The sequence below is a fragment of the Falco biarmicus genome, chromosome 13, assembly GCF_023638135.1.
Source record: "Falco biarmicus isolate bFalBia1 chromosome 13, bFalBia1.pri, whole genome shotgun sequence".
Taxonomy (NCBI): Eukaryota; Metazoa; Chordata; class Aves; order Falconiformes; family Falconidae; genus Falco; species Falco biarmicus.
Genome location: NC_079300.1, coordinates 14,870,727 through 14,990,215, shown reverse-complemented (window position 1 = coordinate 14,990,215; position 119,489 = coordinate 14,870,727). Strand labels below are relative to the sequence as shown.

Sequence of the window (119,489 nt, the reverse complement as noted above, 5' to 3'; positions counted from 1 at the left end):
TTCTTGTATCAAACACAGCCACTTGTATAGAATAAACAGGGGCAAAGAATAAGCATGTGGATACTTCTGACTCGTAAGGTCACTTACTGGAGCTTTAAATTTGGCTCCCAAGGATAAGATTTCAGAACTTAGTTTGCACCCTTTATATACAGCTTCCAGTGTTCAGACTGTTGGAATGTCTGCACCAGCCTGTATTTCAAACCAAGCAGCTGATGGCCTGGTCTGCCCCAGTTAGGGCAGTGAAGTCCTACTGAGGGAGCGGCAGCACTCCACAGCCTGTGATGCTGTCAAACAGGATACTTGTACTTTGTGGTAAGTACAAGTGGTCAGAATCCATCAGAAGCAGCTCTTAGATGAGGTAATGTCCTGCCTTCCTTCCCCCAACACTTTCTATGTCCAAGACATCATTTTCATTTTGGTGCTCAGTAGGGGTACGTTGTACCCTACTATGCCTACAAAGCATTTGGTTTAACAAACAAGAAAAACTTTGCTGACTTCCAGTGAAGACCTTTTATGTAATGGCTTCCAAAATCCTCAATGAAATAGGTACGTAGCTTTGAGGGAGGTACAGTATACATAAACGGATGAAGATGGGTTTTTAAATGAGCCTCAGAATATATAGTAGGTCTCTTTTATCAGTCAGATGATTTTGAGTTATCTGGGTGATTCTCCCTGCTTCCATGCCACCAAGCCCCCACTTTTGGTTAGATGCCATTTTGGAACTTGAACTGGTTTTAGTTATGGGTTTTATTAAAGGCTTTGTTTTCTTAATTTTCTTCAGCGCTAGCAAAAATTCTGTTTGTGCTTCATCTTGCTTACCTAGAGTGCAACCTGGTGTACCTGATGCTGCTTTTAACTGAAAGGCTGGTCTACTTGATTTTTTTCCAGGTTTACACCTACATGCATTTTAAAAGCTAAAATAGGCAAGCTTACTTTGCAGTTAACTACAGATACTCCATATAGCTTTTTTTACAAAGGGATGTCTGATTTCCTTCTGGAAATATCAATTATAGTTCTGTGCTGGATGGAGACAAGAAAATAAATGCCTTTTTCTCTTTTTACATTTGACGGGGACTTGGTTTGCATGCATGTTTTAATCCTGAGGTATATATGGTAAAGGCTTATTCACACAGTAAGGAGTGGTGTAAGGAGGAAACAAAAGACATACAGCCTCACTAATCCAGACATTGAGCTCCACAGCATCGCAATTGTGAAGCTTCTTGCACAGGTTTAATTCCTCGAGCTGCGTCTTGTCTAGAAAAGTATTTTTCAATAGGCTTCCACTAGGAAGATCACTTGCAAATAAGAGCCTTAACTCCATCTTTAAAGCTTTTTTTCTGTCCTTAATGTTTCTCTCACACTGAGTTGTACACAGTTCATGGAAACCACAAATATTTTTTTCAACAGCTCGCTCTCTGATGTTAAACGTGTATATCTTATCAGAACTATTTTTCTGTAACATATTTTTTGTGGTGTTTATTATGATACCACCTCACAAATGTAATTATTCTGTTTGAAATCAGTGTTAAGCGTCACAACACAAATAAAACCATTGTTTTCATTACATTATGGCACTAACACTAGATGTATTGGTTTGACTTCTTGGAGCTCTTCAGAAGAAACAAGCAACAACTGTAGAATTTGTAGATGTGTTCATAGATACTTTAACAAATATTGCCATTTTCTCATCACTGCAAACGAGAAAGTACTCTTTAGTGTGACATTGAAATATATCAGTTTGTACACATTTTCAGATTTTGTGGTTTCTTGGCTGCCTAAACGTGAGGGTAGATCTGGGAACCTGAATCATGAATTTAAGACAGCAGCACTAAGAAAAGGTTTTCAAGGCAATTTGCTTTGTGTGTGTAGGATTAAAGCAAGACTGGTCTGTCTTTGAGTAATCACTCAGTAGCATTAAATAATGGAGAAGGACTAACACCAACTACTCCTTAGGAAGTAAAACTTTTTTTTTTTTTAATACAAAGCCAGGCTGTCTTTTCAATTGCACGCTTTAGTTGAAAAGTGGATTTCCTAATATAACTGCAGCCTAAGTGATACAAAAATTTCTTAACTTCCTGCTTTTTCTAATGTGGGTGTGACAGTTGCACTGGACTCCTTAACCAAAGTAGTGATATTTTGATTAGTTTTGGTGAGGGGACAGCTCAAAAAAATATACAATCATTGCATCTGTGTAACTCATCATTTGGATTTGACATTTCATCTAGCTTTTTTTTTTTTTTTAAAAAAAAAAAAAGCAACCCAGCCTAAAACCCTAAACCACAACTGACTGAACCATAAAGCTTCCCTTTGCTTTTGTGATAAGGACGCCTTAACTGAAGGAGGGACAGTAAAGGTACAGTAGGCATTCAACTTCTTAGAAAGGAAAGAAGTCTTATGTTCCCCTCATCCTTCCCTGTTGACTGTTTCTCCTTGCGAGACCATGAGGAAGTCAGGAGAGAGAAGGGGTAGGATAAATAAGAAGGGAAACGGATAAAAAAATAGAGGAAGCTTGGTGTAGGTTATGGGGCACTGGAGGGATGGCGGGTGTGAAGACTGCAGGGGCACGGTGAGCAGGCTTACTGAGAGCAGGTATGGCAGTTCCTCAAACTCCTGGAGGAGTCGGGAGTGAATGTCAACTCATGACAGCTTCCCAGCACGGCATCCCTGTAGCGGCAGGATGGAGCCTGTGATGTGGTGTGACATTGCTTCATCTTTGCCAGGTTTAACTGGAAGAGAATAACAGTAACTTGTACTCTGTCACTGCCTTTGAGAATGAGTGTGGGTGGCTGGTGCTCCTTTGCCATTTTTACGTCTGGGAACACCACGCAGCGTGCAACTTGCTAAAGCTCTTTTTTTTCCTGTTACGGGATCAGAAATCTACAATGCTCTGCAGCCCTTCACTACAAAGTGGGAGAGTCAACACGGTCCTTTTCGCTCTGTTACACTGCCCTTCTGCAGTCTGAAAAGCCTGACAGCGTTCTCCAGCAAACGTACCATGCCAAACCCAAGCGTGCTCAGCTGATTTTCTTCGCACAGCAAACCCCTGCTGTTTGCGTTTCTCCTTCGAAGACAGCTTTGACTCTCCCGCAGGTAACACAAATCTTTCCAAGATCTATGAACTGACGGTGGCTGAAGAGCATCCGGAGCTGTAACCTCTTCGCGGTGGCTCATAACCTGCCGCTGCACCTCGGCGGGCCCGGCCCCGGGCGGGAGCCTGTGACACCGCCCTCAGCGGCGGGCCCGTCTCCTGCGGCCCGGCCCGGCACAGCCGGCCTCCTCCGGGCCTTCCCGCGCGCCTCACTCCCGAGGCAGGCGGTCCCCTGCCTAATTAATGGCTTTAATTGTAAAAAATCAAACGGTTACAAAAGGCCAGCGGGGCAGGGCCCGCCGGGCGCCGCACTAGCCCGCCCACCCCGGGGCGGCCGCCGCGTCCCGCCCTCTGGTAACGTCATCGCCCCGAGCGACGGGAGGACCAGCCTATCGCAGCGCTGGAGCCGCCCCCTCGGTGTTTATGAGCTCTGGGATTGGTCTTCCGGGTAGCCGTGGCAATGGAGCGTGCCAATTGGTGTGAGGCCAAGAGCTGTTTATCCATTGGCTCACCAGGCTGTCACTCTTTAGAGCGCCCGGCGAGAAGTAAACTCTGCGGCACCCGGCGGTTGGCTGCGTCCGCTGAGTGCCCCACTTATTGGGCGGTCTTTTTGTTGTGCCCGCCCCTCTCGCCTTGTGTGTGGCTCCTGCGACTGGATGAGCTAGCTGCTTCTCCGCCGCTCCACGCCTATTTTGGGGAAAACCCCGCCTATGCCGGCGTCTTATTGGCTGTTTCTGCTACTGCTTGTCGTCTATTGGCTGTCCATGCCGTCAGTCGCGGTTGGGCGCGGGAGGCGGGCAGAGGGGTTGCACGGCGCGGCGTTCCCGCAGCAGTCGCCCCGCCGCCGGGTCCCACCGTCCCTCCGCGCCGTCATGAGCGCCGCCCCCGCCTAGCTCCGCCCGGCGGCCGGCCTCCGGCGTCGGCTCGCCTCGCCTTGGGTTCGCCCCGCCGCCACCGCTACCACCACCACCACCAGCAGCAGCGGAGGCAGCGGCAGCGGCGCGCCCCGCGGTAGGGGAGGATGAAGGTGACCGTGGACTTCGAGGAGTGCCTGAAGGACTCGCCGCGCTTCAGGTGCCGCCTGGAAGGGGACGGGCCGCTGCGGGGGGACAGGCCGCGGGGGAGCGGGGCGGGCAGGAAGCAGGGCTGGGCGTCTGTAGGGGGACAGGCCGCGCAGCAGGGCGGGCGGCGGGTCGGGCTGGGAGCTGCGGGGGCCCTGGAGGGTGACAGGTGACGGCGAGCTGTGGGCAGCCGGCTCTGAGGAGAGTGGCGGCCGGGGCCGCTGTGGGGAGGCGGTGGTGTGGGACTGATGAGGGACAAGGTTTGGGGAGTGTAGGGTGGCAGGGCAGGGGCAGCGTGTGTGGAGAGGGTGGCAGTGAGGGGCTGTGAGGGAGGTCGGGAGGCCGCGTGTGGGGAAGGGGCTGTCGTGGGGCTCTGTGGGGGAGCGCTGAGGAGGAGAGGGAGGTGCGAAGCACAAGGAAGGGGTTTAACACACAAGCATATGTAGTAGGTGGGACTGAGTGGGCAATATGCGGTGTCTGGGGTTCATGTGGGGGTGGCGCAGCCTGCAGTGAACGCTGCCGGGGTCACCTGCCTTTAGAGCATATGTCGGTGGGTGAAAGCTGGCAGGCAGCTGGTGCAGGAAATGTTCAGCACCCAAAGCAACGCCTGCTCCGGCTCAACAGCCTGAACTTCCCACTGGGCCATCTCCGGTTCTTTAGAGGTGTACTTGCATTTTGGCTCCCAGTGCCTCCTGCCTGCGTCTGCTGCATGCAGCCATACTCAGTCTGCCCACTGTTGGGGTGCCAGTACTAAACACACTGTATAGTTTTACTTCCCATTGTCAGACGAAGGCATGTACTCTTCTGTTTTTCCCCACTCAAGTGACCATTCGTCTGTCATTACTGTAGGCTTACTTCTGCTTATGTTGGGCAACTTTCCCTATGCTTTTATCCACACTCTCTTTATATTTTTTTGCACTGTTGTATCTACTCACCATAGTTCTTTCTCTTTGTTGGATGCGTGGCTGGTCTCTGCACATAGGCCCACTTTCAGTGCCTGGTATCACCCTGCTAGCTAATGGAGAGGCTAATAGCTCCATGACTTGATGTGATGTGTCACTGCCGAGCCTGTGTTTGGAGTGCCCGTGGCTCTGTGGTTGGCACGAGCTGGGTGAGTTCTGGCTATTGAGGGAAATAGTCCTGTTCTTCCTCTGGTCTTTGGCTGTGTGTGCGCACCTTCTCTTTAGCAATTGCGTGGTTCTGGGATGTGGAGGAAATTGGAGAAGAAGGTTTGAATGGCTTACCCCTGTCAGAAGTTGAAGTTCTTGTTGTCCCCTCCTTTGCTTCTGTCTCTGCTGCCAGCTTGTCCCTGGCTGCTTCTGCCATCGGTTTTTCTGATGACTGACTTGTATTATTGGATCCTTCAATGAGCTAGCTGCCCGGGCAGAAGAGACTGGGTGGTTTTTTGCTAGGTTAGTGAGCTGAGTCAGGATTGCAAAGGGTGTGAAACCTGCTAAAGCTTATGGGGAGGAGGATGAGGAAACTTCACTGCCAGAAGCAAGGCTAGTGAAAGGCAGTGGGGAGTGAGACCTCTCCTGAGGCCGCAGGGAGCTTTTACATTGGCTTGGCTGTTCCACAGAGCTTTGCCCTCAGTTGGACGTACTTGTGGTACAACTGTGTTTAATGTGGGTCCATCCTATTTGGTGACAATGCGGTCAGAGGTTGGCTTAATTTAACCATAGAACTATACCATTAAATATAATTTTGGTTTTTTAATTACTGATACCTGCTGAAGTGGAGAATACACTTGAGAAAGCAAGGAAATTTGATCTAAAATTTGTGAACAGAAGTGTGCAGCTGTCTCTTCAAATTAAGACATAGTAGTTCTTTGAACTCACTTGGTATCATTCTCCTTTTGCCCATCTTGATTCTTTTACTTTGAAGAGAAAAACTGCGGAAACCCCTTTGTCGGGGTCTTCTAGTGCATGGTGGTCTCTTTGACTATCTGAAGAAACTGCAGAGGACCTTATGATGTAATTACTTGATGCCACCAAAACATTCTTCCAACCTTTAACTGATAGGAGTGGTGAAAATCGTGAAACAAAACCCCTCTAGTATTTCTCTAGAAAGTTCCTATCTTTCGTTATTAGTCATTAGTAATTTTTTTTATAACTTTGGCCATTCTTAGGGTTCATATGAATCGCCTAAACCAAATACTAGAAACCTTCTAAATGAAGTTTACTGCAGTGGCTTTATTCAGGGAGGGTAGAGACAGTAATGTAGAGCAAGGTCATTACAAAGTCCTAGCATTCTTGCAGGGAGTAGTGTGGACATAAAAGTGCCTTCTTGTGCTGTGTTCCTTATCTTACAGCAAGCAGAGCTGCAACTTTCTTCTGACCTTGCTGAGTAGGTGGGTGTAGTCTCTGTCCTTCCCATGGGTATACCTGCTGAAGCAGTTAAATAAACCTGTTGGGAGGGATACAGTGTATAGAAATGTCGTAGTTTGCTTTCATAGAGTCGTGGAGAGAACTGGGAGGATGTGATCAGAGTTCTGAGTCACCAAATTTGTTTTCTTAGGGAGCTATTTAAATCTTTTAAAGCATGCTACTACACACAGCTTCAGACGTGGATTTCTTGCTTACCTGTTTCTTATGAAGTTCAAGTTGATCTCTTTTGCCTTTGAGGTGTAATTGGGAATATCGTAGTTATCCGAATCAAGGAAATAAAGATTTGTTTGCTTGCTGAAAATGCATATGAAGGGAGCATGTTGTATCATTGTAAACTTAGGACATACCAGATGAGTTCAGGGTTGGAAATCTGAGGTTTAGAAACTGATTTCAAAAAGGGTAATGGAAAAGGCTATGAATTCAGGCACACTTTTGCAAATTTGCAATTGTTTTTTTTAAACCTACTTTGAAAATAATCTCACTGGAATCACATGCTTTTCCTTCATGACTCCCTCTCTTGAAGTATGGACAGTCCAAAGATCTAGCAAGGAAATGCGTTTGCAGTTCTTTTGCAGTGTGTTGATGACTTCCCATGAAATGAAGAAGTTGCTTGGGGAGCGGCCTTGGAGTAGTCCTTGAGTAGTAAGAACTGAGCTGTGCTGACAAGTTCTATGAATATAATCAGGAATTCCTGGAGTGTTTTTTGATATGCAAGTAGTATTGTGAAATAATACTTCCTCCTTGTCTTTAAACAATGATAATTTCAGTTTCAGAGTTTAATGGAACAGGCTTTTCCATTGATGTGTCAATTTCTTTTTGTTCTTGTAACTAAATAATGTTTTCTTATAATGAGTGAGGTAGGCACTGTAGTAGCCATGTGAATCACTCTGAACCTAAACTTTTAGAAAGGAGAAGCAAGTTTAACTGATGTGGAAATAAATCAGCTGTAAGTAACAGTAAACAGTCTTGATAAATGAGAAATAATAGAAAAAGTAAACTCTGTTGCTTGTGATGTGTGCAGTTGTAACAGTTCTCTAGAAAAACCTTCAGTCTGTTCCAGTGTTTAAAAATGCATCAGTGAAAAGCTGTGTATTTTTGAGATCACTTCTTTGTCCTTATCTGTCACTGTTGCTGAAGTTTAAATTTTTTTTAACTTAATTTTGTGTTCACTTCCTGATACCTCAGCTGCAGAACAGATGATGGATGAGTGAGGTAGATGAAAGAATATGAATGAAACTGTTGCCAATTACTTCCTAGTAAAAGTGTATTGTGGATAGTTTCTGGGTAGAACTGGTGGCTAGCATATATTCCCTTCAAAGGGACGTGTCTGAGGAGTCTTCTGTTGAGATTGAACTGCTTTGTGTAGGCAGGCCTGCAGTGTAAGTAAGGCTGGCTTGTTACTGAAGCTCCCTGGTGTGTGTGTTGGTTTTCTTCTGTGGTTTCGATTCTGGTCTGTCTAAATGGGGCCCGCTGAGATGCACCTCATGCTTATGTAGGAGATGCAGGCTGAATAGGTCACTCATGCCACTTTCTGGCTTTCTAGATTTATGAATATTTTTGTTTATTCTTTAGTACTGTGTGACCAAAGTTTAGCCACTAAGCATCTGTTTCCCAGGTAACAGGAAGGTTTTGTCACTTTAAAGTAATTTAAGTGACTTACATAACCTATTTGGAATAGGCCTTGCTCAGTAGTCAGGGAAAGTATCCGTATGTGCATAACCCATATACTTTGGTCTGCTCATTACTTTCTGAAGAAAATATACAAATCAGAACATAGGTAAACTTGTCCCTTCTGTGTTGACTTCCAGTGGGTACAGTGCTGCCTGCTTCATAACTTGCTGTGTTACAGTACTGTGAGTAGCAGCTAAAGCCCCTCTTACTCAGTATGGGTTTATAGTGTGGGTACTCTGAGTGTGGTTATGGTACTGTTGAAATTGTTGGGGCTGCTCATGTGGCTAGACTCAGCCACATTTAAGGTGCTGAGGTATGTGATCAAGAACTCTACATAGAAAAAATCTGTTTGTTTTTGCTTAGACTAACCTAGCTGTTGTAGGAGAAATTCCCAAAGAAATGTTTGGTCTGGGCTTTCTGCCCTTTGTGTTTGGGACTGAAAAGCAAGTTTGTAACCAACTCGGCAGGACAGGATGGAAAGTATCATAGAACAGAAAAAGAAAGATACAGTAAGTCAAAAGAGAAAACTGCCAAACATCTGCTTGTAAATTTGCATTTACCATTTTTCATACTTACGTGGTTATGTTTACGATTTCCAGTATGTGGTTGTAGAACAGCACTTCTCATAGGTGAAGTATAGTGATGTAAAAGACAATCTTAGCAGGATGCTGGTGAGTTTCATGTGTCCAACATCTGTATATTGCTGGGAGTCTGATGGAGTTAGTTTAACAGAGTGCTTCTAGATTTCTAATTCTTTGCTTTAGTGGAGATTACAGTGAATGTGTTGTTCTGCTCAGACTCTAGTCAGTGATTTATGTATTTTTTTCAAATCTGTGGCTCAGTCTTCCAAATATACATTAAGAAAATAATTTGCCTAAAGAAAGTGGGATATATTGGAAGATAGGGCCCAGTGTTAGAGCATTTTCTTCTAGGGTAATTGTACTAGAGTAAATAAGTTTCATAGAAGATCTCTCTTGATTACATTTTATCAAAATCTCTCACATGGAAATCTCTTAAAGCCTTTTGAAATTTAATAGGAAGTTGTTACTGTCCTTCCTAAAGGAGATTAGAGAAATGTGTCCTGAAATAAGGTTGTCTTGATTTGGTTAGTGTACCTAAATTATTTTATTAAAAAAATTAAGTTGGCTGTCATAATTATGAATTACAAGGGTCAGGGTTTTTTAATGGTGTTTCTGTTGCTTTGTTGTTTGATTATTATTGAAGTAAACTGAAATGTTAAGACGTTAAGAAAGCTGAAAAATCTTAACTATTTGCTAATAGGAACTTAAATTGTTAATTTCCTTAGTTTTGGTCTTTTTGAAGTTTTTATCTGGGGATGTTTGAAAAATGACACACTGAGAAGGGAACTTACAGTGGAAGTAGTAACAACATCTGCTAGCTATTGTAATGTTGCTGTAACAGAGCAGCAGGATCAATTGCTGAAGAAATTATATTAATTAAGCCTGTGCAACTGATCTTTAATGAGTACTTGCAGAATTAGAAGGACAGCTCATTTATGTGTGTGTGTGCAATGTAACTAATACAAGGTCTTACAGGCATTCAGGTTTAAATATAGATTTGAAGAGGTTTGATTCTTTAGCATGGAGTGTCTTATTTATGTTGGCTGAGCACATCTCATGTAATTACATTGAGAACTAAAGTTACGGAGATGATAGCTTGATATTCCTCCCCTCTCAAAATATAAGTGTTAAAATCTTTGGAAAACAGGGTTAGTTAATAAAACGTTCATTAGGAAGGTGGTGGCAATTAAAAAATAGAAATCTGTCTATTGTGGGCTTTGGGCAGCTTCATTTTTTCCTGTATGCATCTGTGAAATCATTGGACACCAAACAGTAAATGTGCTGATTTAGCGATGTTAGCAGTGTCCTGTGATCTTTTTCTCAGGCGTAGCTTCTTGACAACCTTGTACTCAGAACTGTATTATTTAGAGACAGCATTTTTCCTGTTCTTATGCCATACAGTGAACAATATGATTTAAGTTCTTGATAAATTTTTACTATAGCAAGTCATTCTAAAAACTCCCCAAAGCAAACTCCATTCTGATAACCTGCTTTGGGAGAAGAAGGAAAGGAAAGTATCTAATTTTCATGGATTACAGAAATGTTCCCGCTCAAATTATGGTTTACAGACCCTTGCATGGGTCTTGATGCAGGCCCTTCTGGCTAAATCAGTTTAGTATCTCAAGAAGATGCAAATGCAGAAGTGTCGTGAGGGAGTGCCAAAAAAAAAAAAACCTGACCAAAACCCTCATGTGGTTGCTTATGTTAGGTCTTACTGTGCCTTACATTTACGTGGGCAGGAAGTGGAAGAATACATTCTGACTAATTTAGTTACCTTTTTTTGCCTTTCACTTGAACATGCAGAATTCGGTTTAAAAACTCGTATAAAAGTTTCAACTGTGTAAATGCATTTGTGATCTTTTTGAGCAGATACTGTGCTGTTTGAGATTTAGATATACCTATGAGTTTAGGTAATAATTTAGGTGGTTTGATTTTTGATAGTGGCAGATTTGTAACACAAAAACCAGCTGAAGTAGCCGTCTGCAATAGAAGACCATTATGAGGAAATGCAGGTTAGCGTGTGGACTGTAACATTATTTTAATATATGCAGGAGTTTTCTATACTTCTCTGTGTGACAATATAAATCCTGCTTTTGTTGCCACTCTTTCAGATGACTAAATATTAGGTCAAGAACACGAGACAGTAAATGTTATCATTATGATCATAAACTAAGCAGTTTTAATTAGTCCAGTAAAATAAACTAAAATATTGTTTTGCCTTCCTGATTATCCCTTCAAAAATCCTTGTGTATGTGGCAAAATAATTACTTTACACTTTCCATGTACATTTTGAATATTAAAAGCAGCCAGGCCTCAGACCTAGGATAAACCAGATGATTGTTTTGGTGCACTGTGAATAATTTAAGCCTGTGTAAATGAGAGATACAATTTATGCAATGATGTCCTGTATACATTTTCAAACTGACAAGACACAAGGATAGATCAAGAAAACAAATTGCTGCAAAATAGTCCCTTCAAGTGTTTTATGAATGAGAGGAGGTTTTGAACAGAGAAAATGCCTGTCAGATGGTTGGCAAACTTACTCGCTTGGCATGAATCCTTCTGTGAATTAGGCTTTCTGTTTAATGTTCTAAATTTCTTGTTTGAAATTCTAAGACTCTACAATATGCAGGCGTGATGCTCTTGAATAACTTTTGGAGTTCATTTGTCAATAGTAATGGGGATTTAAATACTTGTATTGTGGCTTTGCATAATAAATAGTCTTAACAGTAGTTGGTGTACATGCACAAACTTTTTTCTTTTCACGATTTTATGATATGCCATCAGTAATAGTCATTCAAGGAAGACCACTGCTGATAATTTTGTATGAACAAACATAAAGCAGAGCTAGTGATCAGTTTGCATGATGTGATTTTGGAGTTTTAACATTCCAAAATGTATTTTAAGCTGGATATAGTACAGAGGGAAATTGGAGAAGCCATATGTAGTGAAATGTATTCAGTCTGACAAAATTTTAAGTTCTGTGCAAGAGAATTCCAGTTTTCCATCTTTCTGGATGCCAGATGTTAATTTAAGTAGGAACGCATGGATATCAAACACAGTCAACATCTCTGCATTTTAAATATCCTAGTCTTCAGTGATCTTGTAACTATTTTTTAAAAAGATGTGTAACTTATGTAATGCAGTAGATCGTCTAACAGATTTTTGTGTGTTGATGTTTAGAATGACATTTTGTGGACTGAAATTTGAATTGAATTCACTCCCTTGGTACAGAGGAAAGGCCTGTTGTATTCAGAGTCTGACTTCTGGCGGTGAACGTTAACCCTTCTGCCTGACAGAAGAGGTGTGGAATTTGAGCTGGTGCATGGGGTTTGGTTTTCTGCTCCATGGTCTCTACCCAGGGAGGTACTGAGCCTCTTCTGTCCCCTTCCTCACTGCTGCAGTGGTGCAAGCTGGGTTCAGGGCTCCCTCAGCTGCTTTGCACCGTGATGGTGGCTGGTGTGAGTTGGTGCCGGGGGACCTGTCCCACTCTGATGCCTTCCTAGACTCCAGCTCTCCAGTGACTCCCTTGCTGCTGTAGCTGCTTGTCAGTGGCCGGTAATGGGAGACTCAGTGTTGCTTATTGTTAAGGCAGAAAGGTGCAGCTTGTGTGTGCGTGGGGTTTTTTTGTTAGAGTACTTTGTGAAAATAATCAGACTCTGCATTTTACTGGGTTCTTCTAGTGAACTTTAATGTAGAGAACATGTGGTGTTATTACAGTATCATTGGTTTTGTGTAATGTGCTGTTGCTAATATACTTCAGGTTTAAGGCAACCTATGTAAGAACTGGGTGGGTGAAGAAGAAAAATAATGTAGGTAGAGCAGTGTTGAGCCTTGTGATTTGTACTAGTCTCAGTTAAAGGCATTAAAAAGACACACTGCTCAACTGGAAATGTAGGCTATATCTTGTCTTTACTAGACTTGTAGCATTCATGCAAGTTGGTTGGCATTCTTGTCTGTATAAAAAGTTCAGTAATTAATTAAATAGGCTCCTTCTTTCTTAACTTTCTTAAACAGGAAATGTAGAATTAATCTCATCTGCCATGTAACCATCTCTCTTGTTAAGGCAGATCTTAGGCTTCTTCAAATTGTTCGTGATGAAGATTAATAGTTGTATCCCAAGTATCTCTTGATTTGTTTTAGCCGTATATTTCCAGGGTGCAGTTTATCTTATCCTGACACAGTGTTTCTACTCGATCATTTCCAAAGGTGATTTAGATGACTAACTCTGGTATCTATGCATAGATACCTGTATTTGATCGGGTAAGGCACACTACAAGAACAGAAAATGTATTGCCTTTGCCAGTCAGGGTTGTTACTGAGGATTAAAACTGTTTACAATAACTGAAGAATCTTTGTTTCATTGAGGATGCAACTTCTGGCTGAATTTGTGTGTTGCTAAATTGAAGTCTGCTTAAAAAGTATAGGCACATGTGCATGTCTTCTCTATGGAATTATTTTCCAGAAGAATCTCCAGTTTGTGGAGAATGGTTTTTTTATTTATTTTTTTTTTAAATATCGTTTAACTCCCTGGAGTGCTTTCTTTTGTCAAGTGTCTGATTTTGAAGAATATATCTGCCTGTTTATCCTACTTGATTTATCCCAAAATGAATGGTGAAAAAGACACGATGACATGTTAAATGTGCCTGTTGCAAAATATCCATTATAATGTAAATATCAATCTTGCAAGATTTTGTTTGAAAATATTTGCAGTTGATTTTAGATGAAAAACCTTTAGTATGTAATTAATAAAGGATATGTAAGCTGCCATTTGGTTGAGAAATAGCTTACCTGCAATTAGTGTTGGTAGATGAGTGAAAGCCCAGGGTCTTTAAAATCTCCTGATGACTAAAAGTAGTGGGAGCAAAGATACTAAATGTACCCAAAGAATATTTAAACCTTTTCCAAGGCTGTGGGTGTACCATATGCATTTTGCAGTTTTTATGTTGTAATATTCCAAAGGCTTATTTTTTCAATAGTTGACCCATTAGCATTTGAGAGGAATGAAGAAGAAAGGAGACTGCCTTTTCCAAATGTGAAAATAGTAAATTGGAGGAAAATGCCAGTACATTGTATTTTTGTATTCTCCTGCTCTAATGCTTGTGTACTGTGGTATCCTGAGATTGGACCATTTGACTGGCTGCTTCAGTGCAAAGGCATAAAGGGCAAACAAAGACTGTTTCTTTCCAGATGAGGAAACAGTAAAACTACACAATAAAACTATTAATACACATGTAAAATACACTTATGGTAACTGAGTGTGAGATACATGTATGTGTATACCCCTAATAGCAGAGCAAAAACTTGAAGTTCAGAATTTGTCTATTGCAACAAAACTGCAACCTCCCCACTGACTATCAAATAGAGCATTCTGATTTTGTGGAAGTATTTTATCAAAATCAGCTTCTGAAAGGGACAAAAAGGGTAAATACTTGCTGAGGACTCAGTCTTTATAGCAAATCTGAAACTTTCATCTGGTTTTGGAAAAGAAGGTCCACCTTATAACTGGAATTTTAGACCTGATGGTCCTCAGCTCTTCTGAAACATGGTGAGCTTTGCCATCTTATGGTGGTTTGGACACAACAGTACTTTTCTAACTTGTAATATGTATAAGTTAGCAACTAAGGAAATTACGAAAAAGGGAAAGATATTGAAAGCAAACACAAGACCCATTAAGATTATTTGATATCTGGTTTTTCTTCTGCTTTATAGGAGGCTTTCTGTAGAGGTGGTTATGTCTTGATGTATCAGTTCTGAATGTATTGAAACTGAGAATACTACACTGGGAGAATATACTGATACTTACTCTTTCAGTTTTTCAGGCACTGCTACCCTGTCTTTTCGATCAGTTGCATTTGAGGTACATAAGGGGTATCTTTCTAAATCAGGGATTAATTTCTTCATTATTCCTTAGATGATTACTTACAGCTTTGAGAAGAAAAGTTGATGTGACTCAGCATCTGGCTGGTAACTCTGGATCTTGAGGCTGATACTTAGGGCATAGTGTTTAGATGGAGGGATGTCCTGTCTTGCATCCTTAGCAATTGGTTGCTTGATGGTTATGTTTCCACTTCCTGACCTTACTATATATTTGACATTTCAAGTGTTCAAATCCTTCATTCCTTCTGCTTCTGTGTTCAAGCTCCTGGGTAGTTGCTGAGATGGAAAAGACTGAAAACTGCACTGTGATGTTTGCAAGTTTTTGGCAATAAGAAGTTTCTACACAGCACCATCAGTTTCTTGAGCTTGTTTCTGCTGCTGCCCTTTTTTTGTTGCAACATCTTGATACTATAGTCCTACACTTCCTTATCTGATAGTAAGGCCTCCTAAAAAGCTTTTGAGTCATTCTTGAAATGTTGGAATTACTAGTTAAAGTTGTGCAGGACAGGTATTGTGATGTGTTAAATTCATATGTGAGTTTACATTTAGCAATGTAATCAGCTTCTTGTCTGTGAAGCTTTCATGGTCACAGTTGTGTCCTAGTCTTGTTAACAGCTGTCCCATAATAAACAAAACATTTAAGTTGAAAGATGAAGGAAATCCTGCTTATCAGAATCTTTGTGTAAGAAAAGGGTCGCTAAATTCCCACTTTAGCCATTAGGCTTACTAACCATCAGGCTCTCCTGGGGTAAAAAAGCTTAGGGAAAAACTATTGGGAAAAGAGCACTGTTGGGCAATTTACTGAAAAAGGGTAATGAGAGAAAAAGCTTGAGAATTTAGGGCCAGCAGGTAGCACAAATGTCCTAACTGTGTTTGATAGATTAAATGCTGCTGTAAGTTCAGTGATAATCAGTTTGACTTTAAGCCATGTATATTAAGTGCAATAGAACATCTTACTTTTTGAAGATGGATTTGTTGATAATGTTCATTATCTTTTGAGCCATGTGTTGTCTCACAGTAAAGAATAAATCAATTGAAGCATGCATCTTAAAGGGATTTGTCCTGTTTCTATGTTTGGTGTATCAAAGACCATATGAATTACAGAGGATGAGCTAAAATTCGTAGGTGAAGACAACCTTAAAAACTGGTACCTACAAGCAGACTTTTGCTTTAACGATTAAGTGAATTCAGTAAATACTCTTATCTTATTTCATTTTATTATTTTGTAAAAGGAGAAGTCTGACTTGGGAGGAACAAAAGAATGGCTCTTCTAATATTGAGGACTTGATTTTTGTTTGTTTTCTCTGGGGAAATTTGAACTGCGGCTAGTGCTTGCTACGGACCTGAGAACTTAACTTTTTCATCAGTGTGATAATCTTTGGTTCAGGAAATGCTTTCCCATATTTCAGTCTACCAGCCTCATAGAAAACGTCTGTGATTTGGGGAAGGAGTGAAGAGAATGTCACATTTCTGATTCACAGTCCTATTGTTCACATTGTGAAGCCTTTCCAAGTTATTGATAAAATGTTTTGTGACGATGACTGAAGAATTAATAATGTAAGGAGTACTAGCATGAATGAGGAAGTTTATCTCAGCATGTCATAGAGCATTCATCATTTGTTCCTTGGCATGGAGGGATTCTGTGCCAGCAGGGAAAAATCTCTGTGGTGCCAAACCAGGACTTCAATGGGCTCTGTGACAAGCTGGAACAACATTCTTTCTTCAGACCGTATTAATGGTTATGACACATCTCATAAGTTATAAAACTCTTTTTGTATGTATGTATGTGCAGTTATCCAAGGTTATTAGGCCTTATTGTTCAGTGTATGACTTCTTTGTCCCTCAATATGTCATGTTTCTTTTTTAATCTGTAGTTGTCTGATGCCATTATACGTGAACCAAATGAATTCCTTCTTAGCATGTTGGTTAAGATGACTCGATAACTTTTTATATCTAATTATAGATTAAGGAAATCAAATGAAGTACACAGTGATTGGAGGGAGCAGTTGATATGCTGGAGGGTAAGTCTGCCGTTCAGAAGGACCTCAGCAAGGGAAAGCACTGGTAGACATTTTGACATTCAACCTAAGCAAGTGTGAAAACTTCCTCAGAAAAGGAACAACCCCATGCAGCTGTGCTGGCAGAAAGGAACTTTTGCATCCTGGTGAGCAGCAGTGGACCATCAGTCAGCTGTGTGCCTGTGCAGTAGTGAAAACTGGCAGTGTGTTGAGCTGCATTAGCAAGAGCATGGCTGGCAAATTGAGGGAAGAGATGACTACCCTGTGTTTAACTGTCATAAGGCTAAGTCTGGAGTGTTATGACCATTTTAGGGTCCTACCAGTAAAAGGAAGGTATTAACAAAACGAAGAATGTGCAGACAAAGGCAACTGGAATGGACAATTGGAGTTCAAGGAGAAGATGAGGGCTGTGGCCTTTTTCAAGCTAGGAAGGCTTGTGGAGGATCTAGTTGCTGTCTTCAGTTACCCAGTACATTATAGAGTTCAGGTAACGGGTATAGGTTTAGGTGCATGGTAGAAAGAGGTGATGATTGAAAGATGCAGCAATGCAGTTGACATGCACTGAGGGTTAAGCATGGCAAAAGGTTGCCCAGAAAGGCTGTGTTACTTCAATCCTCTATTCTCATTCAAAGTGGAGAGGATCAGGATTATTGGTTATGAAGTAGTTACAACTTGTTTTGTGTGGAACAGTGTCATTAGATTATTCCTTTTTTAATGTTTTTGCTGTAGCTGTGTGTGTTACAGTCTCCTGTAGGTGAAATGTGTATTGATTCTTGGGTTTTTTAGCAGAGAGGGCAGATGGGGTACGGAGGCTTCAAATGTGTCTAATAGAACTGACTGTTTACTTGTTTGGTATGCTATTGCTATTTTGTCTTTTCTGTGATGCTCACAACAGATTTCTGTTTGGAGGACTTTGCTGTCAACACTGTATTTCTCTGTACAGTGGCATTAGTCATGGTGTTGTGTTTGTTCCCTGGCCTGATTTTACCCTCTGCAGTTAGTTTGTGGCTATTTCCAAACTAATCTTTGAAGTAGTTACTTAGCTTTTGAAGTGTGATACCAAGGTGCGACTTCCATAAGTGTGGAGAGAAAGAAAGCACACACCAACTAGGTGAGCAAGTATAGTATCTTGTGTAGAACATCTGCATTTTAATTTGGCTTTACTTCATACAGCTTGTAGTCCATCCTCTGATTAACGTCTACCGGCCTTTTTGCTGTCTGTTGCCTGATAGACTCTGGCATACAAGAGCATACATTCCTGTAAATCATCAGGTGTATATCCTTATCTTGCAGTTCTATATCTCATCCTATTTCCAGTTTTTCACACTCAGTAGTACTTTTTTTCAAGTTGTCTTTAAGGTGTTTTGAAGTGATCTTGCTTTGAAGTCTCTTGTGTCATTATAAGAAATTTAGTAACTAATTTACTCTGATTTTCCTCTGTCGCTGAGGATGTTGAATGCAGTCGCTGTCAGGAGTGGTCCGTGAGCAACTCCATTGCTGATTTTTTGTTACAGTCTGGTAATTGGGATTAAAAGGATTAGAAATCACTGTCTTGCTGTCCTTTTCATCTGAATCTGGGCCGCACAAGTTGAAACCTGAGTTTGGTATCATGTAAATCTATAGCATGAGTGCTCGGTAATCTTGATGAAGTTTGATTTTTACACACATCTGGAACTGTGATACCACTGTGGTATGCACAGAATAGCTTGCAGCTGATCTCCACTAGTGTCTGTATTTAGTTTGCATTTAACATGAGTTACAACGATGAATTGCTTTTACTTCAGCCAGTTACAAACCAACTTTATCCAGCTTTGGCCTTTGCAGTTAGTGAGCTGTACATGTGTTTGTAACTGCTTGTCAATTTCCCTAATGTCTTTAAAGTTTGAAATGCAATTGAAGAGGACAAAGGGGAGTGAATCACAGTAACATTTGCTTTTTGGTTCATGTTCAGCATTCTCTGTCCCTCTGAGGCTCGGTTGTTCTCCACTGGTGGTGGAGCATGGCAATGCTTCTTTACTTACCCTTCTGATATATAGCCAGTCTCATGAAATTATACTGCAGTAAATGAAAGAAAATGTGAACCTAGCCATACTTGAATATGTGTACTCAAATACTTTAATTTAGTTATTGATAATTTGTGGCTAGTCTTGGACATAACTTTGTGCTGTTGAGCTGTAGTGGAAATTAGTTGAAAGGACATGTCGTCTGCAGTGAAGTCAAAGTTCTGCATTAAGGGGCTATTCTGCGTAGAATCTGTGCAAGTAGGAGAGCGCTGTGGCTTTCCAAGATTTGAAGGGTAATATTGCTGAAATTGTGATGGTGTGGATCTGTTATTCCCATTTTATGAGTCCAAATGCATGAATGTGTTCAGAAGTCCCAGTCTGAATAGCAGTTTATTTTTGTCTACTTGTTCCTATTTTCTGAAAGTATATTCAGGAAGTGACTCTAAGACTTAGGCTTTGAACTTTCATCAATTAAAATTAAAAAAACCTCATCCAAACTATGGGAGAATACTTTATTAATGGGCTTTTACGGTCTTGAATATTTTTTTTTTAGTGGGAAGTATTAATTGTAGAATTAGCAATAATTAATTGTTAATTATCCATAGTACCTTTGACTTCTCCAATTTGTTGTTTATTAGCGTCTAATGTATAATGACTACCCCCCATTTTCAGGAACGCAGTTTAAAAATGCAAGCTAGAGCATGATAAGTGAAAGACTAAAGGCAGGATGTGGCTTCAAGGCAGCTAGATACCATTTGAAGAATAGCTGGCTTTAGAAGCATTGGCCATTTTACACTGTATGAGTAAACAAGCCAAGCAGACACTTGTCTGTGCCACAGTGAGCTCGGTGTTAAGAGTCAGCAGGGTGTAGTGGTTTAGTCCAGACTAAGTTATTTCCTTAGCACGTGTCTGCAGCTCATGGCCTGAGAGTGACCAATTCTCTTTGTAGAGGAGAGTTTAGCTGTCATCTTTGTTTGGTTCCTGGGATTCTTGGAGTCCCGTAGTACCTTTATGTGGAATAAAGTCTTTCACTGGTTGCTTAAGGGGAGTGCTGTGATAGACAACAGGGTTCAGCTTTCCTTTGTCATGTGCTGGGCTAGGTAACTGGATGGATTATCCTAATTTAAGGAGGCTGCTAATTCAAGTCTTGAGTTTTCTTCCATCATACCCAATATTCCTCTTGTGTTGCAGCTGTGGCTGTGCAGGAAGCTGTATCTAGCAAACTGAACTGCTTCTAGGAAGGGTGGTGGAGGAGAGGAGCAACAGCAGAGAGAAACACATTCCTGAGAGTCCTTGTTAAGAAGCATGAAGAGTATGGGAGACTGCTCTTTTATAAAAGTTGTCCTCCACCCTTAAGCAGCTGTTCTGGTTTTGTGCGTTGCCAGGCAGTACTTGAACATCTCGGAAAGCCACAGATGTTTGACTGAATCATATACTGAGGCAGATTTGAGCCTTATTCCTAATGCCAGAGCCTTCTGGCTAAGATTACCCTGGCGCAAACCCTGCTCTCAGGTCCCACTTCTCTGAGGAGCAACATTTTTGCTACATGTCACGTCTGGCACTTGGTCCTCAGCTGTTTTATGGCTGCTTCCTGTGTTTATAGCTAGAGGTTGGGCCTTGGCTGCAGATATAAGATTTACTTGGAATTATGACAATTTTCTGTGAATTTTTTAGTAATTCCTGACACAGATGTTTTAGAGATAAGTGCACCTCTGTATTCTGTGGCTCCAAGAAGTATTAGATGAAGAAAAATAAGGATAGCATTAACATAGCACAGCTCAGATCAGCTGTTCTTAAGATGTTCCCTAACCCAGTATGAAAAGAATTTTTGTGACTAGGTGGTGTTAATACACTATTAGATATATGTATTCATATTTTTTTAGTCTGAGGGCATCCTCGCCATTATTCTTATAGTTGTAATCCAGTGTTGATCTAATACTGTATGTTTGCATGGGAATAACTTTTCTACTAGTATTTATATGATGGAAACGGTGAAAGTAGCCAGTTCTATGCGAAGAAGCAGGGGATTGAAATGAGGTTTGGCTGGAACCTAACAGCTGTTTGATCCGTATCCAGCTGTAGGGCCCAGATGCGCCTTCCTTCCATCATGTGGTGTTGGTGGGAAATAGACCTGAGAAACTAGCCTGGTGCTTCAGGGTCCCGTGGTGGTGGAGGGGCTGTATGCCTCCTTTCTTCCATGGTATCTCTTTCTGCTTTGCTTTTATAGTTCTTCTTCCTTGACCTATCCCTCATGTTTTCAGTTTTTGGATGTTCTGTTGTTATTCCTCTTTCAGTTGAGCTTATTCTTTCTTAAGATTTTCCCCTTGGAATAGAGCTTTAATTACTGAGCAGATATGTTTTCATTATGCCTGCTCTAACTGACTTTATCTGTCATCTTCATCTTGCATCTTGGACTTTTTAGCTCATTAAGTCCTGTGGAGCTAAAACTCTCTGCTGGTTAAAGACACTAAAAAAAAATATTCTTATCAGATCTTGCTGCAGTCCTGTAAACAAGCTACTTAATCATGCTTTTATGTTAATACCAAAGAAACAAATAAAAATTGGCTGCTCTTTGATTATAAACAAACAAATACAAAATTGCAGTCTAAATACTGAGATACTTTTCCTTCCTTTTTTTTATTTTTTTCTCGTACTCCATAATGCTCTCTGAAACAAGATTTAACTCCAGAGACTTAAATGAAATTTAATAATTTATGGAAGAAAATAAAGTAAAAGAAATTTATGTTGCCTGAAATCCTTTGTGGTCTGAAGCTAGGGAAGAAGCAGAAGCCAAAATGTAACTGCACAGGAATGTGCCTGGATATAAAACCTAGGATGTAACTGTGGGAATACCCACAGATACAAAAACTGGAATGCAACTATGTGTAGTGAAATGTGCAAAAAGCTGGGAATGTCATGCTCAGTGTTTGAGAACTGCAGGCAATTGGCAGTGTTTTTCAGAACTATTCTTGTAAAAGCTGCTTTTCCTGAGTTTGGGGCCTGATCCAGTCTTTTTTTTTATTTTTTTGTTCTTGGCTTGAACTTGTGTGAACTAGAAAGGAATTAGCAAGAGACAGCAAAGCTGTGGTTCCACGTACTCTCACTTTGGTGGTAAAGCTGGCTTAAGAAATTCTTGCTCCAAATCATACTTCTCTGCCTGTCTCGGTTTTTCCAGGAAGAGTTGTTTGTAGGAGTGAAATGTCTGATCCGATTTTCCAAAAAGCATTACGGAAAACTTCCTATTACTTTTTTTCTGAGGCAGACTACTACTGGTGAACAGTGTGGCTCCATGAACAGTTATGCTGGAATGACTGCAAGAATGAGGCACCCTGTGATGGGAGCAAGGGTGTTCATTGCCAGAAATTAGTACATTCAAGCTCTCACAGCCATAGCCTGATGAAACAGCAATGTTTGTGGACTCTGAATGAAGTGTCATACTTTCTCAGTCTTCTATTATTTCAGGTAGCAATAAGCAAGGAAGGAGGTGTCAAAGGAAACATCACTCTCAAGCAAGAAAATGTTATGCTTCAGAAATGCTTCATGAAAGCAACTTTTCCTGGTCAGTGAAGTTTCACTGGCCTGAAAGTTGCTACCAGTCTAGACTAGAGGCAAGTGATATAAAAAGTGTGCCACTTCAACTTAGTATGTCAGTTGACTCATGGCAAATGGAATACTTTTCATAATCTCATTGTAAAGTCATTCATTAAGTAGCTGGAGACTTGCAGGTTTGAGCCGGGAGAGTTGCCAAAAGAATTACTTAAATTAAGAGTCTGAATGAAATTTCTTATTTCCTTTATTACCTTCAAACATATAGACTATTAGCTATATAAGAATAGAGGAAACTTATTTCACTGTGACAAACATTAGGATTAATGAAATTTAATCTCAAATCTTTATAACTAAGCTGTAAGTTTTATCAGTGATGTAGTTTTTCTTTTTTACTGTCAGATTTTCTGCAATTGTTGTAGCTCTCTAAAATCTGTGCTGTTACATAGTTGAAATCTAAGTTAAACTGTGATGGCAATAAATGGGCGAAATTAATGTGTCCTTGCCTGTTTGCCCCAGTTCCAGAATATTTGTCTGTAAAAATAAATAAATAAAAAAATTACAGGAAAATATTTTTTTTAATCATGCAGGGCAGCTTTAGAAGAAGTAGAAGGAGATGTGACAGAACTGGAACTGAAACTTGACAAGGTAAGCTTTTTAAATCAACAATATCTGCTCTGAAAACTATAAAAAGGTGTGTTTAGGTTTTGTTTTAAAGTTCACAGCTGGGAAGTGACTGACCAAGTGCTCTGCTCTTGCAGAGGAAACAGATCTGGATCGAGTGCACAGCTGGGCCTCAAGAGATTCAAGCTTGAGTAACAGCAACAACAGCCAGTGTGAACTGGCTTTCTCCCCCAGCTGAGGGTTTGGGTTGTGCAATACCCTCCTGACGCTATGGGCCCCCCTTGAACTCATGTGACAGCCCCACAGTGGGAGCTATGTGCAAACTTAATTCAGCTTTCATGTAAAAAGCCAGGGGCTGGCCATCCCTGCATTGAGAGCTTATGTTTTATGACAACTGCATACTGTGAGGACATCTGGATATTCTTTTGTTTTAGAGATTTAAAGTCAGTGCTTTCTGTCTCCAGTACTCTGCAGCACAGTCGCTGCAGGATAGGTATATATCCTTCGCTTTCGTCTGGAGGACTTAACTGCTGTAAAATTCATCTTGCTTTCTGTCATGCTTTGTGCATGTACAGGGAAGTTTTTATGTACATCTTTTCAGTATCTAACAATCCATTTATTAGTTTCCTAACCAGTAGTATTCAGAGGCTTTTGGTTTTTCTTTGTTAGTATTTTGAGGGTGGCTTATTTTTGGTTTATACCTGTAGAAAGTCTCCTTCACGCTTTATGCTAAATGTTTAAAAATACTTTTTGCCTGTGTTTTAACGTGGTAGGCAGATGTTATTTGTTCACCTTCTTAGCTACTTTTTGAATACAGACTTTTGTTCCTGCAGCTTCCAGTTGGCTGCAGAAAGAGGAGTTAAGTGTAGTGTAGTGTTAAGTCTGAAGACTTATTGTTACTTCTTGTAATAATATTTCCAGTTTTCATAGTTAATAATGTAACCATTTGCTTTTTTCAAAACAAATTTAAGATACTTAATTTTTATTTTTTGTGAATTTTTATGAAACTGATGGGTATAAAACATTTTTACTGTAGGGGTGCTGAGTCTATTTTGGTACGTTAGACCATGTAAGTTTTTAAAGAATCTGAAAAACCTATTTTGGAAGCTTGTGTTTTCCACCAGTCTAAAAGGATCATTTATGGGGAAAAGATTTGTCAGATTCTTTAAGGGGCATTATTCAGGGCCTTGCCCCCACTGTCCTGTAGGAGGCTAGTGCCAACTATACCATTCTATCATGTAAAAGCTGTAACTGTAATATTACTCTTTGCCCTGAGACAGTATCCTAGTACTCTTTAAAACAAAACCACCCAATCCCGTTTGTTCCCCTGACAAGAAAGCAAGTACACAAGGTAAATATTTAAGTAGTTTAATTGTAATGTGAAATATAACACTGAAGTTGAAAGCCAAGCTTCTTGTGTGAGCTGAAGTGATCTATGGCCTGAGGGTAATGATTTATCTAGACTTGCTTAAATTTTCTACTCAGTTACTCATATTAAACTTAGTTTTATTGTCCCACAACTGTGACTTTAAGCTACATTATCTGCATTTTTCCCCCTCTAGAAGAAAGGATGCTGGGTTCAGGATTGTGAACCATAAGCAAAAGTGAAGGGGGAAAAAGAAGATCGTGTTGGTAGTGATTTTTCTGTCCTTTGTTCAAGCAACTTGGCCATTCATCAGAATGTGGGAGACTATGCTCAGATTCTGCCTTGTCTTAAGAGGATCTGAATCAACATAAAATCACTGGGTAAATAAGGCAGGAAGGTCACTTGGATGGTTTCTTTGCCCCACCATAGGATGAAGTACTTCTATGTTGTTCTTCTTGAAAATTTGTCTAACATCCTTGAAAAATCCTTCAGAGACAAATGTTCAATCTTCTGATTTTATTCTCAGTTTGGTTTAGGATGGGAGAACTCGGTTATAATGTGCCTTCTCTCAAGAGAGTATCTTAGTGATTGCACTAATCACTCTTTCTTTCATTAATAGCTCAGTGCGTAAATGGTTCAAAAAGTGAGAAAACATCCATCACAATATACTGATGGCCTTCATATCAGACTGCAGTACCGTGATAGCTAAGGTGCTTTCCTAAGCAGTGAGTGGTAGGGATGGAAACCCATCAGAGAAAGACTGGTCTGTTCTACTGAGTGAAAACATGACTGGTTTTTGCCTTTTGAGATGTAACCATCTCCTGAGTTGTGCTTTGTGCACATAGCCTTTTGCTTTCCTGTCCCTGTACTTAGAGTGTCTCAAGATGAAACAACTGGTAGGTGTTTCTTTTGGGGTTTTTTGGCTCGAAACCAGAAAACACTTAACTGATTAGAATGCGAGCAAATTGTTTCAGTTACTGTGCTTTTTGCTGTCGTGTAGCTCTCAATGTGCAGAATCTTGGTGAACAATAAAAAACCCAAAAATAATTTAATAAAGATGAGTTACCTTCTCAATGGTGTATCCAGTTGACTTAGAGTAGTATTTTTATAGCTGTTACTATACAATAGAAAGCTTTTAATAGAATGTGGCGCTCTGCAAATATAGAATTTAACTTTTAAAATCTGTTTCTTAAAGTTAACTAAGCTCAGTATGTTTCATGTTTATATAGTAGTGTGGAAAAAAAAAACCAAGCTTCCACTTTGTCTTTGCCCCCCCCTCTTTTCAGCTGGTGAAGCTTTGCATTGCCATGATTGATACTGGGAAAGCATTCTGTACAGCCAACAAGCAGTTCATGAATGGAATTAGAGACCTTGCGCTATATTCCTGTAAAGATGCATTGGTTGAGGTAAGTCTATTTAAGAGATGAAAACAGAAGGAGAAAAGCATAACTTAAAAAGGGTAAAAGATAACAGGTGGCAAGAGAAGTAGCTGAAATTTATACTATTTGCCCTTTTGCTCCTTTTTCTTTGAGAATGTCTTAAGAGTGAGCACAGCAAGTGTCTATGCTGTTTAGTTTCAGGTGTAACTTGCAATGACAGGGTTTTTCTAAATTCTAGAAAATATGTATTGGGTTAGGAATAGTCAACTTCGGAGGAGTGGAGAAAATCAGGTTGAAGCTGTGAGCAGCTGCCCTGTTTACTTGGCTAGATAAGGGGTAAATAAATAGGGGGTTCTAGTCATGAGATCCTAAGAGCCAGTTCTCTGCAACTAAATTCCCAGAGTTGATCTCTTGGATCCTGGAATTGTCACTCTCCAGTACATAGAAATTCAAATTTTTAAGTGCACAGAGCCCACTTCGATGGAGTAGCCTCAGACTGATGCCCTTTTGGGCTAATTTGGAACACCTAATATTTCCTGCTTCTTAACTTTGAAATGAGGCATGAAATTGTGTAATATGCAGGTATAATTATGTGCACATCTCTGTATATTGTCTATATTTAATGCACGTTATGTAATTGAACATGAGTTGCATGTATGCATCTTTACACACTAGTTGAAATGAACAATAAACAGTGCCTGTGAGCTTCAGTGTAGTCTGTGTGCAACTGAAACTGTTGTTGTCTGGAAACTTGCTAGAAATGTAGTGTGATGGCAAACTAGTAGAACTTAGATTATTTGATTCCAAGTAGGTTTTTGTTATACTTGGGTAAGAAATAAGCAGTTATCCAAATACATTGAGAATTATTGTTTTCAAACTGTTTGCGACATTGATTCTACAGACTGATGTTGATGTTGCTAAGCATGTCAGCGGCAAGGCAGTAGTTCCTGCAATAAATGTGTGTGTACTGATGATTACGTGTTAACCAGGTTTCCAGTGTTAGTATAAAACATAAATCGATATTTAGTTTAATACTAAATATTGTAAGTTGATGTGCTAAATTATGTGAACTTCCCATAGTTCAGTCAACTTAATTTGATTTTTTTCCTGCTTCGCTTCAGATTGGTTCTTTATATATAGGTTGGTAGCAGTAACATTTTTAATAGATTTACTTCAACAGGTTTACTTGATATTACCCCTGTGTTCTCCTTCTAGAATAGTGGTTTCAGCTTAATAATCATGATAAGGAAAATCAATTCCAAAGGTCTTTATTGAAAAGCTGTAAACCTCTAAAATGTTGCTTTTGTGCTGTGATTCAGTAGGGCTTAACTTAAACCACTTTGTTTTTCTCTTTACAGACCAGCTTGACAAAGTTCTCTGACACTTTACAGGAAATGATCAATTATCACACTGTAAGTATTTCTAGGTGAAACATGTCACTGAAAGCTTACCTCCAGTTATATTTGATAACAGAATAATGCTAAAACTTTCTTATTGATTAGTATTTGCAAAGTCATGGTAAGTGGTAATAAATACCTCTCGTTTTATGCTTGTAGATACTATATTTGTATTTTGTTTATAAAGTATTTATATCCCCTTTTCTGCAGGTTTTTAATCTTGCTTTATTCTTTGTTTGGAATTTGTAAGTTTTGCTAAAATCCAGTGCTGTAAACCAGAGTAAATACTGGATTGTTTCATCTTTTTTTTTTTTTTTTAATCAAACTGATGGACAGCAGTGACAAATCATGAGCAGGTTGCTTTTCTGGACTGAAATAATGATTACCTTTTCCATAATTTCTACATTTTTCCCATCCTTTACAATGCACAAAATGAAGCATCTCTGATTTGTGTGTAGCTTTTCTTTTTGGAAGTATGACAGGTTTAGGCAGGTGTAGAAAAAAGGAGAAAATGTTAGGGTTTAAGACTAATAGTGATTTTAGCATGTCAGACTTCATCAGAAAGCTCAGTTTTGCCTGTACTGAAAATGATTTGAGTTTTTTCTTCTCTAAAGATTTTAGTCTTGTATCCTGAAAGCCTAAAGGATGTGTTTATTCTTCTATTTCTTCTTCCCTTGGACTCTACTGCTTTTCTTTCATTTTCCAGCAATTTGTGTCTCCAAAGTGCTGAAAATATGCAGGACACTTTAAATACACCTTAAATATATTATTTTTTTTTAATGCCGCTAGGAGGTCAGAATGTAGTAAGATAGAATGCAATTCAAACAGCTTTAGCTGAAATTAAGTTAGCATTAATGTAACTTTCTAAAAATATCTTATTGGGCACTTTTTTGAAAATGCATGCTTTTATAAGGGAAGGGAAACTAAGGGAAACAGGTTAATACTTTTGAGTTGGATTTCCTTTCCATTATGAGGTGTATATATGTACACCTAATATAACGAAAACTGCAGTACTGTGATGATACAGGGAAGCTATTGCAAATGTTCAAAGCAGCAGTAGTGGGAGAAAGTCTTAACTTCCATGTCAGTGATTTCTGCAGATTAGATTGAGCGGGCAAATCCAGTTGGCTGTCCCTATTTTACTTCTTCACACTTCTTGCTACTGGTTACTCTCTTAACCATGTCGTTGCTATATGGTATGCTCTTTTTGGCACATCTGACCTAGGTCCTATGTTCTTGCTGCTGTTACTGTTCTGCATGATTGTAGCTTGCAGTGCTTTGGTAAAACTTGGCACAGCACAGCTCTCCCTTTAGGGCTGTTGGAAGGCAGAGTGTGAAGAACAAGCCATATTAAAAGAATTAGACTTATTTGCAGATCTAAGTAGGACTACTCTGTCCTGCTTCCCGCTCCCCCCCCCCCCCCCCCCCCCCCATCGCCTTCCTTGCTGTGTTCAAGCACAGTGAGTAGAACAGGGGCTTTTACCAAAAGTCACAAACATAAGAAGTGAGGCATGTTGCAGGGTCCTGATGTAGAGCTTTGCCAGAGACGTTGTGGTCCTTTGTTGCTTTTTGTGAACCTGTTTAGTTCACAGGACTTACTAGCTCAGTGTCAGCTCTGTTGTTGACCAGCATCAGGTGAGGAGGAGAGTCATCATGAGCGAGAAGCTGCTAGAGGAAGGAGGAGGAGAGGCAGGTTTGTTCCAGAGGGAAGGGGTAGGAGATGGTCTCACTGAGATCTGGATGACTGGCAGTTTTCTCATATGAGGCTTTGCTACAAATAAGGCTAGGAACCAGACTAATGCAGCACCTTCACTGATTCATTGGTGGGGGAGTAGCTTTGACAGCTTATGGCAAATAACAGCTTTCTTAAATTTGGTTGTGTGTCAAAGGTAATGTGTTGGAAAGGCTGTAAATCTAGTCAGACCATGATGGGGATGCTTTTTTTTTCTGTTCTTTTAGGAAAAAAATGTGTATGTATTTTTCTGCATTGCACTTTTTGTCTTCATTACTGTAAAGAGAATTGCAAGGCTCATATTTCTGGGAGTCCACTAATCAGTTGAGTTCCCATCTGGTTATACTCTTTCTGCATTGATCTTGATTGGTGCACTTCTCAGGCACTGGCAAACTTAAATGTCACCAGTGGGAGTAGTCCCAGCATGACTACCAGCTTGTCAAGAAGTTCTTTAGCTGTTCTAGTCTTTTTCTGGTTTCCCAAAGTGGGAATACAAACAGGATTTTCCATGTGTTACTGTTAGATACATGACAATTCAGGTTGGAAGAGGCCACATGAGGGTCAGCTCTGAGGTTACAGCAGATCACTTAGGGTTTTACCCCATTTAGTCTTGAAAACCTCAAAAAAAATGGAGAGCTGATGGAAGATATAGTACCACTGTTAATGGGTGACTTAATCATGTTTGCTTTCTGTCACTCTTTTCTAGAAAGAGAAACAAGTTGATAAGGGTTTTGCTGTCAGTACTTGGCAGTGCATGGCTTTTCATTCCCAAATTTTGTGAATAGGGAAACTAAGACTGAGAACATCCAAAGAAAGTGTTTTTTGACTTGAACTTTGAGTTCTTGACTTGCTGTTTCAATAAAATTATTTAACGCCTAAAGATCTTTACCTTTTGGGAAAGATACTGTTCAGACGGGCCAACTACTATTTCCTTATATTTGTTCATCTCTTTTTTTTTTTTGTGATTGTGGCCTGCACAGTAAGTGGCAAAAGGATTTGTCTCATAACCTGTTCCATTCTGTGCTAAAACTCAGAGGGCAGATGTGAAGCTGAAAGGAGTGTGCATTTTCATTCCTCGGTTGTATTTTCTCTTACCATCCAAGAAATTCTAAGTTGCCTAAAATTGAGGTATGCTGGGGCCTTGGAAACTCAATAAATTTCTCAAGCTTTACAATCTGAATGAATAGATTATGTTCTCTGCCCACCCCAACCACCCCCACCTCCACCTCCCCAAATCAGAAGAAATTTGAGAGGCCTGGCTTAATCTTAGAAAAAGAAGCAGCCATTCCTCTTAGCAGTTCAACAGTGGGTGTTTTTTTACAAATATATTATGTAAAGGAGATGGTAGTAATTACCTGTGTATGTTACATTTTCAGCATTAATTTCATTCTGTGTGGTTTTGCCGGAAGTTAAGGGCATGTTCTTTCTATGGTTTCATTTGTCTTTTTAGTTGTTGGTTAAATTGTGAAAGCAAGAATCAAAAGAAGCTGTTACTTAACATTCTAAGTTGTTTCTTTAAGGCTGTTTATACAGTGATACTCTTGACTGTATAATAATCGTAATAAACATGTTCTATGAAGGTGGGCATGTCTTATATTGTCAGGATGAGAAAATAAGATAGCAGGAGCTCTTGTCTCTCCTTATAACCACAGTCTTTAAGAAAAGACCAGCAAAAGGTATTAGGTTTGTGTTACTTTCCCTATTTTATTCTTTCTTTATTTGCTTCAAAACTACTTTGAAGGGTTTAATATTTTTATTAGACACACATTGGTATAATAATAATTCTCATCTAATTCTGCATAATAACCATGTGTATGTCTAAAATGAAAAGTTACGAATACCCATGAGTTATTGACCTACATAATAATGCTTTTCTTTCAGATCCTGTTTGACCAAACCCAAAGATCAATTAAAGCACAACTTCAGACTTTTGTTAAAGAGTAAGTTAATTTGAACTTTTAATGGGAAAACTATAGGTAAAATAGAATCCAAAAACATGTAATCTGAGTAGGTTGGCGAAACATGTTTCCTGAAAATTGCAGTCATAAATTGAGAATTGTGTATTAAAACGGGACCAAAATCACCCCAAATCAGTGAGGCTTTAGATCCAGCTGCAGATATGTTGAAATAATATGAATTACAGATCTTAATTACATGTTGTCATTGTCTAAGCTTAGGGAAAAAAGTGCTTACCAGAGCTTTTCCCCAGTAAGTGTGAGATGCCTTTATTTAAATTTCAATCGTGTCCTTTTCTCAGAGGAAAGACAAACTTTATATATCCATTTGATCCAAGTTCATCTTGAAGAATATGAAACCAAAGAAACTAGCAGTGACAGTCATGAGCATGGTCTGTCTACTGTATATTTAAACAATTTTTTCATGCTTTGGAATTCATTTGTTAACCACTTTTCCTTTTTTTTTAGAGATATTAGGAAATTTAAAGATGCAAAGAAACAGTTTGAAAAAGTTAGTGAAGAAAAAGAGAATGCTCTAGTAAAAAATGCCCAAGTTCAAAGAAATAAGCAACATGAAGTAGAGGAAGCAACGAATATTTTGACTGCAACACGGAAATGTTTTCGACACATAGCTCTGGATTATGTTCTTCAGGTAAGTGCAGCAATAGAAGTTACTTTTCAAAACAGTCTGTTACATATAGTGAGATATCTGTCCTGTAGAAGTTCTTAGTGTAAGCTTCTCAGAAGCTGTGGTGATTCAGTAAAAAAGGAATAACTTGGTCTGCAAGTAATTTCTTCTTTAGTGAAATCTGAGCAACATTTATTTACTTGATGCATTCTTATTACTTAATGCATTGGTATTTAGTGCTGTTGTTGTAATGACAGAGTTTAATTTCCAACTTGAACATTAATTTTGGGAAAAAAAACAAACACCACCAGTATTTGCCTGATACTTAGAGTTGGCTGTGTTGTAGTTCCTTACGTACTTGAAGTAGAAAATGTAACCTAGCCTAGGAAATACAAATTACCTGGGTAATTCTGATACAGGATGTTGGCTACTACTACAATTTCAGCCGTTTGCTTTGAGTTTTATTTAACAAATCTGACTTGTCTGGAAGCCTCAGAGTTTGGCATTGTACCATAGGGGAAATGAAGAAGGTAATTATTCTTTTGCTTTTTAGTGTGGGTCTCAGAGTGGCAAGAGGTTGTTCTTTGTCCTACTACCTTGAATCTTGTGAAATAATAATAAAGTTTCTGTTAATACGTACAGTTCATCTGTTTCATAGTTACCCACAACTGCAGCAAAACAGGATGGTACAAGGGATTGGGGGCTCCTAAAATGGGTCTGGGGTTCTCTTATGATCAAACATAGAAAAATCCTTTTAAATTGTTTTTATATCAGACATAATCATACTGATTTGTGACAGTCCAGTCGCTTATTTAAACCTTAGTTAACTAACTATTCTTTAAATTGCATATGTCACCTATAAAGTGAAATGGAATCAATCTGATCAATGTACAGATGATGGTCAGTGGTCAACACTGAGCCTGCCTTTTGAACACTAAGGACAAAGTTCATTTTGATGTTTAAAAAGTCATGTGAATTATGTACTACTTGATTATTTATGCTAACATCAAGTAGTCGGGGGGTGGGGGTACGGGGGAAGCTGGCAGTCATTACTATAGTCAAATTCCTTGTGTGTGCATTGAACTGCAGATCCTTTGCCTTCTGGAACTCGGATGCTCAGAGTATGAGCAGTTCCTGTGATAAAGATGTGTTTAACAGGGAAAAGTTTCAGCATCTCTTAGATAAAGAGGGCAAAACTGAATTCAGCTTTAGGAGCTCTTTCTACTTGGGTGACTCTTGTCACCTGGAAAAGTAGCTTCACAACTATGGTCTTTTTGTAGCTATATTGGCTTTAAACTGTATTTCTAAACATTTTCTTACCTTTTAATTTTTTTTGTCTCTCAAATTAAGGTTTTGTTCTGTACAAACAAATCTAATTATTTTTGCTGCAGTAGGTTTTCCAAAATACTGACTATTTAAGTACAGAAGTACAATCTGGTTTTGATTATAGCTTCAGTAAGTTTATTTCTTTTTCTGGAATTTTAAACTGACATAGAGGTGTTAAATTAAAAAAACATGCATGTTTTGGCTAAATGGGGCTTTTAAACTAAAATCTGTAGTTCTGGATGACAACCTTTAGAGATTAAAGGACCAAGAATAGAGGAACTAGGTGAATGTGAAAAATCAGTTATTTTTTTTCTAGGTAATGTGAAATTCTTCAAGTTATAGGGCAACACCATTTGTCAGTGACTACAGCTGGCTTAAAAGCACAAATATATATAGCTTAAATATAAATATGTATGAGAAGTTATTTATTGAAGTTATTTTGATCTTGCTTGTTTCAGAGGCTGGGGCTATATCCCAGTTTTGGGATGCTTTAGACAATGTCAGCCCAAGGGGAAGAATAAACTTTCTGCTGTCGGTTCCTTTCCCTGACAGGAGACAGCAGTGGTGCTGAGTGTAACTTCTTTATGAAGTTGGTGGTCTGGGTTAGCTCATACTGTCAGGAAGTGTATTTGAAACATGTTGAATTCAGTCTCTTGAAAATGGGTACCAATTTTCTTTCCTTGAATGATGTATTATATTACTTCTAGCTAACACATGATGTCTTGTATATTCCCTTCTAATCAGAGAAAGTTGTGTCAATCACTGAAATTCTAGTTCTGCAAGCTTTTTCTGATTGCATCACTTCAATATTGTGGCAATCTTGTTTTAAAAAAGTAGTGCTTTGTGAAATTTGATATTGTTATGTTCTTCCAGTGTTTTAATCTTTGATACGATTATTTGGAAGTAGTTTGAAGCTTACTTCTGTGGGGAAAATTTGCAAGTAGAATAATAGAAGTTGTTTTTTTCTAGATCAATGTTCTTCAGTCTAAAAGAAGAGCAGAAATCTTAAAATCGGTAAGATAGACATATTTTTCAGTATAGAAAACATTTAATTACATCTGAAATTAAAAATATGACTTTAAAGCAGTATATTAAAAATTTAGTCCTTTTAGCCATCAAAACATTATCAGTACATCTGGCACTTTGGTGACAGTTTGGCCTTTTACTATAGCTGGGCATAGATGCTTAACTGTTTGGCAATCCATTTGGTTCAGATTGGAACGCTCATTTTTAAGGTTTTCACTGCTGTTGACACTTCGGTATGTTAATGGTCAAAGTCAAACTTTGCCAAGAATTCTGCTGTTTAGGTCTGTTATATTCATTTATAAACAATAAGTACTACTTATAATCTATTCTAAGATGGATTCAGCTCTTTCCACAAAAATAATGTTTTTTTTAAAATGTAAATAGCATATTGTAATAGCAGATATACGATATGCTTTATTATGGTATCTGCTAAACTAATATACAGCTATATCTGCATGCTAGTTTTCTTCTGATTGTATTCTCTGTTCTGCTTCACGTTATCTCTGTAAAAAGTTTCCTGTAGACTGCCAAATTAAATGGTGCTTTTCTTTCCAGTGTCTGAATTTGCACTCCCATAATTTCCTTAATTCTTTTAAATAGCAAAACCTTTAGTTGGATCACAGCTTTATAGCTGATTGCCATACTGCTCTGCATCTTTCCAACTTTTCTAAGACTGGACGGTCTTCTTGGCTATGTGTTCATAAAGGTTATAGTTTTGGATCATTAATAAATGTATTCTGTAGCTGCTCTAATTTATGTGTCCTGGTTAAACAGGAGATAAGTTTCAGGTGATGTGTATTAGAAGTAATTTTCTGCCCTTAAGCAGATTTGTTTTGTTAATGGGGTTAATCTTATTAACTAATGTCTGAGATCTTTGACTTGGTTCTTTGCTGCCTTTACCTTGCATGTTTATTTATGACATTGGAAGCTCTATGAGATATTGATGTAAAATTGGCAGCATATGAGAGCAGAGATGAACCCTGGAATTGTATTTCAAGTTTGTTCATGTGAATTAGTTAAGTAAAATATCAGATACCATGTAAATATTTCATCCTTTTAAAAATGTATTTTTTTTCCCCCTCCAGATGTTATCGTTTATGTATGCCCATCTGGCTTTTTTCCATCAAGGCTATGATCTTTTTAGTGAACTTGAGCCCTACATGAAAGATCTTGGTGCACAGGTAACAAATTACTTCAAAACGTCATCGCTATATGCTGGAATGAATGAAAACCTCATATATGCGTACACATTGGGTACATCATAGGTTTATTCAACAAAAAGGGAACTGCAGTGTGATAAAAACAAAACATAAAAATACACTGCAAGTGGTTTGAATGATAATAGTTACAAACTGTAAGTTGTCTGTTCACTAAAATTAATACTACCTTTAGGATTTATGTTCTTAAATATAGCCATATAGTGGCATTTGAGGTACTCTGTGGTATTCAGGACATTGGATTATTTTTTTTTTAAAATTTTTGTATATGACTTGTGCTATAAATATATTTTAATAATAAAAAGGAGATTAGGCTTTCTCCTTCTACTTGTATACTATATTTATGTATAAATTATGCAGTCTGCCAAAAATAGCATGAATGTTGGTAATTAAGATTAGTAAAATCAGATTTCTGTTTTAAGTAGTGCAAAACTGAATTCATACAGTGAATCAATCCTTCTTGCCTAGTTTTGTAGTTTAAGAACACACAATTACAAATTCTGCATTTTCAGTGACGGACTCATGAAAAGGTTAGGTGGACCACAGCCAACTGCACACAGCAGACATTGAAAATGGTTATACAAAATATATAAGAACATACAGTATTCAACTGAAGATCGGTCTGTGGTGCAGGGAGGAGACTCAGCAGTGTTTTGACTTGTTTTCAGTGCAAGTTGGATGGGCCTGGAAATACTTGTCCAACACTTTATTATTTTTTTTTTCTTCTCTATTTAAGGATTTGCAACGACTGCACTGGTGCAGAACCCTCTATTACCACTTCCCAGCCTGATCCACAAAACAAAGCCAACCCAAATTCAAAGTGTCTGTCCAGACACAAAAGCAATTAAATGACAGCAGAAACTTGCATTCATCTCAAGTAGATCTGCTATTGAATGTCTAAGAAATGACATTGTCCTGAGCTGGTTATTCTTGCCACAGCGCTGTTGTCATCTGTGCCCTGCAACCTGCTTCTGTGTCTGTGCAGTGAAGCAGATAGGGAACTGTAGAAAATCACTCCAATAGTCAAATGTCTAAATAGTAATTTTCCTGCTAGACTAGTCCCCAGTCAGGTTACTGTGGGTCTTAATTACTTGTACAAACACATGTCAGGGAGGTGTGTGCTTGTGTGTGTGCATGCATATGGCAAGTGATGGAGCTGAGACAGAAGCTGCTTGAGCTGGCACTGCCATCAAGAAGGGAAGTGACTGTACAGCAGCATCCCTGTCTGGTGTAATATTGGCACTTGAAAAGTTCAGGTGCATATAACTTTGTCCTTAGTTGTGCTTTTTGTTCTTTTATAGCTTTCCATTTTGGGTTGTAATTGTTGAAATGTAGTGTTTTGATAGTACAGAATGTATCCTGTACCTCTGCAGAAGAGGGGATGGGGAAAGAAAACAAAAGCTATGGAGTTGGTAATGTTTTGTGCTACCAGCCAGGCTTTAGTATTTCCATTTTATTGAGATTATTTGAATGAGGAACGCAAGGTTACTTCTGAATGGCTGGTCATCCTTTTGCTTGATCTGTTAAGGAGTATTGTGTAACATTCATTTTGGTGCTGGTATCATAGCAACTGAAAGAGTTAAATTTAGAAAATCCGAAGCTGAGAGTGTTTAAAATACATTGTAATTAGAGCAAAGATAGACTGAAGACCCTTAAATTGTACAACTTGCTGAATTATTCTTTTGTGGCAGACTTTGGTGTATAAGTAATGGATGTTTTTTGTGACAGAAGCAGACTAATAAATAGCTTAAACTTGAACTTTTAGTGGCTTTGCAGTTTGTATTGGTTGAAGCTTCTGTCTTTTTAACAGGTCAGAGGGAAGGTATGTTGTGACATAAAACAGGGATTTGCTAGATTTTTCTGAAAATACTGTCAGATTCTTTGTCGGTGAATTTTGCTGGATAATTTTTTTGTGTATGATCTTAATTACATTTAACAGCACCTGAATTATTAAAATTGAAGTGATCTTAAATAGTATCATTATAATTTTATATTATTTTGTTTTGCATTTTCAAAATAACTGGTTTACATGACAGTATAGAAATGAGCAGTTTTGCTTTCTGGATATTGTAGGTCAGGGTAGGATTACTTGTAAATCACATCATTGTAGGGGAATCTTCAATGGCACACAAGTGCAATATAAGCTTTTGTGTGGAAATTAGGGTATTTGGCACTTTTCATGTGAAATGTATTAGTTTAAAAAGAAAACCTACTTGAATTTTCATTCAGGCATGACTACTCAAAAAGCTAAACACTTTAGTCTGACATAGCTCTCTACAGAGTACCACTTATAGTACTATATGTTTATGAAAATACGTTTACCAGTAAGTGCAGTATTTTGAAAAACATTAATTATTTGAAGACTCTTCAGTAGTGGTAGAATGACTGGGTTTTTGGTAGTTTAGTTGCGTGATTGACCACAGCTCTTGGTAGTCGTATGCTGTCTTTTTTATTTAAGACTGTTGAAGTGTTGCTCACCTGAATGAAAACAAGAAATTCTGGTCTGAGCTTGGAAACTGGAATAGTGCAGTGCTGTCTTGATAGTAAAAAAGTAAATGATGAAATGAGCTGCTGTTCAGAACTTTTTGTCATGCTGTGGTAAATGTATTCTCAAACACTTGTAGTTATGATAAATTAGAGGTAATTGCCCTAATCTGAATGCAACTACCTTCTGTTTCATCTAGCAGGGTAGGAAGAATAATTTCTGGGGGCCATGTGCAGATTCCTGAATCTGAGATTTTAGCAAGAAACTTGACTCCTATAAAGTCTTGCACAGCCCTTGGGCCAGTTCTGATCTTTATCGTAAAAGCATGGGTTTCACAGGGTTCTTGGTGCAAAACAGTCTTTGAGCATAATGGCAGCCCAGTCTCTGTTTTAGCGGCTCTTCTATCATTTTTTAAGTCATATAGCTACATAAATATGACATCTGGATGTTTCAGTCTTCCATGTCTTTATGTTCACAAATACCTGTAAAGTGTGAAAGTGCTGGTATAGCTATTCGATCCAGAGAGGAAATCAGGGAGACAAGAGTTAAGAGAGTATGGAATTGAGTTCAAATGTCCTGTCTGATGGCTCCTTCATCATTGGAGACTGTCTAGCACAAGGATGTAAGAGCCAGTTATTGTCCCTTTTTTCTTCCATTTGTATCATTTCAAGTAGGGAAAATACGGTGCTGGAGAAAATGACCAGAGTTGGCAGGGGTCCTCACTTGTGGTTGTGAGAGTGGGTGGAGGCAATCCTGTTTGTGTGTGAATTAAAGGTTGTTAGTCATACTGTGCCCTCTGCCAAGTGACTGACTTCAGCTGGAAATCTGGTGTTGTATACTGTTCCTGGTCTCCTCATTCTAGGTCAGGAGTAAAATGAGATCTGTCCCACAGATGTAAAGCTACAGGCTGTACCATTGTGTTCAGTATTGCATCTGCATTCTTATCCAGTAAGATGCACTGACTGGGGTTAATGGCATTCTTGTATTATAGGCTGTTTAAGGGAGGAATTAATCAGATTCCATAGCATGTCATATAAGTACCAAGCTAATTGGTCTTTCAGGCAGCATCTGCTCCTCTGCTTCACCGTATTTCTTATTTAAACAATAAAGTCTATTAAAACAAACATATGCGCATACCACCATGCCCCCCCCCCCAAAAAAAAAAACCAAAAACCCAAACCCACAATTCCCCCCCAAAATACCAGACTTGCTCTCTTACGGGATATCTTAAACTTCCTGCCATGGTTGTGGTTTTTTTTTTTTTTTCCTTCTGGCTTTAAAAGGAAAATAATTATGTGTTAGTGCTATGGGACATGTGAATAGCTAGATAGATATGGGACATGCTTGCAGCAAGTTTTTGGTAGTGGTTTTTTTATTATCACAGGCTTTGTAAGGATGCTAACTTGAAGTTTCTCTGTTTTGACAGTCTCTCTTCTTTGCAAAATCATATTGTTGTTATTTGTGAAACTAGTAACAGATTGAATGGTTCTGCATAAGATTTCAAGGCATCTTGCTCAAATATTCCTGGTGACCTCATCAAAACTATCAATACAAAAGCCTGGTTGAGGCAGTTCCCCTGCTTTGTGGAGGGGAAAAAATCACTAGCATTTGCTCCTTCTAGTTTTTGCTGCTAATGCCAGTGCTGCTGCATAGGCCAGTCAGCCAGCAAAGAGCAGCTAAAGCATGAGTCATTCTCTTCAGAGACTGAGCACCAATGCGGTATAGAGTCGCATATGCTTGGCACCATGCTGTTCTTTGAAACATTTCTTCTAAGGCTTACAAGAAATGTACACCTTTCGTAGAGGTTAATTTAGGATGGTAGTGCAGTGCTTTAAACGAGGCTTCAGTGGTTATTGAAGGTAAACACTTTGTGACCAGAGTAATTATGCTATGCAACTAAAACAAAAGCCATGCAGTGTCTAGACATAATGTGTTCTATTTTGTCAGCATTATGAAATCTACTGAGCCAAATTTCTCTTGATTTCTAAAGATCCAATTTTCTGTTTCTCTTTACAGCTGGATCAGTTGGCTGTAGATGCTGCAAAGGAGAAGAGAGATATGGAGCAAAAGCACTCCACTATTCAACAAAAGGTACTTGAGAGAATGTAAAAGGCAGATTGCACACACATATTTGTATCTCTAGCATCTCTCCCCAGCAGTGTGTCTCTGCATTGAACTGTGAGAGATTGTATCCTTAGTGCAGAGTAATAGGCTACACATATTATGTGTAGGGTTGGGCTGCAGATAGTAATTTTGTATTACAGAGCAGAACATTATGTTTAGCTTTGACTGAAACATGAATAGAACAATGTAATTTCTCTGAATGCTGGGACTCTAACATTTCATTAGAGCTCTTAATTCTTATTACATCTTTGATTCAGTATAGTTGTAGAAGTTGCTATTGTTCCTTCCTCTGCGTGTGTAGAATCGGTGTATATGCTGCACAGTTCTACAGTCGTATATATCATTTTCTGGACTGTGCCAAGTAAGAGTGCAGCACTTTGAGGCAGTAGGTAGCTGCTATTGCATATAAAGAGTGAAAGTAAACTTTTGTAAAGGCTGTCTAATGTATGGTGTTCAACTCTACACAAATACAACAGTGATAACATTAAATTGCTGTTTTGGGCTTACTTGTATGTGTAGTAATTATTTTTGCTTGTTGAGAAAAATGTAGATAATTCATGTTGTGGGGGGAATGACTTCAGTTTGGATGTTTCAGAAGCTCTAGATCAGTATTGGTTTTGCAGGTATAATGCTAGAAGTTAAAAATATTTCCACTGAACTCTCCGGTAGCGAGCTAATACTGCAGGTACTTTTGAAAGGGATTAGATACCAGTTTAAAGGTAATGCAACACTACTTACTCTCATTCAAATACATTCTGTATCTGTTCAGGTGGCATAAATTAAAAATAAATAAAAAAAAAAAAACCAAACCAAAACAGCCTAGTGTAAGTGAAATCTGATGAGTAAATTCAGAAATGAAAATATGCTAAGATTATAATTTAGGTAGCCTTAGTAGGAGTCAATATTAATACTGATGGGAAAAGGTAACGTTTTTGGTTGCTGAAAATGCTTTTGTCACTTTATCCTGTTGTTCCTACAGGAGTTGGTGGGAAGTGTTAGGATTGCTCTAACTGTGACATTGAGCAGATGCAATGATGAGTTTTAGGGTAGCGCTGATGTGCTGTGTTTGGAGGCAGACAGGAGATAACTGCTGGCAAGGAAGGGGAAGAAGGAGGGGAGATTAGAAAGAGATGGAACTGGAATTAACATTGATACTCAAATTCTAATTTGTTTGGGCTCAATAGGCCTAGTTTCAGGAGTGGGCAGTAGTTGAGGGTTTTACTGTTAGAGAACAGCAGTGCTTGGTGGAGAATGTAAGTTATGGGCAATTATCTTTTGGTTTGCCATAGAAATAATAACTTATTGCTGTGAATTGGTCATTGCTGTTGCCAATGGTCTTTACAGATTTTGTTTTTTCTTCAAATGCTGCTAAAGGCTGCTTTACAGGTAAACTGTTTCTAATAATATCAATGGTTATTGAAATGTAAGCTTCATGAAACTTAATAACCTGTATCAGTGTGTAATTTAAATATTCTTGGTTTCTAGTACAGGTGGCAATCATAATGAGGTTATTTATATATTGTTCCTTATTTAAATTGAATGATAACTTTATGCTGTCTCTAAAGTATAATCAGGGTAGTCAGATTGGATTGTATGTTCTCTAAAGTTCTGTGTTTCAAGTTGTGTATGTTGTCTCCTGTCCTTATCAGTCAAGTCACTGATGTATTTTTGTGATAATGCCTGGATTAATGCATCTAGGCTTTGGAGGGCATGCTTTGCTGGAGATTCTTCTTAACAGCTTGTCAAATTTTCTTGGTTTCGTATTCAAATAGTGTTGTCTGTTTTTTGTCTCCTCCTACTCGCTTTTCCCAACCTTCCCACCAAGATTGCTTCCAGCTCGTCAGGATTTCAGAATCTTGAACTGCCTTAGACCTTGGATCTTGTTCTTTATATCATTATTTGTCATCTAGTCAATCTGACCGGCATGGCAACCTTTTTCTTTATTCTCTTCTCATGGCTTGTCATGTTGCTTTTCACTGGGCTTCCTCTTAGGCATGTGTTCTAAAATCTTCCAGTGCCAAATCCTTCCATGTTGTATAACTACGAGACTTCGGCTTCTTGTATTTAATATTACATGAGGTATATATACATTTAATATACTGAAGTTTTAATCTAATGCTTCAGAACGATGCCTTTTCTTCATTGTGTGGATAAAGAACAGTTCCTTTTCTGAAATGTATAGGTAAGTGCACATGTGCACACACCTACGCACCCACTACCTGTGTTTGCATATATGTGCATATGCATGCAGAATAATTGCATTAATTCATCTCACTTTTCTTTGTAATCATCATCCTATTAAATTAGGCTGTTGTGAGAGACTAACACAAAAGTCATGGAAGGGCTTGGTCACCACTGTAGTTTGATTTCTATTTTAAGAGAACTGATGTCTGATGTTTTTTGTGTGTTTAATATACTCAGCAAATTTGTAGGAAACAAGTCTTTATTTTTTCTGTATATGGAAAAAACCCCTCTTACTATTCTGGAGCAACACATACTGTGGATTAATCTAGAAATGTCATGATTCTGGGAACTTTTTGCAATATATTTTTATAGGGAAAGATTCATATCAAGAATGGCATCAGTGTGAATATCACTTAAGACATAACTCTTGCTTTCTGAGCAGTTTGCAGCCCATTGCTGTAGTAACATAATGAATTAAGACATAATTTTAAAATCTATTGGACCTGTAAATAGCATTATGGCTTTTTGGTTTTGTGACAAAGGTAATATTTTGTTCTAAAATGAGGGAAATAATACAGGAAAAATGTTTGCATTGAACTTCAAATACTTTGTTGTATTCAAATCCATTTTTCCTTAAAAAAAAAAAAACAAAACCCACAAAAACCCGGAAAACCCTGCATCCGAAGAACTGCTCAGGAAACAGCTGGAGTGAGAATGATTTGAAAATTTTTAACATCATGAGTAAGCAAAGTGATAGGAAACCAGATGCTACCAGAATCATAAAGCAGGCGTAAACCAGAACTGCTGTTGTGTAGTAATGCTAACTAATTCATGTCTCTAAAAACAAAGATCTGATAGTATCTCAAGTGACCTGTATGCGCAATGGCTGTGTTGCCGCCTTTCACTTTGCCCTGGAATATAAACTTTGTTACTTGTTGGGGCTGTTGTTCTTTCTAAGCCTTTTCTCAAGGGACTTCAACTTAAGCATGACAAACATTTCTTTTGCCAATGGGAAGGGAATGGAAGCAACTTTCTAAACAGGGGGGGTTGCACTGTTAGTGTCTTCTGCTTGGTATATGCTGGATTAATTTTTCAGATTAGAGTTTTCTTTGGTACTTGTGTTCCCCCACTTACTGCTTTTTTAAAAACTTCAAAAAATTCTGCTTTTCTAAAGTAAAAAGCATATCAAATACATATTCGGTGTTAAAATGGTGATATTCACACTCCATGCAATCTACTGATAAAATGGCTTGAATAGCTTTCGTAACCTGCTAGCAGTCTTCATATTGAAAGTAAATGCTGCTGAAAAGTATGGGGGTTTATGTTTTGGTAAAAAGAAAATTATATGTAGAGAAACAGAAACCATGCAAGCTATGAAATAAATCCAGTATGTGTGATAAATCTGTAAGTTCACGTGAAAACGCATTCATTGAAACTTTGTCAAGTAAAATAGGTGTTCTGTGACCTGGCAGATGAGTTTTAATTGTGGAAATGTAAGTTTTTCAGTTGCTGGCTGGTTTGCTATCTCTTATGGACATTTAAAGAAAAAGAGGGGGATGGGGGGATAAAGGCATGTAAGCATGCTATACGCTTCACTTAAATAAACCACTTCTACATACTTATTTTCCAGTAGCTGACCAGCCTTGAAAAATAAGTATCAGAATAGAAGCCATAGATCATCTTCCCTTCGAACTGAATGGAATGTGCGATACAGCACTTCAGTGTAACTGTCATAATACTGGCTTCATTTTCTTAGTTCTGATTAGGTACTTTAGTCATAACTGACGCCTAATTAGCAGTTAACTTATGTTTAAAAGTCAGTCTTTATTAGCTGCCTGTTTGCTTAAGGAATACAAAATTCTGAATCACATAAAGCAGCTGGGTTTATTAACATGTGATTCTCTTATGCAGGACACTGGAAAGATATGGATGTATTTCTCTCCACCCCCTGATTATTTTTTGTGATTCACTAAACTTTTCCATGCACCAAGATAAAAATAAACTATAATGTGACTGCTTTTCTCCTATCCTTTAATTACAAAATAGCAGAGAGTATAAAATCAGACACAACTTGCCTAGTTCTTTTTTCTGCTTTTATCCTTTTAATTGAAATGAATTGTGAAGTTTCTTGCTTGTTTGTTCAATTTCTTTCCTGACCACAACTTTTATCAATGAAGTTTTATGGATAAAGCACTTAAAAGCTTTACTCCTTCCCTCCTCCCCGCAGCTGGTAGTCTGCTCTGTATAGTTAGGAAAATATTGAACACTTGTTTGTATACTCTTGCATCTTAATCTCCTCTATAAAGGTGGAAGTCAATCAGGGAAGCCATTAAAAATGATACTGGGGCACTTCATGAGGAAGGTTCAGTATTTTAGACAATTTGAGCTGAGTGTGTAGCATGATAAATGTTTGCAAGGAGTTTTGCTGTCATGCTTGTATATGTCTTGGAAGCGTGTATCTAGATTCATTGGAAAAAACAGTTGCATTTTCTGCAGCAGTTCTCCAAACCTGAAGGAAAATGTGATTACATAGTAGTTTGGACAGAAAAGACCAAGGGAATGTATGTTATCTTTCACTACACAAGGAGTTGCAGGCATCACTAGGAAGATGCAAATCTTTAGCAGGTTTCATTATGTTTGGGAGCTGGTAAGTTAGAGTAATTTATCAGTTTTTTGGGGAGGGAGGGGGTGTGACATCAGCATGCCTAAATCTGTGCTTTAGGGGTTTGCTCTCTCTTTTTTTTTTTTTTTTTTTAAATTTGGAGAGGATAAGAAAACAGAAGGGACTTTTAACACTCAATGTTTGTGTCATAAGTTGTGAAATACAAAGTTAAAATTGTACTGTGATATTTGGCTGCTTGTGCTTAATGGTCTTCAATGTTCAGCATGTTCTGATCTAGAAAACAGGCAGAAAATGGAGTTATTAAATGCTGAATAATAAATTGCAAGTTTGTGATTTTTGAGAAGCTTTTATTTGCAACCTATATGTTTATTCAGATCAATATATAGTAGTGATATGATAGTTCCATTTTCTTTTGGAATTCCTGCTTTTGCACTCATCTTCTGCCAGTGAATTAACAAAAATCTAGATTTAACATTTCAAATCTAGTTATTCTATTCAGATTGGTAATAGCTGAAAACACTCTGAGTAATTTTATGGATTTTGGTGCTGTGCTTGCCTGGGAGTATAGCGGGCCTGTTTGATATTTGTAACCACTTCACTGTCTTGTTTAATTAACCTTATGTTGAACCAAACCATCTGCATGTATAAGAGTAAACATTGTGCGTAGCAGAGAAGTTGTGTACAGGCTGGACTACTAGAAAGGGCTAATGGTATTGGTTTTGAAGCTGACTTTTTTTATATAGCCTCTTTTTCCCCTATGTATAGATAAATTCCTAAGGAGCAAAGTACAAAGCAGAGATTTTCTTTTCACACAAAGCTGATGTTTTCAATTTACAAAAAGTACTTGCTGAAGGTATGGGGGACTGACATTTCATAATGTCCTGCATTTTTAGTATTTGATCAGATTTTTTTTGTTCTGAAACTTAATTTTCAGTGGTGTGCGTCTTCTGCCCTAGTGAAGGGGAAGAAGTTGCTGGTCTGCTTTAAGGATATATTACACTAACAGTGAAATTAAATAATATGGATATTATTTAGATAACTGGACATAGCTTATCATAAGTGATATCTTCCCATGTGTGCTTTTTCATGCACCTCTAGTAGCTGTAGCCTCCCACTGACTGAATACCTGAGCTCCATACTGCGCTGGGAAGAGTCCATGCTGTTTCAGATGAGATTTAAAAGCAAATTATCACCACATGTATTACTATTTACCTTTGGAGATGCAAAGCAGTAACCTTTCTAAAATTTGTTAAGCTGTTATTAACTGTTATCACTTTTACTAGATTGATCGAAATGTATCTTCCCTTGTCCTACATCTAGCTTCATATTCTTGTCAAAGATCATAAAGAAAAAATTACTGCTAAGCTTGTCATCATTGCCAGCACCCTGACTGCTTTAATTTAGAGGTAACTGATAGAGTCATCTTTATTTGGTTACTTATCTTCTAAGTTTTGATCTGGCTCACTTGTCAAGATGACAAAGCTGAAGAAAATGCTAAAGGATGGCTGGCTCTTTACAGTTGTCTGCAACAAGCTGCAGTTGCTTCTCAGTTTTGACTCCAAACTCCCATTGCCCCTTTATTTTCCTCTGTCTTACTCTTCCATTTCTTTGGAATATATGTGAGACCATTTGAGCAGGCAGTTGAAGCATCAGATGCTCTATTGGTTATGTTTGTGTTTTACTTGGCCACAAAGGTCACCAATACCCGAGCAAGAATTTCGCCTGGTGTGTAGGTAAAGTAAAAGTCTTCAGCATTCTAATCTCCTAGAAACGATTTAAAAAAAAAAAATATAAAAATTAAGTCATGACTTCACTAATAAGTGTTGTAATTAAAACATTATTCCTAAATGTTTACTCTTTTTTGATGTTAATACTGCCCGTATTGGAAGTTTCATTTGAAACTGCAATGTGTTTTTTATTGTCTTGTTCCTTTGTACTAGGATTATTCCAGTGATGATACTAAACTAGAATACAATGTAGATGCAGCCAATGGTATTGTTATGGAAGGTTATCTATTTAAGCGAGCCAGCAATGCCTTCAAGACATGGAACAGGTAATGATTCAGAACTTCTATTTACTAGCTTATTAAGATACTGCTTGTTAAGCTAAACTCTGGTCTGACTTATAACCTATGCAACTCACAGATTCCACAGTTTTGACAGAACACTTGGATGACTCTTAATTAATGTAGAGATGACAGTCCAAAGCCATTTTTCCTTATTTTCTGTCTAGTTGTTTGCAAGCCTTTTTCTAAGAGTGTATATTAGTGTGGAGAAGTCCTGTGTATGGAAATCCTTTACTTAAGAATTGCTCTGTTTCAACCCTTCTGATTATGTACAGTAAGCCAGGTGAATGTATGTGCTGGGAAAATAAGTGTTACAAGGACAAAGTAAAATGGAAGTTGTGTAGCTATTGGAAGCAGGGCAACACAGTGAAGGACTGAAGTTTTGAGTTTTTTTTCCCGAAAGAAATGCATAACTGTTATCCTTTACAATTCCTGTCCTGTGCAATGACTTCTGTTTAGTGGTTTTGATGGTCCTGTTGGGAATTGAAAATATGTTGTTAGTCATGCTTCTTTAACAATGTATATTTTACTATTGTTTAAATATTTCTCTCCCTGAACAGGATTTATCTTGTATTTCCAAGGATGTATACATTTTTCAAGGAAATATTATATATTCGGGAGCATTTACAGTATAGTTGGATATGGTTCTTGAATTTTGAAGTTGGTTTGTTGTGATAGAGAGCTCTTTTTACTGGATTATGCTCTGCAATTTTTTCAGCAGTGCTTCTGCTAAGCTCTTTGCTTGTTTCAAAGGCCAGAATGTGCATTGAGATACGTGGTCCCTTCCAACCTTAATTCTTCTATCATTCCTTGAGCATCTTGGAACATTACAAGTCTATGACAAGTTGGGATTACTCCACTTAAATCCAGAGACTGATGAGGGGGCCACTGGCGTCAGTAAGACTATCTGGATTAGCAAATCATGTGCAACTAGTTCAAGGGATTTTGCTTTTGACTGCTTCTAGTCTGGTCCTGTGGTCTGATTATCCATCTGCAATTGTAATGTACATTCTGGCTTAGTTTCACCCAAGCAGAATTCTGAGTTCTCGGGGACAAACCTGCAAGGCATCAAAGGAGAGTGAAAGGAGAAAACTGGGAAATGTGCTTCAAAAGAGTGTTTCTGGTGTGATGTAAAATGTTAGTGTAAGCACTAACTGACAAAAATCTGCAGTAACAGTGCAGGAGATTGTCCTTTATTGGTTTCTCAACAGGCTGAAAGAGTCCTGTTTGCAAGGTAGTTTGCAGGATTGACTGCAGCCTACTGATAAGGCAAAACTGACTCACATCTGGGTGGTTCTTTTGGATAGCATGAAGCCCTTGCTCTGTGGGGAGGTGACAGGAGGGAGCAAAGCAGGAGTATGGGAAGGTAGCTGAGAAATATTTTTCTTCCGCATGGCTTCATACCTAGTGATGCTGGACATGTATCTTACCTTAAGGTGGTTACTTTTATTTAAATCCTACTCTCTAGTTTCTGTATGTTGGAAACTTAAATGGACACAAGATAAATAGAGGGAAGTTGTAATTAAATCAAGATACAAATGACATTCTTTCAGGTTAAGTTTTTGTTTGAGTATTTTTTTATTACATATGTTCAAACCTGTAAGTTATTTGAGAGCCAAGAGTTAGGTAACAAGTCAAAGCTACCTACTTTTACTATATAATTTATATTTGCCTATAGCTTTTTCTTCTGTTTGTCACAGGAGTATTTAATAAAGCTAAACCTTTAACCTTTTTTAGTCTTAGATTCTTGATAGTTTATCTCACTGTGATAGGCTAGCTGGATGCTTCAGAATTAAGCAGAGAATAGCATTGGATATGCTATCTATAAACAGTTTAGAAACTCAATCATTTGAATTTTGTACTTCATTCACAAATCATAACTAGTTGTTGTGAAACTACTAGTAGTGTTATCATACATAAAAATACACATTTAAGACCACTTTAATGAAGACAACTATTACTTTCTGAACTAATTTTTCATGGTTTAATAAAAAGAGACTATTTTCTTATTTTTTGAATATATTTGTAATTGCTTGCTACATTAAATTGCTTGCTGATTAAAGTTTACCATATATTAGCGATGAGTGGTTTTCCAGTTGCTAGGTAGAATATAAGAAAGGACTGTCTCACTGCATTAAACTGTTTTGTGCGTAAAAATGTACAATGAACTACCAAGGAGGAAACTTTTAGAGAATTACCTGTTTTGTATGAGGGAATTCAGAGCTGAAGTCAGAGACCTTAAGACAGAGAAGATACTTTCAGTGTTCTTATCAGATAGGGGTTTGCTGCTTCATTATATGCCCATCTTTTGGGGAGGTGGGTATAAGATCAACCAGCTGAAACGAAACCAGCAGAATTTGCCTAAAAGAAATACTGGAATTTCCTGATGTTCTGAACCTAGGGCAATGGCAACTGATCTTCCTTGCTAACTGTTACTTGCACTGTCAGTAACAATACGTATTTACAATGGTAGTTCCTTTTTTCCCCACTCTGTTGGTATCAATTGATATTTTGATGATCCTTTTTAAGTAGTCCTTTAAGACTGAATTAAAGGCACCAGAAATCATTGCAATTACCACTATTAGTCTACACTTGCCAGCATTAAAACCATAAGAGAAAAGGAAATAGTACACTTGATTTTTGTCTGGGTGTGACACACATCAGCATGATTCTAGCTAACAGATTAGAGAATTGAGATGCTTCTGTGTGTACATCTTGGTCAGTGAATCCATGGACACCTTAGTGGATTATCCTCGGAAGTCTGGTTGCTGGGGGAGAAAAAAAATCAAAACCATATAATGCAACCCTTTGAAGGGGGACAACTCTGTTCTAACGAATTAAAACACATTTTGTTTCCAGTCCAAGCTAATTTCTTGCTAGGATGGTGTTTCTTCATTGGGCAGCTGACAGCTTGGATTTTGTTGTCTCAAGACGTCAGTTTTTTCAACCTTTTGCATCAATTTTCCTGTTCTTGGTATACTTCTGCAAGACACTGACTTGAGAAACAAGTAGTGTTTGAGCAGGTTAGGAAGTAAACCTCAAGCTATTTGTAATTCAGTGTTACTGTGTGAGATTGCTGGACATTTTGCAATCTCTTTTTATTGTGACTAAATGGATAGTGTTTAATGTACATGAGTATTTCAGGTAATATACTTCGGTGGAATCAAAATGATATCTTTATACTGGAAAGCCTTACGGTAGCAGGTATGGAGACCTATTAGTTTGAATGTATGTCTATCTGTAAATTATATCTTACTGTACGTGATTTTTCTTGGGACATCAGGAGCTGAAATCAGGTGTGTTTATTGTGGAGCAGTAGGTGAAAGCTGTTATGGTTCCTAGAAATTCAAATGAAAAATAAGTCCATGTCATGAAGAAAGATACGTGTGAATAAATGTGTGTAGGGAGAAAAGCATTTATTAAACACTAGTATGTTCTGAATAGTTTTTAGGTTGGATGCATTAAATATTTTCCTCTTTAATTCTGCTGTATTTTCAGATCATGCTAATTCTTTGCTTATTTTGCTTATTTTGCATTTTTCATTCCTTCTGCTCCTTTCCCTTATGTTTTAATCCTACCCCATTTTTTCACATGACAGGAAAAAGCCAGATCACATCAGGTACCAACCAGCTTCTTTTATACCTTCCCAATGTTTCTTTGGCACGCAAAAAGCTCTTAATTAACCCTGCATTTAATTTTGATTACTTGCAATGGATGTACAAGTGGCTTAGTCTAAGAAAATAACAGAAGGATTCTGCCTCGGATGCCAGTGTATGTGCTACTCAACACTTCTAAAAGAATTGAAAAAGATCTAGTTTCAGCTAAAAAGGAATTAAAGCAAAGTTTCTGCACTCAAACTTCTGAGCGTACAAGATCAGTGTTTTGACTTTTTTCCAGTTGAAGTTGGTGAGATTTTTCTTGCCAACTGCACTGGAAGCAGAGATGTAACTTTTAAATGTTGTGCATTCTTAATCACTCTATTTTATTTGCATGCTAATAGCAACTACTGAAGAACACTGTTGCCTTTTGAGAATCAATAAGCATGATTCTTTTTTTTTATGTAAAATTCAAATTATTTAAATTTTCTATTTCTTTTGGGTATTGCTCTCGGTTCTCAGAAATCTGAAATGTTTTTAAATTAATTTTGTATGGCTTCTTATTTAATGAATACTCTTCTGAATTGTGTAGGTATAAATGATGGAAAACATTCAGTTTCTAAACCCAAACACCTATACATAAGCAGTGCTGAATGAGGCAGTGCAAACTACTTTGAGACCCCAAGTATGTTTTCTCCTTCACCACACTTCTCAATTTTGACAGATTGATGCATTTAAAGAAACTTGGATAATGGTCGGTACTTATTGCACATCTGTTGCCTAAAAGTTTAAGAATTACTAATTCTTAGAACAGGATAGATGTAGTATACCCTATAACCACCTTCAGTACTTAAACTGTACCTCAGAAGTTCCTGGCTGTTATTGCTGTAGAGCCCCAGCAGTCTGTTTCCTACAGTAATGAGTGAAGTTTATTGATGGTACTCAGTTAAAATGAAATAATTCAAAGGTTTTGAAAAGTGCTGTGGTGCTGACATGTTGGAGGTGAGCCTGCCACTTCTGTTTTTTTTTCAAGCATACAATAAAATGCCTCAACTTGTTTTTTTCTGTTGACATATACTTCAAAAGTGTCATCTACAAGATGTACTATGTTCTAAATTGTTCATCTTGTTCAATAAAATTTTCTTTAAAAAAAACCCAAAACAACAAAACCCCCCAAAATCCCACAATAAACTAAAAACCCCCAAACTACTTTGCTGGACTGGAAAGTTCTTTTAAGCAGATTAAATTTCTTTACTAGGGAAAAAGGGGTTGGAATACTTTGAAAACTTCTAGATTAGGCTTTATAGATGACACAAATTTGTTTTATGATCTGTGTGCTCACTTATATCCAGTTGATCAGATTGGAGCTTATTTATTTTAGTAACTAGCTAAATATTTAGCTGTAGAACAAATGAAGCATGGCATTACATTAATGAAGTTAATTGCACTACCAAAGGCCATTATCACAGATTTGCTCCATTTACATGTTACCTTGGAGCAAAGCTGCATTTTTTTTCCTTTATCACTTAAACACTGATTTTTGTGGTTTTATGTTCAAAAAAAGCACATTAAAAAAGCTGGAGTTTATTTTCCTTTTCTGGTCTGCTTTTTTGAGTGACCTATTTAAATATCAGCAATAAATAACCTGCCTTATGCTCCCATTTGAGGCTTCATTACTGCATATTGGGTTTTTTAAACAGAAGGTAAAGGTGACATCTTTTAAATAGCAGTGACCAAGACTACTGCTGTTAATAAATTGAAAAAGTAGTTTTTGCGTTATTCTGTTCAGTTATCTTAACCCAAAAAGATGACCGTCATTATATTGGAAATCCAGCATCAAAAGAAGGTCCTGTTGTTGCTTTTTAAATCAAGTATATCTGCACAACATTTGAAAACATTAGTTGTTAAAAGGTAGAATCTCATCTGTCTGCTAAGTACTAACTTTTCTAACAAATACTAGATTTTCTGTTTTGAATCTAACTTTTTTTTTGTATATCTAGTTTTACTTAATCTTTGTGTGCTTCTTTTCATGAATGGCTTGTGGTGGTTGGATTAAGTATATGGAGCCCTCTTGTTACTAATTGTGGTAAACTGTAGCTTGAAGTTCAACAGCCTGTAGACAATAACAAGATAGATTGTGATCCAGTGTTTTGTATACTGTTACTGGTTAAACTAATAGGCAGTGCAGAAAGTGTGATGGGTCATTTAAGTGGGGTATTTGAGACAATTGAGGGATTGTGCTGTGATGATTAAAACCCTGAACAAACCAAACAAGTGTAAATTTCACTGCAGGGCTGAATTATTTTTTGCATTCCCTCCATTTTTGCCAGTTCAAAACCAGTGATGATTGATTAGCTTTCATTTTGTGCATCCCCAGAAGACCTAGAAATGATGATTATATTTGCAGCTTTTTTTTTATATCAAGTGGTCTGATACAACACTGTTGTTAAAGATCTGAGGTGCTCATTATTTTTTTTCCAGAACATGAATGGTCTTTCCATTCTCTGTGAATTCTATCCTATCTGAACAGTGTGTTTGACAAGGAAGGATGCAGCTCAGAGGAGTTTGTGTTATGTTATATTTCGAATTTTATAGGATGCCTTCATTAAGTCTTTTATTTGATGTTTTCCTACAAAGCTGAGGCTTCAGTTAGGATTCTGCTTAAAACATTTTCCTTGGTTTTGCTTTGGTTTTGTATGCACTCTTTTTATTCATTATCTAAAATCTTAAGAAATGCTAAGTATAGATAGACGTTAAACTTCTGTGGGACAGCAATATTGTAGTATTATTAGTGCCTGAGTAAGTTAGTTATTAGATTCACTCTCAAAAATATTTTAGGAGTGAGTAGTTTACATAGTTTAAGTGTCTTTGTTATTCAAACTACCTGAATTTGTTTATCAAACAATTACTTAAGATTGTAGCTTGCTGCTAAAATAAGGAAGTAAATGTTCTTTGAAATGAAAATGTGTTGTGTGGTAACTTAACTAATGTCATAACACGGATGTGTTTGTTTAGGACCTCAGTCATTTGAACCTTGCTTTCTTTTCTGTTTTGTCTCTGCTTTCCCTTTTTTCATTATTCTTGTGAAATACTTGCCAAAACTGACTGCAGCATTACTTTCGTGAATTCTTTTATGCAGTCTCTCTGCAGACTGTATGATAGCACATTTCAGTCAAGTAAGTACCGTAAGATCAGTTATGTATTCTCTGGATGTCTCTTCATTTGAATAGGCGCTGGTTCTCAATACAAAATAACCAACTTGTGTACCAGAAGAAATTTAAGGTAGGTATCAAAAACTGGCCTGGGATAGTCCGGGGTGTGGGTGATAGTTTTCCGGATTGATAAGGGGTTAGGGGAAGGGGAAACATTGCTGACACTGGCATCCTGTGTGGTCTCCAACAACCTACTGCATTTTCTAAATTAGTTTCTCCCTTTGTAAAGTGAGCCTGATCGCTACATTTAAGGTTTTGAGATTCCAGCACAGTGACTTGAAGCACATACTCTATTTGCTGTGGGTTCTGTTAGCTTGTGGCAGAGAAGGTTTATGAAGAGCCTTAAAAGTTATTGGTCCCAAAAGGCTTGCACACACTTGCTGGCAGTGAAATAGTCCACGATGTTCTTTGAGCAACTGTTTAACTCTTTCAGGATTTGCTCCCTCTAGTTATTTACAGTAACAGTTGAGTTTGTATGAGAACATTTGAGTTGAGCATTTTGTATTTGTGAATTCCAATTACTTTTTTAATGTGCTTTATTAAAAATGCATGATTTAAAATTCCATTAGTTTACAACAGAATTATTATGAATTGAATCAAATTTTCAAAACCACTGCATCCAGCTTGTGGGTTTTGTACTTGGCACTTAGATTATACCTAAATCAGCAGTATTATTTCTGATTGATTTGTGAGTTAATTGCATTCCTTAGAAAGTATCTTTGAACTCCTTTGAATGCTGTTGTTTAAATTTAAGGTCTTATTTAGTGGGTTGGATTGGAGGTACAAAGTTTCTATTAAATTTTCATTAAATATAATTAAACATTAACATTTTTACTAAGCATTTCCTGCTAAGTATCACTGATTCCACCTATTTAAAACTTTATTTTTGAAGGAGAAAATTGTATAAAGAAGCAAATAGAATTAAATTATATAAATAATTTGGGATTATTGGCAACTTTCTTTCCTCTCTGACTTTTTTTGTTATTTTTTCTCTCTTAGGATAACCCCACAGTAGTTGTTGAAGACTTGCGGCTTTGCACAGTTAAACACTGTGAAGACATAGAAAGACGTTTCTGTTTTGAGGTGGTTTCTCCAACAAAGTAAGGAGAAGTAACGAAACGGGTTTATTTAAAAATAAAAAGAAGTTACATTCAGTTTTCTTGAAATGCAAGATTAACATTTCTCATGGGGTAGATAAAAACAGGAAAACTTTCTGAACAATTCTGTTCCTTGAGATTTTGGCAAAGAGTAAGTGATGCTGTGAGAAGTGTTCCTAGTATTTAGTTTACTTTTGGCGTTAAAATAAACATGCTTTCTTGTGCTTTATACACAAATGGCTTGTGGTTGTGGAGCTCTTGTGGCTTACTAGCTGATGCTATCAAGCTGCTTAGTAACGTAGAAAATAGATCTCAGTTGCTCCAAATTTCTGATTGGTCTAATGAGAGAGAAAGATATTGTTCTCTCAGTGTTAAATTACATTTCACAATGCACTCAAACTATCAAATAAAAATATTTTTCAGCTCTAGCAGTGCAGTGTATTGGTTGTATTTGGAGAAATATGTTGGTCCTGCCACAGCAAGGGCAGGACATGTATTTCTCACTAATGATTTTGAGATGTGACCATATTTAAGGTTTTTTTTATATATAAGGTCAACCTGCTTTTAGGTGTGGATTTTATCTACACTCCCCACTCCTACTTAAATTTCTCTTCTTAACAGATTGCCATCCTAATGTTTGCATCTGTGGTGTGGTTCACTTTAACGTGCTTTTTGCTCCTGCTTGCCTATACTTTTTCAACCCTAAAGTGTTGAAACAGTTTTATACTTCCTGACCTGTTTCCTTTGACTGTTGGTGTGAAAAGTAGTTTGTTCATTGTCAAAGAGCTTTAAAATAATTTTTCTTTATCTCATTTAATGAAACTGTGTTTTCAAGGATTGATACCTGTATCTTGTGTAAATAGTCACGGAGGTAAATTGCATGTGAGGATATAAAAATGAAAAATTTGGAATAAGAAAGGGAATAAGAAGCTAAGCCATTCCCTGGGTTATTTGAAGAGTTATATGTTTTAGCATTATCTGCAAATAGTTCTGAAACAAAGAGCTTGCAAGTCAATAAATGGTCAGCTGCTTTTTGTCAAAATGAACGAGTTATTAGATGATGCCTACTAAACAATATGCTTGTGGTGATAGTAAGCAACTTTCTCAAGAGGCTGTATTTTATTGAAAAATGTGGTGTTTGATGTTAGCTGCTTGGTCAGTCTCTCTGAATCTAATTTGTCACAGAAGCTGCATGCTTCAGGCTGATTCAGAAAAGCTGCGGCAGGCGTGGATCAAGGCTGTTCAGACCAGTATTGCTACAGCATATAGAGAGAAAGGGGATGAATCTGAGGTGAGTTTAAACTAACCAAACCACCACCCCCCATTAGATCCTGAAAATGAAAAATTAAAAATCTCTTTTTGTGAGAGGGGAGGAGAAAAAAAGTATCTGTTGTCTGTCTTCCAGTGGAAATGTAATGAAATTTTGAAGGTTGTGATTTCTATCTGATGTATCTTTCACTCCATCTTACTAGTGTTACTTTGGCCTGTATGTTCTAATGAGATTTTTCTGTAGTGTGATTAAAATTCATAGGATGCTCCCATATTCAATTCTGTTTTTCTTCTAAGAAGCTAAACAGTTCTGTGGCTTTACTTCACCTTAAGTGCATAAGGTTCTAGTGCACAGTCAGTATCTGTGGGACTGTTTATTTCTTTAATTTAGTGTGTATGTGTGGTCTTTGTTTCTTTTCTTTTTTAGAAACAGGAAAAGAAATCATCTCCTTCTACTGGAAGCCTAGAATCTGGGAGTGAGACAAAAGAGAAGTTGTTAAAGGGAGAAAGTGCTCTACAGCGAGTTCAGTGTATTCCTGGTAATGCTGCCTGCTGTGACTGTGGTTTGGCAGATCCTCGCTGGGCCAGTATCAACCTAGGAATCACGCTGTGCATTGAGTGCTCTGGGATACACAGGTTGGGGAACTCTTCAGATCTTCAGAATTTGTGTGTTGACTTAATTAGGAAGGGTCGTGTTTGCCTCTTCAAATGTATACTGAAGCCAGGTTAGAAACCCCTCTTTGTAATCAGAATTAAGGTAATTGCTTTATTTGCATAAATTAATGGTAAAACTGTCTAAGACATAGCATGGTTAATATTTTTTTCATGCTGTTTAGGAGCTTGGGAGTCCATTTCTCAAAAGTAAGATCTTTAACGCTGGATTCATGGGAACCTGAACTTCTGAAGGTATGATAGCATTCTTGAAACAAGTTTCTGTTTGGTACTTTGTTGTTCTAAAGCCTCTGCATTAGAAAGTTCAAGGCAAGAAATGCTTGCGTCTTTACTCAGTGCAAGTCTTGCACTTTGAAGTAGGAAATAAGAGTTGTGTGTTGTTTTCTTCTAATTCATTCTTTCTTTTAATATATGCAGTAGTAGTAGTCATTTTTGTTAGAAACTTGCAAGTGAGAACAACTTATGACACCTCCAGGTTCGCAAATGCACTTTGAGTATTAAGTTTCATCTAATACTTTTAACATATTACAAGGGAAATCTGTTTAAAGACCAATAATATAGTGGGCTGAAAAATTTGGTAGTGCTGTATCAGCCTAAAGCGTGATTGTACTTGAAAATTCAAATACCAACTCATAAAGTGAGATCTTGACTTCCTGCTCCTGTTGGCTTATAGGAGAGTGCTGATGCAACTGCTCCTGTGTGCTGGTTCTGTGCCAAAATTCTATCTTGAAACATGGTTATGAAAATCATGTGACATTGAAATACCAAAACAGGAACTCACACATGGATGTGTTTATACAACTGGATAACTTATGCAAAGCATTTGTTTCCAGCTGTGATGTTCTGATGCTTAGGTATTGTTTCTCTATTCTGAACCATCAAAAGACAATGTGAGTAGGCATGTTTCTCTTGTTGTTTGACCTTAAATAATTTTGATATCACTGTATTCATGGTAAGGAAACCAACAACAACAACAACAACAAAAAACCAAACCCAAAACTACAGCCCTTATCGTGTTCATTTGAATACCGGAGCTGAATAATCTACCTGGTATTAGAAGCAAGAAGCCTGTTCATTGCCATCAGGAAGTTGTATTCATGGGCCAAATTCTCCTTGAAGTAGTATTTGCAGGCTGGTTTTTGTCTTTTGATCTTTTTCTGTAGACATAGCAAAAATGTCTATTGGAAAAGACTGAATAGAATTAATTGTCTCTTGCTGATGGGATAAGAATAGCTACCAGGAAAGCTGGTGGAAAAGAGTACCTTTGTTAATAAGGCCTGCATACATCATTCTGATCGCACAAAAGAGATTGTTGGATGACAGATGGTCATTTTTGCAGTCCTTATTCAAAGAGAATGGCACTTCAGAAGAGTGACTCTATTTTTTGCTATCTTACAGAGTTTGGTATCTCTATTCACTGATTATTTCACTAGCATGGTATAAATCCATGCTTATTTCTGTAAGTGTGCTTTTAGGTGACAATGCGAAGTTGTAAAAATAGGCTGAGTGAGGTTAAAACCAACTAAATAGGTAGATAAAGCCTTTTGACAACGTATTTAAATTTATTTATTTTTCTTCATAGCTTATGTGTGAATTGGGCAATGATATTATAAATAGAATATATGAAGCGAAGTTGGAAAAAGTGGGAGTAAAGAAGCCACAACCTGGAAGCCAAAGGTAGTAATCTACCAGCAGTGCCATGTACTTACTTTTCTTGTTGCTTCCTTCAGCCCCCAGCTGTAAAAGATGGTGCCAGTTAACTGTAACACTCCTTTGATATACGCTGTTTTCCCTTATCATCACTGTTTGCTCTCCCCCTTCTCTCACTCTGTTAGATATTTCTTCTGTTAGTCCCTTTTGGCTTCTTTTGTTAATTTCTTTTTCTGATTTCCTTCCCTTGATTTGATGACAACTCTATACCATCTTGCTCTGTCTCATCAATGTGGGCATGTTGATTTTGTTTCCTGTCTACTTGGTACCATCTGAGCCAGCTGTACTTGGTCTGTGAGTGCTCCTGGAGGGAGCCTGTGGCTGTGCCTTTTGTTTACAATGACTTTGCTCTTGAGTTTGACTCTTGTTCACTCATCTCCAGAATGTGCTTTCTTTCCTGCCACGTTATACTTAAGCTCTGCTGCTTTACAGTAACCCTCTAATGATTGTACTGCTGTCTTCCATTTCTCTGATGCTAATTTGTGTTTTAAGGTAGTTTCCTGATGTTTTCTTCTGCTGTATGTCTTTTAAAACTTTGTTTTTACCAGCTTTATAAAGTGTTGGCAATTTGGAGACAATAATGGTAGTATAAATAACGTAGGAGATTTGCTTGATATTCCCTCTAGGGGTAACTGCTTTTCAGCAGTTTCAATAGTAATACTTTGAGTGCCTTTCATCGGTTTGTCACAACTGGGGAGGGTGTGTCAAGATAACTTGAGGTTACAAGAAAAAATATTTCAGTAAGCATTATGGAACTGGCGGTATGCCTACACGAGGCTTATTATTGTTATTGTTCTCTTGATGTTCCTTTAACATTTTGCAATTTATATTTACCTAGGAAGCTAAATGTATGCTATATTAATTGGTTATTAACAGTGTAAAATGTATAAAAGATTAATACCAAGAAGTAACATACAGTAACTAACACTTATTCTTCCACGTACCACTTTACAAAGTCTCTACCTCAAAGAAAATATACATTTATGAACTTAAGAAAATTACTTTCTTTTGAGTCTTATGCAAAGTTTAATCAAGAATCCAGAATGAGTTACACGGTGTACTGCTCATCTTTCTGAAAATGTGCTGTTAAGTGTGTTTTACAAGCAATGCCAAGCTACAAGTTTGGTTGCTGGCTTTAGTGTGAAATAGATTTTCTTTTAATACATGAAAATACTAAAATGTTAGTTCATTAACTCCAGGATTCTTTTATATGACAGGCAGGAGAAGGAGGCATACATCAGAGCAAAGTACGTTGAAAGAAAGTTTGTAGAGAAGCAGCCTGGGTCAGTATCTCTGCTTGAATCTGGAACAAAAGTTTTGCTTCAAAGTCAGGAAGAGAAAAGGCACAGTGGCCATGAAAAATCCCTTCTGGCAGGGGAACAAGGTGCGGCATCCCAAAAAGGTATTTACAGACTTCTGTCTAGCTATATCACACATGTTCTTTTTAAAATAACATATTTTTGTATTAATTAATTTCCGGCCTTGTGCAGAGAAGTTGGATCTGTCTTTTAATGGGTCATAGCCTAGTTCAGAAGTATGGGGAGAAAAGACTTTTTCAGAGATGTGCCTTTTCAGGTGGGCAAGAATTTGGAGTGGGGATGCTTATCATTCAGAAACATATTAACCACCTTCTTTCCTCCGTATTTTCATCCTTCTTAATTTTTCCAATAACGTTCTTTCCTGCCCTATCCCTTCCTTACTGCCTGCTTTGTGCTTTGCTAACTTGCATGTCCCAGCGGTTGCTGTAAGTAGCGACGAGGCGAGGCGGGAGTCTCTGTTCTGTCCTGATGAGCTAGATTCACTCTTCTCCTACTTTGATACCTCTTCAAAACTACGTAGTAGTAAGTACTACAGCTATGGCATGTTCAGTATTTGCACTAGTAATCCATTGTGTGTTGTGGCCATTTCCCTGCCTTTAATCTATTGTCTCCAGGCTACTGCATTGCTTAGTGTTTTCATGAAATAATTTAAGCTTTTTTACTTATCCTGATCTTTTCCTTTTTAGTTATCTTTGACATTTATAATTATTATTATAAATGTTACGGTTGCAATATGTGACCATATTTTTCTATGGATGCATTAAGAATATTGAATAATTACTAGTATTTTTTTAAAAACATGTGTTCAGGACCAAGTATAAGAGCTTGCTTTATTATCATGGTATCTGTGAAGAGTAAGTACTTATGGCCTGCATGGTAATTCCAGTTTCTCCCCAAAACAGTACGAAGCAGTGACAGTGGGATCCAGCAGAGTGCTGATGACAGCAGAGAACACCTTGCCTCTACTATATCAGCTAACAGTTTGTATGAACCAGGTGCGTTAGGCTTTACACTTTAAGATGAAAATTTAGTAAAAGAGATTAGTATGTGGTGATATAAATCATGTCTCTGTTATTGTGGTGGGCTGAAACATTTTTAACAAGGGTAAAAATTGCTTGAGTGACCTTCTTTCCCTCCAGACTTGGTAGCAAGAGTGACATTGGATCCTTCTAAATGAGTTCAGAGAACCATGTGTTTTCCAGTCAGATGATACTGAGCCAAACTTTGGGGTTTTGCGGATAAAGCAGTGCTGCATTTTGATATGGACAGGTCTCCACAGAAACACATAATCCTTTTATAAGTAGTTAAGTCCTTGGAGATAAAATTCCTATTAAGTCAGAGATAATAGGCTATTATGTGTTATTTGAGCATTCTTGCTTCAATTGTCAGGTTTCTACTTATGTGGAATTGACCACGTCTGTAAACACTACCCCCTCCTTACTCAGTTATATAAATTGATTGATGAAATTATTTGCTATCTAATATTACCATCCTGGTCTGACAGAAGTATTGAGTATGGCTTGTCAAAATATCAAAAACATTTATAAAGCAAACTTATTATTCTACATCAAAGCACTCTTCTGAGGTATGTTTTAAATGGAGCATTTCACAGCTGTGGTTTGTAGGCAAGCAGCATATGGCTTTGACTGCATTGTAGAAACACTTATGATGCTGTAACTCATGAAAGCTTATATTATAGCAGTGTCTTTATCTCCCAGACTTCACTCTGTATAATTCCTTGAGATGAAAAGAAAGATTATGTTTTAGTCCAAAAGATTATAGGCTACAGCAAATAATTGGTAAATGACAACGGGATTTTTTAAGGAAAATTAGGTCAGAACAGTGTTAGCTTCATATTCAGGTATATCAAGCTGTTGCAGATAAAGATACATTTGTATGACTACATCTTTGCAGGAAATTGGTTTTATTCCTATCTTGCAGTATCGGATAAAACACACTTTAAGCTAAAATAGTTTCTTAGAAATGACATGGAATATGTAGATTGAAGAATAGTCAGTAATGTGGAGAAAATGTTTTCTGGGCAGTAATAATTCTGTGATGTGGCCATGCCTGAATGCTGGAACAAGCTAAAGGCATCTGTGACTTCTGGCAGAACAGCGTGACAACACACAGCATTCTGCAAAACCTGAGCTACCTTATGCCAGAGAAATTATATTTTTGGTCAGAATTCCAGGGGGTACCTTTATAAAAACAGGGGTTAGAGAAGCAATTTTTTTTCTTTTCAGAAGGAGACAAGCAAGAGTCTGCTGTGTTCTGTGACTCCAAACAGTCTAGTCCAGGATTGCAGCTGTATCGAGCTGCCTTTGAGAAGAGTCTTCCTGATATGGCAGAAGCATTGGCGCATGGAGCTGAAGTAAACTGGGTCAATGTAGAAGAAAACAAAGCAACACCACTCATTCAGGCAGTGCGAGGGGTATGTGATATACAGCACTGACAGATGTGGGAGGAGGGGAAGGGGAATAATAGCAACATTTCTGTGTCACTGTTCCTTTTGAACTGCTTGCTTCGCTAGTGAATGATAATGTGATGTTGCAGTTGTTTTTACAATGTTCTCTCAAAGTTGTTTCTGAACTATTTTTTTTTTTCTTTACTTTTTATGCTTTGTTTGGAATTATATAACGTAGTAGTGTTGAAATTTTATGTGGAAGCACATCCTTTCTGTTCCCTTTGCCACGTGACTCAGTGGTGAGAAGGCAGGACAAGTTTGGCTCGTGTTCTAGAAATCTGGTCCTGAATTGTTTCATTGCTTTTATTCTGTAGGGTTCGTTGGTTGCTTGTGAATTTTTGCTGCAGAATGGGGCCAATGTGAACATCAGGGACATGAAAGGAAGAGGACCCCTGCACCATGCCACAGTTCTAGGGCACACTGGGTAACTCGCTGCTCCAGAATTTGTAAATGGCCGTCCTTCACTATAGTTGTTAATGTGAAGCTTCTTCATTTCCCTGAATATTCTGGCATTTTAATGTGTTTCAGGTTATCTAGATTTTTCTTAGATTTTTGTGGTGAGAGGAAATAACATTTTGACTTAGCTAGCAAAACACACAACTGTAAACACACTTTGGTCCATTTTGTGAAAACATTTATTTAGTAATGCTTTGAGATATCATGAACGTCTGGTGAAGACTCATGAGACTTTCCTTTTTTCCTTAAGAAATGTGATACAAATAGGAGAAATAGTGGTATGTGAGGGCCAAGGCCTTTTCTGATTCATCCTACCTGTGTTACAGAGAATGCATGCATGCATTCTAGAGTGCAACAGCTTGGGGGAGTTTAAGGTGTAAGCTTATTCAGTATGCCCTGTTTATAAAGATGAAGATTTCTAATAGCAGAGAAAAATGAAATCCATTTTTATTGGGTAAATCAAGCACCTGTGAACTCTATTCCTTCCTGTATTGATTTATTGTGTTCAGTGGTTCTTTCTGTCATGGTAAAAGAGATGAGGTTTTTTGGTTCTACAACCAAAGATGATACAGGAAGGTGGAGTCACACTTTTGAAGGGTTAAACTCCTTGCTGCACTAGCATGATTAGGCTGTCCTTGTAGTGTGGCTTAATTAAAGGGTTTGTGTACTACTGCGTTAGCCTAACTACTGTTAGTTATTCTAGATGAGCAGCGCTGTTTTGATAAATTCAAGAGACTTCTGGTGACTTAAGCCAAATTAATCACATAAAGCTTGAACTTATTTGCTTTTTTCCTTTATTCCTTTATTGCTGTGAAAATTATTCTTAAATGCTTTTTTTAAACAGGCAAGTGTGTTTATTCCTAAAACGAGGAGCAAACCAGCATGCCACTGATGAAGATGGGAAAGATCCATTGAGTATAGCAGTAGAAGCTGCAAATGCAGATATTGTAACATTGTAAGTTGTATGTTCTTTTTTTGGCTAGGTCACTAGGTTTTCCTTTTCTGTTTCAAGTTAAAAATATAAGATATGTTAAAATTCCTTTATCTAAAAGCAGGGAGAGCAAAAGGAAAATCAGTGCACTGATGACCTCACTGGTGTGAGATTCAGGCGTGCATTGTAGGTCTTGAAGTGCAGTCTTTTTTAGAACTTTAAAGATGACATTGTTCTTTTTATTTTCTAAATCATAGGTTGCGTTTAGCAAGGATGAATGAAGAAATGCGTGAATCTGAAGGACTCTATGGACAGCCAGGTCAATACTCTACTAATAACCATACTGAAATGCAGTATAAGAAGTGTATTCAAGAATTTATCAGTTTACAATTAGATTCTTAGGATCTGAGGGAAGTTTAAGATAGCTTCATACAATAATGTTTTCTATAAGCAACCAACACATGTTAAAGCTTCATTGAAATTCACTAGTGTGACTGTCAGACTATTTAGGACACCTAAAAGGAGAGTGTTTGCAGTACATTATTGTAGTAGTTACATTAGTATTATGTTACTACAGCCATTACCAACCTGTTCTGCTGGTAGTTGTTCAGTTTCCTCCTGTTGATGTTCCATTGAAATTTACATAACGTTAGGGTGTACCTGATGTTACTTAATAGCAGCTTTCTGACCCAGGTTGCTCAGAGACAGTTGAGGAGTTCATCTTATTACAGGATACCATTCTCCTTCCTGTGGAATGATCCTCTTTTTCTGTTTTTTAAGAAAAAATGCTTGCACAGCGATGTAAAAATGTACATCAAATACTTCAAAATAACTCCAGACAGAAATATAAATGTTATTTACTTATATTTTATTTTTAAATATTTTTATTTGATACAATAAGAAGCAAAACAGTCATTCTTAAGTATGTATTTTTGTATGCATAGTATCTTACCATTTGATTAAAAAAAGAAATTGGCAGACATTTGAGACATTTAAAGTAACAAATTTTATTTAATGAATATGTGCAACTTTATTCTCGGGCACTCAGTCCCAATCTACATTATGTTCTGATGTGATAGTTATGCAAGTTATGGTTTGCTTCCATAGGAATTGAACTTCATGCAAATGTCAATAACGAAGGTACACTTGATTGTCAAGTTAGACGGCTAAAAACATGCCGCTATACCTGGCAGCAGTGAAAAGCAAATCTTATTTTTAAGGTTGAGTGCTGAGCACTCTTGGCTCACTCCTATATAGCCCTTGTGAATTGGTGGAAAATACATAAGGATGGTGTGTGCTTATGTCTTTTACCAGACTGGGGCTGCAGCGTACTCAGGGGGCAACACTGAGTCTGATGTCAGTATCTCAGATGAACTCTATTAAATAAACCATATATATTTAGTTCCTCCTTAAGAATAGATGTTTTTCAAATTCCATTTTAAACAAGTCTTCTAGGAAATTCAAATTAAAAGTACTGTAGACACTCAGACATTCAAATGCTTTCTTTGACAGAGCAACAGATAATTTAAAAACATACACTTGATTATGACCTTTAATGAGGAAGAATTCCCCACTCAGAAAATGCAGCAGGCCATGCGTATGAAAAATGTCTATTGCCAGTTTGGCCGTTTTGAATGTGAAGCTGTTTTCTCCTATAATTGCATATTACTTCACTGGCAGGCTGAAGATAACAAATACTGAAGTATTTTTGAGTCTTCTCACTTTCATTTTAAGAGGTAAAAATAGTAACTGTTGGTGTCAAATGGTAAAATGCCGTTGTTTTAAGGGAGGGAGGTGTTTTGATTTGGAAACTTTTTGCTAAATCATAAATGAATATTTTAGATTAGAGGTGTTTAGAGGAGGTATTCAGATTCGGAAGCTCTGTGCTAAATTATAAATGAATATTTTAGATCACAAATCCAGAATTATTATAAACCAGAAAAATATGTTTCTATAATTTGCACAAAAAGCCTTTAGTTGGTTACTAAATGTTACAAATGTTTAGTGAAATGTTTCATTCATTCATAAAAAGGCAACACTTACATGAAAATATGAATGAGTGTAAACTGGAGATGAGGGAGACTATTTTCCTTGACATCTTGATTAAAATTTTTTTTTGGCAGATTCTTCAGTTAGGTAGATGAAATAAAAAGCTGGCTAAGTCTTTCATTGAAAATATCTTGACCTTTTTACCAGTTTGTATTACAGTAGAGCCTAGCGATTGCAGTTGATACTATCTGTAAAATATCTGTGTCTGATCCTTGTAAGTAGGTTAGATTGACAATGGAAAGTAGAGCTGCCACAACAGTTAGAGATTGCCAAAATCAAGGGGAGGGTATCTTCAGAATAATTTTTGAAATGCAGGCCACAAGCTGAAGCACAGTGTCCCAGACAAGAGATCTTGCTGTATCTTTGGATAGCATAGCTCTGCTCTCCTTGATTCTTTACTCGCTGAAGTCTTTTAACAGTTGAAGTCAATATTTGAGCATTTTAAATGTTAATGTCTGCTAGCCTGCTAGAAGGGTTGTGTAATAGTGTAAGTGTAAGCACAAAACCTGTCTCTGCTGTCATTATGTATGATGCCTTTACATACATGGTCGTAGAGGAGGCAGGTCTTTTTCACTGCATATACATGTTAAATTATCTGCACTGCTCTTATTTGAGAACTGCTCTTTTCTAATATTATGATTCTAGAAGAAAATAAGGATTTTCAAGACAGTTGTATGTTTGCTGGGAGCTATGTGAGGGTAAATATCGATATATGAGTTTGCTGTCATCAGAGTGAAGCCAACTGCCTATTTCCCTGCTTTAGTAATGCAACTGATAAACAATTACTAATGTAGCTAATGGCATCAACATTTCTAATTTAAATATACCTGGCTGGTTTGAGCTACTGAGAGAATGTATATATTGCTTTGCAAGGTACAGTTGGTCTTCCAAAATATTCCTAGAATGGGAACTAGCTGAAACTAGCTTGTTCCACAAAAATTTCATTTCTGGTGGTAGAAGCCATATGCACCATTGTACTGTTTCTTGTATAATACTCGAGTGCTCATCTTCTGGTGCTACAGTATGTCTGCTAACTCTATGATATTAGTATTGCTACTTTTTCTTCCTATCTTTTCTTGAATGTATTATGTGTGCCTTTTGAGTTACTCTGGTGTTAAGTGGTAAAGCACTGTTATAGTATTTTTGTACATAAAACCTGCACTTTAGGGAGAACATTGCTTGGAAAGGGAATTTCCAGAATTCAATTTTAAAGTAGGATTTTGAAATCATTATAAGGTTTACAGTATTAAGTATCTTAATGCAGCATACAAACTAAAGGGGCACTTTATTTTAGTATATTTTTGTATGCAGTATTTTTGTTATGTAATAGAGCCAAACACAGAGCATATCTTGCAAAAATAGCTTTTTTTTTCTTTCAAATTGATTTGAAAGAACCAACTATGGCAGCTTGAACTACAGTACTAGTTCACCAGTGCAACCTACTTCTGTGTTAAAAGCATAATTGCTTTTATCATACAAGCTTGATTGCAATTTGTGTTCCTCATAGCTGTTCTTTTGGTGAATGTTACAACTCCCTTCATTCTGTGCTTATCCCCCAGTGCAAACAGTTATCAGAAACTGTTACAATACAATGTCCTGTGCCTGCTTCATATCTAGATGATGATACTTGAAACTAAATCTGAAAACCAAAAGGGAGTTTCACTAGAACTGACTTTTCCTAAGAGAGCAGTATTGAATGTATTTATCTTTTAAAGTCTGGGAAGAATTGTGTCATTAAATTTTTATATAAACCCACATGCCATGCATGTTAAATACTTTTGGAAGGTCAGTTACAATTTCTGAAAGTTCTTTCAAAGGAATGGAGTCTCATCTCCAAAAGATTAATAGTTCTAATATTGGAAATGTGCATTAAAAGATGGAAAACCAAAACAGTGTAACTCTTCACTGTAGTGCGAACTTCTAAACACGCATCCTTTTTAAAACTATCCTTTGGTTAAAAAAAAAAATATAGGTGGAATAATACTTTTCTTCCACAGTCATACTGGAAAAGAAAAATCTTCATGTTCAATGTACATTATGAGAGAGGTTTTAGGTTGATTTCTTTGTTGTGCTATTAATCAAGCTGTCAGCAAGGAACAGTAGTGCTGTGATCTTGTGTCCTGTGTGATCAGCTGTGTTGGGAATACAGTAAAATTTGGATGGCTGCATAGTTCCTGACCAGACCAAATGTTTCATGCATTTAATTCCCTTTGAAGGCAATAGGGTATGGTTAATGTTTTAAAATGAAACCTGGACTCAAGGCCCAAAATGCTGCAGCATATGAAAGAATGTGAAAGTGTCCATTTTTAAAGTGTTAGAAGAATGACTGGGCAATGATTCAAAATGTAATCATTTCTGAATGTGCTTTCTTTTGTAGGCAGGGAAGGAGAGGGAGACAGGCCTGGTGGAAATTGCTGCCATCCCTCATTTGGGAATATATACTAGTAGTCAGGTTGTGTTTAAGCACAAAGTGTGAGGATAAAAAAACCAAATGAAAGGTGTTTAAGGAAAGTATCATCACTCTTACAGATAAAACTAAAAGATGTAATGGATGTTCAGTAATGCATGTAAAAATTTATATTTGCTGAAGTAATAGACCGAAAGGACTTATGAACAATAATTTCTCTACTTAGGATTGCTGCTTTTTTATACTATTGCTTGCTGGTTGTTTCTTTCCTGGAGAGTTCTGTCTGGCTGTAAGACTTCTGACCTCTGTTGCCAAGTAAATCTTCATTTATGCCATAATTCTACTTTTTCTGAAGAGAATCTTGGTTAGCAATTCCTTGCAAAAACAAAGATTTCATTCTTTAATAGCTAATAAACATTTTTCTTTTTATGTTGCTTTAAAATGCTTTCATTTTTCCTTTCTAACTCTGAACTTTCTTCTGTGTGGCTGCGTGTGAGGTACTATTTCAGGTATAGTTTGGCTTTGTTTAATTTGCTTCTACAGAATGTGCATGCCAGTAAACAGTCCCAAAGACTTCACATAAGCATCATTCCACCTATAAGCAATCTTTATACGTGGATGAGTGTTATACAGTAATGGGTAGCACAGCAGGGCGTTTGTGTGATGGTGGGTGATGTTACCTATCACAAATGTTTAAAACTGTTTCCCTTTTCTTTCCTACCTAGGAGATGAAATTTATCAGGACATTTTTCGTGACTTTTCTCAAATGGCATCAAATAATCCAGAGAAGCTAAACCGTTTCCAGCAGTCAGATTCCCAGAAGTCTTAAGTGTCAAGAAGGAAAAGAACCTGATCCTGATAGTGCAAGTCTGTCTTTTTTTTACTGTAACAGAATGAATTATATGCGTTTTGTTAGATAGCTTGGATAAAATGACCACTCTAATGTAGCTTTAGATTGTGGTAGCTGGGGAAACGTATGAGGTTTTTTTTTATGTTCCACAGTATGTATACCTCAGCAGCTGAAGAAAATGTTTTAAAAAAAAAAATAAATAAAAGGAATACCTGCTAGCTCAGTATAAAAATAGTACCTGTTAGCAAGAACAAAGCTGTCTGCTGTTCATACATAAAGGTGGCAGAGCATAGCTGTACATGTTGTAGACTCCTGATGGCAGGAGGATCAGACCAGCTTTTGCTATTTACTATTGCCTACTGTCATCTGTCTCCCTATTGCCATAAAGAATGTGCCTCTGACGAGAAGGTCTGTGTTGCATTTTCTGGGACTGTTTGGAAGGGAATCGGGGTCATGACTTGCTGAGTTGTCTTCCTGTTTGTGGGCCTATAACTTAACAGAGTCCCTTTTCCTGTGCTGACTCTTGTTAGAGGTAGGCTGTTAATAACAAGACAAGCTCCTGCTCTTCTGCAAGCTCTTCCACAGTGGAAGCTGTACCACCAGGCTGGCCTTCATGCTAGTGACTGCGGGTCAGTCACAATAGTTATATAACCTGGAGAACCAGACTTCTAAGAGCAGTTTATTTTCCTTTTTTTCCTGTTAAATTAAACTTTCTGTGCAGCAAGTATACTTTTACATGAGCATGTGGAACCTTTCACAGAAAATAAACTTAATCCTTCCGGACATGATGTGGGGTTTGTTTGTAGTATTTTGACATCAAAACTTGAAACTTGAGACATGGAAGTAAATATTGAGCCAATGGAGTTTGTGTAGAACAGTCATACAAAGGATGTCTGTTACCTTTTGTTTCTGCTGTTCTCACTGCTAGCCCTAAGATGAATATATAAAATTTCACATGTAATGCAACCACTCTAAATTCAGGGCAATCAATCCTTTGTATCAGGAAGCAGTATCCTTACATACACATCTTTGCAGATCATGTAATGTGTGTTGTCTAAACTAAGGTGTGCACAAGAAAACCTAGGAATTTAATTGCACATTTTTGCCAAGTAATGAATGAGCGTACTCTCCAGCTGTATTCTGAGGGCAGCAATACAATTTGCTTTATTCGTTGTGGATGCATAAATGGTGTCTGTAGATACTTGCTTATATGTCAGGTTAGTACCTAGGTAGTAATCACCTGAAGCCCCAAAGCAGCAGATAGTTATTTATGCTCTATTTGTCTGCCCTGTGGACAACTTAAGGAGAATTTTCAGGTAACATAGTATCAATGTGAATTTTTAATAATCCTAATAGCCATGGCATTATGCTAACTTGCTGTTTAAATGGATTTAGGAAATTAATTGGCTTTTCTCCAAGCTGGCTAAGATAAGCAAAATTGTGGGGGGAGAAAAATAATCTGTAAACTACGGTAAAATTGAACTTTCTGGCACATGAAATTTTAACAAAGTATTTCAAGTATTTATAATTTTGTATCAAATCTGGATGATTATTGCTGCAAAATTAACAGGGTTTTACAATTGTCCAATAGATTCTTTTTCCGAGCAAAAGAATCTTACAAAACAGTTTTTGCCTCATGTGGTCTAATTACGCTAGGAAAAGCGGATTCTGCCCATTTAAAGAGTGCATTTAGTCTGAATAGTAAGAAACTTAGGAGTATCAGCTATTAAGCAGTAATTTCTAGTAAGTTGGTTTTTAAATAGCTGTTTATTTAAATGATAAATACTGCAGAATAGGAAGTATATTAACAGCAGTGGATGTTCTAGTATATCTTAAAGTAAAATTCCCAGTGTACAGATGGGAGAATGTAAGATATGACTATGTATAGTATACGCTTTAGGCATAGTTTTTTCTAAAGATTTGTCTTTTGCAGCCTACGTGACAGGCAGCATGTAGTGCGATTGGCTGTAATGTAAAGCTACCTAAAGCTTAAATGGCATAATCACTATCTCAGTCCATGCTGCTGGAAAAATGTCGGAGACACTTATTTCAAATCTCGTGCTGGTATATTCCTCCCTAGCCACAAAAATCTCTGTGACAGATTTTGCAGGATGACTTCCTGTAGTCAAAAAAGCTGCTTCTCTGTATCTCTGTAGATCCATATGCTGCATTCCCAGCTCTGATCTGTCTGGGAAAGCAGTATCAGTCTGTTTATGCTAAAGGACTAACAAAGCATACCTGATCCACAGGTTGTATTACTCTTGTCAGGAGCTCTTGAGTGTTAATGGGTCAGGAGGCAGGTATGTCACTTCTGATCCTGCAGCCTCCTTCCCAAATCCTTTTAGGTATGCGAGGGTGTCCAGTATAAGCTGCGTTCAGTTAAAACTTTTTTTCAGGCCAGGTGCAATGCATCCATTAATGTTTCTCATCAGCCAAAATGAATATGGCATCAGGTTACGTGAAATGTATTGACGGCTTAGTCCTACCAGAGGCAGGCAGGCTCAGTGCTCCAGGGCCTCTGTAACTCGTGAGGTTCGGCCTTCAGTTGTACAAAGCATGGTTGTCGCCAGGGCTCGGAGGATCTGGATTCACACAGAGTTCTGACTCACGTGCAGAGTCCTAATTTTATTGGACTAATATGAGTCTTAATATTATTCTGCTCAGTAATGTTAGGAAACTTTCATTTTTATTACAATATGAACCTCAGTATAACTAGAATCGTAGACAGTAAGGCTCCCTTTTGGGTTAGTGTCTTGTACTCCGCAGCAAATAATAGAAATCTTCGATTCCAGTTCATGTTTCTCTGTAGGTGTGAAATATAGCAAGTCCTAATTGGTGAGCTACAAAGCAGTGAATTCCCAACACAGTTTAAAATCGGCTTTCACATGGATTTTTAATAATAGGTAGCCCATTGAAAGATTTTATAATATTTTCCCTAGCCAGAGTTAGATCATGTGTTCCAAAAGTCTCTTGGAAAGACAATTGTCAAGGAGTCAAATATACCTTCTAATGCGTCTTGATTTCAAAGGTGTAACTTATTTACGTTGCATGTTGATTAAAATGGTGTCTGTGGTGTCTCCTTGGTGGTCTGTATTGTTTTCATTGTTCATAAGGTTTCCTATTTTATGTTAAGGTCAGTACAGTGCATATAACATGAAATTTCTGAATTATCATAGTGAGTTATGCCACTGAATTATATTAGACATCCTGGAATTTCTACCTAAATTTATAGGAAACGGTGGTAAGTGGTAGAAGTCTGTCTTTGCTTTCACAAGCTGCATATATTGCAGTCTGAACGCATGTTTTTGTTCACAAGTACTTTGTGGGCTTCAGCCTCCTTTACCAATTGGGACCTAATCCAAGCTGAAATCCACGGCAGTCTTTCCACTCGTTTCAGAAGCTTCAGGTTGTACTTTTTCATGGCATCTAATGTTACTGGGGTAAAGAACCATGTATTGATACTACATTTTTCACTCAGGGGGTTTTATATTTTACCTGGTTTTATACTGAGCTGAAAGTTTTAGAAAATGCAACCAGACCTTCCAACTGCTGGCAGCAAACCCCCATACTTGAGGAAGTTGTTCTTCTGTTTTGCAATATGACATCAGTACTCACCTTGTCCAGATCATTGGGGTTCTCCTCAACGGAGCAAAAACTTTGTAGCACTAAAGAAAAAAGGTGAAAACTCTAGGGTTGGCTGTGATGTTTCCAGGACGTGGTGCATCTCTGCAGCGATCTGTTTTACACTCTTTATGTTAACTCTGCTTCTTGGTCACGAGAATCTCAAATGACACAGTGACTATAAAAGGACCGTTTGATAAAATTACAAATAATAGGGTGTAGTATTTTTACACTGTCAAAAGGACCGAGCTCCTTCATCTTATTATTTAATATAATGAAAGTATTTTGAGTCCCATTTTTGCAAACTACCCTTCACAGATGGACCCTTTTCCTTAAGTTGGAGTTTATGCCCCTTGTTCGTGCAGCCTGGTCCTGGAAATGCCTTGCTGCCTTGTTTGCGCAAAAGCACCTTGTAAAACAGGAGCAACTCCCGAAAGGCAGTTCTGGGCGGGAGGACGTGTGTACCCCTTCCGCCTCTGCCCTTTCACAGGCTGCTTTACCTTTCCACGTGAACTGTTTTCTTGTTTCTCTTCCCATGGAAGGAGATGACAGAAGAGGAAAAGAGTCCCGCTTACTTTTCTGTTACAGTCCCAGAATTTCCGGGCGTTGGTCGAAATTGCTGAGAAATCACCGTTTCCGCCGGCGGGACAGGCTACCCTGGATTAATGGACTTTTTGTTACGTTTCTTTACCCACGTGTCCCTCTGTACTTGGTTTTTAAGCGCTGCAGCAGTAAATGCCTGTATTTCCTTCCCCCCTTGCGGTGTAACCGTACCGCCTGCACACCGCGGCGGCGTTCCGCCAGGCTGCAGCGTGTCCCGGCAGCGGCGCGCGGCGCTCTGCGGGCTGTCCCCGCGGTCGGGCCCCGGCTGCACGTGCTGTAAGGCCTGTGGGCACCGGGCTCCGTTAAACCGTTGTACGGCGGGGCGGGGGCGCGCGGGGCGGGGGCGCGCGGGGCGGGGGCGCGCGGGGCGGGGGCGCGCGGGGCGGGGGCGCGCGGGGCGGGGGCGCGCGGGGCGGGGGCGCGCGGGTGGCCCCGCCCCCGGCATGGCGGCGATGGGCCGCGCGGCCCGGGGCTGGGCGCGCTCCCAGCCCTGCGCCCTGGCGCTGGCCGCCGCCCTGGCCGTCTGCGCCTTCTACTACCTGGGCGGCGGCGGCGAGACCTTCTCCAGCGCCACCCGCCGCCTCCGCGCCACGCCGCCCGCTCCGGCCCACCGCCACCCCCAGCGCGGCGCCGGGGAGGCGGCGGCGGGGGGCCGGGACCTGCACCTCCTGATGATGTTCACCAAGGCGGAGCGGAGCCCGGCGCTGCGCGCCAAGGGGCAGGCGGCGCTGCGCTCCCTGCTGCGGCACGGCCGGCTGGGCGGCGCGGACGCGCTGCACCTCCACCTCGTCACCGAGGGCGCCAGCCGGGACATCGGCCTGGGCCTGCTGCGGGACCTGCTGCGCGGCGCCGCCTTCCGGCACCAGGTGCGACGGGGCGGCGCGGCGGGCCGGGGACCGCGGGCGCTGCTGCTCCGGGGGCGGCCGGCCGCCCCCCGGCCGTGGGCTGCGCGGCGTTTGCGGGCGGCCCGGCGGCGCGTTAGCCCTCCGTACGGCGAAGGGCCGCGGCCTAGCGGAAAGAAACTTTCCCGGCCGGCGGCCCCGCCTGGCTGCCGCTGCCCGCCCAGCCCCGCGGGCCGGGTGAGGGGCCTGCCCGGCGGAGCCGTAGCCCGCCGCCCGCCGCGGGGCGACTGGCCGCACTCGGGGGCCGCGCCGCCGCCACGGCGCTTTCGCCGGGGAGAGCGGTGGCTGTGAGCGGTGCGGCCCCTCGGCAGAGCCCGGGGTGGGCCCGGCTCGGCCTGGGGGGGGGGGGGGGGGGGGCTGCCGGCGGCGCTTGGAAGAGGCGATGGAGGGCGGCAGGGGCCGGGGGGCTTCCACGGGCCGGTGTCGGCCCTGCGACCTGCTGGAGGAATATTTCCACCTCGCGGAAACGCCGTGCTGTCCGTGCGAAGTCAGGCTTTCCTTCGCGTTAAACAGGTGTCTGGAAACGGGGAGTGTGGAGGTGAGGGACCCGTGGGCACCCTGACCGTCCCGTTCCCAGGTGCCGCTGCCGAGTGGCGGGCGGAAGCGTTCCCTGCTGCTCTGTAACTTTTCATTCCTCAGGTGCTTAATAGTAACTGAACCCTGAGACGTAGCTAGAGATGCAACCTTAACGTTGTTCATACACATCATTTATTGGTAAATAATCCCACTTTTTCTTAAGCGGTGCTTTACTAGTGCAGGTGCTCAGCCAGGTCACATCCATGGTGGGTAAACTGCTCCGTGCCAGCAGTGCAGAGCTGTCGGGAGGGGTCCTGCCTCGGGAGGGGTCCTGCACGCCGCAGCAGGGTGGACTGGCAGTGCCCCGTGACAGTGCACTGCAGCTGTGCACTGTGACAGCCCAGTCCAGGTTTGTGATATTGTGTCCCCTGGAGTGGGAGGACCACCAGGCCACCATGGCATTCAGATCCTCTGTGTGTGTAGCTGCCTTATTGCCGTCTGTTCTTCTCAGAAACCAAACTCTTCTACGGGCAGCCTCGGCAGCATTGCTTCTCCAGGAGCACATGGGCTTGACAGTTGAATGTTGCGTGACGTGGGGACGTGCGAGTGATGTGCCTGTTGTGGGGTGGGTCTCTGTCTGTGGGTGCTTGTGGACTCACAGTAAAGCCTGGTTCACTGCTTGGTGAGTGTGTTTTGGACCTCGGTGAGTAGGTCTTGCACCAGAACTCATCTCTTGGATGTGAGCAAGCAGTGTGGTCTGGAGGGCTCAGGTGAGATCTCACTGGGATCTGCTTAGCAGGAAACATCATCCTAGCTTGGACCTGCGGTGCTGCTAAAATGTTGAAGGTGGTTGATCCTGATACTCAGGTAGGTCCAGGAGTAATCCATCTCCATCTTGATACCTTTTCTTTCCTGGTTCTCTTGGTGTGTCCCCAGAATGTTCTCCTGGTTTTTATGCTGTTTTCCTAGAGCAGGCTTGATAAAGGGCTGAGGGCAACTTGAGCTGCTGAGGCAGGATTGATAAAAGCCCTGAACTTTTTCTTCATGAGAACATGTTGCCCTCCCCTCCCAGCAGAGCTGGGATCAGTTGGATCTTCTGTTAAGAGTGAAGCCCAGGAACCAGGCCTGGATCCCAACACTTGGGGAAGGTCATGGGCCAGCTCTTGTCTCTCCCTGAGCAAATTCAGGAATTTTCAAAATCTGCTGGGGACTGACGCAGCCGGTTATCGGGGCAGCACATGGAGAGTGAGAGCGCGGGCCCTTCGGGATGCACCGCGGTGGGGTGCGTGGGAGCAGCTTAGGCACAGGACCCTCCCTGCTGGGCAGGGCAGGGCAGGCAGCTGTCCCAGTCGTGATGTGGTGTCATCGTTCCCACAGTGCCCGTACAGATGTGTCCTAGATGTGGAGCTGGGAGCGTAGTGTGCCAACGGCGAGCGGCAGGTGGAGCCCGTGCTCCACGAGGTGGTGGCTTTGTGGCGTGGCGTGGCGTGGAGAGCGGCGGGGACGGAGGAAGCCGGCCGGGAAGCACCCGTGGGCAGCGGTGCTGCAGGGAGGACTTGCCGCACGCCAGCACCCAGCCAGGACGTGGCCTTCCTGCCTGTGCCTCGTCCTCTGAGCCCGGCTCGCAGAGGTTCTGCTGGGCTTTTTCCAGGGCTTTTATGCTCACAGTTGCAGAGAGCGCGTCCTGTCCTGTGGGTTGCAGGGTGATCTCTGCAACATTTCCTGCATCCCGGTGAGTGGTAAGTGCCCAGGAGCAAGCCTAGACATGTCTCAGCAGCCGATACTGTGCTTACAAAGAGCCCAGACTCACCCCGTTTCCTGCAACTCTGGGCTGCGTACTCAGACTCTCTGCGCTGATTCATATCACTTATTTATTCCGTTCCCCTCTGAAAATAAAATTAACCGTGAGCTCTGCTCGTTGCTCTTCCTGGTTGCTTGTTCAGAACAGCCCTGTGGAAGATGCTGCCAAACACCGACTCCTCCGTGGGTCTGGTGCTGTGTGAAGACATGCTGGGGTGAATGTAACTGAGCTTCTGTGACTCTATGCTTACAAGAGAGCTGAAAGATGCACAGCATGAGAAGAAGGGAAAGTTAAAGAGAAATGGAACATGCGTTGTTTTTTCCTAGTGGATCAGTTGAAAGGGTCTTTCCTCGGTGCAGGACGTGAGTTTATAAAATTCTGCTTGCACAGGAAACCCCTAGAACTTAACGTTTCTTAATGTGCTCAGCAAACGTGGCTGGATTTAGCTATGGGGATTTACTGAAAGCTGCTACACAAATAAATAACGAAGTACAAAATTAGCAGCAGATCAGCAAGCTGTGCTAAAGTCAGCACTGGGGAGAGGAGAAGCCCTCACAGTCCTGGAGAGGCTGACCAGCCTGTGGCTGCGGAAGGAAAATTCAGCTGCTCGGGAGTTTGCTTTGCAGAAGTGCCTAACCAAAGGGTGGGCAAAAGACACAAATTTTCCTGTTTTCTTTGGCGGGGGAGGGAAGGCAGATGATGCTGTGTCTGGAGTTTCAGGAGTGCTTTTCCCATTATTTTTGTCCACTGGTGCTTGGCACTCTGCTCATTTCAGAGGTGACTGGAATTGGTTTGACTTTTTTTTTCCTCCTGTTCATCTTTTTCCTATGTGCTGTGCAGACTCCAGGCTGTCTTTGCTGGATGCAGAAGGGCAGTTACAGGTGCAGTATTTCTCCTCCATGCTTCTCCAGTCTGGCCAGACCCCAAAGCTGCCACTGCTGAGCTGGGCTGGAGCAGAGCATCACACATCCCAGTGATGGTGGTGCTCAGCTCTGTGCGCAGGTGGTCCATGCCTTTGCACCTGGAGAGTAGTGGTGTTTTGCTGTGTTTGGTCACCTGGGATCACTGCCAGCAACAGCACTTGGCGCTGCTGATCTGCTCCCCGCAGCTCTGCCGCTCTCCTGCCTGTTCCTGCAGCACTGCCGGTGCTAACCACGATGGCAAAGCCAGCTGCGAAGCTTGACAGGGCTGCGGCAAAATGCTGCCGTAATGTTAACCGGTAACAGAGTTTCCTCCCCTGTCCAAAGCCAGGTGTGGCTGCTGATGAGCTCTCCCAACGCACTTTTGTACATGTTGTTCTGTGTTTTTCCTGCTGTCCTCCTGCAGGCGCTTGGCCCCAAGCCCAGCAGCTGGGACGCCAGCAGCCTGACCGCCCCACTGGGGGACACACTGGCCGCAGAGCCAGTCCGAGGGCTCTCATACAGCGCCCGGCTGACAGCAGAGGCCAGTGGCCAAGGGTGGGCGTTTGACGTGCCCTCCTCAGGAGGGTGGCTATGGGGACTCTGCTGTGACTGTCCTCCGGTGGTCCCCCACCACGGGCTCAGCCATCGTGCCCAGGGTCAGGTGGGCCTATCACATTGCCTTGTTCCGCATACTGCAGGTCCCATGAGTGGCTCCCGGCCTTGGTGAGCTGTGCTCTGATGCAGGAGCGCTTTGGTCTGGGTAACATTTTCTGCAAGAAGGTGCGGGAGGAAGAAGCCCCAGGCTGCTCGCTGCCTCCATCTCTGTGCCACATTTGTTGGCTGTCAGAGCAGCCCCCGGTGCATCACGTAGAGAGGATGGTCATTGCACCAGCTCAGGTTCCAAAGCTGCCTTTTCTTCTGAAGCACTCGGCTTGGTTTAGGTGATTTAAAAAAAAAAAGCAAGTGCTCTATCCTGCATGTATAAGTGTACACTGCAGGGCTCCTTACTCTTGAGCAGATGAAGTTTTAGTAGGTAAAAGGAGTGAAACCATAGGACTGTTGAATAGTTTAGTTTTGAATGGACCTTCCAGAAGTTGTGTGGGACTGACTCCCCTGCTGAAGGCAGGGCCAGCTTGGGGAAGTGTCTCAGTATCCTTCAAACAAGGGGTATAGGCTCCCCTTGCCAAAATTCAAGTACTGCTGCGAAGTCGTATCCTCACTGGCCTTCAGTTCCTGTGGGGCTTTTCCTGCTGTCCCTGGCCTGAAGAAGGCAGCGCGACCTCAAGTCTCCACATTTGAGGTCCTGCACTCCCTCTTATCTGCACCGGGGTTGTGTCCCTCGTCCCTCTTAATTACCCTGAAAATCTCTCTGGTTATCTTGCATGATTCAGTGACCTGCATCCTTCTGTGTGTATAACGAGTATCAGGCTGCATGGAAGTTCCTGTTCACCAGACTTTGGCCAGAAATAATTATAAACTTGTAAAATTGCAGTAGCTGACAAGGTACGTTTGCTCCGGTTTCTGGCCCATAGCTGCAACCCGCGCAGGCGCACCAGGGCCAGTGCTGGTGCATGGGCTGCAGCAGGACTGGGGAGTGCAGAGCATGGCTGGCTGAGCGCACGGAGAGCTCCAGCACGAGTGGGCTGAGATGCATCTAGAGAAGTTGCTCAGCTCTGCTGTAACTCCTGATGTTTGGATTTTCATCAGCGTGTTGTGGCCTGTCCTCCCTTTCCCCCTCCAGCCCCAGCGGGACGTGCTGCAGAGCTTGTCTCCGTGCTGGGCTGAGGTTCAGGAAATCCGGGCTGCGTCCCTGGCCCTGTCGCAGCCTGCCTCTGTAGCAAGGAGCAAATCTTGGTCCTCAGGGTAAGTGACGTGGTCTGGCTTGCCTCAAAATGGCAGGATGCCAGAGCCTGAAGCGAACCACCACCTCTTCTGATGGACTCCATATGGGAGACCAGATACGTGGTTGCATTAGGCAGTGGGAACAGACCAGAAAAAAACCCACAAAACATTGAACATGCTTGATTGTGTGAGTGGATTTGAGTCTCTGCTCATCTCACAGTTACAAAATGGCTGTAAAAATCCTTCCCTCCTTTCCCTGGCCTTGCTGGCTCTCATGGCAGGGCGACATGAGGGGGACAGGGCAGTTGGGCCCCTCTGTGCAGCTACAGTGCCACCAGCAGTATTTGTGCTTTGACAACCTCCCGTGCTTGCCCCATTCGGCTGCAGGCTGAACAAAGGCTGCCAGAGCTGCGCCAGCCCCCAGAGGCGGCAGCTGAGTGGTGTTTCTGGTGTCTCTCCCAGGTAATAGTCCATGATGTGAATGAGCTGACAGAAAAGCTGTTTCCAATCGTTGAAGCCATGCAGAAACACTTCAGTGCTGGATCAGGAACCTACTACAGCGACTCGATCTTCTTCTTGTCGGTTGCCATGCATCGCATCATGCCCAAAGGTAAGGCTCCGCTGAGCTGCCGCAGCAGCTGCCTCTGGCAATACAGGCTTTCTTTTTCTTCTGCATGGAGATACTATCCAGTGCTGTTTGAAACACAAAGTTAATAAACTTTTGGGGTGGGCTTCTGGGGTTCTCCACCTTCCTGCAGAGTGACGGACCCTTTGGTCCAAGACCATCCCCATCCAGGTCTCCACTGGTGTGAGTGGTGGGAGGTTATCCATGCTACATGGCAGCAGGCCCTGCCCTTGTGCCCTGAGATGGTAGGAGAGGTTAGACAGGAGCAAGCGTGCTTGCCCTGTGTGTGTTTAGAGTCCCCCTTCCCCTTGGGGTGTCAGCAGAAAGGTGCCACGTGCTTGTGGTGCAGCTGGGGCACTAGCAAGCATCAGCAGAGAGCAGCTGTCGAGCCTTTCCTCTTGGCTTTGGTGAGTTCTTGGAAAGCTTTGCTGATTAGCAGCCACTGATCACTTAAGTTTCCTTATTGTGCCTTCACTCTGTTGTTACTGAGTGCAGGAACAATAAATCTGCAGGAAAACAAGGCAGCTGGCAGAAGGGGTTTGGCTCAGTTAATGCTGTGTTTTCCTTCCCTGGCTGCATATGGGTGCTTCTCCATGGACCAGCATTCTTGCTAGCCTTGGACCAGTTGCACGAGGAGGGTGTTGCTTTCCTGGGTTCCAGCCCCCTTCCCTGGAGCTCCCCCAGCCCTGCCTGTCCCTTCCTGGGGCTCGTCCCTGGGCTCTCCCTGCCAGCTCCCCGCTGGCTTGATGCACTGGTGATGGCAGCATCCCCTCCTGGGCTGGCCACGGGCCTTCCCTGTGCCGCAGCAGGGTGCAGGTAGCAGTGGCAGCAGGGAGCCCCGGGCTCCTGCCTGGCTCTGCATCTGTCCCAGGAGGAGGTGACCACCCTCTCAAAGCTGTTTGTGGATGGCATGCAGTGGTGGCCCATTCCCATATGTGCGTGCTGCTGAAGCAGCTGTTCCCATGGCTAGCACCGCAGGCACCGGCAGCTTCCTCGGCATCTGGAGCGTCTGCCCAGCCATAGTACTCTCTGCAGACTTGCCACCATGGATCTCAGGCGCAGTCTTGCTCTTGCTGGGATGTGAGTGGGTGCAATTCCCCTATGCCCCTGCTGAGCCCTGTCCCAGATTGGTTCTGCACAGTAGCTCCTGCCTCTGCACTGGTTCGGGAGGCTCTCTCTGGACTTGCCCTTATTCTCCTGGCTCAGCCACCCGTGCTAGCTCATTAAACAACGGGGCAGTGGTGTTTAATTTGTGCGGGCAGGTGTTAGGGAAGAGCAGGCAAGGAGGTGACCTGCTTCGTCCCCCTGGGTGCTGTGGGGTGAGGTGGTCCCAAGGGTCTCATCCAGCCCCCGCTGATGATTACTCTGGGCTCCAGCAAATGTGCTGTACTTAGCTCTCCATTTGACTTGGGTAATATTTTTTTGTGTCTGGTGATGTCTGCATTGCGAGCGCTTTGAAGTACGCTGAATACAAATGGCAGTATTAATGCTGGCTAATTCACTCCTCCCGATTCCCTACCCTGTCTTTACCGTGTGCTAAAGATAGCTGTGTCGTGCCGTCTGCCAGCAAGAAGCTGCTCAGTCTGAAATGCCTTTTCTCAGTTTGTCAACCCGTGAGTTGTCTTGTCCCTTGGAAAGCTTGTTTGCTCTCCCTGAGCCTGACAGGGCTTTCAGTGGTCTGTTTGGGACACAGGATGTTTAAAGAGGCATTTTTACGGTTTCATGAGCTACGTTTGTGCTTCAGAAGCTGCTAGTAAAGCTGATTTATATTTCCCTTGCAAGAGAGGTCAGGTTTACTGCGCTGGGTGCTTGGTGATTTATGGGGCTGGCAGGGCTCCCTGTCCCCATCCCTGCACAGCCGGCACGCAGCAGGGAAGGCTGCAGCTCTGCTGCCCGCTTGCAGGCTGTGGGTGGCATGGGAATGGCACTGGGCTCCTGCTGCTCTCCTGGTTCTGACAAACCAGCCTCTACTGGCATGAAGAAACCACTTTGCTAAGTTGGAGGAGAATGAACTAAACCTTCTTTTTCAGGCAGTTTTAGCATTTTACCTGGTGCATTTCTGTGCCGTTTCACCTGCTACGTCTTTTTGTGCACCTCTGTAGGCACATCTGGCTCCATAGTGTTAGCACCTTTTTTTGTGGAAGCCAGATTTGATGGGAAGCTTAAGCATCCTGCAGCAGAAATTAAGGCCTTGATCTGCATATTCAGCTCTCGTGTGTGTTTGTTTGTATTTGTATTAATCGGTATATAGTTTTTTTCCAATAGCTAATGACCTTTGCATTAAAGTTGCCTGGCTTTAGTTTCCAAAATTTATCATTTTTTGAGGGGAGACTTTTCCATAGTATCATGACTTAGTGATTTGTTTGGAGCCTTGGGATTGTGACGGGACACTGCCTTTGCAGACCAACGGCACTGAAAACTGAACACCAGGGATATTTATTTTTTTTAAAGACTTTTGTGGAACATGTGCTGGCTGCGTGCATATTGCGCTGAGAATAAATGGGTTTTGCCACTCAGCTGCTCTGTCTTTCACTGTTGCTTGGGATCCTTGCCCAAAAAACTTCAGATCTAAAACCCGTAGCTGCCAAACTATAATATAACAGCTTCTTAGCTGGTGTAAATCATGGAACACTCTTGCCTTAAATGTCTTACATCAGTGGAGTTAATCTGATTTAAACCAGCTGGGGACTTGGTATGCAGTGTGCAGAAGTGCAGACTGCATAACTCTTGTCTGTGCTTGAGGCTCATAAATCCTGTTTTAATGCAGTGTGGCCAGGCCCAAGGAGCTGGACGAGGGCTTAATGCATTGCAGTAGTTCTGCAAGGGAGGAGTGATGGGAAAAGTACACACAGAGAGGGTGGGCAGGGTTCAGGCTTAGGACAAGCTGCAGGATGACGACATGAAACGGTCTTGGGACTTGCAGAGCAGTGCTAGGAGGAGAAAGGACAAGGATTTAGACCTTTGTGCTTTCCTTTTCAGTATGCCCCTCCAGTGATGGCCTCTAACTTTTTACTGGCTTTGATCCCTCCGATCACTGGTCATTTTAGCCACGTAACTTAAGAGGCTCTGGCAAGGTTTTTATCACCCTCCCTACAAACATATGAAGGAGTAATGTCTGGGCAGGTCTGCCTGGCAGGCATCACAGGACAGATGCCTGGTGCCATGAGTGGCAGGAGGAGGAGTTGGGGTGGCAGAGGGGCAGCCTGGGGAAGTAGTGGGCTCCCCAGGGAATTTTTGGCCCCCATCCTTGGCCCAAGTCAGGTAGTTTTCAAGGAGAATTAGTTTAGCAACTGGATATCCTCGGCAGCTGGTGGACTGAGGGAGAGATGTCAACATCCACCAGCTTGGGCAGAGCTTTGGAAGCTGCCATTTGGTGTTTGACTTCATTGGTTTTGCTGACCATGCTGCAGCAGGATGACCCTGTGGGAGAAGAGAAGGAGCAGAGGGAAAACAGGACAGGATGGAGAAGCAGCTTTGGGGTTTATCTCTGCCAACTTGGACAGAGAGGTGGAGTCTGTTAGCTAAGGGGAGTCTCTGAAACCTGACTGGAGGTACCATGCTTCACGTGGAGCGAGGGTATTTAGCAGAACTTGACTGAAGATGGTATTTGACAAATTGGAGGCAGCAGTTTCCTGTCCGGTGAGAACAGCTGGCAGTCTCCCTGAGGAGTAGCATCATCTCTGAATGTGGTCTCCTCCTCCCCTCCAGCAGCATGTGGGGGAGCTCTTGGGGTTTCTCTCTGACTGATGGGCCCATTCTGAAGGCAGAGGGCTGACAAAGGGTGGGAGATGAGCACGAGCTGCAAGGGGCCCTGGGCTCTGCTCTGTGTGAGGTTAGCCCTCGTGCAGCATGCTGCATCCTCCAGGTTTAATTCATTAATTAAATTAATAATTAATCCTGGCACAGCTCTGGGTGGGCAGGGGAAGGAATGTAGCTCTGCTCCCCGGTGGGATGCAGCTGAGCAGAGCTGTGGCTGGGATGTCTGCCTGGAGAGGGAATGCCAGCAAGGATGGGGCCTCTGCTCCTGCTAACAGGGCTCTGTGTCTTCACACAGGCAGTGGAGGGAAGAGTGCAGAGCAGGATGGGGTGTGGCTGCAATGTTTAATTCCACTAATGAGATCTCTTGCAAGCTTATATATAAAATTAGGCTTGGAGATCTCCAGGAAGGCAGCTCAACAGGATGGCTCGTTGTCGTGCCCAGCTTCTCTTCTGCTTTGATGCCTGCTGAATCCCAGAGATGACCCATGTGCCTGCAGAAGGCTCTGAGAGCAGACAGTGAGAGCCATCAGAAGGTGTCTAGCTAACAGCTGGGGAAAGAGGCAAATGCTGTTTGGCTCACCCTCAGCCTGTTTTAAATACTTTGAAAACATGGGACCAAGAAGGCAAAGAGCCAATTCCCCATCTGGTTTATTCTGATGTTAGGAAACTGGGTAAGAAAGTGGATGTGTTGCAAAATACTTGGGAGGAAATATTTGGTGAGGAAATAATTGACCTAATTATTACCTTTGAAATTAGTGAGGGGAGATTCAACTATATTATTAATATCACTGGTTGCAGCTTATAAGAGGCAATGGATAAGAGAAGCAGAATCCAATGTATGAAGATACACCTGGGGACTTGCTGACTGAAGACTCAGGAGCTTGGTCTGCAGGTGCATTTGGCAAGGTTATTTGTCGGGCTGGTAAGGGAACAAAGCAGCAGTGAGAGAAGTGGGTAAGCTTCCGTGTGACTAAACAAAGTTTAGGAGCTATGAGGAAGGAGAGCAGAGCAGGACCGAGCATTGAGTATTGCTGAAATTTATGGCCTGTCAACATGGTCTGTTGGAAAAAAACTGGAAGAGTTTCAGAGAAGTGACTTCTGTCAAGGCCAGACCTGGCTGACTGGGACCCTCTGGTCTGGGAGAGGGCTGGTTGAGGGGGTTATGGTGGAGTCGTGAGCCGTGCGAGGCAGATGTTGGTACGAGAACTGGAGAGCAGCACAGCTGGTGAGAGGTGGGTTTAAAACAGAGTGCTGTGATCCGTGGAGCTCCTTGCTGCAGGATGCTGTAGATGCTGGGCTGCCTCATGGAAGAGGAAATCGTTGCAAGCTGCTGTCAGAGAGACACCAAGCCTGGGACCTCCCTGAGCTGCAAGCTGTGCAGGAGCATGTTGGTGGGGACGTGGCTGTCTGGGAGCAGGGGGCGAAGCATGGCTGACTTTTGCAAGTCAGTAAGTGGCACCGTATCTGGGGAAGTGGCTGCTGGCAGGGAGCTGTGCCATTGGCTTGAAGGAGATGCCCGGACCTAACGTCCGTGACACACCGGCATCAAGTGGGAGGCCCAGTGGTCTCCCTGGCATCAAACTCTGAACGGGGCAATTTCTTTAGCTCATTATCAATGGCTGTACTGAATATTACTGATTATTAAGCATAGACCAGATGATAATGATGTTTGTTCATGTTGCCTGTTAATGGCCAAGCCCCAGCCTGCTTGGGATTTGGTGCTGCTTGCAGCAGGCTCCAGCTGCTGGCTCCAGCTTGGTCTCCCATGAAACTGATATCAGCCTTTGCCTGCTCTGGAACTCCTGGCCCAGAGACAGCGGTGTCTGTGAGCGTCAGCTTAGGCCTTTCCCACTGAGCAGAGCTGGAGGGAGGGCAAAGGCCAGGGAGGAGACGTGTTGGAGCAAGTGCTGAGCTGCACGCTGCCTTCTCAGGGCGCCTTGCCTGTGCCAAGGCTGGGCACCCGGAGCACTCCTGCTGCTGGCTGTGGAGAGCTGGGAGCCACGGGGAATGGGTTAAGCACTGAGGTATCAGGAGAATGATCTGCCTGTTGGAACAATGCCTTGACAAGTGACTGTGTTCTGCTAGTGCACTTCTGCGAAAGCAGGCAGGCAGCATCCTGAAAATGTTGTCTGTTGCGTTTGTAGGTGTCTGTGCATGAGGGTTTGCTGTTGCAGCAGCAACGTTTGAATCTATAATGCGGGATTGCCCACAGCGTGCCAGTGACTGCACGAGATGTTTCCCCTCAGCGGTGCCTGTGTGCAGTGAGTTACAGTGTGTTAATCCTGTGTCACATGATGAACAAAGAAACTTGCATCAGGGGTCCGTAAGGTGGAGCCCAGCAGAGGACGGGGAAGCATTACCTCCTCTTCTTCCTCCTGTCAGCTGCAGGGCAATTCCTGGTGCATGGTCCGGCTACCCACAAAACTCAGTGACTTACATTGTAATAAATGAGCATTTGGGGACTGTGTAACTCATCATCCTTTCGTGCTGGCTGAGCAATGCTGTCGTTGCTGAGCCCTACCACGCTGGGGGTGTGCAGAGATGCAGCAGGTTGGGAGAGTGCTGGGAGGAGACTGCCTGTGTCCCCGATTCTCCAGGCCTGATTGTGTGTTATCAAAGTGGAGATGTTGGGAAAAGGCACAGAAAATTAAGGTCTCTGGTGGAGTCCTGGGAGACGGCCCTGGAGCCACATGCTCCCAAGCCACAGTTCCCACAGGATGCTGCAGTAGCTGAGGGTTGCATTTTTTTGGGGCGGAAATTTTTCCATCTTTACAGGGATGGAGGGAGTGTTAATAGTTTCTGGTGTGCTTTCATAACCTCCCTCCCTGCTTCACACCATGGCCATGTGAAAAACAGCCAGCTTCCTTCCCCAGCCTGTCTCTGGGCTGCACGCACTCATGTCAGATCCTGTGATGAGAAGAGAAGAGGCTGGGGTGACGGATTTGTGAGCAATAGGGAGAGTGGTGCCAGCCATTGTTCCTTGCTGGGACAAGCCTGTTGTGCCATGGAAATTGGTTTTGTGGTGCTGTTTAGGAGCAGGCAACAGCAGACCTCTAAATAAACCCATCCCAGCTAAACGCCAGAGGCTGTGGCTGTGGTAGGGGGGTCCTCGCCTGCCAAAATGAGATGCTAAGCCCCTCTGGCTGCCCGCAGGACATCCCTCTCCTGGGAGGAGAGCCCCTTGGCCCCAGCCCTGCTGCAAAGGAGCCGTCGGGAAGGGCTGCTGTGATGAGGGGATGTGGATGCTGCTCGGCAGGTGCCTGGCTGCCCTGCGGGTGTGTTGCACGGCAGAGGCCCCTTCCCTGCGGCAGCGCTGCAGCTGGGGGCTGGTGTGACCCGCAGCCCCTGGGGGTGGTGTCGCTTCTCATCATTTCTGCTGGCCGCCCCTTGCTGCAGTGCCACCAGTGATTATTTTTGGATGTCCTAGATCTGTCAGGCCGGGGCAGGCACGTGGGGCTGTTTCCACCCCTCGTAGAGCAGCAGGTCTCTGTGCCTGGTGCTGCAGGTGGGTGCTGCCCTCCTCCCTCTCCAGCCAGCCTCATTCCCCCATCCCTGAAGGGTGGAAGCTGCTGGGGATCACCTGGCGTTGATGCCAGGGCTGCTCTCCCCCACGGCCTTGCTTCCTGCCCTGCCATAGCTCGTTAGAGCTTAGCAGGAAGAAACAAGGACAAAATCTGCCTTCAGCCCCTTCCCCCACCGTGTGCAGTTAATTGGGATGTGAGCTCATGTACCTTAATGCGTTTATTTTCCTGTATCTGTTTTTGGTTTCCCTTTCCATCTCACCCGCTCGTTACTTCACAACTTTCCATCTGCACTGCTTTCTAATTTATGGCAACGTGGAATTAAACCTTATTTTGTCTGATTAAAAGGTTTACTGCTGCTCTTCCTCCAGCTCCAAAAAGTGTCTTCACACTCTTCCCCCAACGGCACCATATATTAAATACATAGCAAGCAGCACGGCCAGCTCCATCCTGAAAGCTGTTGCATGCACAGCAATGTCTCTGCCTTGGAGTCTGGTTAGGAGCTGAGGTGTTGAGCACTGTTAAATAGTGCCTGAGACCTTGATGGACTGTGGGGAGACACTTGGATGCACAGGAAAAATTAATTTCCTGAAACAAAACACATCCATTTCCTGCTGAGTCTTCCCCATCCCTCTGGAGATGGTTGTGGGGTACGAGCAAGGCAAGCGGAATGATGCTGCCCTCAGTACCCAGGGTGCTGCTGCTGCACCAGACCCCTAAGCTCACCCAGGTGCCTGCCCTGTGTGGGTGGTAGCGATGATTTGTCATCTGTCTCTGGCAGGCAGCCTAATTTTTTAATTAGCTGTTAAGCTGGAATTGCTGTGCAGCAGCCACTGCTCTGCGCTGCTCTGCTTAGCAGCTGGGGCACTTACGCACATCCCGCCTTGCCTCCTGCCCTCCCCTGGCCTCTGTTTGCAGGGAGGGGAGCCTCTTCAGCTGTTTGAGGGAGAAGGGGGCTGCTAGGCTGCCCCAAGGAGCAGAGGGGACCCTTGGCTGCGCAGCAGAGGCAAGGACCTGTGTTTAAGTGGGCAGTGGAAGGTAAGCTTTCTGTACCGTGGCAAGCCCTGACAGTGCAGGGATTTGTAGGATCATCTTTCCTTGGGAGGGTGGGCTCTGGAGCAGCACTGTTTCCTGGGAAGGGGGACTGCAGCCCCCCCCAGTCGCCATCACACTGGCAGCAAGCTCCCTGGAGCGTGTTGTGCTTCATGCGTGCCCAGCCTTGGCTGCCTTCCTCTGGGTGAGGCTCTCCGGTGCTGTCGGGGTCAGCTGCAGGGGCAGCAGTGATTAATTCTGGAAGCAGAGGGGAGGGACTTTGTCTGTTGCAAAAATAAGGCCTGGAAGGGGGAGACGCAGCCAGAGAGGAAGCTGCTCACAGCCCTGCTGACAGCAGGAGAGAGAGTGGCTGGGGGCAGCCGGCACCTGGGGGTTGGGGGCAAGCCAAGCACAGGGAGTCTTTAATGAAGGGCAGGATGGAAAACCCAGCATGTTTGTGTAAATAAACTGTGTGTATCCATGCTGGGCTTGTGGCACTGGCATCACTGCCCAGCACTGCAGCTGCACTTGTGCCTTGCTCCCTGCTGCAGGTGAGGATTTTGGGGGTGGCTGGCTGCTGCTGGGCAGCACCCTCCGGGCTGCACAGGGACCTTCCAGAGCCTGTTGCCAAGCCTGTGCCCGTGCCTGGCCTTGGTGCTGGCCGTGGGAGCCGTGTTTTTCTTGGCCACACATCTCTCTGAGCCGGCGAGGGCGGAGGATCCTGGTTTCGCAGCCAGCACAGGCAGTTTTGCAGAGCCACGCGTTGCTGCCGGCAGGCACGCTGCCCACTGGAGCAGGGTCTGCTGCATCCCTGCGCCAAGAGGTTTATTGCCCAGGGCAGTGATCTGAAAGCTGCTGCTAGTCCTTCACAGCTCCTGCTTTTTCCTTGGGATCTCACCCCGTCGTGATGGGAAGAGCTATAAAACCTGGTGGAAAAAAATCATTGGTAGACAGATCCAAACTCAAAGTGATGGAGAGAGGTGTAGGGGAGGCTGTCCAGTTGTACCCAGTGTTTGCAGACATGAGCCCTCCAGCCCTGCTGACCCCAAATCGGACAGCCTGGTCCTCCTGGCCTTCTTCCTTCTGGCGATTCAAATCAAGTGGCAAAAAGCACAGCCACCAGCTGGCCCTTCCCAAGACCCCGGCAGCAGCCCTGCAACACCCAGAGCTGCAGCCAGCAGGGGACACTCCCATCCCTTCACCGTGCAGTGTCACCCGTGCTGGCTGCAGCTGCTGCTGTCCCTGAGGAAGGGTCTCTGAGCCACTCTACATCTGGCAGCCCATCGCCCTGCCCTTGCGAGGCCATTGCCCCCTGCACGGTCTCCAGAAGGATGGAGGGGGCTCCTGCCTCCTTGTGTTGCAGGACTTGCTGCTGCTGGCTCTGCGGGGAACGGTGAAGCAGTGTGCCTGGGCCATGCAGCATGTGAGGCATGGTCAGCAATCCCAGTGGTGTCCTCCTTGATCTCACCTCTTCTGCTCTGCATGGGATGGGTGCAAAGCGCCAGCCTCTGGCCGGAAAAAGTGGCTGCTGTCACGCAGGGGAGGTGCTGGGAGGTCGGGGAGCTCCTGTCTGATACATGCCAAGTGCTATGTTGATGATTGGACTCAATGATCTTAAAGGTCTTTTCCAACCTAAACAATTCTATGATTCTATGCCAGGGGGGTCCCTCCTCCTTGGCATGGTGCAGCAGGGTGTTTAGGTCCTTAAAAACAGGTTTGTGGAGACCCTGGTGCGGAGCATGGCAGGAGCAGGATCAGATCTCTGCCAGCATTGGTGACAGGCAACTGCCTCAAGAGAGTGTTTGAGATGTGGGCATAGAGCAGCTGGCAGGGCAGTGGCCTGTCCCCTCCAGCCATCCCACCACTGCCTGCAGCACCTCTGCTGCCAGACCAGCTGCAGGCAGGATTTTGTACCCTGAGGAATGAGCTGAGCTTGTGCCAACACAGTGGGCTGGAGAGCTACACCACCTCCAGGAGGTTTTAATTCTTGCTGCTTCTACTGTAAAGCTGTTAAACCACTGCTTAGTTAACAGCAATTAAGACCAAACCATTTGCTGGACAGCTTCTGCCCTTTGCATTGTAATGGCAGCTCTCCATTTTGCTGTTTGTTCCTGGACACAAAGTTAATGTTTTCACTCTTTTCCCCTCTCCACAGAGTGATGGTGGCTGCCAGCGGTGGCATGCCTCTGCCTCAGATCTGGTGTGGTTTGTATGGAAGAAGAGGGTTTGGAGCTGAGGTACGCCCCAGCCCTGCACCTGCCATCTGGGCTCAGCTTTGCCATACAGGGAAAGTTGTTGGGACTAAGTGTGACCTCGCTGGCAGAGCAGCCTGTGCTGCATGCAGAGGCCAGGCTGTGGGGCTGCAGGGTCTTTTGCTTTTCTGCCTGTGTGTTAGAGCCCGATGCACGGTTGGTAAACCGCCCTGGGCTCCCCACACCTACTCAGGCATGCCTGGTGTCCAGGAGGTTTGTAGCTCATGTAGGAGCCTCTCAAATAGCACGTTGTACTCCAGAGATGAGTTTTGGCCATCACTAGGTGACCTGTGGATGCCCTGGCTGCCTGCAGTGCTGGGGAGGCAGTGACTTGCTGATGGCAAAAGCATCGGAGCAGGAGAATGCGAATAGCTGAGAAGGGCATCTCCTTTGCTCCCTACAGGTTTCTAGGTGGCAGCTGGCATTCCCAGAGCAGCCAAGGAGTTGTGCCCACAGGCTTGTGTGCTTGGCAGCTTCCACCAGGCTCCATGGAGGCTGCTGCCTTTGCATCTCCTCTTCTCCTGACCCTCCATCCATCATCCATGTACTTTCCTGTAGTTCTAAATCCACTATTTAAATCTCTTGCAGTACATCCCCTCAACTCAGGCTAGGGGAAAGTAGTCCCAGCCTACAGGCAGGCTCAAGGCTGCCCATCCACAGGCTGCTCCAAACAGTGGCTGCAGGCAAGAAGGGCTGGAGGAGTAACAGTTGCTACAGGGTTGCTCGCTGCACAGCATCCCCAGAGCTCTGGCTGGGTCGGCTGAAGCAGTGCCCCTCCTCCCCGTGCCCCCGCTGCCACTCACGCTCCGTCCTGACTCTTCTGAGAAGAGCGATGGGCTCCTAAGGGTCGCACCACATGTTGGTGGGATGGTCTGGCTCGCTGCACACTTGCCTGCTCCTGTCCTGCTCTGTGCCCCCTGGGCCGGGGGGCAGGTTGTGGCATTGGTGCTTCCCGGGAAGGGCCATCAGACTTGCTACAGAAGCTGCCCCCTGCCAGAGGGGCTCCTGGGCACCTCTCAAGGCATCCAGACAACCCACTGGGCCCCTCGGCATGCAGTCGGGTGCTTGCCTGCATGCCAGCACAGCTCTGCTGTGGGCCCTGACAGAGGATGCTGGGCAGCACGGCACAGGGAAGTGACCTCTGCTTGCTGTGCCCCCCTGCTTGCTCTTGGAGGAAGGAGGGAGCACCTGCATGAGAGGGGGTCTGCACCAGCATCTCTCTGGAGTCCTGCTGTGGACTCTGATTCTCCCTCTCTTTGGCAGCTGAGCCCCAGTGCAAGGTGACTTGGGTACTGGTGGTGGCTTTCTCTCCTGTTTCCAGCGCCGCAGACTCCGCTGCGGGGTTGTACATCCCTGAAGCTGGTCTTCCTCCTCCGGACGTGGCTGGAGGGAGGGTTTGAGCCAAGCCCAGAGAACAGCCCTGCTGTGGCTACTGGTATGAGGCTGCAGTCAAACATTACAAGCTTTAAATAGGGCCGTCCTGTGCCATAAAGCTGTCACTGCTAATGGAGATCATCTCTGCTTTGAGTGGCATGACTCCCCTTTACGCACTGTGGCTGGGAGAGCCAGAGTTGAATGGAGCAGAGGGTAATACACAGTATGGCAAAGTTAGAAAATGCACTTGCTGAGCAAAACACTTTCAGCCTTTTCCCACATTTCCAGCTGGACCCCTCCAAGCAGTTTGTGCTTAAGAGAGCACGCGATTCCTCCGCCCCCGCATGGCAGTCAGGACAAAGCACTTGGTAAAAGGGCAAAAGAGCGTGATACATCATAAATATTAGTCCCTGGCCCCTTGCCAGTCCCAGGCAGAGAAATCTTCTTGGCCATTAATCTATCTGTGCAAGCTGCATCTGCAAAGTGGCGCTTAATGTAATGTCACCCATGCTCATTTTTGTCTCGGTGTTACAGTTCATGCTTGCTTATAAAAAAAAAAAAAAAAAGGTACTTTGTGCTCTCTGGGTCTGATTCATTAGTGTATCCTGGGGGGCTCTGCCAGCACAGCATGGGACCAACACACAGGGGGGCAAGCCAAACACAGGGAGCCTCTAATGAGCCAGCGTGTTTGTGTAAATAAACCATGAGTATCCATGCTGGGCTTGTTGTGGCGCTGGCATCGCTGCTCAGCACTGGAGCTACACTTGTGCTCTGCTCCCTGCTGTGGTCAAGGCTTTCGGGGGTGGCTGGCTGCTGCTGCTGGGTAGCACCCTCCAGGCTGCACAGGGACCCTCCGGAGCCTGCCGCCCACTGCGGTGCTGGCGCAGGCAGAGCTGGCGTTGGAGCTTCCCCCACGCTCAGCTTTCATTCTCCGTTGTGATCGATTGCAGTTAACGTTCATTGGTAATTTTAGAGAACAATCGGATGACGTGCCTCGTGGTTGATTTAATTGAAACCTGATGAGGCGTCAGAAGACTGCTGTGCACTGGGGCGAGTGGTGCTGGGATCCTCCCGAGAACCTCATCTCCTCTCCCCGTCCTTGGAAGAGCCTTGGAGGGCTCAGGCTCCCCCGTGTTTCCCTTGGGCTGAGCTTGTGCTGTAGATCTGAGGTCCCCTTGCCCTGGAGATCTGGGTCTCCTCACCCTGGAGCTTTGTGACCAGTCTGGATATTCCCATGTGCAGTAGTGTAAAGGGTCCGGGGTTTTGCACCACTGTGGTATGGACCACTGGGGAGGTTTGGGGTATTTGGAATACATCTTATTCCCTGTTACAGAAAACCTCCGCTCAGCCTATTCATCTGCTTGTGTGGCGCTAGCAATTTCTAAGGCAGTTAGGAGGGCTGAGGGAAATTGCTTTCAGGTCAAGACCTGCTTTACCCTGTAGTGAATTACTACGCCTAGGTTTTAAATCTTTGCAAACAGAGGATTATGGTGGTGGTAAATACTAGGTAGGCCTGGGGATTGCCGTACTGCCAGCTGAAGGGAGTGTGGCCTTTCCCTTTAGCAGATAGAGACTGATGGATATTAAAAAAATAAATTGAGATACAGCCTGGGTTGTGGCTTAGATACTGTTTCTCCTTGATTTATATTTCTGCTTGGATGCTTTGCAGAGTAAGCAGTATATTTCTTGCTTAACCTCACAGGGCTGTTTCCCTCTTAAATGAGGACAGCATGGTAGATATGACCAATTGCCAAGAGCCCTGGATTAGCGCAGGATCTGCAAAAAATTCAGAGCTGCTGTATAGCCCAGCATCTGCTTGAAACACAAACACCAAGGAATGAACGCATTTGACATGGCAAAGCTACATTCCTGTGCTGGAGGATAGCTGCCCATGCCTGGCTGCTCTCAGCATCTCTGGGTCTCTAGTCCCAACAGTGGCTTTGGGGGCTGCAAACAGAGCGATTGCCTCCTGCTCTCTCTCCCAGCAGACCAGGGGTAGCTGGGAGCTTCCCAGAGGGAGCAGTCATTGGGATTGCCAGGGAAATGCAGCCAGTATACAGGTACAGCCCCCTCCCCATGGGGAGCAGGGAGGTGGGCAGCAGGCAGCTGGTGCATCTTCCAGCTCTGACCAGTGGTGCCTAGCTCTTCTGGAAGAGTCTGAGGTTGGAAGCTGCACAACCACCCAGCCCATCTTCTTCCCTATCCTCATAACTTATATGTTCAAGTTTTTCTTGCTCTGTTTTAAACCTGTTCTTTCTTGACTCATCCACTGTGGAACCAGAGAGCAAATCCATCCTTTTCTCTTTACAGCAATCTTTCACATATTTGGTACACATTACATTCCTGTCTGTACTGTGTACCCCACCTGTCGCAAGCATGGTGGGGTGAGGGGGTGAGGAACCGCAGTGGTGCAAAGGCTGGAGTGTGGGTAGCACCTTGAAGTGCCAGCCTGCTGGAAGCCCGGCCTGTAGCCGTGGTGGATGCAGGCAGCAGAGGGTGAGGGCAGGCTGGGCTTGTCCTCCTGCCTGCAGGTTCTGGGCAGGATGAAGGGTGAAGGCCTGGTTTGCTCACTGCTGTGAAAGCGGCGATGCACGTATCTAGCCTGCAGGAAGCTGTAATGGCACCTGTGCATGATGAGTGGGGCCGAAACAGGTTGACACAGTCTTTATAATCCAATTAGTGCCAAGTGCTAAGCAACCTGGCCTGTTTGCTCTTGGCTTTTGTGACATATAAATAGCGGCAGCTTTATGTAACCCATGGGGGGTGTCTCCGCTCCTCTCACAGTCCCCGAGTATGGCTGAGCTTGGCTGGCCAGAAGGCGACCGTGGCTTTGCCCGGTGCTGGGGTAACCCATCTGATGGTCTGATCTCTCGTAGTGTTTGTGTTTGCTGCATTCCACTTGGCCTGCTGCAATCTGTACAACATCTCCAGATCCACCTGGCACCAGCAGTCTTGACAAGGCACTTCTCCTGCATCCTCTCCCAAGCAACATCTCCATCAGTTGGTCTCGTGTGCTGCAGAGGAGACTATGACAAATGCAGGCAGGGCCCTGACACTGTTAACAAGCTCAGGCCTGGCCTTGGTAATGGTGTCCTCCAGCCTCTCCTTGCTCTCAGCTTTCCCACTGCAAGTGGAAGATGCTTCCATGTCTGCATGACCCTCCTTGGCTCTGACAGAGTACCACTGGCCATAATAAAAGTTTTCTAGGCTGCCGCAGGCCACCAGCAGTTCTGTGCAGGCAGGGGGCTGTAATCTCTGCCCTCGAGGGACCCCCTGTCAGGCTGCTGGCAGCTAATGCGTTTGTGCAGGTGTTACTGAGGGTGTCGTGTGTCTGACTGAATTATTGATGTTGTCCATGATGGGAATTGCTCTGAAACTTTGAGACAGGGATGGATGCACTGGGGGCTGGAGCTGGGAGACGCTCGTGAAGCTGGTAGCTTTTCCCAGAAGTAGGTGGCAGAAGGTGAGCATGGGGTTTTGTGTGGCTGCTCCTGCAGAAACACTTCCAGGAAGGGAGAGGCTGGGTTGAAGTTACCTCTTGCGTTTTCAGTCGTATGAAAAACCAGTCTTCTGGAAGAAAGGAGCGAGTGGATAGAAGCAGGAGGTCACAAAAAATGGTTTCTGAAGTAAATCATGCCTAAAAAGCGCAGTGGTAAATGCTGTTGAGGTGTTTGCAGGTTGGTAGCTTTGTAGAGGTTGCAGCTGGATTGTGTTTGCCCTGAATTGGCTGAGTCTTGCCCACAAGGCTATTGCACTAAATCCTCATTGAATGTAATTCATTAAGTAGCCACTGGTAATCACCGGTTACAGTTTTGTCTTATGTAACTGACTTCTCTTCTTTGTGCTTTCAGAAGTAACCCAGATCATCCAGGTAGACTTGGACCTGAAGTACAAGACCAACATCCGAGACCTGTTTGATGAGTTTGACAACTTCCCAGAGGGAGCAGTCATTGGGATTGCCAGGGAAATGCAGCCAGTATACAGGTACAGCCCCCTCACCACGGGGAGCAGGGGGGTGGGCAGCAGGCAGCTGCTGCGTCTTCTCTTCAACTCAGGTTGGTCTTTGGAAGAATATCTAGTGGGAAGCAGTCCTTCTGCTTTAATACGTGCAGAGGGACTTAAACTTGTAGGTCAGTATGAATAAAGTGTAGTGTTGCTGGTTTCCTTGTTCTCAAGCATCATCATAAGGCTTCCAGAGCCAAGTTCCTGGTCATTGGTGCCAAAATCCATACCTAGATTATAGCACATCTGCTAGAGGTGTGTTTGCCCAGCCGTGCCTGCTGAGATGCTGTGATTGCTTTCAGTTCATATGTCAGGACTCAGAGGTTTTGGCTGTGAATACTGCAGAGAGTAGGGGTTGAGGCTGGGCAGCAGTGAGATCCTGGGTCCCTGGAGTGTCAGTGCACCTTCTGCTGAAGAAATATTCCCCCGGAGAAGACTGAGTGGGCAACTCTGCTGGTGTCCTGGGCTTGCAAGCATGAGGATTGCTCCATGGTCGCTTGCTCTTCAGACCCTTGGTCCAACAGCCAGTGGCGACTGTAGTGGCAGCTAGCAGTGGGAGCTGTGCACTGAGGGGTGGCCCAGCTCTTCCCACTCACAGGCCACTGGTGGGCTTCAGGGACACAGATATTTCCAGTCTGGTGCTTAAAAATACTGGTTTACTTCAGCCTGCGTTATTCCAAGGATAAACCTCAGATTTTGTTTTAATCCAGGGTGAATCAGATCATCAACTCAGGATGCTTTAATGGCTTCTCAGCTGAGCAGAATTTGAGCATCTGAGGGCTTGGCTAGATTTGCTAATCCTAATGGAAATGTTCTCGGAGAAAGATAAAAAAGTTTAAGAGCTCTGTATGTCTTTTCCTTCCCTACTGGCAGCCTTAGTAGTGAGATCAGTAACTGAACCTCCTAAGACATGTCCTGCAGCACTCTTGGGCAAAGGCTGAGCTGCCTTTGTGGTGGAGCAGCCATTCCTGCTGCATGTGCACCTGGGTGAGGTGAGGGTGGAGACAGAGAGAAGTTCACCAGCGGAGGATTGATGGTCATTAATCTCCACTGATTCTTTCCTAGAAGCCCAAGCTAGCTGAGCGCATGGTCACGGGAGCATTTCTGGTTGCCCAAAATGTGGAAGTCACCACTGTTCCCAGGCTGGAAAAAAACATCTCTGTGCCCATGGCAGAAGTGTCACCTTTCCTCCTGGCTTGTGCTCTCGGCAGGGTGAGCTGGGACCAGAGGAACATGAATGCTGAGGCCTCGTCTCCATAGGGTGGCACTGTGCTCAGAGCTTGGAGGGCTACTGTATCCGCTTTGGGTGTCCTGGCAGGATTTTGGTGCCCAGAATGGTAAATCCAGCCCCAGTTAATCATATCCAATTGTTAGAGCTTAAAGCAGGATGGAGGGAGCAGCGACAGCCAAGTGTGGCCGCAGGGCTGTGCCAGACTGTCAGCCTCAGTCAGTGCTGCCTAGCAGGGCAGATCCCGTGTGTTAGGGGTACGGCCTGTAACAGGATAAATTAAGCATTCGTTTGCCTGCAGTTAGTCCATGGTGGAATCGCTCCGTGTTTCTGTCTCTGCAGGGATCGGTTTTGCATGATTTCCACGCATAGCTAGGGAGCGGGGATGGCATTCCGCTGCCTGGATGTTGTTCTAGGATGAGGAGGGGACTGAGTTAAGCTTTGGGGTGCTCCGCTGGAAGGAGAGGTGTCCGGCACAGCAGGGGACAAGGCATGGGACCGCGGGGCTGAGTACTGGATATCTGACCCAAGCCAAAGCCGTGCTCTCCCCTCTCCTGCCACCCGCAGCGGGGACAAACAAGCCAAGCACTAACAGCCCTCACAGGCTGCATTTTTGGGCTGAACTTTCTGTTGTTGCAGTTTTAACATTCTGGGTCACTTTGGACTATGTTGTGCTTTTCTTCTTGTGCTGTTTTGATCTTCATGTGAAAACAAGTTCCTGATCTTTCTCGTCGCCAGATCACCCGCTGCACGGTGAGCTGTGCCAACGCCAGCCCGCCCTCCCGCCGAGCCCTCCGCCCCACAGGGCTCGCACCTCACTGCTAAAAGGGTTTCCAGACGAAAACATGAGCTGACAAAGCGTGAGTGTCTTTGTAAAAATAAATAACTCTTTGCTATTTTTATACTTTTAGCAAGATAAAACACATTGTAGGTGTGAAATAAGAGGTGCTAGCTCCAGCCGTGTGATTTGCCACGTGTGCAGGCTTGAAGCATCAGCTGAGAAACTGATTGCGGAGGAGGGTTACAGGGCGATGGTGAGGTCTCTCCATTGCCACTTACGTTTTCCTCCCCACTTCACGCAGCTCTCTGTGGCATCAGCTTTGCCCCAGCATGCGGCAAAACATCAGAGGGTTGGGGCAAGGCAGCAGAACTTTCCAGAGCTTGCTTACAGGACTGTGGACTGGCACCCTCAGGGCAGGGTAAGCCAGTGGCTGGGAAAGGTCTAGGTGCCATCTTCCCCTCTCTGTAGCAATGGAGAAGGTGGATGGAGATCAGTCCACTTGGCTGTGTTGAATCCTGCTTATCTACCTGGCCTGTCACATGGGTGCAGACCAGCATACTTTGTAGATGATGCACCTTTTTCTAGGAGGCGGTGCTGTTCCCAACAGCTGCCTGTTGGCTGTCCAGCTGTAGGCTGCACTTTCCAGGCACAGGCTGGGACTGCACAAGGCTCAGGCTGCTGCACTGAGCAGTGCTGGGCACAGACGCCTGCGGGAAATGGAGGAGTAAGAGAACAGCAAATAGGAAACGTCTTGGAGCCTGCTTGCACATCCTGAAGGTAGAGGGAAACCTCCAGACAGCAAAACAGGATGGCACAGGAGCGTTTCCACTTGTTTGACTCATGCTAAAACAATGCCCGGCTGCTGTTTGTCTTGGACAAACATTTCTCCAAGCAACAGGATCTCCTGGCCCTCCTGCAAGGCAAATGCTGAGGTTTAACTGTTGCACAGCCTGGGGCTGGCCTGCCTGTTGGGCTTGCTCAGGGTGGGTTGGAGCGGCCTGTGGGGAGCAGCAGCTCCTGCTGAAGCTGTTTGTGGATTGCCCTGCAGAGCTGCCTCCCTGTGGTGCCCTGCAGGTCGGTGTCTGGCAGGGGGTCCTGGGTGTGGAGGGGGAGGTTGCAGGAGCCCAAGTCAGGTGCAGGAGTCAGTCTGAGGCTGTTGGCATCGGGTTTGCTTCTCTGGAGCTGCAGGGAGGGGAGCAGCATTCTGTCTGTGAGTCAGGTGTGTTGTCCTGCCTGCAGCTTTTGGATGCGACGTGTGACGTGGGGTATGGTCAGTGCCGCTGTGGCTGGGCTCTCAGACAGAGCTTCGTCCCACAGAAGGCTGCCCCTACTGCCAGGGGACACTGGAACTGTGCACTAGGCTCGTAGGGGCTTGTGGGCTGTCCATGGCAGTACTGGATGCCTCCTGCCAGGTTGACACTGGCACACTGGCCTACAGGCAGAGCCTCTTCCCAGCACTGACATATGCCTGCTCATGTGTCTGCCTGCAGAGGATCCATGCCACAGCCAAGACCAGGAGCTCCCGCTTCAGCGAGGGTGATTTTGATGGAAAGATTAAAATCTGCACCTGAAGTTTAACTGGTCTAAAAGGCTTTCCATGCAAGGAAGAGTTTCTGCAGAGTCATAATCTTAATTAAAAATCCTGTTGTCCCCTGCAGCATTTCAGCTGTTCAGGCGTGCTGGCGGTGTCCTGCTCACCAGGCTACAGAAGATGAGCGATTTGTGTTGCACTGGGCCTTCCATGTCAGATCCTGGCCAAACTGAGAGGTCCAGGCCCTTCTGTGCTCTTTGCCCTGCTAGGAAACATGCAGGCAAGCATTGCAGATGCAGCCGGCGAGCCAGTTACCAGGCGAGCAGGCAGGTCACTGTCCTCGGGGTGTGTGCGGGGTGCGTGCCTGGCCCCGGGGGCGGCTTAGCTGTGGTCCTGGCTGCGGTGGGGCTGAGCGATGGCCAGATGAAGCACGGCTTGCTGCGGGACAGCCTCCTGACCAGGCATGAGCAGCAGGGGCTGCACCTGGGGTGCAGCGGAGGTCTGCACTGGGGCATGGTGAGGGTGCCCTCATGCAGATGCTGCTGCAGCCTAGACCTCCCCGGGGGCCTCCTTGCCAGCCTGGCTGAGCTCAGTGCCTCAGGTGCCCAAGGGAAAAGTCTCCCCATTTCCAAGCAGCCCTATGGCTGAGATGAATAGAGTGCAAAAATACTGTGGAACTCCCCAAAATGTCCTGAAAACTCCGAAGACAGAAGGCAGAGCTTAAACCCTATTCTTACAGTTTCCTGGTTATAGATCCCTCCGGTCACGCTAGTGGCATGTGAGAGGAAGCAGAGCAGCAGTATTGATTGCATAGCTGCTCTCAGCAGCCTCAGGCTGACCCCAGACCAGCATGCTGCACCATGCTCCCAGCTCCCGTCCCCATGGCCATCCCGTCCCCTTCACTTCCTATGTGGTGCTGGTGCTGTTTACTGGCACTGCCACGTGGCGGTGGGCTCTGAGTGCCCACCAGTGCTGGCACCGCCTGGGACCTTCCATGCTGCCCTCATGTTGCTCCCCTTGGAGGTCATGCTGGAGATGAATGATCTGCTGGCAACAGGGAGGAACTAACCCACAGGTCCTCAGACGGGTGCTTTTACCTCTTCGCTCCAGATGGGAGCAAGGTACCAGCTGTGGCGGTGGACCTCAGGAGAGGTCCCAAAAGCTCCTCAGGTCCAAGGACGCACATAGCTGGGGCTGGAAGGGTGGCTGCTGCCTCCCTTCCTGCTTCTGGGTAAGATCTTCGCTGCTGTCCCCTATGACAAGAAGCTTAATAAAAGCTATTGGGAATCCACAGTGCTGGAAATGATAAAAGTTTGTCCTGCAGGAAAGGATATCTACATCAAAGAGACTGCTACAGACTACAAAGGACCGACACTTGGGTCCTTGTATGGCTGCAGGGCCATTTGCCTTTGCTTCTGCCTAAAACCTAGGGAGAGCTTGAACAGGGCATTATTTTGTGGAAAGGAAAAGCATCATTTCTGCTTGTGATCATGTGGGAGCTGCTGTAGGTGTGCTGTGTGCTCTGTCACATTAGTTTTGTTTGTTTGAGAGCTGGTAGAATAACCCTGAGAAGGCCAGTAATGAGGGGAAGCAAGCCTGTGCAGCCTCTGGACCTGGAGGCGCAGCGCTTGCGGTTCTTGATGTTCACTGGGAGCTCAGTGGCAGCAGTGCTAAGTTAGTTTGTCAGATGTTTGGAAGAGGAGCTGAGTTATCCTGGGCTGTGAGCAGGCTAATGCTGAATCCACAGCCAGGCAGGGCTGAGACAGTACGTCCTGTACCTTCTCTTGGGATCTAAAAAAGCCCTAAAGAACTGCTGACAGCTGCAAGCAAGGAGGAGCAGCTGGATTCCCTGGATGTCGGCTGATTGGTGGTGGTTGTCAGATATAGCAGTGCAGGTGGGCTGTCGCCTGGGATGGAGCTTTCCAGAGTTGGAGATAACCATCTCCAGCAGGCAGGTCCTCCTGCCTGAGTTCAGCTGGTTTTGAGGGCTGCTCATGCAGGCAGGTTCCCTGATCTGGAGACTTAGCAATTTTCCAAGTGTTTTTGCCCTGGGGGAGCCGGGAGCTGCCTGCAATGACGGGCTCTATGTTTCCCAAGCCCCTCAGTTGGCGAAGGCAGGAACATTTGCCATGCCTGTGCCCTGCCAGGCATGGTGATGCCAATGCTGCCTGCCCACAGTCCTGCAAGCCAGACCCTGCACACTTTGAATTTTAAACCATTTCAAGGCTTTGACTTGATCTGTAGCAAGTGCTGCTGCTTGATGCATGAGGGGGACTGTTGTAGGAATTCTTTCGCAATGGATGCCAAGAAGCAGCCAAAATTACAGAATAAGCAGAACTTGCAAGGAACTGGCAGCAGAATTGATTTCAGGAATTCAGCATTACTTTCTGATTAAAAAAAAAAAAAATTACCCAAGAAAGTAAGTGATTTTTTTGTTTACATCTGTGCACATCATTAATATGTAGGACCCATTGCACTTATTCTTATTACCAAGCAAACTTGAAATGTCATTTAGAAACAATGAATAAACTGGACAAGATCTGACAACCACAATTGTGCATTGATTAGCACAAATACTATCAATAATATTAATACTATTAACTCTCCCTTTTGAAGTATCGGGCGTTACAAACATGATTTTTTCCAACAACCAAGACACTTGTGTGTGTTTGCGTAGGCTCTCCCAAGCATGGGTTCAAGCTTTCCCTCCAAGGACTTTGCTGTCATGCAGAGAGTACACGTGGGTGGTGGGCCTCATTTCCAAAAGCTGCCTGAGAAGTTTGCTGTGACTTTGCTACAGGAGTTTTTTTGTTGACCATAGCACATAAGTTCAGGGTGCATCAGGTGAGCATGTATGAGTTACCATACCTGCACTTGTCTTCAGCTCTGCTGTTTCTCAGTTTCAGCTCCTGAACATTTTTGGTTTCGGTGTCCAGAGGCAGGTGTCACACCAGTGGCATCTTGGGGTTGCTGGGGTACCTGGCTGCAAGGGTAGATCCCGCACGCTAAGCATCATGAGCAGTTGGTTAGGTCCAGCTGGGTATTTGCACAACTGCTGTCATCTTCAGTGGTTGTTTTTGACATGAGAGCATGAACTGAAGAAAGAGCAGGTCCATGCTGGGCATTGATCCTTTTTGGAGGTCACAGCTTGTTTTGAGGCTAAGAAAAATGCTCTTCATGGGCAGCGGCAAGGCTCAAGCTGGCCTGTGCAGCACAGGTATTCGTGACTCTTTGCACCCCAGTGAAGGTTTTGCAGCAGAGTGGGGGGGAAGTCTGGGCTGTAGACACTACCAGAGGTGTCAAACCAGTCCAGCTTGGCTCTTGAATCTGCTCTGGAAAGTGGCTGCTGGGGCTGAGCATCTGGAGGTGGGCCAGGAGGAGCAGATGGGGCCGCTCAGCCGAGGGCTTCCTCACCAGCACTTGGTGGAGAAAGAGCTTCCAAGAGCTGAAGCCTTTTGATGGACAAACAAACAAACAGAAGGAAATTGAGAGGTTTTGCTGCATAGTTGGGGTGCTTCATGGAGTGATGTGTGCTGGGGCCGCATGAGGAAGCTCGTGGCAATCCTCTGGAGGGGTTCCCACGATGCCCTCCTGCTCTCTGAAGCTCAGTGGCAGTTCCCTCCGTGCCCAGACTCCCCTGTGGCAGCACAGTGTCCCATGGCTGGGACTCCCACATGGGGATGGAGGGAGACAGACCTTTCTATTTCTCCTCCCCTGAGCAGCAGGTGAGCATCTGTGAAGGGAGGGCATCTCCCCTGTTCCTGAGAGCCCCGTCAGTGGGCGAGGGCGGCCTGGGGCGGGCTGTCTGCGCCTCCAAGGCAGGCAGGAGAGCACGGCTGGAGCAGAGTCCATTCACAGTTGTTAACAGAAATCTGCCATTTTGGCAGTAATTGGGCCCGTGGTGTTTCAGAGTTCCCCTGTGAACAGGCTGTCCCCCATCCTTCCCTGGCGCTGAGCGAACGACTGATCTAACACACACAGCCCATCGCTCTGCACTGCCGCTAGCGCCACGGGCATTTATCTATAGAAGGAAGGAAGCTGACGCGACCCAGACAGGGATTTATGGTCCCACCTCCATTCGGAGGGTAATCTTAGCACTGGCATGGGGTGCAAAAATTTTAGTTGGTGAGGTGGGCACACCTTGAAAATCTGTGTCCCAAGGAAAGGTTTCATTTGTGAGCTGTGTTCACAAGTTGCTACTAATCATCTATTTAAGTGTGCCCAGTTTTGGACTGCTAAGTCCACACAGAAGTATAATGATCAGGAACGATTTTGCTGCTCCAGATGCAGGCCTTTTTAGTTTGGCATGCAGACTGTGCTGTAGTAGAGATCAGTGCTTTAGAGACATAATTTGTGCATACGTGAGAAGTTTATTAAGGAATCGCTGATGTCTTAATTGAAGAGCTCAGTCCATCAGTTCATCAGCATTTTCCACGGGAGGGCTGGAGGTCCTACCTGAGCTGGACCCTTGCCCTGAACCCATGGGAGGAGGGTAGGGTGGTCCCGGTGTGCACAGCGATGCATCCTGCCCTTTGTCGATGCATCCTGCCCTTTGTCGCAGGCTGGGAGCCGGGCTTGCTTTGCCCCAGGGTGATGTTTACCCCTCCAGAGCAGGGGGTACTGTCCTGTTGGGGATGCCATTGCTCGTCGCTGGGTGCAGTGTGCTCCCAAGAAGCGCAGAGCTGGGATTTCCTGGGTTACACAAGCTGCTCAGCCTCAGCTAAGGCGCACTGGACCAGGCTGGTACTGAACCTGCCGCCCCGGCTCCTTAAGGGGTTTAGCATTTGCACATGGGAAATAAGCATTTAGCAACAAGAGCCACTTTGTTGGAAAGCCTCTGTCTGCGGCAGGGCTGAGCTTACCCACCCCGATCCAGCAGTGCCGGGTGGGAAGGGGGAGCCTGGGTCGGATACTGTGCGGGGTGCAGCCCCAGGGCAGCAGAAACTTGGAAGGGCCCATCTCCACTGCAGCGGTGCCTTTGGGGTGGGGGGAGCCGGAGGAAGGGAAGACATCCTTTTCCTGAGGGGTTAATCTCAGTCAGAGTGGTGGTAAGGGGCGGGCAGCTGCCTGCCACAGTGAGATTTAGCTAAGGGAAAGGAGAAGGGTGCAGGGAGGTTTCTTGGCTGTGCTCTTAGTTCTGGCTGTGGATTAGCGGGGAAAGCCACTGTCATCGCCATGCCATCACTCTTCTTTCCCTACCACCCACATCCTCTCCTCTGGGTGGGACAGAAGCTGCTGTCAGGGGGTCTTTCAGGCTGCTGTGGGAGCCAGCTTGCTTTTAAGCCTGTATCTGTTGTCCCCAGAAGCCCTTACAACTATTTGCCACCTCTGTTTGCTCTCTCCCCCTCCATTTCAGACATGTCCCCCTGTCCCCATCGGGACACTGCGTACTTACCACTGGGGCTCCCATCCCACCCAGCTCCTCAGCCAGCTCCCTGGGGCCCTGCAGGAACTGGGCACCAGCAGGTAGGCAGCTCAGCTGGGCATCGCTCGGCAGGACCGCAGCCACGTGCCGCATCCTCCTGCCCGCCCCAGGGGAACGCTGGCAGCAGCGTGGAGCAAGGAGTGCGGCGCGCTCACGCCTCATTGCTTACTGCACAGGAATAGCGGTGTTTGCCAGCAGCTGCAGCTGGGGATAACGCTGCCAGCTGTCTGTTTTCTGGCTCAGAAACTGAAAAGCGTATTTAGAGGTAGCAAGACCCTGCGCTTGTTGGTTTAGTTGGTGTTTGGGCTGGCAGGGCTGCTGTCAGGGTGGTGCAGAGAGGGATAGCTGGCAGCCCGTGCTTCCCTTCTGTGCCAGGAGCCCCATGCCTGGCTGGCTGGGGCTCAGGGTCCCCCAGCCCCTGACCCCTGTGAGAGGCTTGGTGACAAAGTGTGTTCTCAATGTGCTGGCTCACTGCTGCTTCCCATCTTGCCCTCCTCAGCAGCTGGCACAAACTCTGCCAGCGCTTGCAAGAGATAGGAGCAAAGTAGTGAGCTCCAGCAAGGAGTTCACTGGTCCAGGATGTTTATTGCATCCAGAATCTTGCAGACCCCTCATTTTTGTGGCTTTATCCCATGGCTGTTGGCTTTGCTTCCCCTTTGGGTGGGGGAGAGGCTGTGCAGCCTTCCTCCCTGGGTATTGCACTGCTCAGGCTCATACAGTGCACGGTGCACAGCAGTGTTCAGAGACCCCACAGGCTTCCAGGAGCTTCCTCTGACCGCAGCCACCTTGGGTCTGGCCTAGCATCTGGTTTCACTTCATGCCTTTTTGACCCAGCTCCTTGGTTCCCCAGCTGCATGGGTGGGATCCTGCAGGTTGTCCACTTTTCTGGAGACAAGTCTGCATGGAGAGGATCCACATCCTCATCAGCAAGGCCAGTGGTGGCTGCGCACCTGGTGTGGCAGGGTTGCAGCCTCTTGGAACATCCTGGGTGGGTACAGGCACCCAAGCCCAGTCTGCTGCCTGTGAGGCTGGTGCTTTGGGCTTTCTGTTGGTCCCCCAGCTGCCAATAACTCCCCCGCCCTGCCTTTCCTGCCAGCAAGGGCACCCTGCTGCCTTACCAGAAGTTTCCAGCTCATCGCACGAGGTTGTCCCATAACCCAGAGCTGAAGTAAACAAGTGGAAGTTTGCGGGTTTGGACAAAGTCTTCCCCCACCCAGCATTTGCCCCTTGCTGTGCACTAAAGCAAGAGAAGGACTTGCAAAATACAGCTGATAGGTGGAGAGGTGCCTTCTGCTCCTGGCAGCTATCCCCAGCGAGGCATTTTAAAGGGTGCGATGGCAGCTCTGCGAGCTGGGGCTCAGGACCACCAGCCTGGGGGGCCGGGGAGGTGTGGCCGGAGCGCCCTGTGCTGAGCCAGCAAGGGAAGTCCTGGTGGAAGCAGGGTTTTTTATCTGGGCTGCCTGGGCCTGACATTTGAATGCTTGGAAATGCTCTTCTCCAGATGTTTCCTAGCACACGCCGGCTCTGTTTATAAACAGCTCCTCAAAGCAAAGCCCGTTGGGGCTGCAGGCAGGCGCTCACAGCAGCAGCCCTGCGTGGCTCCCCCGCACCGTGCTTCAGGGTCTGGGGCCCGGGGTCACCTCTTTCCCCTCCTGTCTAGAGGGATCAGGGCAGTTAACAAAAGCTCGGAATGCCTCCTCTTCCTTTCTCCTCCCCTCCTCCCGGCCGGCAGCTTCCTGCCCTGTTGCATCCCGGTGGTGGCCAGCATCTCCAGGCTGCCTTCCTGCCCTGGTTTTCACTGCTGGGGGATGGAGGGTGGGGGCGGACAGAGAGGGAGGAGGGTACCCCGGAGCCAGGGCTGGTGGCATGCTGCCCTGCCTGAGCTGCCTGTCCCAAGGGAGATCCTGGCTGCTCCGGGGGCTTGGGGCAGGGAGATGTTTCCGTTGCATCCAATTGGGGTTCGGTTCCTTAATGGTTGTGTCAGGCCAGGGAGGCTGCACCCCCTCCCTGCATCCTGACAGCATGCTCGTCAAGTCCCCCGTGTTTTTCTAAAATCTGAGGTGAGTGCCCAGGGGAGGCAGGACAAAGCAGCACGGGGCACAGGCTGGGTTAACTGGCTGGCTGGTTGTTGTGCTTCCCCAGCACCATCTCCTCCAAAGAAAATTATGCTCTCGTACCCACCACTCCTTCCACTTCCAGATGGGTAGAGGTGCCCTTCAGCCATGCTCTTCTCTGTCCTGGGCCCTGCAGAAGGACAGCACCAAACCCTTCCATTAGAGGGACAAAAGCCAAGTGAAATCCGGGCTGAACAGATGCTGCCAGCAGCCCTGCCAGAATACCTTTCCCTCGGCTGGCCTGAGCCTGGCGCTGGAAGGGCTGCGGTGCGGTGCTACAAGCAGGTTCCCAAGCTTCGGCACTGCGGAGCCGCCTGCAGCTCATCGCATCCTGGATCTTGCCCTGGCATCGCTCCCTGGGGATGGTCCTGTCTTCCCCCCCCCAGCCCCACTTTCCTGTGGTCCCCACGTGTGGCTGGGGGAGGATGGCCCCATCACGCCGTGCTGGTGCCGGGAGGAAGGGCTGAACAATTGCTGCTTGTCGGTCTGTCGCCTCTCCCTGCTGAAAAGGGCACATCGCTGCCTTCTCGTTATCAGCCGTCGCCAAGTAATCCGCTGGGGAACAACGTTGCTGAAAAATGGCATAATTTGATACAGATCTGCTTTCACCCCACTGCAGCCTGGCAGTGCCAAGGGCTTGGGCACTTGCATTTTTCCTATTCTAGTTGCTTGCAGGAGCTGTAATCTCATCCCTCGGCCTGGGCAGTGTGTTTTTGGAGGTCAGAACATGAAAGGACTTGGCTCCGCTGCTGTGGAGCTGGAAAGGTGCTTTCCTCCATGGTACTGCTCTCCCTCCTGCCAGCTTCCAGCATCATTTTTTGGGCACGGGGATGGCTTTCCTGGCACTGCTAGGGAGAAGCAGTGAGAGCAGAGTATGCTGACGTGGGCTGGAGCCAGTCTCTGCTCAGACCCCTGGCCCTGAGCACCTCAGGAGGCTGATCGGTGCACGGCTGGGTCTGGTCTGGTTGAGCTTTCCTCTAATGCTGTGTGGAGAGTGCTTTGCCTTCCTTTTCTCATGAGCATCCACGAGTTGTCTTTGTGGTGACCTGGTGCCTGTCCCCAAGACATAAGTGCTCTTTGCGGAGGCAGAGAGCCCTTTTATCCCTTCCCTTTAGATCAAATGAGCACTGCTGCCCGTGGGCTCCAATAAGGCGGTCAGTCCTCCGCTCCCTCTCCCCAGGAGGCGTGGAGACGCCTGCTCAAAAACTGAGCCCTCCTTCCATGGAAAACTGGCACTTGGAAAAACCCTTTCCATCCGGTATAGGCGAAAGGAAGCAGCATAAAGATCCTTAATTAAATGAGAAATACCAGAGGTTTGAATCTAAAGCATCTAAATGGAAAGTTGTAAGGAAGCGATGCATGTGAAAGATGTGAGGAAGTGGTGGTTGTGGTTCTCCAGATCAGGAAATAAAAAAGGTGCTCACAGTTGACATCATTAATAGATCCACATTTTCTGCTGGGATAATTCTGCTGGTGGCTGTCAAATCCTGGCTCTCACCTTGGCCAGTCTTGCAGTGCTGTACTGGGGATCCAGAGGACAGGATGGAAGGATGGGTTTAATAGTCTGATCCTTGTACAAACTGTAGGATTCCCTGAGCAGGTACCTGTTGGAGCTGAACCCAGCTTCTTACAAGAAAACTTTCAATGTAAATGTTTGCAGTGGGGGAGTACCCACCATGACTCTGGAGCTGGCCCACTGACTAATGTCCCTGCATCTTCTTACATCTGAATTAGCCCAGCTTCAGCTTCCAAGCGTGGGACCACTTTAAACCTTTGGATGGTAAATCCACACTGTCTACCAATGCCTTCTTGTTTCCTGGAGGTGCATGGAGACTTTGGTCAGTGTCTGACGGATTCAGACAGGAACCAGCAGCAGGCTTGGCTTATTCTTTCTAACAGTGTTTCTTCCTGACATCTCCACAGCAAGGTGCAAGAAAACCCTGCTGTAGCTTCAGGGTAAGTGTTAGGGCTGGAAGGAGACCATAGTGCTGGCAGCCTTGGGCTGTCAGATGGTGGCATGGGGGCCACGGATCCCTCCTGTCCTCCTCCAAACTGCAGGCTTGGCCAGCTCTCAGCTGCCCAGCTTTGCAGCAGAGGATGCTGCTTGGGGGCAGAAGACTTTCAGATTCAAGCCCAGCTGCTTGGGTAATAGCATGGGATTAATTCAATTTGCGCAAGTGGGAGCAGCCAATGTGGGTATGGTGGGGTGTGCTCACTGCCCCAGGGCTGAGGAAAGAGCCAAAGACATTTTTGGGCTGCTTGCTTAGGTAGTCTACATTTTTTCCCATTTGAATCACCCTCTGGAGTTAGTTTTGTGTATTGCTAGACTTGCACTTGCTCCCTTCTCCTTGGCAGCTGCAAATTAGCTGGTGAAGACTGCATCTGCCAGAGCTGCTACAGCTGAGCCTTCCTTGGGCTGCACATGCTGAAGGCAGTGCTTGTTTGCTAATGAGATGTTGCCGTTGGCTTTCTTTTTTTATTTTTATTTTGAAAAAACATTTCTGCCACTCAGATTTATTTCAAGCCTTTTTGCGCAGCCTCAAACTAGGGCCCATCTTTGATCTGGAGTTTCCCCTTAATCAAATAATAATAACGATGTGAGCACTGCTGCCGAGATCCTGTTAACTGCAGGACATTTTCCTGGTATGTACCAGCTGTGGGGGCACTTCTGGTGGTTCACCCTACGCACTGGGGATGTGCTTTCATTTCCCTGCATAGCCAGGGACGAGCAGTCGTGCAATCCTGTATCCAGTTGCCTCACCACAGCCATGCTGGTAGAAACAAAAGCGTCTTTAGGAGAGAGCAAGAAGAGTGGTTTGAGGTCTGAGCAATATCCTGTGCAGGGGGATGGAGGGAGATGCAGCCCGTGAAACACTGGGCTGCTCTGGGAGGCTGGGTACCTCCAGCCAGCAGAAGACAAGCACTGCCTGTTCCCTTTGGTGGGTGGTAGATCCTCTGCTGTGATCCAGACCTGCCCAGGCTTTGGGTTGCACTGCCTGATTCCCCTGTTCCTGTTTTTCCTCTCTGCAGGCACACATTCTGGCAGTATCGCCGTGAGAACCCCCAAACCAAAGTGGGGGACCCCCCTCCTGATGGACTGCCCGGCTTTAACAGTGGTGTCCTGCTGCTGAACCTGGAAGCCATGAGGCAGTCCAAGCTCTACAACCAGCTGCTGGAGCCCACCATGGTGCAGAAGCTGACAGAGAAGTACCACTTCAAGGGCCACCTTGGGGACCAGGATTTCTTCACCATGGTGGGGATGGAGCACCCAGAGCTCTTCCACGTGCTTGACTGCACGTGGAACCGGCAGCTTTGCACATGGTGGAGGGACCATGGATACAGCGATGTGTTCGACCAGTACTTCCAGTGCGAGGGTGAGGTCAAAATTTACCACGGGAACTGCAACACCCCAATACCTGAAGACTAGGGCACCCACCGCCCTTGGGAGCAGCTCTGACTGCAGCAGGCGCTGCAAAGCCATAGTGGCTGCACCGGCAGTCCCTCAGGAAGGGTGGCCAGACCTGATCTGTTGCAAACCTGGGGGATCCCTAGGGATCCAAAGAGCGTTTAGTATCCCACTGCCGGTACCTCACCCCTCCAGGAGGAAGTGCAGTCTGGTAGTTGGAGCAGAACATCCACAGTCACCATGCCCGGGGCTCAGCTCCTGGCTCTGCTTGGGGCAAGTCCGTGGTGCCAGTCTGTGCCACAGCTGCTGGGGCACAGGGACAGCAGAGGGGCCATCGAGTGCCTGCTGCTTTTGCACATGGCAGGGTGCTGCTCCCTGGGTGCTGTGCAGCCTTGCCTTGTCTAATGACCAGCAGGAGCCCACAGCCAGGCAGTTGGCTTTTGTTTTGGCATTCCCCGGTGGCCCATTTCTGCACTTCACGCAGGCACCGTCCTCAGGTCATTTTCTGTTTGAAGCATTCCAGAGAGGCGAGAGGGTTTTAAAGACTGAAAAGCTGCTTTAAATTGGGTTACTTACAAACAAAAATTGAATGCTAGATGAGCTTTAAAGCCTTCCATTGGTTCTTCTTAGCAATAAAAGCTTTACTGCCCTATCTTGTCTTAGAAGCATTCAGCGAGTGTGTACCAATAGGTTCATTTTTCTAGCTTTGCCTTTAACTTTTTGTACGAGAATAAAGCTGCAGATGTAAAATGCACTTGGCTGTTTTTCTGCGGCACAACTGAAGTCCTGTGTGATTGGAGGTTTCATGCTTTTACCGTCATGATTAAAAGGTACGTGATGTATATCTGTTGGGCAGTTGAATGTGGTGCCCCACATAGCTTATCACTGTGATTATCCCATGTCTGTCCCAAGCGAGTGATGCAAATAAACGGGCCGGCACATAAACCAGATTTCAAAAAAAGATCATGATCATTGCCGTAGCTGGGGTTGGTTTGGAAGGAGCCGGGAGCTGCCTGTGCTGTGAATGAGCAGCCTTCAGGCAGGAGCACTCTGTTCCTACATAAATCCTGTCTCGGCTGGCCCAGCTGGCGGGTGTGAGCTGCTCCTGCACAGGTCTCTGTCAGAAGAGGTGCACAAGCACATTAACCCGCTTCCAGCCCTGCTTTCTTTACACCAAGCCAGCATGTGCCTGCGTGTGTGTTTGTGTGTGCATCCGTGTGATGTGCATGTGCAAGAGGGTTGGGGACCTAATTACGGCTTAACCTAATAATGGCACGCATGGTGTGTGGCAGGAGTTCCCTGGGAGCCTTCCCCTGTGCCCGTGGATGAATGAATGAACGTTGTCTTTGCTGAAGGAGAGGCTCTCCTCCCTCTAACCGATGGAAGGGGAACAGCAGGCTGCAATGCAGGCTGCATCCGTAAGCTACCTGCTTTGATTTGCTGAACTGATCCATTTCGAAATAGCACAAAAGCTCAGCTTTTAAGTATTTTTACATCCCCAGGGAAGGAACAGCAAAGAGGCGATTAAAGGTGAGTGAACGAAGCAGTAGTCTGCTGTATTAGACTCACATTCTCCCCAAAAAGCAAGGTGATCAGGCCTCGCTGTGCGAGGCGAGGCAGTCAGCCAGGGCGCCCGAGGCTGCGGCAGGGCCAGATGCAACGTGGTGTTGCTCCCCGGAGGGTTTGCAGCGAGGGGGGTCGATGCTCCCCGGAGGGTTTGCAGCGAGGGGGTTTGCAGTGGCGCAGCTGGCTGGAGCTGTGGCTGTGCCCGGAGAGCACATGCCCTCCCTGGGATGCCGGAGGCTGGGTGCAGTCGGTGCTGCTCTCTTAGGTGTGAGCTGGGTGGGGATGTGCGGCTGGGAGCAGCTCCGGCAGCCAGCCACCTCGCCCCAGCCCCTGCTTTCTCAGGCTTGCTGGGCAAAACAGGGAGAGGGGCAGGGCTTCCTGGTGCAGCGTCACCGTCCCGTGGTTGGCATCAGTGCTTCGTCACCACCCTGGCCTGTCCTGAGGCCCCTGCACTTGGCCTGAGCAGCTCCCGAGGCTGCCCCATGCACGCTGCCCCGGCCGTGCCTGGGGTACTGCTGCGAGGACTCAGCCCTGCGCTCACCAGTCGAGGCACGCCGGTGGCACCAGTGACACACAGGGCCTCACGTGCCAGGGCAGGACCTTGCCACTGGTTTGGAATGGCCATGCTGGAAATGCAGGCCAGGCAGCTCATGTCACTGGTTTTGGGGAGCAGTGGGGCAATGAGCAAACATGGCTTTTTCCCAGGGCTGAGCAGCTCTGGGGTGGCTCCCGGTGTCAGGGCTGGCCCGAGGGCACCGTGATGGGTTTGGGATGGCATTGCCACAGGGTGACACCAAGGCTGCTGGTCTCAGGAGCCAGGTCTGCATGGGGCTGGGTGCACCCCTGCCCCACAGGGGCCCCTGGAGCCGGGCCAGGCACTGAGCCACCTCCACCTGTGGCTGGGGAATGCTCTCCACAGGGCTGGGAGCACCTTCCCCCTCTCTGTGGGGTCCTGGGGGCTACGAAGGGGGTTATGTCCTCATGCGGCCACTGTGGCCCTAGGCTGAACCCTTTTGCTTAGGTATTTTCCAAAAAAGGAAAATCCTTTTTTTTTTTAATGTTTCTGTTCCAAATGGCGGTCCACTGGGAAACTCACTGACTTCTTCAGCTGGAAAAGACATGGTAAGTGAAACATTCAATTCAGCTTGGGGTGGTTTTCCCCAGGCACCACAGACGGCCCAGCGGTGCAGCTCCCCGTGCAGCAGTGCCTGCCCCATCCTGACCCACATGGTCCCCAGGGCCGTGACTAAGCACCGCAGGCAGCACAGACCCGCACAGCACTATATATAGACACTGCACGCAGCCGTGGCTGTGCTGCCTGTGTAATTATCTCCCCTTCATGCCCTGCTGATTGCAGGCACTAATGAGCTCAGCTGCAGAAGCCGCTGTGGCAGCCTGGGGCTGGCGGGCATGGGCTGCCAGCTCAGCCTTTTCGAAGGGTGCTGCCACCGGGATTGCTCTGGGGCAGAAGCAGAGCTTGTGGTGCTTGGCCAGGGCAGCAGCATCCTCGCGGGCACTGCTGGCCCAGGGACCCTTCGCTCCCCGCAGGCAGTTCCTGTGCTCGGTGCCCAGCCAGCTGGCAACTGCTGGGCTATCCTATGTCCTTCCTTCGGTGGTAATTCCTGGAAGAATGGGGACTTTCCACCCCCATCCCTCCTTGCCCCCTGACACCCTCCTGCTGCGCAGCCCAGCCTTGGGCAGACGCTGCTCCAGGTGCACAAAGTCAAACCTGAGCTTCCTCACCTGGTCCCTGTGACATTGGCCTGGGACCATCACAACCAGCGTTACAACTGCTAGCACAAGCATGGTAGGAGATGCTCAGAAAGCATTAAGCAGCACCGGTTTGCCACTGGGCACCAGGGCTTTGCTAAGGTGACCCTGTGGCAGCAGCTCTGGGGCTGTCCCCAGCGGCTCATGCCATGTCCTTGAGCCAGCACCATTCCCCTGCCTAGCAGAGGAGATCTGTAGGCTCCAGAGCCCAGTTTTGGGTGGGTTGAGGCTCCCCTGGAGACATGGCAGGCAAAAGGCAGCCCTGGGCAAGCGGCAGGTGAGGACACGGTGCTGTGGCACACAGTGATGGGGGACACAGATGTGGGGAGCAGAGGACTGGCCCTGCCAGCACAGGCTGGCTGCGAAGGATGGGGCTCTGCCCTGCGGGGTGCGGGCATCGCACCCACAGCAGAGCTGCAGTGGCTGTGGCCGGGCCCCCTGTAAAGGGACGGTGGGTTTTACACTAAGGTGTCTCCGTCCACAGCTCCTCCAGCGTGCCTGTTGGCTTCCAGCTCCTTGTCTTCTCACCCCCTTGCTCACAGCAAAGTGCTGCTCATGCCGACAGTCCCGTGTTTCTCCAGGACAGAGGAAGAGACAGGATTGCAGAGTGGGCTCCTTGGACTCTTCGTAAAAGATCAACAAAAGTGGCAAGTGGAAAAGTACCTCTGTATCTTGAGCTGAAGGAGAAAATTAAATTTCTTTTCTTGTATCGTTCAGCATTCATGAGAAATTGCATGTAGAGCAAACAGTATCCCCCGTTTCCCGGCCAGCTTTGCTTCCCATGTTTCCCCATGTTTGAGCTACACGGGATTTTTGCTCTCCTCTCCCGTGTTTCATAACACTGTCAGTGTTTATTCTCTTACTCATTTGTACTTCTTTCCCATTTGAAACGATCGATTGTTGGCATAAACTCACCTAGGGAGCAATTACTGTAAGCCTAACCCAAACAGGCGCTGGGGGTGCTCCATTAAGCAATCCCGCCGCCCCCCCCCCTCCGCTGCTCCCAGAGGATACGATATTTACTTTTCAGCTCTCCGCTATTCATACCGAGCGCACTTCAGTCAGCGTGCCAAGAATAACACAAACCATAACAACGGGCTTCAGCGCTAAGATGGAGTTCCTGACTTTGCAAAACAAAACAAAAAGGCAACCTGTTATTTCGCCTTTGCGAAGAAATGCCGGGCTGCAGCAGAGCGAGCGGGCACCGAACCGCCCCTCTGCCTCCCGCAGAGCCACAGGCAGCGTGGAACCTGTCCCAAGGGAAGGCAGAAAGAGGCAAAAAAAGAGCAATAAGCCTGGGACGTGTGGCAAGTGCCAGTTCTTCCTTTCCATGCGTTTTTTTATTAGTTACTGCATTGTTCTATGAGCTTTTCCTCAAAAGCTTTGCAGAGCCGTGGAGGGACGCATTCCTTAGCATCTGTGAGTATTTCAGCCAGATTTTTAGTAGCTCCATCTCCGACTATCATAAGCTTCGTGGCTTTAATTACTAATTGCAAAGAAATTGCTGCCCGGTCCTGCTAGTTTTTCTCGTGGTGTCAGGGTTCAGTTTGTGCAGTTCTCCTCTGGAAACTGTTTATTCACTAACCAGCCGCTAATGGGGGGAGCACTTGGAGCAAATTACCTTACTAAGATATTTCACAGGAATTAGCTACATTGTACCTAAAGTCTCGATGTTAATTCAGGCCATTTGCCTATTGGAAGACCAAGCTGAAACAAAGCAGAGTCTGGAGCTGCCAGAACGGGCCGCAGGTCTGGCCCTGGCAGGAGGCTTTGGCATTGCTCACCTGGGGAAGGGGATGCTCAGCAGCTTGAGGGGCATTCCTCAGAGCCAGATGTGTCTTTCCTGGGACAGATGTTGCTTGAACTGCTGTTGTGGCAGGCAGGAACTCATGCCCTGGGGCTCCAGCTCCCCTCTGTGCAGACAGGCACCTTAGAGCTCTTTCTCCCAGCTCGCTCTGGATGGATTTGGCACCCTGCAGCCCTGGCAGGGTGCTTGTCCCTAGTGCCAGCCTTCACCAGTGCAGCCCCAGTACTAGCTTCTACTCCCACTCAACCACCGTTTAGCAGCAATTTGTGACCCTGCTGATGACGATCCCAAAGCCATGCAAGCCACAGGCTGCATGCAGAGCCCTGTTCACAGAAGGCATTGCACGAAGTGTCTCCATTTATTGCCTATACAGAACGCTTGCTCTAAGTGTGTTTTGCAGCTGTTGAAAGGTTTGGGGCCTTTGTCATGATGCATCCCCTCCTTGCAGCTGGGCAGGATAAATCAACCCTTTCAAGTACTAAGGACAGTTTCAGTTTAGGGAACAAAATGCTTGCAGATGCCCTGTGGCACATGAGGCTCTAGGCAGTGTGTTAGAAAGAAAAGGTGTATTGCTTTTTCTGCACGCATTTTACTTTCAAAATCATCTTTTTCTATGCTGGAGGACTTTGGCTACCTGGGGAACACAGCAAAGGCATACCCTTCCAGCAAGATCTGCCAAGCTTAAGAGAGAGGGAAGTTTTATACGGAGTGCTTAAAAACACCAGCAGCAGTACGGAAAAACTGAATGGGCATGTGAGATCAAGCCCCTGGGCCATGGAACGGGTGCATGGAGCGCTGGCCAGGTAAACGATGCTCAGCTGAACCGACAGGCCTGATGGTCCTGCGGCAAAACTAGTCAAAAGCCATTATCTGGAAAATGGGGGATCATGGTGACACAGAAGAACCTGCCACTGATGCTGAGCTGTTCAGGAGAGGGAAACATAGAGCTGACGTGAAGAACTGCAGAAAATGTGGGTGATATGGAGAAATAGATAACAAAACGGGAATAAAATTCATCATCGACAGATGCTGGGTAGTGCAGATGCAGAAGGACATAACCCAAGGGTACAAGGATGAGCTGTGGGGAGCAGGAATGTGATCTGGGAGGTGGCACGGGCAGCTGCCTGTTGGCATGTCCCCTGGTTCCTCGCCTTGCTGAAGCCAAGAACCTACGTGTAGGGGGTGACGAGGGTGGGATTTCTCTCCGTTTGCTGCCCACGCCAAGCGGTGCCCTGGCAGGCTCAGAAGGGGCACAGCAGCTGTCCCCTGGGCACAGGGCAGGAGAGCCACAAGTGCAGAGCAGGCAGGTGGGCTACACGGCCAACACTGCCGGTCTGTGCTCTGCCTGCCCATGCGTGTCCCTGCAGGCTGCATTTACAGGGTTCCAGCTCCAACCTTGAAAACACCCTTGGTCTCTGCTCCGTTAGCCCACCAGAGCTGGCGCAGAGGCTGTTTTCTGGGCAGAGTGGTGAGCATCAGCTGTGGGTGGCTCCTCATGTCACACCGACCACGGTCCCCTCGGCAGCAGTCATCCAATGATTCTGCCAGTGAGAAAATCTCCTTTTGTGGGGGAAACTCTTGGGCTTTCAGTACCATCTCAGGGAAAAAACGACCAGGATTGCTCATGATACGTCTGTGAGTCCCCTGGCAGGGACCCCACGGGGTGCTGCAGAGCCAAGGTTGGGTTGGAGAGTGGCAGTGCACCTCTCCAGGGATTAAAAGAGCCTTCAGGTTATGGACAAGGATGGTGCGATTGAGGGGAATCAGCAACATTTGCACCCTCTCCTGGGAAAAAATGAAATGTTGCAATTATGTAGGATCTCTGCTCAGTGGTTTGGGAAACTCCTAGCACTATAGAAAAGACAGAGGTGTCCAGCAGTAATTTTTGTCTGGTAATTGGAAAAAACGTCCTGGCACTGTAAACCACTGCACACAGCAGAAGGGAAACAGCAGTGCCTACAGTCCGGTAGGGCTGGGGCATATTCCAATTAAATAACAGAAATAAACCATAATGCCTATGCAGAAGGCAAGGAGCATGCTAGTCCTGTGCCGGTGTTCAAAGGAGAAGGCTGCCAACTCCAAGGTAGCAGCTTGACTCCTAGATTGGGCAAAAGGTTGGAAAACTGATGTAAGATTCACCACATAGTGAATTTTCCAGGTCAAAAAGTTGCGACCTGGAGCAAGACAGCAGTAATCTGTTTTTTAATGATGCAGTAACTAATCTAGAACTAAATACCATACAGTGGGAGAGAAACCGGAGGCCAGCACACTGTGCCTGTGCTGACACACCAGTGTTTTGCATTTTCAAAGCAGCAGACGTTGCAAAAATAGGAAATACAAGAAGTCAGCACTATTAAACCAAATGTAATGAAATATCCTATCATGAGTCATTTACTTGTAAACCTCAAAAAATTTTCAGCAGATGCCACTAGATTTCTTTTGCCAGTCATTGCTCCAGTGAAGTTTTTCCAGCAAAGAACAAGGAGGATATAAACACACAGGGTGTTTCATCTTCTCCTTCCCTCAAGAGCTGTGTGTAGTAGGATGCATTATCAAAAAATAATAATAGAGGAAGCATTTAAATAATGCTGGGCTGAGCAGGGAGTGCCAAGGCAGTCATATACTTGTCATAAAAATGGAGTACCAGGTTCATAATGAATGAATGTGTCAGCTGAATTTAGGCAGGAGCATCAGGCAGGCTGAGTGGGTGCCGGTAGCATCACATACAGATGCTGAAAAATGATTCTGTGGTCTCCAGTACAAACCTACCAGCATGTGAAGTTCTGCAGCTCCGTCTGCCCGTGGGCTTCTGCAGCCTGTGCTCAGCCAAGCCTCCCTGCAAAGGGACCATATTGTCCTGGGTTTAGAGGGGATAAAGAAGGAGAGGCTGAGAAACCACTGTCTGACGTGGAGCCAGGGGGGAATTTCTAGATTCTCTGACTGTCTTTGCAGCTGTCAGTCCCAAATGTCCCAGACTAGGACGCTGATCTGGGAACCAGGTGTCCTGGGGTGATGTGGCTTCTTTTCCCTGTTTCATTTTCATATCCCTCACAGGGGAGCGATGCCCACCCTGCTGTGGTGGGCTAGTTCAGCAGGTACCCAGAGCATTGCACGCACACTGGAAAGGACGTGGCACAGGGTGCTGGGGACATGCCTGTAAAAGCACCAGGTAGGGTGCACACAGGCACCCAGAGTGGCATGGAAGGGTGGCAGGGCATGCTATGGGGAGACCTTCTGCAGGCAGAAGTCCTCGCGGAGAAGCAGCAACACTAGAAAGTGAAGTCCCCCTACCCCCAAAGTCACATCTGGGACAGGACATGGAGTTGAAGTGCCACCGCACTTAGCAGAGCAGGAATGCTGTGGGCAGACATGAATTATATGTAACGGTCTCGGCCACGTTTATCTTTCTTGAAATAACTTCGCTTTTTGTGGATCAGTTGTCTGAAAACCATAATTGACACTCTCCAAGCCCTTTATAGTTGCTTGTAGAATAGTGACCTTCTGGTAATGCAAGAGCAGGCATGGACCTGACCAAAGCTAAATCGGTGCTGAGGCCAGCAGCAGGGACAGGGCTGAGGGAGAGGACATTTGTGGCTGTCCCACACCTGCCCGGGGACGGCATTTGTCCCATGGGGCCCACTCTGCTTGCACCCTCAGCAGCTGTGAGCCGCAGGGAGGGCACCGGGATGTTAGCGACGACCTGGGGGTCCCGGCATCGCTGCAGGGGGTGCCGGCCTGCCCACGTGGGCATGCATCGGGGTCTAAGGGTTCCTCCTACAGACCTTCCAGGTTCACTCTGCTGTCAAATTTCAACGCAGTTAAAATGTGGGTTGGTGCCTCCAGATTCCAGGTGTGGGGAGCGTATGGGTGAGCTCGTTCATTTTGCTTGCAGAAGCCAGAGACCTGGGAGCTCCATGGTGCCGTTACAGGAGGTCCCCTGGCAGAGCAGCGTGCCCCACTGCTGTCTGGTCTTAGTTAAGAGCCAAGTTTGTATTTTTTTCTAATTTCCCCCTCAGAGAACAGATGTCACAGTCTTTTGCATTCAGAAGATCTAACTGTGTTATTTTTAACCAGCCTTGTGGAAAAAAACATACGGTGCATTGTGGAAGAAGTTAAGAGTCACGTAAAGCTCAACGGAGAGTAAAGAGGCTCAGCTTGGCGGGGGAGGGGGCAGATGCCTGCCCCAGGAGAAGGGAGGCTTCCTCCGGGCCACCTGCCTGGGGGGGTACAAACAGAGCTGCAACGTTAGGTGCAATGCATTCATGCTGAAATGATAAATTATGCTGAAAAAGATAAATGGGTGGATTCTGAGGTTTGTAGCATAGTAGCAATTCATTGCCGAGGTTGCATACGCAGCGCTTCAGCAGCAGCGGGGCAGGGGCAGCCGTAACGTCGGGGGGGATGCTGCCCTTGCGCCTGAGCTGCTCCGAACCGGGGTGCAGGGGGCTGCGCCAGGCTCGGTTTCGTTGGAGTTGTGTTCAGCTCCAGCTGGTGAATGGGTGTCCTGGGCTAAGGGCGATGCCAACGGCTGCTTTGCTTCCCGCTGCCCGGCCTTTGCAAGTGTGCCCATGGCAGGGGGCTGCAGCGCAGCACGGCCTGGGCGGCGGCACCGGGTGCCCAGTTCCCACCATCCCTCCCCTGAATGGTGCAGCTCAGCAGCCCTGGCTTCACGCACGAGGGGCTGGCTGAGCTGGGAAACATCCCAAGA

The 119,489-nt window shown here is 44.4% G+C and overlaps 2 protein-coding genes and 1 long non-coding RNA gene across 6 annotated transcripts in view; all 3 read left to right on the top strand.

Annotated features, from left to right (window-relative positions):
- Positions 1–3,869: 3,869 nt before the first annotated feature.
- ACAP2 (ArfGAP with coiled-coil, ankyrin repeat and PH domains 2) lies at positions 3,870–69,189 on the top strand. Of its 4 annotated transcripts, none has more exons than XM_056358244.1 (24): positions 3,870–4,162; positions 22,826–22,883; positions 25,512–25,631; positions 26,963–27,016; positions 30,615–30,673; positions 31,157–31,340; positions 33,612–33,656; positions 34,754–34,849; positions 39,387–39,461; positions 46,242–46,354; positions 49,965–49,985; positions 53,193–53,244; positions 54,174–54,274; positions 55,457–55,562; positions 55,968–56,176; positions 56,377–56,446; positions 57,795–57,889; positions 59,140–59,306; positions 60,144–60,236; positions 61,488–61,675; positions 62,023–62,132; positions 63,009–63,119; positions 63,353–63,414; positions 68,277–69,189. In XM_056358244.1, exons 1-24 carry the CDS (start codon positions 4,110–4,112, stop codon positions 68,378–68,380), a joined length of 2,346 nt encoding a protein of 781 aa, XP_056214219.1. In that variant the 5' UTR covers positions 3,870–4,109; the 3' UTR covers positions 68,381–69,189. The 4 variants fall into 4 exon arrangements, with proteins under 4 accessions (XP_056214219.1, XP_056214218.1, XP_056214221.1 ...); XM_056358243.1 differs by having other exon boundaries at positions 3,871–4,162; positions 59,140–59,324; XM_056358246.1 differs by lacking the exon at positions 49,965–49,985 and having other exon boundaries at positions 3,871–4,162.
- Positions 69,190–73,034: 3,845 nt separating this feature from the next.
- Positions 73,035–110,392, top strand: XXYLT1 (xyloside xylosyltransferase 1). The gene is made up of 4 exons (XM_056358576.1): positions 73,035–73,491; positions 79,051–79,198; positions 95,003–95,135; positions 109,263–110,392. Exons 1-4 carry the CDS (start codon positions 73,069–73,071, stop codon positions 109,657–109,659), a joined length of 1,101 nt encoding a protein of 366 aa, XP_056214551.1. The 5' UTR covers positions 73,035–73,068; the 3' UTR covers positions 109,660–110,392.
- A 3,680-nt stretch (positions 110,393–114,072) lies between these two features.
- Positions 114,073–119,489, top strand: part of LOC130158445 (uncharacterized) — a 6,200-nt gene continuing 783 nt past the window's right edge. Inside the window, exons 1-2 of the long non-coding RNA XR_008825294.1 lie at positions 114,073–114,393; positions 115,404–119,489. The exon at positions 115,404–119,489 is cut by the window's right edge and continues 783 nt beyond it. This is a non-coding gene — a long non-coding RNA (uncharacterized LOC130158445). The remainder of the gene's footprint in view (positions 114,394–115,403) is intronic.

Excerpts from the sequence above, each read along its gene's own strand:
- ACAP2 (XM_056358243.1), top strand. The coding sequence starts at position 4,110 with ATGAAGGTGACCGTGGACTTCGAGGAGTGCCTGAAGGACTCGCCGCGC. Across the intron at positions 39,462-46,241 it reads ACTCCACTATTCAACAAAAG|GATTATTCCAGTGATGATAC; the intron begins GTACTTGAGAGA and ends CCTTTGTACTAG. Across the intron at positions 63,120-63,352 it reads AATGCAGATATTGTAACATT|GTTGCGTTTAGCAAGGATGA; the intron begins GTAAGTTGTATG and ends TCTAAATCATAG.
- XXYLT1 (XM_056358576.1), top strand. The coding sequence starts at position 73,069 with ATGGCGGCGATGGGCCGCGCGGCCCGGGGCTGGGCGCGCTCCCAGCCC. Across the intron at positions 73,492-79,050 it reads GCGCCGCCTTCCGGCACCAG|GTAATAGTCCATGATGTGAA; the intron begins GTGCGACGGGGC and ends TGTCTCTCCCAG. Across the intron at positions 95,136-109,262 it reads GAAATGCAGCCAGTATACAG|GCACACATTCTGGCAGTATC; the intron begins GTACAGCCCCCT and ends TCCTCTCTGCAG.